A 144,179-nucleotide genomic window follows, 5' to 3' on the forward strand; every position below is an offset into this window, starting at 1 on the left:
AGTGGTATCCTTGTGTACTTCAATATGGTCAGAGATTGTTTGGATCTGGCCCTCTAACCAAAGCTTTTTCCGCTGTTTGCGGGCCAATAAGAATTTAATTAATTCAAAACCCTTATTGGTAAAGAAATTAAACCATTCTTTATTAGATTCATCATCCACCAGCCCGTCATTTGGTGGTAAATCCCACCTTAGACGTCTGGGGATGATTTTCGCTGCCACATATTGCTCAAAAGTGACAATATCCCACCAGGCCTTGATCTTCTTTTCAAATAGATGTCCTAGTTTTTTGAAAGAAATGATCAAGTCACCTGGATCGGAATCAGCAATATTTTTAGAGAATACTTCGGTGAGAGTAATCTCCCTATCCTCCAAATAAGAGAACACATCCATTCCTGCTGCTGAATATAAATTGAATTGGGTACAGAAATAAAGAAATAAAGTGATTCAGCGCTGGAAAATATATAAATAAAACTAAATTGCAAGCCAGCACTGCAGATATAATCCAAAAAAATATCTCAAAGTGAATAAATAAATAAAATAGTGCAGCGCAAATAAATAAATCTAAAAATACAAATTATAACACAATAATTCAAACTTAATAAATAGAGTCCATAAAGTGCAAAGTGATAAAGGTGCTCCGACACAAGATGGCGCTAGTTAATTAGGCCCTTGTTGGTGCTGCTATGGCAACCGCATGGTATATATTGTGCTGCGGGACGTTCACGTTGATCCCCGCCCCACGCTGATGAAGTCCCGCCCACACTGGGACGTAACGCGTACGAGGGGGAGGAGCTACGTCGACGTCACCCGCGTTTGCCTCACAGAGATCTTCACACGCTGTATACATTGATCCGGACGCTGAGCTCCGGTACAAGCTGTTATCCCTGCACTCGGTTTAGAGTGCAGGACAATGTGAGTGGTTTTTATCTTTTGTTTTACTATCATTAAACTTTTTAAGCAGAGAGCACTTAGATTGTTTTTTTACTCTTTTCCGGTCCATTGAATGTTTTATGGGAGAGTGTTGACTTGCATATTGCTTGCTGGTTCCATCTGGTGGACGCTTTGGAGTTGAGCCCATGTAAGCTGATTGCCATTTATTCTTTGGAAGATTTGCTTTTTGCCCTTTGACCTAGCCACAGGTCGAAGTGTTGAGGTGAGAGGCCACCCATTAGCCTTGGTGGAGGATAATCCTGTCCTATGGGTCACAGATTTGATGAAGATTTCTGCACCATTTATCACTATTGAGTTTTTCGGAGCACCTTTATCACTTTGCACTTTATGGACTCTATTTATTAAGTTTGAATTATTGTGTTATAATTTGTATTTTTAGATTTATTTATTTGCGCTGCACTATTTTATTTATTTATTCACTTTGAGATATTTTTTTGGATTATATCTGCAGTGCTGGCTTGCAATTTAGTTTTATTTATATATTTTCCAGCGCTGAATCACTTTATTTCTTTATACCTGTGGGAGCTGACATGCCTTCACTCCTCATATCTGCTTCCAGGAGAATCCCAGCTACCAGGTCACAGCCTCTGCCGTCAGATAAAAATTAACAGTGAGGAGGAAAATGTGAGGAGGAAAATGTTTACATGGACTGGCTGTGGTCATTTACATCCACAGATGTTGCTTCACCCCCTCCCCCTGAAGAAACTGACATAGTGCTCTCAGACCTGAGGCCCCAGAGTTCGTATCTCAGAGTTACCTTATCTGAGTGCCCCAGACTTAAAGACTGTTCAACCACTCCCAGATCTTGGTGAGGAGTCCACAGGAGAAGGTCCATCATTACTGCCCATAGGTCTCAATAGAAGCCAATATTTTCCACTCCGGTTTTGGTGGTAAGCAACTCTGGCCTAACCCCTGATACACATACATCTTTGGCAGAAATGTTTAGTAGCAAATGTGCACTTAGATAAATCTGTTTTGTTACTATGTCTGTTTAAATGACAAATGAATGATAAATGATTAAAAAATCAAGAACACCAGTGATACTGAGCGAGTAAATTCATATAGTGTCATAAATACTTGAACATAAACATGGATAAAAATGAATAAATAAAGTGTCCAAAAATGAAGTCCAAATATGAGATAAATTTTGTAGCAATCCACCCGTGTAAGCTGTTTATAGTCTATCCATAGGTACACGCTATTCAAACAGGTAAAAAGTGAATGTGAGATCCACCACTAATGGAAAGATTCACTTGTTACCGGAACTCCGTGATCCCCCGTAACAGAGGATCAGGGACAGCATATAAATGGCTTAGCCTGTTATCAGTAGGCATCTTGAACTGGCTTCACCGCTAGTCAGATCCCTCAATGGACATTCAAACCTGTGTACAGGTGGCGTGGTATGAAAAATATATAGAGGCTACAATAGTGTAAAACCTTAAGATTTATTGTTAAAAAGCAGTAAAAAACACACTTACAATGTAGCTTGAATTAGAAAGCCTTGAGTCCGAAGTGCCGGCCGATACACAAACCCATCTGTCTGGGTAAGGCGAGCAGTGACAGGGAGGTGACGTCAGCACGTCGCACCATCAATTGCTGCCACTGTGCCCTATCAATTGCTGCCACTGTGCCTATCAATTGCCGCCATTTGGCCATCCACTGCCACTACTGTGCCCCATCTATTGCTGGTACTATGCCCCATCCATTACTTCTACTGTGCCTCATCAATTGCTGCCAGTGTGCCCATCAATTCCCGCGACTGTGCCCCATCAATTGCTGCTACTGTTCCCGATCAAATGCTGCTGCTGTGCCCCATCAATTTCCGCTACTGTGACACATCAATTGCCACTACTGTGCCCCATCAAATGCTGGCAGCCTGGCACTTACCTGTCTTGGGTCACGGAGCTGTCCTCCACGCTCCCAGTCATTGATGTCTTCTCCCGTCCTCTTTGTGTCCTCTACTATGATTGGATGCCTGATAGGCATCCAATCACAGCACCTTTCGCTTTAGCCAATCAGGTGACAGGTAACCAGACCCAAACACCTGATTGGTTGAGAGGCGGGTCAGTGTTAGGAAATCTATTTATTCGCTTCCCTAACACAACACTGAGTAAACAGCGAATGCACAGCTCAGCAGCCGCTGTTTACCATTTTGGAAGCCCATGGCTCTAATCAGGAGGCCTATTAGAGCCAACAGCTCTAATCGTGCACTTACAAAAAAAATGCAGCTGTAATTCAGATGCCCGGTGCCCGACAAGGGGCTGGACACCTGAATATCACCTATATGGTGATAGACAGGTGCAGGAGAGAGGGGGTGGCGCTCCTGCGCCCTTTATCGACGCACCGCCACTGATATATATATTTATTTACAATTACACACATATATTATATATATATATATATATATATATATACACACACAATGGGCCAGATTCAGGTAGGGGCGCGCACGCTACGCCGCCATAAATTACAGGAGCAACGCTGTATTCACGAAGCACTTGCTCCGTAATTTGCGGCGGCGTAGCGTAAAAGGGTCCGGCGTAAGCGCGCGTAATTCAAATGATCCCGTAGGGGGCGTGGATCATTTAAATTAGGCGCGTTCCCGTGCCGAACGTACTGCGCATGCGCCGTCCCTAAAACTTCCCGACGTGCATTGCGGTAAATGACGTCGAAAGGACGTCATTGGCTTCGACGTGAACGTAAATGGCGTCCAGCTACATTCACGGACGACTTACGCAAACAACGTAAAATTTGAAAATCGCGACGCGGGAACGACATCCATACTTACCATTGGCTGCGCCTCCTAATAGCAGGAGCAGCCTTACGACGAAACCGACTTACGCAAACGACGTAAAAAACTATAGCCGGGCGCACGTACGTTTGTGAATCGGCGTAAGTATGCAATTTGCATACTCTACGCTGACAACTACGGGAGCACCACCTAGCGACCAGCGTCAGAATGCACCCTAAGATACGACGGCGTAAGAGACTTATGCCAGTAGTATCTTAGGCTACAGTCGGCGTATCTAGCTTTCTGAATACAGAAAGTAGATACGCCAGCGTAATTGCTCTCTGAATCTACCCCAATGTATATTAGTTCTTACTCTTGTATGCCCCACAAGGGTCAAAGTAAAAAAAAAATTAATCTACTGAATAGGATCTTCTGGAATCACTTATTTTACTGAACACAGAGAGGGGTATTAGCAGAAGTTTAGTCTATGATGATATCTTTGATAAATGTGCCCATGTTTCTTGTTTACATATATCACTCTGTGCGTAATGATCTATATAATATCTGAGTTTCCCTTTTTAAATCGAATTACTGAAATAAATTAACTTTTCGATGATATTCACATTTTATGAGATGCACCTGTATATAATTTAACCAGACAGTATGTAAGTATATAATTATTCTTCTAATATCTCAATATTCTCTATAGACATTCGTTTAGCAAAAATATTTCCTGATAAAGTTAAAGAAGATTCACAAAATGCGTTGAGAGAAAAAAATTGCGTTGCCTAGCCACTTTTCCGGGCTATGATCTCAATTCACATGCCCCGTACACACATGCGGGATTTCCGACAGGAAAAGTTCCTGTCAGAAATCCTGAGGGGGGAAAGCCAAGAACCTGCTCGGTTCAGTCTTCTCCCCTCCACACGGCCGGTTTTCCGGACAGGAGAACTGCGATGGAGCTTTGTATGATCCATTGCAGTTTTTCCCATAGGAAAACTGCCAAAAAACGCCGGTTTTCCCAGTGTGAAAAAAGAGAGCTAGTTCTCTTTTTTTGTCCGGCGATTTTTGGCCAGCTTTTCCTTTGGAAAAACTGTGAGGAGCATACACACGGCCGAGATTCCCGACCAAAAGCTCTCCTCGCAGTTTTCTCGTCGAGAAAACTGGACGTGTGTACGAGGCAACAGGGTTGGATGTATTTATACTGCTGATAAATGCATTCTGTCTGTGTGCATAGGGAGATACTAGGGGATAGTTAGGAAAATGTAAATTAATTATATTTGCTAGCTCTTTGGACAATAAACTTCATTGTTGCCTTTTTTGTTCTTATTATTTGGGGCTTTCGTCTTTAATGTTATTTTGTGTTTGTTTTGAGGTCAGTGGTCTCTTTTAGCTACTATTCTGCCCAAGAAAAACGTTCGTATTTGTGCTGCAAATCTTCTTTTTAAAAATTGTATTTTGTTTCGGAGGGTGGAATTTTGCGGTTTTCATTTATTTTTTTATATTTTGCATATCATGTTTATTGTTATGATCAGGACCCACTAAAGTATTTTGTGCTAGGTTTTATGGGCAGGTGACCCTGCTTATAGTGATTAAAAATTATATATATATATGTTGAAGTTAATTATACTTTAACTTAATTTACCAATATATAGTGTAGATGTTTGTTTTTCTATTTTGTATTTAGATAATCAATATAGATAAAAAACATATTTGCTTCTCTATTTGTGTTTTCAGCCCATGTGCTGTTTACTTTCTAAAATATTAGTTATATTTTTGCTTCTCTCTGGCCTTTTATGATTGTCTGTGTCACAGATTGACTGTAATACCTTTACAGTGTTTTATAATCAATAATGTACTTTACTCTGCTCGTTTCAGAACTTGTGTGTTATTATCAATAGTTTATTTTTAAAGCAAATTAAACTTTAATTGCCAAATCTAAAAGTTACTTTTGATTTCCCAAATGTTTCCTCTAATTTAAAAGTATTTTTCTCCTATGCCATCACTGGTGTTCTACTGTCCCAAGGTTAATAATGAAACTTCCCTATAAATCTTGACTCACAAAATGATAAAAGTGCACATATATATTTATATTGAGCACATTTTATTGCATATAAAAGCACAGCTCGTTTCAATAGATCTTTTGCATAGTATTAGGAAGAGTTAAAATTCATTTTTAGTTGTTCTACTGTAATCCTGAAATTCTAAAGACAGTCTGTCTGCAAAAATGATTTTATGAAAACATGTTTACTAGCATTGCTTTGTATAGCGAGACAGCCTCTATGCACTGTAGTTCTTTTTGGTCTTTGTTGCTTTGCCTTGGAAACTATGTACTATGTTCCCTTTGGTCTCCATCACTTGGAGGCAGGAAGAATGTCTCATTACTGTGGACAGAAGCTGGTTTCTTTTATGGGCTTGTGGTTTAGACAGTGGAATATGGAGGTGGCATATCTTTTGATGTTGTTTTAACAGCCTCCTCATAGGATGGTAGTGCTACCTGTAATACATAGAAACAACATTTGTAGAAAATATTGACAGCTTTATGGGTGATTTTTTTGTTATTGAAAAGTAGCAATTAAAACAATCTGAATGAAATAGAGCAGCTCTGAACACCCAAGGAGCTTCTAGATATATTTGAGCTCTTCTGCAATTTCCAGTGGTGACCTGTCTTGAATTGGACCTAACAATCACAGACACACAAGTAATAACACAAAGGTTTTTATTAGGGCCAAGCCCTATAAGAGAAGGCTCGACAATGACAGGATCAGCCATGTAATAAAGTCGTAACAGCCAGATAAATGCCGTTCATTTCCCAAGTTGTCTGTGAAACAGCCAGGCCAGAATGCACTAAGCAGGTATAAGGGAACAATGTTAACAAAGCAATATAAGCACAAACAGAAGTAAATACTCTGGTAATGTAAGGTATTTGCAACCCAAAGGTAACATAAGAGCGATGCAACCCCTCATAGGCAGAAACTCAGTGACAGAAAACCATTAGGCTGGGTTCGCAACTATGCGAATTGGTTGCAGCTTAAACCGCATCTAATTCGCATAACATTATAAAATACATCGATTTCAATGTGCGATGCATTCGCACTGCGCATTGTCGAAAAAACTTGTGCATTTTCTAGGCATTGCGGTGCGACTCAGGTGCGAATTCAGGCCCATTATCTTCTATGGGCATGCATCTGATTCGCACATGTGTTAATTTCTCTTCAGGATTTCTCTCATTCAGCTCAATACACCTCCCCCCTCCCCCTCCCCTCTCCCAGGTCTCCAAATTTGCATCTAAAACAAAGATGATCTGCTGAACAGTTGTCTTATCTCTCTGCAGAGATAAGAGAGCTGAAATTTGCACAGCACAAGTGTGAATCCGGCCTTAAGCATACAGAAATAGCTAATAGGTCTCCCACCACAACGATGGAGTGTAGATGTCCTCCTACCAACAGTCTGTCACTTCACGGCCACTAGGGATGCCACCTCATCCCTTTAAACCCAAACACACATTAATTACACAGGTTCTATGGCTGATTAAGGTGATAATTAAACTCACTTGGTGCCTTATCTGCATTCGGGTTTGTGTTTAAATGGATGAGGTGACAACACTAATGGCCACATTTGTAGGCTAGGTGGAGGCAGATGGCCATAGGCCACACTCTCCCTAGTAGTCTGGGCACTGCTGGTCTTTGGGGGTTCAGAAAGGACTGCAATGACCTGGGCCTTCCTTCTAAAACCTGCACATTTCCTCTGCTCTAGCTGCTCTGGTGGTCCATGTGTATCCCTTGTATCCAGTATGTTCCATTCAAACAAAAGCAAAATGGCTTTTTTTTGTATTGATTATTGGCCAATTTTTTTTTTCCCATTCATCAGTAGCATCAAACATGTCAAATATATATTTGAGTAAAATAACAACATCTTTCATTATTTCAACTGGGTAGGAATCTGTAAAACAAGCTTTGTGTAAAAAAGGTAATTCTAGCTAAGGGGCTGAGCTCTGGGTGTGCTTGCCTACACATTCAAGTTGTAAAAATATGGCCCTGGTACCATCAAATCTGGACATTACAAATTTTTCAGTAGATAAATTTTTAAGGCCATGTCTGCTCTGCAAGTTTACAAACTTGGTTTTGGAATTACCGTGTAATGAAATATTGTCACAAATGTGATGTGGCAGCTTCTGTTCAGATTAGGTATCCTTGGGGGTAGGGAGTGTGTCTAAAATGGAAATCAATACTAACTTTAATGCCGTGTACACACGATTGTTTTTCCGATAAAAAAAGTCTTATGCACACACGATAGGAGAAACCGATCGTGTGTGGGCCCCATCGGACTTTTTTCCATCGATGAAAAAAAAATAGAAAATGTTTTTAAAATTTCTGATGAAAAAAACGATAGTAAATTCCGTTCGTCTGTGTGGAAATCCATCAGGGAAAAATCCATGCATGCTCAGAATCAAGTCGACACGTCGTAGTCTTTTACGTCACCGCATTTTGGCACGGTCGGAATTTAGTCTGATAATGTGTATGCAAGACTGATGGAAGACAGCTTCATTGGAATTCCGACTAAAAATTTGATCGTGTGTACGCGGCATAAAAGTATGAGGTGGTCTAAAAGGAATATGGAACATAGAACCTAAATCTCAAATATATATATACTGTATATATATATATATATATATATATATATATATATATATATATATATATATATATATATATAAATATATATATACACACACACATACATTTGACCCAGGTGACAATTTAGAAATCCACAGTGTCCCTTTTTATACATTCAGGCCAAAGAAAATTATTTCAGCACTCTTTCCTTGTGTCGATTCTGACCCATTGAAATATGTTATGGTTAAAAATTCTTACGAAAGCTTCTGATCAAAATATCTATTTCTATTCATATTCTTACTACTTCTTAGAAAATGAAAAAATGCCTGTGAATTAGGTGACCTCCCTGCATAGAATGGAGGCCTTGCATGGAAGTCTTCCCTTGAGTAAACTTCTGAGTTCTCCACAAAAAAATCCATGATGATGTATCTTACAGTTACCATCTTTCTACCTTTATACTATTGTAAAGTCTCTGGTAGACAGGTAAGCTTGCCATCTTACCTTTTTGAAATCTTGTTGTTGAGGCACATCTTTCTTCTTTGTTGGAGGATTCAGAGACGTGAAGACTTTCCAGACACAGGATATCATAAGTGCCTGTAGACATTGGGTAGAACCATTAAACTATCACTCTACATGCTATATATAAATGATACGTGTCTGACAAATTTACACTATGACTTCTTTTTACCTACTGCCAACTGGACCATGGCAAAGACAGTGTAAGACTTGCTGCAGACTGGCACATTGACTCAAAAGAAACACTTGTGTTACTTTACCCATAAACAACTTTCCCATCCAACAAAATGCAGGTAGTTGGTGTAACTAAATAAATACATTTCTGCCCAGAACAGAATCTTCTCTTTGAATAAGACACTACAGTATGTTGCTTTTGAGAAGATATTTTGCTATAGCTTTTATCAGTCACTTTTTTTTTTTTATCAAAGCTACTTTCAAAATAGAGTAAATAAAAAAATGTTTATTTAATTTGTAAGCAGTTTCATGAGGCTTATATTTATCCAGAGATTTGTGACTAGTTTTATGGGTTTACTAAATGTAGTGTCCAAAACCTTATAGTGATCATTATACAATTAGCTATTTTTTTTAATAATGTGCAGATTTAAAAGAATTATATGTTACTTGCAAAGAACTAGATGCTCAGCTCAGCTTGATTTTTTATGTCTCTTTATTGCACATTTACTTATTAGTTGTTTATTTGTCATTTTAGTTTTTCCGAGTTATAGTCCATTAAAAATGAACACTGATAGTGTTTGTGTATGTAAGATATAAAAGCCTATGCAAATTATTAAAAAGTTTCATGTGCCTCTTTGCATACTTTACTGTATATAAAATAAATAATAAACATCAAATGTAATGAACAGTAATGGCTAGGAATTTGAGATTTACTCATTAGTACCTGTATTTTAATTGTTTTCATGGGTCAAAATGTTCATCTATCACTATTATCCACTATTCGATGATTGTTTAGCTAGGGCACTGGCAATGCTAGTGTGTGGCACAATCACAGAGGAGGGGAGGGAATGCCTAATTGCCTACTATGGCACATGTCACTTAGAGGTCATAAGCTGTTCTAGACCAGAGTAGATGTAGCCTCTTCATCCTATGTTCATCTCTCATTCATTGCGCCTAAGCAAATCGTTGTCTAATGCTGGTATAAAATCCAGGATATAAACAGTATTATGAAATTATACTAAAATGTGCACATGCTTTGAATCTCTCTATTAGGAATCCAATTATTTCCTAATTTGGCCTCTGAATGCACCCCACATGACTCATCAGCATAAGGATTGGCTCCAGTAGGTTGACTGGAATCCCTCTCCACCCCACATGATCAGCTGTGTCTTCTTGGGGGGAGTTGCTCCAGCAGGGATGATTGAGAATATTCTTCTGCCCTGCTAGCCACCTCTCATGACACCACTTAGCAGAAATGATAACTAATATTTTATACTGCTTTTTTTTTTTTAAATCATATGTGACTGAAACAGCATCCACTTTGAAACAAGTGGCCCCGCCCTTGGTTATAAAATAACTGTTAAACAGTTTGCACATCATTAGGCCGGGTGCCTCCGATGCAGGGAGGATCGTGCTTCATTCCTCGTTGGAGTGGAGAGCATTACTGGAGAATGGATCATCGCTGGACATCGAGAATGGATTACAATGCTGGACAGACTGGATTACATCCCTGGAATGGTATTTTGTCATAAGCCGTCTCCTATCATTTTTAAAATTTTCACACTTTTTCTTTGTGAAATGGTAGAGGTACAATGTACCCCATTACCAATTCACATAGGGGGGGCTGGGATATGGAGTTCCCCTTTGTTAAAGGGGGCTTTGAGATTCCGATAAGCCCCCTGCCCGCAGACCCCCACAATCACCGGGCAAGGGTTGTGGGGATGAGGACCCTGTCCCCATCAACATGGGGACATCCTCCCCATGTTGAGGGCATGTGGCCTGGTACGGTTCAGGAGGGGGGGTGCTCTCTCGTCCCCTCCTCTTTTCTTGCGGCCTACCAGGTTGCGTGCATTGATAAGGGCCCGGTATGGATTTTTGGGGGGAACACCATGCCATATTTTTTTATTTTGGTGTGGTGTTCCCCTTAAATTCATACCAGACCTAAAGGGTCTGGTATGGATTTTTGGGGGGAACCCCACGTCATTTTTTTTTAAATGGCGCAGGGATCCCCTTAAAATCCATACCAGACCTGAAGGGCCTGATATGGAATTTGGGGGGACCCCCACACTTCTTTTAAAAAGAAAATTGGCTCGGGGTGGCCCTTAATATTTATACCAGACCCAAAGGGCCTGGTAATGTACTAAGGGGGGAACCCATGCTGTTTTTTTTTTCAATAACTTTGATCTGTATTGCCGGGACCCGACAATTCGTTATAGCCGTGAGTAGTTTTAAATTACTTTTTTTCCTTTTAGAAATGTCATTTTGTGCAGGGACATTTCTATGCATTTTTTGGTCCCCAATCACTTGTTATGACAATAACTTATATTAACCTTTAAAATTAGCACTTTTGAATTATCTCATAGTTTGTAGACGCTATAACTTTTCCACAAACCATATATCTATATACGCTTTTTTTTACCAAAAAATATACATGTTGGCCTAAATTTATGAAGAAATTTTTTTTTTTTTTTTTTGTTATTGAAAAGGTTTTATAGCAGAAAGTAAAAAAAATATTGCTTTTTTTTTTTTTTTTTAATTGTTTATAGCGCAAAAAAAAAAAAAAAAATGCAGAGGTAATCAAACACCAAAAGAAAGCTCTATTTGTGGGGGGAAAAAGACATACGTTTCATTTGGATGTTGTATGACCGCGCTGTAGTGCCGTAGCACAAAAAATGGCCTGGTCATTAAGGGGGGAAATCTTCCGGAGGTGAAGTGGTTAAAAAGGGTATGCAGGATAAAGAGTTAAAGGAAGAGGTAATATTTCAGAAATAAGAGATTGTGTTGAAATAGCAATAACACTGTTTACCAGAAATGCTCTGGTTGCAAGCCATGTTGTGGTTGTTGTGGTTCCATTTATATAGCCGTGTCATTTTACGAATGTGCATGTTTTATCTGCTGTACTGTAGCTCATCAGAGAGGCTTCTCCAAGGACCACTGGCACTGCTCTAGTGATGTTGCCTGGACAGTTTTGATTTTCAGCGTTTACAAAACCTAATTAACTTTAGGTTTTAAGTACATAACCTTATTTTGTTCAGTAATCTTCATCTTCTGATGACCTTTTAATAGTATAATGCTAAACAATGCGCCGTGTTTATTCCAGTGAGTGTTGGAACTCTTCTTGTGCTAAGCAGCAGAGTTTATGGAGCAGGCATGGTATATATTCATCTTGCTAATTACATCGCACTGAACTGCTGAATCGTCTTTTTGTTTTCTGCTCACTCGGTTTGATTAAAAAGCTTTCTATAAAGTTTAGACATGTGTACTCAAACAGAGAAATGTTACCTTGTACAAAATCACAGCAGCGTGGAGCAAAGTGAAGATGATCAGTCTGGTGGTATATTTCTGAGAGGGGACTTTGTTCGCCAAAATATAATTCTGAGAAGATAAAGAAAAGTGCTCATTACTATTTTGTACCCTGAACCTAATTGCTAATGGGTGTCATAAAGATAAACACAGAACATAAATGTAGCTATACTAGCACAGGCAGCTGGTACTTTATAAAATTGTATTCAAGATCATGGCCTATTCTGATTTCAGATTTAATAAAAGCCTAAATATTAAAGATAATTAGTCCAACCGTATACCATAAAAAATGTTTGTCTGTAATACAGCTTCTCCAAGATTGGTGGCAGCTGGCAGGGTGCGTTAACAAATAAGCAATAAACAGTGACCAATCTGATCTCCCATTAGGTCTTCACTGCTGTCTAGGAACCCAGTGGTGAACTTTCCTGGTATTCTCAGCAAGAATATGGGGGGCTAAAAGCTTGGGTTTTCGGCAATGCTAATTGTCACCAGCTTGAGAATTCGTTATCTCTTCCTAAGGAAAATAAAAAAAATAGAGCAGGATTTTCTGTACTTTGCATCTTTTATGAGAAATTCATTTCAGATAGCAATAATAGTAGCTCTACCAAAAAGCTACTGAAATATCTACATTATACAGCTGCTTGTTTACAAGCAGGAAAAGGTAGCCAGGGAATGTCATAAGCCAGCAATTTAAATGGCATTATCTTTTTCTCTTTATATGTCACTTTAGTTGTAGTACATCGTAAAGGTGCATTATTTCACAGGCAGGTTTAGGGCATCCCCCAAGCACTGTATTTCAATTAATGCACCAAATGAAAAATCATGATGTGAAAGAGTGAAAGGCATGCTTAGTATTTGTAGTGTCCTCACCCTCTTTACTCTGCTCTCTGCTCTGCTCTTCTACACTGGAGCAACAGGCTGGGGAGAAGGCAGGAATGTCTGGTTGTGACTCTCAGGCCTCGTACACACGACCGAGTTTCTCGGCAAAAACCAGCAAGAAACTTGCTGGGAGATATTTTTTTGCAGAGGAAACCGGTCGTGTGTACATTTTCATCGAGGAAACTGTCGAGAAACTCGACGAGCCAAAAAGAGAGCAAGTTCTCTATTTCCTCTACGGGAGTCTCAAATTGGCTCGTCAAGTTCCTCGAAGGGCTGGTTTTCGACGAGAAACTCGAGCGTGTGTATGTTAAGAAACCCGCGCTTGCTCAGAATAAAGTATGAGACGGAAGTAAAAGTAGCATTTGTAATGGAGATAACACATTTTTCAAGCTGTAACAGACTGAAAAGTGCAAATCGTCTCTTAACAAACTTTTACTTAACACGCAAACACAATTTTATTAGCAAAACCAGCCCCAAGAGTTTAGCCAGTGGAATCGAACTTCCCCTGCCGTTGTATGTGTTGTATGTCACCGCGTTTGAGAACGAGGAGATTTTGTCTTGATTGTGTGTACGCAAAGCAAGCTTGTCGAGTTCCTCGACAAGCCTAACAAGGAACTTGACGAGGAAAACGATGTGTTTCGCCCATTGAGTTCCTCAGTTGTGTGTACGAGGCTTCAGTCATGCCCTAGTAGGTTCAGCTAGCTTTCAATCAGGCAGTCGTGTGGCTCCCAGCAATATTTTTGAGATCCTTCTTATATTTGGCCTGGCTTTGCTCCATCAGCTGACAGTGACAGTAGCTTGCTGTTGCCTAACTATTGGTCACGGGGGAACTAAAGTAAATATACTTCTGTGATCCAAAAGAAAATATAGCCAAAAAAAGTTTAGCTTTTACGTGACCTTTTTTTTGTTCACACAACACATTTGTCACAGAAGTTCATCACATTCTCAACAGTACATTTCTGGTGGTAGTTTCCATTACAACCACCTGTACCTATTTCAGGCAAGCAATTTTTACATATTAATGCAGTCGCTATTTACATATCAATGCAGGTTGTTTACATGTGAGTCATCTGTACATGGCAATAGGGCAGAGCCAAGAGCTGGTGGTAGTTTCCATTACATCCACCTGTACCTATTTCAGGCAAGCAATTTTGTTAACATTACTGACATGGCACCAAATTAAGTTAGTTCTTACTAACGCCAATTTAAGAACCAGAACAATGTTTTAAAGACATGCCACCAGTTCAAAGTTTAGAAAATTTGTAGTAATTAGGACTATCTTTGAGTTGATGTATGGGTACAGTATATGCCAGTGCTCAGAGTGGGGCATGTCTGTGCTGGGGAACTATTATGTATGTGACAGCTTCTCAAGCAATGCTGTATCCCCCAGCTCCATTCTGCTGTTGGCTGGGAGATTACCTGGCTCAAAGCTAAAAGTGAACAAATTGGGCAGGGGTAGTAGCAGTGCTTCTATGAAAAAGTGTAGTGCTTAGGCCGCGTACACACGATCAGTCCATCCGATGAGGATTGGTTAACCGATGAAGCTGACTGATGGTCTGATGTGCCTACACACAATCAGTTAAAAAAATTATCGAGTCCAACGCGGTGACGTAAAACACAACGACGTGCTGAGAAAAATAAGGTTCAATGCTTCCAAGCATCCGTCGACTTGATTCTGAGCATGCACAGGTTTTTAACCAATGCTTTTGCATACTAAACGTCGGTTTTGACCTATCGGTTAGGCGTCCATCGGTTCAATTTTAAAGCAAGTTCTAACATTTTTGACTGAAGGATAACTGACCAATGGGACCCACACACCATCGGTTTGGACCGATGAAAAGGTCCTTCAGTCCGTTTCCATCGGTTTTGATCGACCGTGTGTACGCGCCCTTACTCTCGTAGGAGCCCCCGAATTTGTGGATTTTTCCTCACAAAGCCAGGCAACAGTAATTTTTCACACTCTCTCTAGAGGCTCAATAATCAGTCCAGGAGATTTGTTTTTTGTTTATTTTAACTGCTTGCCGACCGCCCACCGTCATATTACGGCGGCAAGTCGGCTCCCCTGCGCGAGAGCCCGTAGTATAACGTCGGCTCTCGCGTCACCCCCCGCTCGCCCCCGACTCCCGTGCGCGTGCCCGTCGGGCACGATCGCCGCCGGGCACACTCGATCGCTCATTACAGAGCGGGGACCGGGAGCTGTGTGTGTAACCAATCAATAAACGCTTATTGCGATTTTTTTTTCGAAAAATATGTAGAAGAATACGTATCGGCCTAAACTCAGGAAAAAAATGTTTTTTTATATATTTTTGGGGGATATTTATTATAGCAAAAAGTAAAAAATATTATTTTTTTTCAAAATTGTCGCTCTATTTATGTTTATAGGGCAAAAACTAAAAACCGCAGAGGTGAGCAAATACCACCAAAAGAAAGCTCTATTTGTGGGAAAAAAGGACGCCAATTTTGTTTGGGAGCCACGTCGCACGACCGCGCAATTGTCAGTGAAAACGACGCAGTGCCGAATCGCAAAAAGTGCTCTGGTCTTTGGGCAGCAATATGGTCCGGGGGTTAAGTGGTTAAAGAGATGAACTTGGATGGGGAATAGGGTTACATGAGAACTGCAAACAAACAATTGAGGACCTGCTAATATCTCTGGCTGCTATGAACTAACTCGAACTGCACTGCCCACCAATGGGAGGGATGGTACAGCTAAAATAACAACAGAAGTTCCAAAAACTGAAAATGTAGGTGCAGCGCCTGGCTGTGTTGCAAGCATCTGGCTGCTCTTGACCCAAGCTAGAGATATCGGGATGCTCTTGGCTGCTTTGCCATGGCTCTAAGGTGTCCCCTAGTCCCATACGTATAAAGAATTGTGCCTTACTGTCTGTAGTCTTGGTGTATGTTGAATGGCCAGTACTCACTCAGTCCCTTTAATAGCGCCTTGAATCCACTACTGTTTTTAGTGTATATCTTATATAGTCCTATATCTGGCTTTCAATAGCTTAGCCTGGTATTGCTCTCTAATTAATACAGTTTATTACTAAGATTTTCTCTCTCATGCCCTTTCTGCTGCTCTTCTCATATTTGTTTTAAGATTTCATCCCTGGCTGAAAATGTGCATAGTTTGATCACCGTCTATGCTCAAGGTAATAATACTTTGAACTTTTTTAACTACTTCCGAACCGCCCACCGTTGTAAATTGGTAATTTGATGTAGAATACCGGGGTTATGGCAGCAGATAGCTGCCATAACCCTGGTATATTCTTAAAGGGTGGATGGTCCTCTTTCTGATAAGAAAGAGGTGATATATCCTCCACTTCCAGAATCAGTGTGCAGACAGCCAGGCCAGACCCTAAAGGCATTCAGCTTCTCCATACCCTGACCCAGCTACTGCATGAAGCCCCTCGCAAATTGCTACCAGAATAATCTAGTTCAAGTGTGGTGGCTTTTGTCAATGGACCTTGGATTCTTCCAGCTGTTGACCTTTGTTAACAGCGCTACCCTGAACTTCAATATGAGGGATGCTGTTTATGAAAAAAATGGCAAGTAGCTGTGTTCTCTACTGTTTTACTGAAGTAGTGATTCTCTACTTGACTTTATGTTGTTAGACCATGTCATGAAGCCATATGTGCTGTCCCCCTCTACCTTGTAAAGCGCTGCATAAATTGTTGGCGCTATATAAATCGCGTATAATAATAATATAATATGTTACCCTGATTGAGTCACAAAGGCTTTGTGCATGATCTTTTGTCGTCAGAAACCTGTTTTTGAATATTTTGCAATGTATGCATGTTTTTGCCATACTAAATCTATTGTCCATTATTTTTTTCTAACTTTTCATATGCTTAGGAAACTGCAAGTTACAATTAATCTCTCTCTCTCTCTCTCTCTCTCTCTCTCTCTCTCTCTCATTGAAACAGGCTTTTCACTCACATTGTGATGAGGAATGTCATGAGAATCAACACACCTATTAAAAGATTTAACTGTTCAGTTGAATAACTTATCTAAAATTTAAAATAATCATTCCTCCAATTTTCATATGCAATAGCTGTATATGAGCATTTGGAAAGTGGTCATTACAAAAAAACTAATCAGGATGGAAAACAGAGAGCAGCTACACATCAATTTTTCATTGTTGGAGCATCTAAATATGTAATAAAGTACATGGACATTTTATCTGAGAGACATGTAGTTTGCTAAGGTGCTATGTGTGACAATAGCCACTTTTTTAAACTAAATATTTAGTTTTACCTTTTGTTTATCCTTTGTTTTCTTTAAGCGCTGCTAATCTCCTGCAGCCTCTACATGCATGCACCTGCCAAAAAAATGCTACACCTACATGGCATTTCTCATGCTAGATATTTGATGGTACATATCTGTTGTTAAAATGGCCACTTGTAGTCTCAGAAGCCTATATGACTGGGTGACAATGAAGGCACGCACTCCCAAGGAGTCACTCTATAATTAACAAAAATGGCCTGAACACAGACCTTAAAGACATTACTATGATTATAGAAATGAACATTTGAAATGAAATTAATGTGTTTAAAGAGAATTTGGTGATTGTATTTAAATCTTCTTCAATGGATTAAAGTAATGGTCTCAAAACTGTGACCCTTTGCTTGCTTTTATTTGCACCTCCCCCCACTGACACCAATGAAGGGGCAGAATTCTTCCCAATGACACCAACGATGGGGCACAATTTCTCCTAATGACACCAGTGATAGGGCACAATTCCTCTCAATTACACCAACAATGGGGCACAATTCCTCCCACTGACACTAACGATGAAACACTATTCCTCTCACTGACACCAAAGATGGGACATTGTTTATTCCAACTGATGTCAGTACCTTTTTAACTCCCAATGGCCACCGTCTGGCCACCCTCATGCCGCATACACACCATCACTTTATGTGATGAAAAAAAACGACACTTTCTGTGAAGTAAAAAATGACGTTTTTGAAACTTCAATTTTCAAAGACGAAGTTGCCTACACACCATCGTTTTTCTCACAATGTTCTTGCAAAGTGAGGTTACGTTCCACCACGTTTTACCATTGAAGCTAGCTTCTGGGCATGCGTGGATGAAAAAACGTCTTAGAAAACGACGTTTTTTGCTACACACGGTCAATTTCTGTGAAGTAAAAAGTGCACTTTTGAAAAACGACACATAAAATTGAAGCATGCTTCAATTTTTTTTGGTCGTTTTTTACAAGACATAAAACGACGTTTTCCCCCACACACAGTCAATTAAAGTGACGTTTTTAAAAACGTCATTTTTTTTCATCACATAAAGTGATGGTGTGTACGGGGCATCACGTCTGAAGGACAATAAACTGGCCCTTTGTTTAGAAAGTTTGGAGACTCCTGGATTAAAGCATGATTATGCATTGGCACGTTTTCTCTTTTATGTGGCACTGGAGAGTATTTTAGAAAGCTAGGAGAGCAAACAACAGGCCACATCTTTATTAAACAAGAACAGGTATTAGTATATTTTGTTAAAACATACACTGTTGCAAGATATGTAAACCCAAATCCAAGCTCCAAGGCACTAGAAAATACAGTATGTAGTATAGGATGTATGGTTAATTAGGAGAAAACCAAGTACATGGCTAATGCTAGAAGTGATGGAGAAGAGGAAAGCCACTGCTCACACTTCTAAAGGCAAGAACATATGAATAAACACAGATTACAGTACTTATTTCTCTTAAATGTCTAAAGGTGATGTCTAAATGTCTAAAGCTAGGTGATTAGCAGCAGATCCTAATGTGCAAATTAATTGAAATCCAAACTTTTGAGAAAGAAAACCAAAGTTGAGCTACATAAGACTATTATGAGATTATCTGTCAGCTAAAAAAAACGAATATTTAAGCTGGTCACAAGAATATAAGAAAAGACTGGATATATTTAATAGGATGGTGCTTAGGGGAATACATAGAGGTGTACTTGAAAATGGAATGTGTGGATCAAGAATTAAAAACCTTTAAAAAAAATTATAATGAATTTATATTATCAGAAATAATTAGCATTGCTCTTATAAATATTTTAAAATGTTCTGATGAAATAAAAGAGGGGGTTGAAGACTATAGACCAAAATTAATTCGGACAACAAGATTAGGTGGAAGGAGACATACTGTCCGACCCAGAGCAAGATGGCGGATGAAATAAAAATGCAAGATTGGAAGCAGGGGATGGCGGCCTGTGGTCAGGATCAGAACATAACAAAGGAAGCTACTGGAGGAAACCATATCTCTAAATCAGTTGTTGCACAATGATGATGATGACGATGATGATGGTGATTATGAACATAAATAGTAATCTTTATAATATACATATTCCCTATTCATTAAATAATAAAATAATAACCTTACCAATCGCTCTGTCTCTGCTACTCCTCTCAATCCCTTCACTGGCTTCCGCTCACCCAACAAATTAATTTCAAAATGATAACAACTACCTACAAAGCCATCCACAACTCTGCCCCCAGCTACATCACTGACCTAGTCTCTAAATACCAACCTAATCGTTCTCTTCGTTCTTCTCAAGACCTCTTGCTCTCTAGCTCTCTCATCACCTGCTTCCATGCTCGTCTCCAGGACTTCTCCAGAGCCTCTCTAAGGTTATTGAACTCCTTACCCCAATCTGTCCATCTTTCTCCTTCTCTATTAGCTTTTAGAGAATCCCTGACAACCTTCCTCTTCAGAGAAGCCTATCCTACCCACACCTAACAAATGTATTTTCATTTTTGTCCATCTGTTCATCCCCCACAGCTATTACCCTTTGTTCCACTTGACCCTCCCTTCTAGACTGTAAGCTCTAACGAGCAGGGCTCTCTGATCCCTCCTATATTAAATTGTACTGTGACTGTACTGTCTTCCCTGATGTAAAGCACTGCACAAACTGTTGGCGCTATATAAATCCTGTATAATAATAATAATAATAATAATAATAATAAAATTGCACACTGGCTCATTGGTATCTTTGCAACAGCTTTGTGATACAGTGCACAACTGATGATTCCAATTATGGAATTTACCGTATTTATTGGGGTATAGCGCGCTCCCGCGTATAGCGTGCACCCCTAAAGTTCCCCCGAAATTCCTGTGAAAAAAAGATTTTTGTACTTACAGTTTGGTGTCTTGCACGGCGTCCATCGGCGGCCTCGTCGGGTCCGGCGTCCGTCTGCGGCTTCGGGTGTCCTCTTCGTCGGGTCCGGCGTCCTTCTGCGGCGTCCTCCTCGCTCGTTTCCCGCTTTCCCGCGCCAAGTTTGAATACAGTATGTACCAGGAAGTTTTTACCTGTTACATTGGCTTGTGCTTTCTTTTGAATAACCAATGAAAGAAATAGTCATAATGAAATTAAGTAAACTTTTGCTTGTTACTTACCATGTAGCTTATAGTCTTGAGATCAAGGTAGGTTGGCACTTCAACAAAGCAACTACAAAAAGTCATCAGCCTAAGACACATTTCACAAACTTTCTGTACTGCAACTGGAGTGTCATGATCGAGAATTACCTGAAAATAATAGACAGGAGTTATATGAATGTAAGTAAAGTAAAGGCAAAATAATTGAGTGCTAATAACAGTACTGGAGGACATCACGCACCAGGTTGTCATCAGTGATAGATGTTTGGCTGGAAGGCATATCGCTGTAAAAACTACAGAACATGAGAAAACTTAGGATCAAATCCATTGTCTGCAAAGCCAAAAATGGAATAACCAAAGATCTTCGATTCTAAAACATAGAAAAAAAAAAGGAAAAGATAAATACAGTTATGCGTCTGTTTTAAAGAGACCCCCATCGTACACTGTAATATGACTATGTTAGCAAACACAGCTGCCCCTAAAGGTGTTCTATAACATTCTGAAACAAAAGGGCCTCCAATTTCTGTTTTTATACAACGAACATAACTTGATGCTGAGATTTAATTTACTGTATAAAGATGTTCAGACTGGCAAATCCCAAGATCATGTTTCCAATTTTAATGATTGCAGAACCAGAGATAATTAGGCACCTAGACACTAACAGATGTGTTCAGACACATATACATCGAGATCTGAGACTCGTGATAAACCCTCTTTAACTCAATTCAATGTATTTTTGAATAAAATTTACATTTTAGTTAGGTGAAATGTAGCAGGAGAGATTTTCTAAACATTTAAAATGTAGGTTGCAAAGTACATCACAACAGAGCTTACCTTAGGGTGACACTAAACTCTAGTTAAAAAAAAAAATATTTTCAAGTATGCAGTCTTAACATAGTAGTACTTTTATTGCTCTCAGCCTTGCAGCCTCTCAGGCTCCTCCAAAATCTCCAAATTCCTTTTTTTCTTGCTGTGATCTAACTTCCTGTTAGAGGGTGGCTATGTTCGTTCTCCATGGTCCACCTGTATGTAGGAACATAGCCACCTTCCTTTGCTAGTATTGGGGATGGACTATAGACTGTGGACTATGGGGTGTGTAGTATACATACAGCAGTGTACATTACCACAACTAACATGCACTGTTTGTAAGCAAAAAGTGAAACTGCAGCACAGAAAATCATCTTCTCTGCCAGCTAGAACTGTGCTGTGAGGCAGAACTGTGTAAAAACGCAGGTCTGGATGGACAGGAATTCAATTATTTATAGAAGGTAAAACTGCTCTCATATGCTGTATGTTTTTCATCTGTGTATTTAGCTGTATTACCAGATTTATCAATTTGGATAGAGTAGGAATTGATTAAAATCCAAATTTTCTGACCTCTGTGTCATATCTAGAAGATTTCCTTTTACTGTCTGTCTTGTATACATAGCAGTGGGGATGAGCTTCGTATTCGAGTCGAACTCACCTTTGACTCGAACATCGTATGTTCAATCGTTCGTCGAATTACGAAAGTTTTGGGCTGTTCACGCCAAATTCGAGTGGCGTGTCTCGGCCCATAATTCACTTCGGCATCACAGTGCATTGCTGGCTGATGATTGGCCAAGCATGCACTATGACCTGCATGCTTGGCCAATCACAGCGGGCAAAAAAAGGTGAGCCATAATTGGCCAAAGCCAGGGTGGCTTTGGCCAATTATGGCTTAGGGGGTTTAGTACACGCCCCACACTATATAATGCTGCCTAGAAGTCGGCCTTGTGTAGTGTGTTGGTGGTTTATAGAGAAAGACAGAGAGAGAGAGTCATTTTTTTGGTGTTAGATAGATCAGGCAGGCTAGTCAGTTAGAGTTACAGTGTGTAGAGGATATATATGCATCCCAGGTGTTGTATATATATTTTTTTACACTGTATTGAGTTTAGATAGATCCGCTCTTCCTATAATACTGGCAGGCATGTGATTGTGCTAGGTTCAGTATTTTCACGTGGTGTACTGTCTGTGTCCTCTGTACAGTGTGCACCTAAAGCTACGTCAATAGATTTGCTGGTGTTTCTCATATTAATTCCTAAAGGCAGTAGAGCTGCACGATTCTGGTAAAAATGAGAATCACAAAGAATCTTAGAACGAAGATTATGATTCTCTCACGATTCTCAAAAAAAATGCATGGTGCTTTTGTTAGCATGCATTTTTGTGATTTTTTTAAAATTTTATTTACACACACATTATATATATATATATATATATATATATATATATATATATATATATATATATATATATACAGTATATATATATATATATATGTATATATGTATATGTACAGGGCTCAAAATTTCAAGTCTTGAGCTACTAGCCAGGCCTTAAGAGTTACTCACCACCAGTTACCCCTACCCTGTCCCGCCCCTAAACTCCAATTAAATTACAACGTAATTATAACCCCCAGCATTGGTGTCAGTGGACGGTATAATACCTCCCAGCATTGGTGCCAGTAATAATAACCTCAAAAACAGGTACCAGAGGCTGCGGTAATAACTCCCAGCATTGTTGTCAGTGGGTGCAATAAAAACCCCCAGCACTGGTACCAGACGCCATATTAACCCCCAACGCAGGTATCAGAGGATGCATAAATAACCCCTAGCATTGATGCCAGTGGACATCATAATAACCCCCAACACTGGCATCAGAGGACGCTATAGTGACTCTCAGCATTGAAGTCAGTGGACGCATTAATAACTGCTAGCACCGATTTCAAAAAGTAGTTCCTGTACTACTTTTTGCGATTTCGGGCCGCGATTTACATAGACATCTGTGCAGAAACCTGCACAGATGTCTCTTAAATCGCGGCCGAAATCGGGACTGCCGGCGGGAGTGAAATCGTGCGAGTTCAGCTGAACTCGCACGGCTTCACTCCCGCAGCCCAGTGTGAACCAGGGCTCAGACTGCATTCACACTACAGCGTTTTGAACTGCGTCAGATTTGTCATGGATCTGCCCGCGATTTGACAGCACTGAGGTGTGAATGACAAAACACGTGACTCGCATTCAAGATGCCATTCATTTAATTGACACCTCAAATCATGTTGCGGGTCTGCCGCGATTGTCTCGCAACAAAACGTGCTGCAATTGCTGGACACATGTCGCTCAAAAGTGGCTCCGGAACTATTTTTGGGCGACATGCTTCCCGCGATGCGGATTGACGCAATTGCAGCATGTTCTATCGCGCAACAATCACGGCAGACCTGCATTGTGATTTGAGGTGTCATTCAAATTAATGGCATCTCGAATGCAAGTCCCGCATTTCATCATTAAACACCCCAGCATTGTCAAATCACAGGTAAATATGCGGCAAATCTGCCCGCGATTCAAAACAATGTAGTGTGAATGCAGCCTTATGGCCCATACACACTATCTGAAAATCAGACGACAGATCGTCCGTTTTTTTAACTTATTTTGCATGCTAGTCGCATATCAAAAATGGAGAGGTTACTGAATTTACGAAAATTTTCGTACGACAGAATAAAAAAATCAGACATGATGTCATGTGTTGTAGTGTATTTCTATTGTATTTTCGGACGACAACCGTACTGATTAAATGCAAATCGTACCATCTGGTATCATACGAGAACATTTTTCGTGTATGTTGTTCGGATAAATTGGATGAACTGTCGTGATCAGCTCTCGAAAGCTCTGTACTATCCAATTATCGTACGATCGCTTTAAAGTAGTATTTTTTGTTCGATTTTCGGATCGTGTGTACAGGCCATTAGTCTCAGTAGAAATAAAGAATGTTACACTTGTTTTCTTTATCTTTTTTCTTTCTATTACTTAATTACCTCCCTCCCTGTTTTTTTCTTGTATATCTTTTTGGACAGCCCTTTTCTTTTTTCTTTTTTCTTTTTTTTTCATGGGCTTTTCTTTGGAAACACTGGATTGCACATTGAATATATTTTCATAAATTATGTGTGTAATATGCTTCCAGCACTAATGTTTTCAACCTTATTTTTAGTGTTTGTTTAACTACCCTATTGAAAGGTTGTCACATTTGTGCTTTATTGTTGGAATATTGTATCTGGAGGGGATTACGATGTTTTGTGCTCTGAGCTCCCCAAGTGTCTCCCCTAAAAGTTGTTCAAGAAAACCTATTCTATAAAAAAAAAGAATGTAAATCAAATCTAATTATTCCACATGACATCTAAACTAAAATAAAATGCCTTTTGATAAACTTTCACAATTAGATATGGGATTTGTGCCAACCTTTGCATGTTCAATGTTCACAGAACAGCTTAATTATTTGGCCAGTTTACCAGCCCAAACAGTCTGCTGCTTCTGAGGCAGAAAGTCATTAATTTATTGGTGGTAAGTGTTTTTTTTTTTTTTTTTAATCCCTGCCTTATTACAACCTTCTGGATATAATGGTGGAACAGTGGCCACATTAACAGGTCCTATTTTTTTTATATAATTCTATATGTGCTGCTTTTTAACCTTTATACAAACATATACATACAATATATATATATATATATATATATATATATATATATATATATATATATATATATATATATATATATATATATATATATATATATATCATAGAGCTTTGGCAAACACAACATACTGTATGGCCTCATACACACGGACGTTTTAACAGCGGCTTTTTTGAACTTTTTTTTGCTGCTAAAGATCGCCACTACATGTTATTCAATGGGCTCATACACACCATGGCGTTTTGAGCTGTAACAGGCATGGTCATTTTTAAGCTCCAAAAAAAACAATTTGTGAATTAGCGCTATACCAACGTTTTTAAGTGTTGTTTTTAAGCTGTGAAATGTTTATTATGTGATATTGCATGTTGTTTTATACTTTTCCTTGGCATTGTGGGTAATTTGGGAATGCAAAATAGCAGAGGGATTTAAAAAAAAAAAAAAACACACGATAGGTTAGTCTGATGAAAACGGTCTGATGGATTTTTCCATCAGTTATCCGATGAAGCTGACTGATGATCAGTCGTGCCTACACACCATCAGTTAAAAAAACTATCGTGTCAGAACGCGGTGATGTAAAACACAACGACGTGCTGAAAAAAATGAAGTTCAATGCTTCCAAGCATGCGTCGACTTGATTCTGAGCATGCATGGATTTTTAACCGATGGACATACCCACAGACGATCGTTTTTTTTTCTATAGGTTTTTTATCCATCAGATAATTTTAAAACAAGTTCCTATTTTTTTAACCTATGGATAAATAACCGATGGGGCCCACACAGGATCGGTTTGGTCTGATGAAAATGGTCCATCAGACCGTTGTCATCAGACCAACCTATCGTGTGTACGCAGCATTAGCGATAACGCTTACAAATGACGTTTAACATGTTTATTTGCCAACAATGATTGGTAGAGCTCTTTTTTTTAAAGTGTAAAAACATTATTCACTTACCACTATAACACCATATAAAAAAGTACTGCTGATCAGAAGTAAGACCACAAGCAGAAGATAACTTGAAATTATATCTGATGAAAAAAAAGAGAGAGTATAAAAAAGACAAAGGTGTATTCCAGTTGATTAGTATATTTAAACAGCTATTGGTTAAACCTCAAACACTTATTTGTATGTATATATCCATGCAGTTGTATGCAAACCTCTGCAGTTATATGGGCCAGCTCTCTGGTACTGTGTTCAATATGCTTTAAAGCCTTTTTTCTATAGAATTTTCTTGGCAATTAATTTGTAAGGTTGGTTGCTAGGTCTTTCCCCAACCCTCCCAAATTGCTCTGATTAAAACTGACATGTACAGTGTCGTGGCACATGTGCATAGCCAATTTGTGCCCCCGTACTAGGGCTAATTTAAACAGGATTCAACTGTGGGAGTAAACTGGAGAACATGGAGGAAACCTAAAAGAATACAGGGAGATCATGCAAAAAGGAGTGCTTTTTTATAGAATTTCCATTCCAATGTGGATTACTTCAGGCAGCTACTACTTTGGCGCAAAATCAATAGGTATTACCTTTTTTTTAAATCACTATATTTTAATTCGGAATTTTAAATACATCATATCTCTCAGCCCAGAGATCTGGTTATTAAGTATTGTGTCTTCTTCCAATAAATACTAAAGAGACAGAGCTTCGTAGACTAAAATTCACAGTATGTCTATTGTAAACAACAGTTTTTTGCGTGTTGCCTCAAAAGAGAACGACAATAACTTTTAGGATGTAAGTTCAAATTAGAAAAGGATTTCCCAGCTCACCAGCACCTTAGTAGAAGGTCTTCACGCACCTCATTTGGAAAAAGTTGCACCTCGTCTAATAAGTATGTTGTATTAATCTTGTTCAGTCCAGTAATTTTTCCTATCATACATACTGAATTTGACATGCATGTCAGTGCAACCATTTGCAGTACTTGTTCATATGTATCTTTTCACATCAGCAAGCTGTGTGCTGTTATCTGTACTGTTATACTTCTCTACTGTGGGTCTCTCTCTCCCTGGTTTTTCACTACAGGCTGTGTGCTGTCATCTGTACCGTGCCACCCCTCCATTCTTCCCCTGATTCTGCGGAAGGTGGTGTCCTCCCATTCTCACTGTTCTCTTCTTCACTGTGAATCTTTTACCTGGGTTCAGTGCAGGGCTGGAGTGGGACTCATTTTCAGCCCTGGAGTTTCATGCCTTAGACCAGCCCACTTTAGTTCACGACTATTAAAATTATGTAATTAAAACCTCAAAATATAAGTTTGCAATGGCACACTGTTCTCTACAGCCTGTAATTCATAGTATTTTTCAAAAAATATTTCCACACTGACATAACCTACATACACTGACCTGACCTGTCCTGCATACACTGACCTGACCCACTGACCTGACCTACATACACTGACCTGTCCTGCATACACTGACCTGTCCTGCATACACTGACCTGACCTGACCTGACCTGACCCACTGACCTGACTCACTGACCTGACACACTGACCTGACCCACTGACCTGACTCACTGACCTGACCCACTGACCTGACTCACTGACCTGACACACTGACCTGACCCACTGACCTGACTCACTGACCTGACCCACTGACCTCACTCACTGACCTGACTCACTGACCTGACTCACTGACCTGACCCACTGACCTGACCCACTGACCTGACCCACTGACCTGACTCATTGACCTGACCCACTGACCTGATCCCACCGGGATACTTCCTGGTTCTCCCGATTGGCCAATCCGGGCCTGGTTCAGTGCCACAGGCACCATGTTCTGCATGGTGTTTGCATGTTCCCCGGTGCTTGTAAGGGTTTTCTCTGGGTACTCTTGTTTCCTTCCATGCTCCAAACAAGCGCTGATCAGTTAAATGGCCCTAGTATGTGTATGTGAGATAGGGACCTTTAGATCTAAAGCTCCTTGAGGGCAGGGACTGATGTGAGTATAATGAAATCATAAAAAAGCTGCAGAAATTGTTCATGCTATATAAATACCTGCAATAAATACATGTGCTATATTTTATATTTCCATTATAGCTTCTTCTTTTACTCCTGGCTCTTTGCACCAAGCTATAAGCTACCACTCTTTCTCTGAATCATGTTCCCTTTATCCCTGTGATATTATCCACACTGTACCACTTTTCCTCTAGTGATCTCCCACCTAAATATATGTATCACACTGCATGTCCTCTATGCCCTCAGCAAACCTGCTTCACTAACTATCTGTACTGAATTTTATTGGCAATCACTGTGGCTGTAGGGGAGCATGGCAATCAGTAATGCATATTAGCAGGTTGAATCTCACTAATGTGGCATCCAGGCAGCAAGAGTCACATGGAGAAATCTGAAGTTACTTACAGTGTGCATGAAACACATCAGGTATTCAGTATTTTCTATATAATTGTACACACTGATAACCTCGACATAAAGGAGGAAAGCAGAGAGAGGGCACAGTGAGATACCTGCATGTTAGTCCTGGGGCCATTTTATTAAGGGCAATTTTATTAATGTTTTCTTAGTTATGCAAACAAGAAAATGCATAAATACACAAAAGTATATTCAGCGCAAATGAAAATACACTATATTGTCAAAAGTATTGGGACACATTGCATAGTGGCAAATGACCAGCGAGAAAATCAGGTATTGATGAAAGTGTAAGACAGTGATCATAGAGGGGAGAAGAATAGACATGGGTCGATGAGGATTAAAATGGCAAGAAAGGAAACTAAGTATCTCCTATCTGGGGCAGCCTAAAATAAACCTCATAATATCCAACGTTGTTAAAATGGCCCCAGGACATGTGCCCACTAGTGAGACCGTACTGGTTGAATATTTTTAGGTTTCTAGAGGAGAAGTTGCCTATTCCAAATATCTCCACCCCAATGTTGTCTTCTAGGAGAATTATCTGAGGAGTAACTCTGTGCAGGCCAGTCAGGCTCCTCCACCCCAAACTCGCTCATCCATGTCTTTATAAACCTTGCTTTGTGCATTGGTACACAGTCATGTTGGAACAGGAAGGGGCCTTTCCCAAACTGTTCGCACAAAGTTGGGAGCATGACACTGTCCAAAGTGTCTTGGTATGCTGACGCCTTAAGCGTTCCCTTCACTGGAACTAAGGGGCCAAGCCCAACCCCTGAAAAATAACCCCACACCATTATTGAACCTCCACCAAATGATTTGGACCAGTGCACAAAGCAAGGTCCATAAAGACATGGATGAGCAAGTTTGGGGTGGAGGAACTTGACTGGCCTGCACATAGTCGTGACCTTAACCTTTGGGATGAATTAGAGCAGGGACTGCGAGCCAGGCCTTCCTCCAACATCAGTGCCTGACCTCACAAATGTGCTTCTGGAAGAATGGTCAAACATTCCCATAGACACACTCCTAAACCTTGTGGACAGCCTTCCCAGAAGGGTTAAAGCTGTTTCTAGCTGAAAAGGGTGGGCCAACTCAATATTGAACTCTACAGACTAATGCCCTGTACACACGATCGGAATTTCCGATGGCCTAAAATCCGATGGAATTTTTCGGAATTCCATTCAAGCTGTCTTGCATACACACTATTAGACAATATTCTGACCGTCCAAAACGCAGTGACGTAAAACCCTACGACGAGCCGAGAAAAATGAAGTTCAATGCTTCCGAGCATGCGTTGACTTGATTCTGAGCATGCGTGGGTATTTTCTCCATCAGAAAAGCACACAGACGATAGTCATTTCCTATTTCCGGAGAAGCGTGGCGCGCCAGAGCCGGCCGTCAATCATCCTCCGTCTCCATAGGCACGCCCATTCCCCGGTATCTTCGATGTACGAGTACAAGGTGAGTACGGGGGTAAAAAAATCGGGACAGGCATACTGTAGCTCGCGCTACAATGCCTGATTTTATGGTAGTAGAAAAAAAAAAAAATTCCGTTCATAGGGTGAACCCCCGCTTTAAAGACTTGTGAGAAGGTTAACATTGAAAGCTTCGTATTTACATTATGGCAATATGAATAACTGGTATGAAAGCAATACTGCACAAATGTATTCTCCAAAGAGTTCAGAGTAGAAAGAGTATCGTAATACATGATAGAAAAAGTCTACTTGAAATACATTTGGTAACAAGCTGTAGACACAATTTTAATATATAGCATCACTTCTCTATAATAATGGACATAATGGATAAGATCTATCCAGAATTGGATGATGAGGGGATCTACTTCTTTCCATTTTAAAGACGGAGTAATGCATTCAGTTAACCATGCAGTTACTCCTCAACAAATGGGGTGCAGATATATGGAATAGACAGCTTCTCCTCTAGAGCTTGCATGGTGGTGAGTAATTGCGGGCGCGCTCCCATGATACAGCGAGCTGCCATAGCCGCTCACTATATCACTCGGTACCACCCCTTGGCGTGCCGCGTCACTGGATGTGATTGACAGCAGCGCCAGTCAATGGCTGCGCTGCTCTCAATCCATCTGCTCTAGCCGATCAGCGGCCAGGCTGAGCGGCAAAGAGGATCTCGGGACCGTGTGGGACTTTCGACGGGTCAGGTAAGTAAAACGGGGGCTCAGGGAGGGCCGACAACATCAGATGTTTTTTCACCTTAATGCCTAAATTGCTAGGGGGCACCTGTGATTATCCGCAATCACGGCAGGACTATGGATCTGTGTGTGTAAACACACAGATCCTTGTCCTGTCAGCGGTGAGGAGACTGATGTGTGTTCCTAGTACAAAGGAACACACATCGATCTCCTCCCCTTGTGAGTCCCCTCCCCCTACAGTTAGAACACACTTTAGGGAACATATTTAACCCCTTCAGCGCCCCCTAGTGTTAACCCCTTCTCTGCCAGTCACATTTACACAGTAATCAGTGCATTTTATAGCACTAATCGCTGTGTAAATGTGAATGGCCTCCAAAATGTGTCAAAAGTGTCCGATACATCCGCCGCAATGTCACGGTCACAATAAAAAAAACGCAGATCGCCGCCATTACTAGTAAAAAAAATTAAAAATAAAAATGCCATAATTCTATTTCCTATTTTGTAGACGCTAGAACTTTTGTGCAAACCGATCAAATACGCTTATTGCGGGTTTTTTTTTACCAAAAATATGTAGAATACGTATCGGTCTAAACTGAGGGAAAAAAAAGTTTTTTTTTAAAAAATTATGATATTTAATTGAACCAAAAAGTTAAAGATATTGGGCCTGATTTACTATGCTCTGTGCGCTGCGCTGGTTCATGCGTTAATTAGTACTCCGGGTGGAGGCTTAATTGGGCGCATGAACCAGCGTAGCAGCCGGCGCATTGAAACTAATATGTAAAGCCGCGCCGAACTCCCTATAGAAGTCTATGGGAGAAATCAAAAGTGTTCATTTTAAAGGCTAATCTGCAAGTTTTGTCCTAAAAAGTGTTTGGGGACCTCAGTCCTGCCCCAGGGAACATGTATCAATGCTTTTTTTATTTTTTAAAACGGCCGTTTTTTCGGGAGCAGTGAAATTAATAATTCTTAAAGTGAAACAATAAAAGTGAAATATTCCTTTAAATTTCGTACCTAGGGGGGGTGTAATGTCAGCATGTGAAATAGCGCATTTTTCCCGCACTTAGAACTCCCCCTGCACAAAATGACATTCAGAAGGAAAAAAGTCATTTAAAAATTCACACGCGGCTATAATGAATTGTCGGCTCTGACAATTCTAAAGGGATTCATTCATAAAACAAACAAAAAAATGTGTAGGGGTTCCCCCAAATTAAATTACCAGGCCCTTCAGGTCTGGAATGGATATTAAGGGGAACCCCGCCGTAAAAACCAAAAAAAAAAAAGACGTGCGGTTCCCGGAAAATATCCATTCCAGACCCTTCAGGTCTGGTGTGGATTTTAAGGGGAACTCCACCCCAAATTGAAAAAAAAAATGGCGTGGAGTCCCCCTAAAAATCCACACCAGACCCTTATCCGAGCACGTTGACCTGGCCGGCCGCAGAAAAGAGGGGGGGACAGAGTGCGGCCCCCCCTCTCTCCTGAACCGCACCAGGCCACATGCCCTCAACATGGGGAGGATGTCCCCATGTTGATGGGGACAAGGGTCTCATCCCCACAACCCTTGCCCGGTGGTTGTGGGGGTATGCGGGCGGGAGGTTTATCAGAATCTGGAAGACCCCTTTAACAAAGGGGACCCCCAGATCCTGACCCCCCCCCTGTGTGAAATGGTAATGGGGTACATTGTACCTCTACCATTTCACCCCAAAAAAAATGTCAAAGTGTTAAAAATGACAGTAGCCGGTTTTTGACAAATCTTTTAATAAAATCTTCTTTTCTTCTTTCCTTCGGGTTTCTTCCGCTGCTTCTTTCTTCTCGTCAACATCTTGCCCGACGTGTTCTTCTATCTTCTCCGTCCGTCCTTCAGCCTTCTGGTCCCGCATCTTGCCCGTTGTCTTGTCCTGTCTCCTCCTCGTCCGCATCTTGGGTCTTCTGCGGTGTTCTTCTCGTCCCCGGACCCAGCGTTTGAATTTGATTTGGCCGCCGTTTTCCCGCTCCTGGGACCCGCCCCCCTCTGACGCCACAAGTAAACTCCTTAGAAGGTCATGTGCGTCAGAGGGGGGCGGGGTCGCAGAGCGTCACACAGCGGGGGAATTCAATTTCAATCGCGCCGCCCGGAGAAGAAGTTCCCGCCGTGTCACACTCATGTGACCCCGCCCCCCTCTGACGCCACAAGTAAACTCCTTAGAAGGTCATGTGCGTCAGAGGGGGGCGGGGTCGCAGAGCGTCACACAGCGGGGGAATTCAATTTCAATCGCGCCGCCCGGAGAAGAAGTTCCCGCCGTGTCACACTCATGTGACCCCGCCCCCCTCTGACGCACATGACCTTCTAAGGAGTTTACTTGTGGCGTCAGAGGGGGGCGGGTCCCAGGAGCGGGAAAACGGCGGCCAAATCAAATTCAAACGCTGGGTCCGGGGACGAGAAGAACACCGCAGAAGACCCAAGATGCGGACGAGGAGGCGGACGGAGAAGAAGACAGGACAAGACAACGGGCAAGATGCGGGACCAGAAGGCTGAAGGACGGACGGAGAAGATAGAAGAACACGTCGGGCAAGATGTGAACGAGAAGAAAGAAGCAGCGGAAGAAACCCGAAGGAAAGAAGAAAAGAAGATTTTATTAAAAGATTTGTCAAAAACCGGCTACTGTCATTTTTAACACTTTGACATTTTTTTTGGGGTGAAATGGTAGAGGTACAATGTACCCCATTACCATTTCACATAGGGGGGGGGCCAGGATCTGGGGGTCCCCTTTGTTAAAGGGGTCTTCCAGATTCTGATAAGCCCCCCGCCCGCATACCCCCACAACCACCGGGCAAGGGTTGTGGGGATGAGACCCTTGTCCCCATCAACATGGGGACATCCTCCCCATGTTGAGGGCATGTGGCCTGGTGCGGTTCAGGAGAGGGGGGGGGCCGCACTCTGTCCCCCCCTCTTTTCTGCGGCCGGCCAGGTCAACGTGCTCGGATAAGGGTCTGGTGTGGATTTTTAGGGGGACTCCACGCCATTTTTTTTTCAATTTGGGGTGGAGTTCCCCTTAAAATCCACACCAGACCTGAAGGGTCTGGTATGGATATTTGGGGGGACCCCACGCCATTTTTTGGGGTTTTTTTTACGGCGGGGTTCCCCTTAATATCCATTCCAGACCTGAAGGGCCTGGTAATTTAATTTGGAGGGACCCCCTTTTTTTTTTTTTTTTTTAATGAGCAATGACTCTATTCTTTATAGCCATGAGTACTTTAACCACTTGCCCACCGGGTTAATTCTGGCACTTCTCTCCTTCATGTGAAAATGACAATTTTTTGGCTAGAAAATTAATCAGAACCCCCAAACATTATATTTTTTTTTTTAGCAGACATCCTAGGGAATAAAATGGCAGTCATTGCAATACTTTTTGTCACACCGTATTTGCGCAGCGGTCTTACAAGCGCACTTTTTTTGGATAAAAATCACTTTTTTGAATTAAAAAATAAGACAACAATACATTTTGCCCAATTTTTTTATATATTGTGAAAGATAATGTTACGCCGAGTAAAATGATACCCAACATGTCACGCTTAAAAATTGCGCCCGCTCGTGGCATGGCATCAAACTTTTACCCTTTAAAAATCTCGATAGGCGACGTTTAAAAAATTCTACAGGTTGCATTTTTTGAGTTGCAGAGTAGGTCTAGGGCTAGAATTATTGCTCTCACTCTAACGATCGCGGCGATACCTCACTTGTGTGGTTTGAATACCGTTTTCATATGCGGGCGCTACTCGCGTATGCGTTTGCTTCTGTGCGCGAGCTCGTCGGGACGGGGCGCTTTAAAAATTTTTTTGGGGGTTTTCTTATTTATTTTTATTTATTTTTATAATGTTTTACACTGAAATAAAAAAATAAAAAAAAAATGATCAGTTTTCTTCCTATTACAAGGAATGTAAACATCCCTTGTAATAGGACTAGTGTGTGACAGGTCCTCTTTATGGAGAGAGGCGGGGTCAATAAGGCTGGAAAGCATGGTATTGAAAAAAAAAAAAAAAAGTTCTCATGCTTTCAGCTGCAATCATGTTCGTTCACCACAGTGGTGTAGTGTATAGCACTTTGACCTAGCAGCAAAAGAGTCGTTGGTTCGAATCCCGCCCGTGACAGCATCTGCATGGAGTTTGCATGTTCTCCCTGTGCCTGCGTGGGTTTCCTCCCACAATATAAAAACACGCTGTAAATCGGTTCCGGTCTAAATAAGCCCTAATATGCAGTAGTATATTTAGGTTTGGTTCTGCCCTAGGCCTGACTACATATCTGCACCTCCTAATAGAAAAATGACCCACCCCTTCCTGTCAAGGTCACACCCTGTTTTTGTATAACCCCGCCCAGTAATTTTCAGGGGACCCACACACTAGTTCTGGGGGGGCACTGGATTCCCTTAACCACTTCCATACCAGGCACTTACGCACCTTCCCGCCAAGCCAATTTTCAGCTTTCAACACTGTCGCACTTTGAATGGCAATTGCGCGGTCATACAACACTGTACCCAAACAAAATTGGCGTCCTTTTTTCCCCACAAATAGAGCTTTCTTTTGTTGTTATTTGATCACCTCTGCGTTTTTTTTTTTGCGCAACAACTAAAAAAAGACTGCAAATTTTGAAACAAAAAAAAGTTTTTATTTTTTTAGGTTAATTTTTTGGTAAATAAGTTTTTCTCTTTCAATTACGGGCACTGATATGGCGGCACTGATGGGCACCGATGAGATGGCACTGATGGACATCGATGAGGTAGTACTGACGGCACAGATGAGGTGGCATTGATTGGCGGCGCTGCTATGCGGCACTGATGGGCACTCATAGGCGGCACTGATGGGCACTCATGGGCGGCACAGATGGGCGGCACTTATGGGTGGCACTGATGGATACTTATGGGTGGCACAGGTGGGCACTGATAGGTGGGCACTGTGCATGGATGGGCACTGTGGGGTGGCACTGATGGACACTGTGGGGTGGCACTGATTTTCCCAGTCAGTGCCCATTTGTGGGCACTGATTGGCATCTTTTTTCTTATTTTTTATTGCTTTTTGTTTTTTTGTTCTATATTTTTTTTGTTTTTGCACACCCTGGTGGTCCAGGGTGGGCATCCCTGGTGGTCCAGTGTGGTGATCCGAGGGGGGGCTGCGCTGATAAACAATCAGCGCGAACGCCCCCTGTCAGGAGAGCCGCCGATCGGCTCTCCTATACTCGCGTCTGTCAGACGCGAGTGAGGAAGAGCCATCGATGGCTCTTCCTGTTTACATCGTGATCAGCCGTGATTGGACACGGCTGATCACGTGGTAAAGAGTCTCCGTCTCCGTGAGAGACTCTTTACTGAGATCAGACTGACACCCCGCATCACCGATCGCCGCACTGCGTGCCCCCACAGGCGCGTGCGGCATGAAATCCTGCAGGACGTCCTGTCAGGATTGTGTAACCACTTCCCGGACGTAAATCGGCCATAGGCTGGGCGGGAAGTTGTTAATTTGCATAGTTTTTCTCTCACTTCCTGTTTGGCTATGGGGCAGGAAGTGAAGGCAAATCTCCCCAATTGGACACAGATAATACAAAATAAACTGACAGGGCCTATAACCCTCCCTCACTCTATCCAAAATTAAAGAAAATAAAACTTGTTGATTATAGTTCTTGTCAGGGGCGGACTGACCATTGAGTCACTCGGGCACTGCCCAAGGGCCCCATGCCACTAGGGGGCCCCATCCGGGTTGCCAGGCTCAGTAAAACCAGGGACAGTATGTAAAAATCTGTGTTTTTTTTAGATCTGTCCCCGATATGTCCGAAAATGACATGCTTTTAATGTGAATATCCCAAGATTTTAGCTGCCCGCCTCTGCACTACCTCCTGGCGTGGTGGTCATCTGTAAGCCAGAGGGGCCCCATAATCTTCTATTGCCCAGGGGCCACATGAGTTGTCAGTCCGCCCCTGGTTCTAGTTTAAGCACAAATTTCATAGAGTTTTATTGAGAGCCCCAAAAAATATAACCATGCCAATAGGCCAGGATAGAGCGTTGCTAATATGTAGGAATGTGTGTTAGAGCACCCCACCCAATGTTAACTAAAAAATTATTAATTTGCAAATAAGTATTATCTGCTCATTTTTTGGGGATGTCTGCACCCCTGATAGTGACAACATTTGTGAGGTGTCTTCACCCTTTCTAATTCATTCACTTCCTGTCACATAGCCAAACAGGAAGTGAGGGTAAAACCTTACTAATATCTTTTCTTGGGGACACAGAGATCAATCTAAATAGTTTCCCATTATGTAAATTGCACTCTAGCATTTTGCTGTGTACACCCCAAATTATTAGGGATCTTGGACTTTGGGGTCCATTGACTAAAGGCAAATCCACTTTGCACTACAAGTGCAAAGCAAGGAAGAAAGAAAACAAAACAACTTTGCTTCTACAGGATTGGATGTTAAAACCATCAGTGCTTCCTCTCTGATTTTCAGCAACTATGCTTGTACTGCAGAGTGGCTTTGCCTTTACTAAACCCCAAACTAAATAATCATTTGGGGCAGGGATCCTCAAACTACGGCCCTCCAGCTGTTTTAGAACTACACATCCCATGAGGCCTTGTAATGCACTGACATTCACAGACATGACTAGGCATGATGGGAATTGTAGTTCCTGAACAACTGGAGGGCCGTAGTTTGAAGACCCATGATTTGGGGTGTACACAGCAGTGCTGGAGTGCAATTTGCTTAATGGGGACACTAGTTAGATTGACCTGTGTCCCCAAGAAATGACACTGGTAGGGTTTTAACCTCACTTCCTGTTCAGCTGTGTGACAGGAAGTGAAGCCAATTTTAAGAAAAGGGACACAAAGCTCAACACAAAAATAAAAAAACACAAAGCAGGGGTTCTAACACTCACTTGGCTTCCCTCAAACACCCACAATTTGAATAGGATTGCCTTGCGCTAGATTTAAGCACAGTGCTGTAAATCAGCACGTCAAGCCTGTCCACCAATAGCAAACCCCCCCCACAGGCCATGTTTGCAGGTTTTCCTTCATCTTGCACATGTGCTTTAAAATACAGTCTGGACAGCAATTCTTGATAAGAGAAATCCCCAAAACATGTCCTGTCGGGGGTACTTGAGGGCTGAGGACCACTGCAGAATAAATAAAATACTTACCAGTTTTTGTCTTTAAAGTCAGGGAGAATAAACATGGCAAACATTTCATGATTACACACCAGGAAAGAAGCTTAGACAAAAATCACACATAATTTGTTAGGCCCAAACCTAGTTCAGCTGCAGCGGTCAACATATGTAGCATGAAAAAGTAACAAAAGACAAACTTAACAATTTTAAAGTAATTTTTATTGGTCAACAAAACAAGGAAAGCAAAAAAAGACAAACAAACAAATACATTTCAAAATTCTAAATAACCATAGCTTTACACATTTTTCATAAAATAAGGCCACATAGACAAATACATCAAAGTGAACATCATTTAAAAATAAACCAAAACCATTGGCAAATTAAAACAAAACCCATGCAACAAACCACATTTGTGTTTAGCAACAGCATTTCTGCCAGCCTGCCCCTTCTGAGGGCAGCTGAGGACTGATCGATCCAAGCTTTTTATAACAGTGCTAGTAATGAAGCAATTGAAATCACATGAACAAATTGCAGTCTCTAGTTTGGGTGAGCTTGTAATTGGGCACACCTGCAATTAACCCAAACCACGCTCTATGAGCATCCAAGGAGTGTTTTTCACCTTTTAAAAAGAAAGGATATTTTTTTTCTAAGTGTTTGAGCATGCTCAGTTCATCACACATGTAGGAACCAAGCTGCAATGGAATGAGAGCTTTTTTTTTTTGGTTTCCCCTGATCTGATGCTTTCCAGCCTGAAGGGGAGGTGTTAAAGACAGAAGTAAACACGCACATTTAATAATCTATTTGTGTGAAAAAAAAGGTTGCCAATTTTGTTTGGGAGCCACGTCGCACGACTGCGCAATTGTCAGTTAAAGCGACGCCGTGCCGAATCACAAAAACTTGCCCGGTCATTGACCAGAAATATGGTCCGGGCTCAAGTGGTTAAAAATTAACAAAACACAAAAGTGAGCCCAATTTTTGGGGATAATGTGAAAGATGATGTTACACTGAGTAAATAGATACCTTACATGTCACGCTTTACTATTGGAAACACTCCTGCAATGGGGCCAAAATGAATTCCGTGAATATCCCCATAGGCAACCTTTTTCTTTTTTTTCCAGGTTACCAGTTTATAGTTACAAAGAAGGTCTAGTGGTAAAAGTATTGCTCTCGCTCTAACGCACGCGTCAATACCTCACATGTGTGGTTTGAACGATGTTTATATATGTGGGCGGGACTTGCGTAAGTCCCACCCACATATGTAAAAATTAGTTTTACTTTTTGCTATAATAAATATCCCCAAAAATATATATTGAAAAAACTAAAAAACCCCTCAGTTTAGGCCGATACGTATTCTACATCTTTTTGGTTCCAAAAAATCGCAAATAGCGTTTAGTGTTTGGTTTTTGCAAAAGTTATAGCGTCTACAAATTTTTTTTTTTGTTGTTTTAACTAGTTATTGGGGCGATCAGCGATTTTTATCGGTACTGCGACATTATGGCGGACACATCGAACACTTTTTTGTAACCATTGGCATTTTTCTAGCGATCAGTGCTGTAAAAAATGCATTGCTTACTCAAAAAATGCCACTGGCAGGGAAGGGGTTAACACTAGGTGCGAGGGAGGGGTTAAATATGTTCCCTGGGTGTGTTCTAACTGTAGGGGGGGGGACTGACATGTGTAAATGACAGATCGCTGTTCATGAAGGGGAACTCCAGACCCCCCCAAAAAAAAATAAGGTGGGTTCCCTCCAGGTGCATACCAGGCTCTTAGGCTTGGTCTGGAACATAAGGGGTTAAACCCGCGCCAAAAAAAATAGCGTGGGGGTCACCCCCAAGATCCAAACCAAGCACTTATCCCAGGCACGCAGTCTGGTCAGACAGGAATGGGGGTGGGGACGAGCGAGCGCCCCCCTCCCTCCTGAGACATACCAGACCACATGCCCTCAACATGGGGGAGTGTGTGCTGTGGGGGAGGGGGGCACTGCCCCCCCACCCCAAAGCACTCTTGCCCCCATGTCGATAGGGACAAGAGCCTCTTCCCGACAACCCTGGCCGTTGGTTGTCGGGGTATGCGGGCGGAGAGCTTATCAGAATCTGAGAGACCCCTTTAATAAAGGGGTCCCCAGATTCCGGCCCCCCACCCTATGTGAATGAGTATGGGGTACATCGTACCTCTACCCATTCACATGGGGGAAATGTAAAGTAAAAAAAACACCACACAGAATAAAATATTTTATTAATCTGCTCCGGAGCCCCCCCTTTCTTCTTTAGCTCTCTTAGAAGGGGGGGTTTCTTCTCTCCCGATCTTCCGCCGGGACCCTGGGCTTCGGTGATTTCTGCCGGGGGAGGGCGCCATCCCTCGGTCCTCTCCGGAGCCTTCCGTCGGATGCCCCCACCCCATTTAAGCTCTTTTTCATTAGGGAGGGGCATCCGGACTTCGGGGTCTTCTGCCGGGGGATGGCGCCTATCCCCCGGTCTTTCCGGTGCCTTCCGCCAGGGTTCCGGTCTTCCTGGTCTTCTGCCGGGGGTGCGCCAACTCCCCGGTCTTTTCTCTTCTGTCTTCTCTGCTCCCTCTTCTGCCTGGCTCCCCCGCGGAGCCAGGGCTTTCTTCCGTCTTCTTTCTTCTCTCTTCCTTCTTCTGCCTGTCTCCTCCGGGAGCACAGGGCTTGTCTCCGCTGTCTTCTTCCTTCTCTTCCATTCGATGTTGACACGACGAGGTTCCGCGCTGACATGCCGTGTCAGCGGCGGGCATGGACTTATATAGGGTAATGCCACCATGTGACCTCAACCCATGTGACATCACATTCCCTGGGCATGATGGGAATGTGATGTCACATGGGTTGAGGTCACATGGTGGCATTGCCCTATATAAGTCCATGCCCACTGCTCAGACGGCATTCCAGCGCCGGACCTCGTCGTGTCAACATCCAATGGAAGAGAAGCAAGAAGACAGCGGAGACAAGCCCTGGGCTCCCGGAGGAGACAGGCAGAAGAAGGAAGAGAGAAGAAAGAAGACGGAAGAAAGCCCTGGCTCCGCGGGGGAGCCAGGCAGAAGAGAAAAGACCGGGGAGTTGGCGCACCCCCGGCAGAAGACCAGGAAGACCGGAACCCTGGCGGAAGGCACCGGAAAGACCGGGGGATAGGCGCCATCCCCCGGCAGAAGACCCCGAAGTCCGGATGCCCCTCCCTAATGAAAAAGAGCTTAAATGGGGTGGGGGCATCCGGCGGAAGGCTCCGGAGAGGACCGAGGGATGGCGCCCTCCCCCGGCAGAAATCACCGAAGCCCAGGGTCCCGGCGGAAGATCGGGAGAGAAGAAACCCCCCCTTCTAAGAGAGCTAAAGAAGAAAGGGGGGGCTCCGGAGCAGATTAATAAAATATTTTATTCTGTGTGGTGTTTTATTTTACTTTACATTTCCCCCATGTGAATGGGTAGAGGTACGATGTACCCCATACTCATTCACATAGGGTGGGGGGCCGGCATCTGGGGGCCCCCTTATTAAAGGGAGCTCGCAGATTCCGATTAGCCCCGCCCGCATACCCCGACAACCAATGGCAAGGGTTGTCGGGAAGAGGCTCTTGTCCCTATCGACATGGGGGCAAGAGTGCTGTGGGGTGGGGGGGCAGTGCCCCCTCCCCCACAGCACACACTTCCCCATGTTGAGGGCATGCGGTCTGGTACGGCTCAGGAGGGGGGGGCCGCTCGCTCGTCCCCTCCCCCATTCCTGTCCGGGCCAGACTGCATGCTTGGGATGAGGGCTTGGTTTGGATCTGGGGGGGACCCCCGCGCCGAATCGGCGCGGGTTTAACCCCTCACGTTCCGGACCAAGCCTAAGAGCCTAATGTAGCCCCGGAGGGGGACCCGCGCCGATTTCAAGTTTGAAATTTGGCGCCGAGTTCCCCTTCAGGGCTGAAAACAGCTCGGAGATTCCCGTGCGCCGCGTCACGCAGCGCAATCACGGGTACGCCGCTTGGTATTTACCAAGATTTTCACGGCGTACTGACAAGGCGCACGGGAATCCCTGACTTTTCTCTCTGCGCATGCCCAGTATGCAAATGAACCTCCCGAGGTTCAGGCGCACTGTGCAAGCGTACGGGGATCTGTTTTCAAAAAACACTTTCCCTTTCAATTCGGCCCGCCAAACACTTTAAAACACATGTCACTTCACTTCCCCTGCATCCCCCCACCTCCCCCCCTAATAAACTCCCGCCCAAACCCCCGCAATTTACAGTTTAATGTGCCGTGCGCCAGGTCTGTACTGGTGCACAATGCACCCTCTCCTGGGCGCACGGAGCACATTAGTAACTAGGGAAATACACTGCACTAGCAGCGTATTTCTTTAGTAAATGGCCAAACGGCTGCTACTCCTGCTTTTACTCCATGAGTCATGGAGTAAAGGCTTGGTAAATCAGGCCCATTGTGTTTTTTTTTCAAAATTGTCGCTCTTCTTTTGTTTATAGCGCAAAAAATAAAAACCGCAGAGGTGATCAAATACCACCAAAAGAAAGCTCTATTTGTTGGAAAAAAAGGGTGACAATTTTGTTTGGGAGCCACGTCGCACGACCGCGCAATTTTCATTCAAAGAGCGACAGCGCTGAAAACTAAAAATTGGTCTGGGCAGGAAGGGGGTGAAAATACCCTGTATGAAAGTGGTTAATAATATCCAACCAGTACTGTCACACTTGTGGGCACATGTCCTGGGGCAATTTTAATAACTTTTGTTATTAGGAGGTTTATTTTAGGCTGCCCCAGATATGAGATCCTTAGCTTCCTTTTTTGTCATTCTCATCCTCATTGATCCATGCCCATTCTTATACCCTTAATGATCACTGTCTTCCACTTTTATCAATCTTCTCTCTGGTCATTATCCACTATGCCTATTCATGCTTACTTGATTCACCTCTTTAATCATTATCTATTCACAGACTAGGAACGTTCTTGACCAGGCTGTATTGGTTTAACTCAAGTAGAGAAAAGTGAGGTCAGATCTTTTTTGTGATATCTGGCAGGAATGTGTAGGTAACAAAACTGATAGAATAGCATTAGGGTCTGTGTCGACAGTTTTTTGGGCTTGTGCCAATGGCATAAATTTGACATCAGTTTGAGAGTCTGCTAAGATCTTTTAGAATTCATTGACAGATGCAGTTGACCTACCGTTAACTGCTTTCTGACCTACATTTGAGCTGCTTCAAGCAGGTTTTTCATTCCCATAGACTTGTATAAGAATGTAAAACCTGTCCTACAGTTCATAGTTGTTTTTTCAACTAGGAATTTAGCTCTTTGCCTACATGTTCACTTCAAATGTTATTATTTTTCCTAAGACATTCATCCCCATAGAGGTAATAGGAGAATTTTGCAGGTGATGTCTGTCTGGCATTTTATTTGGGGGACTGGTGTTAATGTCAAGTTCCTCAGTGAATAATTACTGCTAATCTACTCATCACATACAACATATCTATTACAACATACTGGATTTGTGGTTTATTTTCAACTGAAAATCAGCTACTGATAATTTAGCTAGAACTGCATCGTCTAACGAGCACAGTTGATGATTAACATTAATTTCCGGTTTGCCACTTTAAGAAAAAGCAGAAGTCCAGGAAACCACAACCGCATATAAGAAATATTAATAGTCTGAAAAAACAAGCCTTAGCTTCAGGTAATGACTGTGTGCTTACCAAGGCGAATATAATTGCTGATCTCAAGGCAGCAGCTCTTTCTTCTGGCCAGTTCAACAGAATATTCGATTAAAAGAATAATGCTTAGTACCTGTAAAAATTTAAATGAGAATATATGTAAGGTACTTCATAGTACATTGAATAGGAGGCACTATTTTATGCAGAGCATCATAGAATATTTATGATTAATAAATACCTGGTGATTCCTCTAGTGGGCCCTTTATTTTATTTATTGATGCTTGTGTCTATTGGCAAGTCTGTGTCTATGCCAACCATGTAAAAATAATAAGTACAGGTTTAAAATTCTTCAACTGTTTTAAAATACCTAGGTTGTCTCAGCTTCATTTCTATTTGTGCTTGCTATCCTTTGAGTTTGTTCATTTCCTGATGTTAAAAGGTCATCGATACCTTGCGTGTTGGCAGTCAGCAAGCATTTGATGCTGCAATATATTTAAAGCGGTAGTAAACTAACTTTTTTGTTGTTTTTTTTTAAAACCTGCGAGGCAAAGTTATAAAGTGCGAGTATGCATCGCATATTTGCCCATTATGTGAAACTTACCTTAAAATTAAGCCCTCTACCGGCACGCCGTCTCCTCTGACAGAGCTTCCATCTCCACCCGGTCTTCCTTTCGGGTTGGTGGGGTCCTTTGATTGGATGATGTCACTCCCACGCATGCGCAAAGGTGCCACTGTTTATGGCACTGGGATCTGAAGGAACAGCACAGTATGCCATTCCTCCAGAGGGCATGCGCCAGTGACGTCACTGGTAGCTTCACAAGTGAATATCTCCTAAACAGTACACATTTAGGAGATATTTACTGTACTTTTAGGTAAGCCTTACTATTCGTCCCTGGGAGTTTACTCCCACTTTAAAGTGTATGTAAACTCTAACCATCAATGTGACTTTTTCTCTTTGTGAAATATACCATTGATAGTATTTTATTATATCTGTTGTACATGTTGAATAAAATAGCTGTTTAGCCATACATATTGTAAGCTGATAACTTCCTGTGCTTTCTGCCTCTAGGCTACTATCAGTTAGCAGTGTTCCCTGCTATCTCCGTGAACTACAAATCACCTCCCCCTGTTATGGATAACAAAGGGAGTTGTTATGTAACCCTAACGTGCCTCCTGTTCTAGGGTAACAATGGTGCTTAGTACAGTTGTCACTCAAGGAAAGGAACAAAGCTAGAGGCAGAATTCCCTTACTGGGGTGGAAACAAAGGGGAAAAAAAGTGTTAAAAACAAAAACAAATGTGAGGGGAGGAGGGGAAGCTGACCACCAGCATTGCAGGGAGGGGGCGCCAGGGGATTGGTGAGGTGGGGAGCTGTACAGTGTTGAGTCATAGAAGCTGGGGTGGGTTACTTTCAGAGTTAAATCCCCTGAGGCTCCCTTTGCAGCACCCAAAGCCAGTGGGAGGAGAGAGGAGGAGAAGCCGGAAGCTGCAGGGGATTTGTGCTGTGGGGAGGTGGGGAATTGGCAATGATAGAGGGGGATTGGTGGATTACTTCCAGTGCGCAATGTGTGACAGGGCCCCCTTTCCCTCAGTGCCCCACCCAGACTTGCACACTAGATGATAACCACCGGTGCCCACCTGCCAGAGCACAACAAGAACACAAGGCATATAATCTGCTTGGCAGCTTTGAACACTAGTTTGAAGCTACCTGAACTATCCCTGGGTAGCTCTCAAAGCTGACAGATAATCATAGGTAGGAGCACCTTTGTCACTTGTGATTGGCTTTGAGAGCTTCCCCTTCGTTTTTGCTCAGAAGTTGCCCAATTCCTCTCTGTTCTGTTCACTTCCTGCTTGTCTGATTGTTACTGACCACCGTGAAGGGAGGCTTTATTGCGGTGGTCAGTGACGTGCTCACCCCCTCCTGGGAACTACATCTGTGTGGCAGGACGCTCTCTACGTGTTAGAGACTTCAAGGAGGTGTGAATTACTGGGAGTGCCACAATGCATACTGGGAAATGTAGTTCTTACATGAACGAGCTCCACAAACCAGGAAGTGAATGAGAGAACAGAAACTAGAACGCCGGAGGTGATATAGATGAAGGAATTTAATAGGTATTTACTCGTTTTTTAACAGAATCATTACACTATTCTGTCTGTCTACCTTGCAGACATAAATTTTAGGCAATTTTTTTTTCCCTTTAGAACTCATTTAAGGTGATTATGAATACCCAAAATTTAAAGGTAGGCAAAACAGAACCAGCAGTTAGGGTATGTTGATTCCACCACTGGAGTTCCAAGTGTCTTTGTCCTCTTTATTAACAACATTTAAGCCCCGGACCATATTGCTGGTCAAAGACCAGAGCACTTTTTGCGATTCGGCACTGCGTCGCTTTAACTGACAATTGCGCGGTCGTGCGACGTGGCTCCCAAACAAAATTAGCATCCTTTTTTTCCCCACAAATAAAATGGTGGTATTTGACAACAAAAATAGAGCGACAATTTAAAAATGTTTTTTTACTTTTTACCATAATTTTTTTTCTCAGTTTAGGCCGATACGTATTCTTCTCTACATATTTTTCATAAAAAAATCGCAATAAGCGTTTATTGATTGGTTTGCGCAAAAAGTTATAGCGTCTACAAAATAGGGGGTAGTTTTATGGCATTTTTATCAATATATTTTTTTTACTAGTAATGGCAGCGATCAGCGATTTTTTTTCAGTACTGCGACATTATGGCGGACACTTCGGACACTTTTGACACATTTTTGGGACCATTGGCATTTTTATAGCGATCAGTGCTATGAAAATGCATTGATTACTATAAAAATGCCACTGGCAGGGAAGGGGTTAACACTAGGGGGCGGGGAAGGGGTTAAGTATGTTCCCTGGGTGTGTTCTAACTGTAGGGGGGGTGGACTCACTGGGGAAATGACTGATCGCTGTTCATACATTGTATGAACAGACAGTCAGGCATTTCTCCCCTGACAGGACTGGGAGCTGTGTGTTTACACACACAGCTCCCGGTTCTCGCTCTGTAATGAGCGATAGCGGGTGCCCGGTGGTGATCGCACCCGCCGGGCACGCACGTCTGGGTAAGGGACGAGCAGGGGGCGCTGGTGGCCCTAGTGGCCGCTTCGCGAGGCGACGTAGAGTTACGGGCTCTCGCGCAGGGGAGTCGACATGCCACCGTAGAACAGTGGCGGATGGTCAACAAGTAGTTAACAGAGTTTTGTTTCAGGTACTGATGCTAATTTTTAGAAGTTGTTGTCACACTAAGCTTCCAAAAAGCTTGAGCTCAGGTTAAACGTTAAAATAAATGACTTTGCTCAAAAGTTAATTTATTTAGAGTAGCAGAACAGTTATATAACTCTAAAATTACTCCTTTATTTGCAGTCAGAACATCCCTATAACTCAAAATACAGCTTACAGTTTCAGGTTTACAGTTAAAGTTCTCTTATCACAACACATGTCACAGGCAGATTCTGACAAGTGACAACTCTTTTTTAGATGCTATTTAGAATTTTCAGTTTTGCAGACCCACTCCTTTCCTGGAAATTAGAATGTATGGCTGTATTTCCCCTATGTACTCTTTCAGTCACTTGTTTATTGTACTTCTCTTGCAACTTAAAGTGGAACCTAACTGTATCTTAACAGCACAAACTGAAAATGCTTTTAAATTAATTTGTAATATTTAAAGCAAATTCACCCAGCCACCCTTGCCTCCATGCTTTATTTTGTTGAGAAATTGCCCCTCTAACAAAGCCATCTTGAGTAAGGGCAGATGATCCATGTAGAATTGACTCATTGGAATCCATCTGCCCTTAGCTCAGGCATGCAGGTAGAAGGTGTGCTTAGCTTAGAAAGCCCCTCCTCCAGATAAAATATGATGACAATGCCCATGAAGACTCTTGGGATGGATGACATCATTTTGACCTAGGCCAGAAAACAGGAAGCAACTGAACAAATATAATAAAATAAATGATAACTTTGTTTAACTTTTTTTGAGGTAGTTTCAAATGGTTGAACTTCCAAGATATGCATTAATGATAATTCCTTTGCAAGCTTTTCACTTTCAAATATGCACACATGCAATGTAAGGGGATTATATTTTTAGGGTCGGTGTTCTTTCGAGAAGTGCCCCCCCATCGAATAGTGCCCAGGACGAACGGTGCATGCGCCGTACGTCATAGCACAACAGCTGATTTGAAGATCAGCTGGGCTGACGTAACCATGGCACATGCGCACATCGTATGGGAGATACCATTTCAAAGGTGATATCTTTTTGCACTTACATTCCCCTCTCTCTCCTCATTGGCTTACTTGCTGTGATTCACAGCAGCAGGAGCCAATGGCACCGGCTACTGTCTCAGCCATGAGGAGGGAGAGTCTCTGGAGAGCCAAGGCTGGATACATATATTTAGCGCTTCACTCACAGTAGTCGCTTGGTAGTTTGGGTTCTCTGGAAGTGAGGGAGTGAGTATTACCGCGCTACGAAGAAGTGGGGGAAGGGGAAAAAGGAAGAGGGCACGGCTCCGGCACTGAAAAGTGTATCAGACCATAATAGATATAAATAGGGAATGGGGTACAAGTGTAGAGGAAGTGTAGCAAATCCTTATATGTAAAAAGATACAGTCTGACTAATGATCAAAATGACAATGTGAAAAAATATTGACATCAAAATTAACGTGCTACAGTGCAGCTAATCCAGCTGACAAAAGTAGGGTATTAAAACGTGACAGTGCTAGTATCATACAGTGTAATACAATAATAATTGGTGTACTGTTAACCAATGGGGTGTACAGCGGGCATAACACAACACTCAACAGTGACTGAAATAGGCTAAGTTAAATGTCCATGTAACAAAAAGCCTATAAGCATAACGAAGGAAAAATCCAAAAATAAAAGTGCAGGTGTAGATGCCAAAATAACGTGAAGAAAAGGTAGGTTTCCGGTGTTCTCTTCAAAATAAGTGAGGATGTCCCCTTACCTTACTGCTGTAAGGTAACAGCATATCAGCCCAAATACACTTTCTGGTCGTCTCCGCATAGGATGTTATTCAGATGGACTGTAATTGAAGAGCTAGATCCCTCTCGGTAGTCACATCCGAGAAATGACAGTGACTCGCACCCAGGTAGATAAAGTGCCAATAGTGCAGTATTGTTTTAAAAAGGTTTATTAACAAAATAATTTACTAGGGTACTCACATAGCTGTGATAAAATCAGGCATGTAAAATGAAAGAGTGCGTTCGCTGACGTCACCTCCGGTACCTCTTGGTGGACTCTTGGTTACACTCGTACGCGCATTCGTCAACTCTTGTGACTTCACGAGAGGTGACGAATACGCGTACGTATTTAACTTAGCCTATTTCAGTCACTGTTGTGTGCACGCTGTACACCCCATTGGTTAACAGTACACCAGTTTGGGTACTCTGTTCTGCGCTTTGACTTTAAGAACAACCTCAGCCCCTCTGACACACCTAGTCAAATAAAAGTTACTTCAAGCATTTATAAGAACACAAGTATATCTTTAACTCAGCTATGAATTAGAACCAGGAAATAGACACAAGACCGTTTAGTGGTAAATTAACTCAGTGTATTGGTACAGGTTAGAATAAATGGTGGTTTGAGCATAAATGAACACACAGAAGGTAGGTTCAGACACAGTCTGCTAGGCAGTATAATCACTATGTCAAAGTAATTTCGAATAGACTTATGTACCACTAGACTGGGATTAATTCATGAATCAACAGTTACAATAAACATGCATATAAGCATTAACTGCAATGTGAATAATAATACTATAGCTAGTCTAAAGGAGAATGACTATGATACTGTGCAATGACCCCTCTTAGCATAAGCAATAGGTGAAGATCTTTATTTAGCAGCTGTTAAAGGACAGTCTTTAGGCCTAACTTCTCAGCTGGCTAGCGTTGTGGTCCAGTTGTACTGTTGGAGCATGTGGGGATAGTCCTAGTAAAGCCTGTAGGCAGCAATAAGGCTGCTAGATGACTGTATAGTCAGTTCCTAAAGGGCTCAGTCTCTCTAGCAGAAGATAGTAAATACCCAGCGATTATTATCATAATGTTATGTATAATTATGTATGAGCACTTCCTGTCTCTTGGAGGCTGGCTTTGAGAAACCCCAGAAGGAGGAAGTGGAGAGATAGAGAAAGTCTCAGCCACACGTCCTGTCCATGCTGCTAGGCACAAGCCAGAAAAGACAAATGCACAATTAGTCCTATGTTCTAATAGTTTAACTGTAACTGCACAACATGCACTGTTTAACCGTTTCTGGACCGCCCGACGTACATGCACTGTGGCAGGATCGACCCTTCAGCATGAAATCACGTCTTTTTTATTTTCGGATCTGGGACGTGAATGTGTGCCACCGGCAACCCGCTCCTGCTGTGATTGGACACAATTGGAGAGGGTAAGGTGGGTAAGGTGGAGATCCTGTGTTTCTGCTAAGCAGGAACATGGATCTCTGTCTTCCCCCAGTCAAAGCATCCCCCGTACAGTTAGCAAGCAGTCCCAGGGAACACATTTAACCCTTTGGTCGCCCCTGATGTTAACCCCTTCCCTACCAGTGTCATTAGTAAACTGACAGTGCATATTTTTTAGCACTGTATTAGTGCCACTGATCCTCAAAAAAGTGTCAAAAGTGTCACTTAGCGTCCGATTTGTCCACCGCAATGTTACAGTGCCATTATAAGTCGCTGATCCTCGCCATTACTAGTAAAAAATTTAATAAATAAAAATGCCATAAAATATCCCATAGTTTGCAGGCGTGATTTGTAGACTTTTGCGCAAACCAATCCATATACGCTTATTGGGATTTTTTTTCACCAAAAATATGTAGCAGAATACATATTGGCCTAAATTGATGAATACATTAGATTTTTTACATTTTTTTATTGGATATGACTAAGCACTAGACCTTAGTGCGAAACGCATTAGCTGTCTGCTGTGATTTGTAGTGCTTTTTATCATTTTATCAATAAAGGCAACCGAAAAGGTTTTTCCAGAGTGCGGCTGTCCATATATTTTTCTCCCCTGCTTTGTGCATTGCCAGCACCCGTGGCTTCTGAGAGGACACTGGTTGCCTATTGCATCCATCTGGAGCGGTAACCTCCCTTCCTATGTTTCTATAATAGTAAAAAATACATGTATTTTTTTTTTTTTTTTTTTATTGTCGGTCAAATAGAGGTGATCAAGTAGCACCAGAAGAAAACTGTGGGCCAGATTCTTAGAGGAGATACGATGGCGTATCTCCAGATACGCTATCGTATCTCTGCGTCCGGCCGGTCGTATCTATGCGCCTGATTCTTAAAAATCAGTTACGTATAGATATCTATTAGATCCGACAGGCGTAAGTCTCTTACGCCGTCGGATCTTAACTGCATATTTACGCTGGCCGCTAGGGGCGTGTACGCTGATTTACGCGTCAAAATATGTAAATCAGCTAGATACGCGAATTCACGAATGTACGCCCGGCCGACGCAGTAAAGTTAAGCCGTTTACGTTAGGCTTTTCCCGGCATATAGTTACCCCTGCTATATGGTGGCGTAAGTGCGGCGTACCAATGTTAAGTATGGCCGTCGTTCCCGCGATGAAATTTGAAAATTTTACGTTGTTTGCGTAACTCGTCCGTGAATGGGGCTGGACGTAATTTACGTTCACGTCAAAACCAATACGTCCTTGCGGCGTATTAGGAGCAATGCACACTGGGAGATTTCCACGGACGGCGCATGCACCGTTCGTGAGAAACGTCAATCACGTCGGGTCACAGAAGATTTACATAAAACACGCCCCCCTGTTCCAAATTTGAATTAGGCGGGCTCACTCCGGCCGATTTACGCTACGCCACCGCAACTTACGGAGCAAGTGCTTTGAGAATACAGCACTTGCCCGTCTAAGTTGCGGAGGCGTAACGTAAATCGGATACGTTACGCCCGGGCAAAGATACGCCGCTGGACGAGAATCTGGCCCTCTATTTGTAGAAAATAAAGGACATCAATCTTTTTGGGGTACAGCATGCACGACTTTGTCAGATAAATTAACGCAGTGCTGTATCGCAAAAAATGGCCAGGTCAGGATGGGGGTAAACTGCAGAAGCTCACAAACAGGAGGAGAAGACAGGATGAAGATGGAAGCCCTGTCAGTGGGAACAGTGTGCTTCTGGAGGTCTTCATTTTAAGGTAAGTCTCTCATAATGTGCTAGCATGTGATGCATACTAGCACATTATGCCATTGCCTTGCAGGGGAATTTTTTTCTCTTTTTGAACATTTACTACTGGTTTAAACCCTCACCAGCAGGGGGAAAAGAAAAAGCAGCACACTCGTCTTCCCAATGAATGATTGTGCGTGAGGTGGGCGGGTCAGAACATGTCTGATCACTGAAAGAGAGCAGGCTGAGTTTCCATCACAGCTAAATGCTCATACTAGTGTGATCAGTTTTTAATAGGAAAGTTGAGGGACTGGCAAGAACACCAGATATTTCACACAAAGGAAGCAATATAAAGAGAACAGGATACTTTCTGATACAAGTACATGGTATAGCAGGCACATATCCGAAACACAAAATATTGGGTTAACATATTCTTTGACCCTGCCTTTTTTGGTCTGGGATTCTATAGATGCTTTTAATTTAGGGCTTAATAACCAGCCTAGGCTAAAACCAGGTTAGGCATTCAGCGGCCACTTCTGGTAGTTAGAAGTCAGGTTGCCTGTCAGATTAGAAACTACTATGGAAGGACTGAAGCACAGAGTGGATAGAATGGCTCTAATTCCCAGTGCCACGCCACAGTTTCTGTGCTTGAGAAGCTGCATTCCAGGCTGGTTGGACAAAGGTCGGAGGATCTCCCAATCACTGCTGATCTTATCTTCAGGTCTTCGACACAAAGACAGACACCACATAATCCTCAGCAGTGGCGGCTGTTGCTCAACATTTTTGGGGGGACGCAAACAAACTGAAACATTCAAAAAAATCCTGAAAAAACATCAATTGCAGACTCACTGTGCCATCAAATGCAGCCACTGTGCCATCAAATGCAGCCACGGTGCCCATCAATTGCAGCCACTGTGCCCATCAATTGCAAAAACTGTGCCCATCAAATGTAGTCACTGTGCCCATCAAATGTAAACACTGTGCCCTTTAAATGTAGCTACTGTGCCCATCAAATGCAGCCACTGTGCCATCAAATGCAGACACTGTGCCTATCAATTGCAGCCACTGTGCCCCATCAAATGCAGCCACTGTTCCCCATCAGATGCAGCCACTGTGTCCCATCCCATGTAGTCAATGTGCCCATTAAATTCCACCACTGTGACCATCAAATGCTGCCACTGTGCCATCAAATGCTGCTACTGTGCCCATCATATGCTGCCACTGTGTCAATCAAATGCTGCCACTGTGCCCCATCAAATGCTGCTATTATGCCCATAAAAAGTTGTCACTGTGACCCATGCCCGTTCGCCATCTGACTGGGACTTGCCTTATCTCGGTGGCCGGTCAGGCAGTGGGTAACAATTGCGAACTGTGGGACCTTTTAGCGGGTCAGACAGCGGTGAGCTGTGTTCTCCATGCGTCTTCTCCCCCCCTCCTGATAGGCGTCCAATAGCAGCGCCTGTTTTTTTAGACAATTAGGTGGCGAGTAACAGACCCGCGCTTCCTGATTGGCGGAGAGGCAGTCCAGTGTTCATTCGCTTTTCTAACACATCTGGTTGGACTCCGAGCGAAATGCTTTGCTCTCCGAGTCCACCCGCTTTGAAGCCTGTTAGAGCCTATGGCCCTAATCAGGTGTTTCAAAAAAACTATGAAGCTGGAACTTGGAAATGCTCTATTTTGCACATGAATTTGATGTTTTGAAAGATATTGGTTCTAAATCACTGTTTTTCACACAATCATATTTGTGTACTTGAAAAATTTTTTGCATAATTTAATTGTTGATTTTACGAATAGTGCAAACTATCCAAAATAATAAACTTTTAGATTTTTGCTAAAGTCTTTATGTTTCTCCATATATTCTGAAATGGAACCCTGTTGTAAATGTCTTGCATTGAGACAACACAAATAAATATATCATAGCTGTCATATATTCAGTGGTTGAGATGACTAGTTAGCTGCTATTAACACCATTAGAGTATAAGGCTATCCAAAGCAATTCTTGCGTATAATGAAACCATATGTAATTCCAGCTGTAAGCACATGAAGCACTAATTGTGTGTAGCCATAGAATATGCTGCACGAATATTTCCATGAAGTCGCTGAATGTTTAAATTTCATTATAATACAGCGCTAATTTATTCCTAGCACAGTTTTGTAGTTCACTGTAGAGTAGCTTCAGTAAAAGTTGAAACTGAACAAATATGAAACTTTCAGAAAAGGCAACAGCAGTGTCATACAACTTTCACCAGGTGTTTGACTGTAGAACAATTCTATATTGATACTCAACAGCTGCATGTAAATTGGGAAAAGTACAGATATTTATGGTGTTAGGTGATGTAATATTGTACATATCCAACATCTAGGTGTGAAAATAAATGTTGCTGCAATTAATATAATAGCACTCCTGCTAAAACCCTGCACATGCCCACGGAGCTCGTATGGTGCATTCTTTAGTTCATGATCCCCCGGGTTCCTTTCCCATTTCTCACTCCTCACTTCTCCCCCACCTTCTTTTCCTCTCACCCTAGCCATCTTTCCTTTTGTTCTGTTCCTTAAGGTTTCCCCCTCTTATTTCTTCTTGCTCCTTCTACCCATTCAAATAGATGCTTACTGAGGTAACATCAGTCACGCGTTCTTTTTTTACCAACGTGAGACCCTGTAACTAGTATCCTTCTCATGCAATCTTACGCTTAATGGACACAATAGTTGTGGCCATATGAGGTTCCACACCAAGATAGGGCAACTTTAGGTCTTATAATTGTATGTCCCTGTTGGGATTATGAGATTTGCATGCCAATTAGAAACAGTCCGTGGTTAAGGTGTATCTAACTGGGACTTTAAGATACCTCATAGCATATCAGGGGCTGTGTCCCTACTGTTCAGATGTATTGACACAAAATAGCGTCCAAACAGATAGTTTATTGCATGATCACAACACAAGGAGAATGCAACATTTCGGAGTCACACAGGACCCCTTCGTCAGGAATGTGATGAAGGGGTCCTGCATGACTCCGAAACGTTGCACTCTCCTTGTGTTGTGATCATGCAATAAACTATCCGTTTGGACCCTATTTTGTGTCGATTCATGGTGTGCTGGCAAATATCTTTGTTGTGACTTGAACCAGTATCGAGCTGGTTGTTGCTGCAGCACCCAAATTTGAGAGCGCATCCAGGAATGTGCGTGATGGGAATATGAAGTATCACTGTTCAGATGTGTCCCTAAGCATCCGCCTTGTTGTTTTCTGCATTGATTCTTTATCTGTACTCCATGTACTTGTATTTTCACAAAAAAATATTTGAACAAGAAAAAAATATATATAACACTCACTTTCTCTTTAGGATTAACAGGGCAGGCCACTGACAAATATGCTCCTAATTGCTTTATCTAGTGGTAGACACAGAGCACAGAGGACCCATGTAACAGTTTGGGCCACCTTCTGACACTTATGGTTGTTTTTTGCATGATGTCACAAAAGCCTGAGTCCATTCACAACTCCTCAGGTTCTTACAGCATGTTGTGTCCAATGGTTCCACCTAGATGCAGTTCTCTTCCATATACAAAAAATGTACTCTCGCTTTGGGCGCAACGGCATTAACAGTAAAAAATAACATTACATTGTCTAACTAGCTTTACCAGTGCCAGTTAAGCATTGTAATATGAATCCCCTCATTCTACAGAGGGGAATTAATGTCAGAATTATAGCACAGAGACCCCCATTGGCCCATTGCCCATATTGGCTACGTAAACTGGAACTCCACATAAAATTGGTGGTTATTTAATAACATAGTCAAGAGCTAGGATGCGCAAACAATAAAGGAATAGCTCTTCCCAGTCTAACTACTGTAGGTTAATACAAATGAATTCCTGATTATTTTTTTTACAGTATATACTGTACTTGCACAGTACACTGTGTCATTAAATAATCCCCTAAATCTTCATCACATACCTAAAACCCAGAGAACAGTGAAAGCTCCTTTCCAAAGCGGAATAAGGTGCACATGTCGACACCGTACAAACTCTTTATACCTTCTACTTATTTTGCACCTACAGTATATGCTCCTGCTTCACTACTGACTGGAAACGTTTTCATCTTCCGATTCAGTGGTAACTTTAAAGTTTCCATTTTCACTCAGCAATAGGTTCCCTTGAGATATGACCATGTCATCATACAGACAAGATGAACATTTGTGCGCTGGCACCTGCTATCTTTAGTGTAAACGCAGATACCAGCTGCTGTAGCAAAGCTAGGTATTTCCTTTTATATTATATTGGCAGATATACATGCCTGAATTTAAATAAAACCAGCAATATTAGTCATATTGTATTCACACCTACTATTCTGATTCAGTAAATAGTAATTTCCAGACTGTTCAAAGTTACGATGGAATAGCAATAACTTACAAATTGTCAGAATCCACAAATAAGTGACTCAATAGAAGACAAAACTAATTAGCTGCTGGAAACTGCACTGCTAAGTTGCCTCACTGTGTGGTCTTGGCATCCAGGAAGAGTGTTATGAGTGACAATGGGCAGCCATCTTCTTCTACGTGAACAAAGAAAACCCTAAACTAAGCTGAATAATTGGCTCACTATGACTGGCAACAGTCTTGGATCATCTCCACTTGACTGCTGCCAGCTCTGTCTGCAGCCCCAAGCCTTCTACCAGACTCACACACCACCTGGGCTCACTCTGTAGTCACCTTAGAGCCTTGTACATAGGACTCTATATAGGGACACACACTCTCCAGGTTTCCACCCCATGATTTGTACTGACCATTAGGGATGAGCTTCGAGTTCGAGTCGAGCTCATGTTCGACACGAACATTGCCTGTTCGCCTGTTCAGCGAACAACGGACAATTTGGGATGTTTGCGGCAAATTCAAAAAGCCGCAGAACACCCTGTTAAAGTCTATGGGAGAAATCTAAAGTGCTAATTTTAAAGGCTAATATGCAAGTTATTGTCCTAAAAAGTGTTTGGGGACCCGGGTCCTTTCCCAGGGGACATGTATCAATGCAAAAAAAGTTTTAAAAACGGCTGTTTTTTCAGGAGCAGTGAATTTAATAATGCTAAAAGTGAAACAATAAAAGTGAAATATTCCTTTAAATTTCATACCTAGGGGGGGGGTGTAAAGTTAGCATGTGATATAGGGCATGGTTCCCGTACTTAGAACTGTCCCTGCACAAAGTGTCATTTCTGAAAGGAAAAAAAATCATTTAAAACCGGACTTGCGGCTATAATGAATTGTCGGCTCTGGCAATTCAATGAGGATTCATTCATAAAAAAAAGCGTGGGGGTCCCCCCAAATTCAATTACCAGGCCCTTCAGGTCTGGTTTGGATATTAAGGGGAACCCCGCCGTTAATGAAAAAAAATGACGTGGGGTTCCCCCCAAATATCCATTCCAGACCCTTCAGGTGGGGAACTCCACCCCAAATAAAAAAAATGGCGTGGAGTTCCCCCAAAAATCCACACCAGACCCTTTATCCGAGCACGTTAACCTGGCCGGCCGCAGAAAAGAGGGGGGGACAGAGTGCGCCCCCCCTCTCCTGAACCGTACCAGGCCACATGCCCTTAACATGGGGAGGATGTCCCCACAACCCTTGCCCGTTGGTTGTGGGGGTCTGCGGGCGGGGGGCTTATGAGAATCTGGAAGACCCCTTTAACAAAGGGGACCCCCAGATCCTGGCCCCCCCTATGTGAATTGGTAATGGGGTACATTGTACCCCTACCATTTCACAAAGGAAGTGTAAATAGTTGGAAAAAACAAACACACCGTAGAAAAAAGTCCTTTATTAATAAAAAAAAATAAAAAAATATCCAGCGGTGGAAATCCACTCGGTCCCGGCTTCCTGCTCCAACGTTGTCTGTATCCAGCGACGGGTGATCTCCTCTCCGGTCCAGCGATGAGAAGATCATCCGGCATCCAGAACTCCAGAGCACAGCATCGGAGGCCGCCTCTCTCCGCCGGACACAGCCGGCGATTTATTTATTCCGATTTATTTTAATGAAATGTTCAGTCTTGAAAAATACAGATACAACATACAAAATATGTCACAGAGGACTTAAAAAGGCAAAAAACAACCAAAAAAACCCTCAAAATGCATAGTGTATACCGCATATACTCGAGTACCCGAATATAAGCCGAGGCACCTAATTTTACCTCTGGGATGCTTGCTCAGTGAGTTAGTGCTCTTTTTTGCCATTAACTTAAAAAACACTGCTCCTCTAGCTTCCAGTCTAGGAACATGGTCTCTGTACATGGTCTCTGGCTGTCATTACTGCACAGCGTCTATTGTTTCCGTGAGCAATTCCAATTACATATGTGGCACAAAAAGACTACCAGTGTGCAGCCTTATGATCTCCCGCACTGTGATATGTAGTCCAGTCGGCGGCCATGCAGTGTACCAAAGCCCCGCCTCCTCCTAGTCATCCGTGACGGAACACTGATTCCGTTTCCCAGCAGGGAGTCAGTGTTCAGCCTATCACGGACAAGGACTAGGAGGAGGCAGGGCTTTGGAACACTGCTTGGCCACCGACTATATATATATATATATATATATATATATATATATATATATATATATATAAACACGGTATAAGAATAAAACAGTTCAGTCTCTGTAGTATTAAAATACACAAGACAGCGCTAAAAAAATCAATAATGATAGACTTGTGGTAAAAAACACTGAATAAAGAAAGTCTTAGATGTAGTCAAGGTGATGTAAACAATCCAAAGTGCTGAATGATGTATCAGTAGTGGTAACCTTAGTGTGCACCTTCCACCAGGGAAAACAATGATCTCAATCCACCACGTGATGCACTCTCCCCAAGGGGGTTAAACTCACCAGAAAACTGAAAAATCAGAGCCTTAAGTAAGCCAATACATCAGCCACTTTGTCACGGACCATCACCAGCAGGCGGGGACAGCAGGCACAGGAGCTCCACACAAGGTCATAAAAACAAGGAACAGCAATATAGTGTAATCCTGTTTATTAATCCAAAGTAGCCCATACAGTGAAAGCCCCCTTAAACCTATCTACGTACATCAAATCACAATAAAATGAGCATAAAAGTGACCCCAGAGGGCGCTATCACCAGATCCAGACATCCATGGAGAGCAGGGGAATCCTTGCAGACACCATAGCAGCTTCCTAGTTTGGAGAGCGGGTGAAGCGCACACATCACTTCCGGGTTAGCGGGGATGTCGTGGGTCACGCTCTGACGCGGTGTTTTGTCTAACGACTTCAACAGAGAGCATAGAGCATTATGTTTTATTCTTATACCGTGTTTTTATTTTCCTTTTAATATTTTTAACAGCTGCTCAATGGTTGTATATTGAAAAATATTTTACTATTCTTGTCTCTGTTGGTGCTGCTTAGGGATCTGTGGAATTGATTTGGCGCTGAGTGGGTGTTCTGCAGGCCTTTATTTACACCCCTATATATAAAAAATTCAAGTTGGCCTACTCCAATAATGGGGACATGGACTTGATCCATTGTGACCAGCTACATCAAATTTCCTCCTTGAGTTTCTTAAAAGTATGTGTTTTTCATAGGGCTGTGGAAATTAACTATTAATTCATCGATTAACCTTTAATTTTTATTGATCGTTCACATTTTTTTGATCGATCAAAATGATTTTGATTGGTACTCACCTCTCCGCCGGCTTCCGGGCCTCCAGGGAGTTCCGTCGGAAATCAGGTGATGTCACGGACACCGCCGGGGCTTGCCGTGTCCATCTGAAGGGCTCCTTTGCTGTGCCTTCATATCTGCATGCCGGCGGGACCTTACTATCTGCCACACGCAAGGGCTGTTACACTTCCCTCTATCAACCTGAGATTCTACAACCATCCACTGGGAGTTGTGATAGTTCCCTTCACATCTACATCCCAACGGACTGATGTTAACCTCTCCTTATCTGGATTCAGCAGTGGCATCGTTGTACACATTTTTATACCAGTATCATACTTAGCTACATGTTTTTACGACTGCTTTTGCTACCGTTTGGTATTACTCGCACCATTTTTGCAGTTTATGTAGCTACATCGATTTTATCTCCAGTGCAATATTTATTTTGTTACCTACTTGAAGACTATAAAAGGATTAATGCTATTCCCATCGGACGCTGCCTTTGTGTGTTTTTTGTATCCTGCTATCCATTTTTCCAGTGGTTGGTAGCTGCACTGGGAATCAGCCTGCAAGGAGGAGATCAGATAAAAGTAGTCGGATCTGTATGTGCGTTATAATTAATCGAAATTAGTCGATTAATCGAACACAACATTTTTGATCAATAACAGCCCTAGTTTTTCTTTTTTTTTGTTTACAAAAGTTTATTGAGTAATAAATTGTAATACAAGCATAGGTAAAAATATAAAGTATAAAATCTTTTCAGAGGTATACAAATATTAAAGCAACATGTGAGCAATCTTGCATTAAATAATCCCTGAGTAAGTCTAGAATGATCATGGTAACACATCTTAGTAATTGAGAGTGCATCACGATACTGGAAGCATCCACAGAGAATTACCAGTACGACCACTTGGCTTCAAAGATGTAAAGGCTATCGTTAATTGTGTGATATATTCTCTCTGAAAGCTTCAATAGCTCCATTCTATCAAGTACCTGTGACCATATTAATTCCTCAGATCTCCAGTTAAGTGCTATCATCCATTGCACCGAGCTACAGAGTGAGTGAAGGAGTCTGGTGCATGGGGGTGGAATGTCTGGGGCATTACCGTATAGGAGGCAGATTTGTGGTGTGAGGGCGATCTTGTGTTTGGAAGAGACTTCGAGTCTGCGAGCTGCTTCTAGCCAGATTTGTGAAAGACGTGGGCAGCTCCAGAATATGTGGAGTAAAGTACCGTCTGTCTGGCAGCCCCTAAAGCAGTCAGGGGAGACTGATGGGTAGAAGGTATGGATTTTGGATGGGGTGAGGTACCACCTTGTAAATAGCTTTGTTGGTGTTTCTCTAAAAGATACCGCTTTGTTGCTTTTACGGAGGTTTTCCGACATGGAGTGCCATGTATCAGGAGAGAGGACGATATCTAATTCTGATTCCCATTGGATCATGGGTTGTGATTTTTCTGGGGCAGAGAAGTCATTAAGGAAATTATAGAGTTTAGAGATCATGCCTTTGTCTCTGGATGTGGATTTGCATATTCTCTCGAATATCGTGATATTAGAATTTGTGGAAAGTGAGAAGTGCGTGCGAAAAAAATATTCGATCAGCTGATATCTTTCGAATTCTGAGGAGGGGAAGTTGTAATCTTTTTGGAGGGAATCAAAAGATCTGAAGTTCCATCTGGACTGTAGTGAACCCAGAGATGTTAGTCCCCGATCAATCCAGGTGGAAAACAGATGTCTGTCTGTATATGCAAGGGGTAATCTAGGGTCACCTAAAAATGATGTGAGTGGGGAGACTTCTGAAGCTAGAGAAAAGATGTCTCTGGAAATTTGCCAGAGCTTCAACGCATGAGCTACTATAACATTGCGTTTAATGAGGTCTCGGTAAAGAATATATTTGGACCAAAGAATCCCCTGTAGGTGCAACGGTTGTATAGATGAGGTCTCAAAGCTCATCCAAGGGATATTTTTATTTGGGGAGAACCATTGGGATATTTGGGAGAGACATGCGGCTAGGAAATATTTCCATAGGTTGGGAAGACCCAAACCAGCCTTGGGTTGAGTTCTATATTGCAAAGCGTAGCTGTATCTCGGTTTCTTGTCCGCCGATATAAATTTGTTAATGATCCTCTGTAGTGCCTCGAGTTTAGATTTAGGGACATTAATTGGTATGGTTCGAAAATAATATAATAATTTGGGGAGAATATTCATCTTAATTGCACAAATTTTGCCCAAAAATGAGATATGATAAGTGGACCAGGCATTCAGGAGAGTGGTAATGCGTGCGAACAAGGGGGTGTAGTTAGCCTTGAATAGACCGTTATGAAGTGGGGTGATGTTGACACCTAAATATTTGATTGAGGATGAGATCCATGTGAAGGGGAAGTTGGTTTGAAGGAGAGTGAGTGAGTCTGGGGGAATGTTGATAGGTAGAGCGGAGCATTTGCTCAGATTGATTTTGAGTCCAGATACTTTGTGGAAGAGCTCTAGTACTTTAAGAAGCACGGGTAAGGAGGTATGGGGATTTGTAATATATATCAGTGCATCGTCAGCATATAGACTAATTTTATATTCCTGACGCTCTTTAGCGTAGCCCTTTATGTCTGGGTTGGCTCTAATAGCCTGGGCAAGTGGCTCCATAGCTAGAGCGAAGAGGAGTGGGGACAATGGGCAGCCCTGTCTACTTCCTCTGCCTAGGGGGAAGAAGTCAGAGTTGATACCAGGTAAACGGATGCGTGTTTGTGGGGAGCTATAAAGAGCGTTAAACCCCTGCAAAAATGCTCCAGAGATTCCGAATCTGGGTAGTAAATAATTTAAGTATGTCCAGCTGACGCTGTCGAACGCCTTGTGGATATCAAGGCTGAGAAGACATGTTTGGCGTGAATGGAGATTTGCATCCTGGATAATGTTGGTAACAAGCCTGATGTTATCTGTGATCTGCCTATTGGGGATGAAACCTGATTGGTCTATGTGCACTAATGGAGAAATCACCCTAGCAAGCCTATCTGCAAGGATCCTGCCAAATATCTTGAGATCATTATTTAGGACCGAAATTGGTCGGAAATTTTGGGGGAGTGAATGGTCTTTGTTGGGTTTGGGGATAAGGGAAAGGTTGGCCAATAGCATCTCCCTTGGGAAGGAGTTGCCTTCTAAAATGTGGTTAAATAGGTTTTTTAAATGAGGGGCGAGAAGGGGGGCGTATTTTTTATAGTATAGGGAAGTGTAACCATCAGGACCAGGCGCTGTAGAGGATTTGAGTGATTTAATGATAGATGTAATTTCCTCTACAGTACATGGGGAATTAAGAGAGTCCAAGCGTTCTTGATCCAGGGAAGGGAGTTTGAGACTGTCAAGCCAGGACTTGGCGGCTATACCTGGGGGGGTGTTGGGATCAGACATAAGGTCCTGATAGAAGGAGGTGAATATTTCCATTACTTTTTGCGGGTGGGAGACTAAGTTACCATTACTGTTTCTAAGTTTATATGTATGAGTGGGGTTACTGTCTTGTTTGAGTTTCCTTGCGAACATCGCTGAGTGAGAGTTACAGTGTAGCATGTATTCAGCTTTGGAAAATCTAAGCGATTTTTCAACGTTGGCGGAAAGGAGTAAATCTAGAGATTTGCGTTTGTCTTGTATTTGTTGAGTGATAATAGGATCAACAGTGTGGCGTAATTTAATGTATAGATGGTGGAGTTCATTGGTAAGGTGTTTAATGTCTGCCTGTCTTTCTTTGTTTTTTGATGCTGCTAAACTAATAATATGGCCTCTCAGGACCGCTTTATGAGCGACCCATATTGAGGTGGGTAGAGTTTCTTCATTAATGTTGTCTGTAAAATAGTTTTCTATATGTGTGGAAATAGTAGATTTGCAAGAGGAGTTGGTTAGGAGTGAGTCATTGAGGCGCCAGTTGAATGGGGAGGGGGCTAGGCCAATATATGAGGTGGTGAAAGTACAGATATTGTGATCCGACCATGGGCAGGGATGAATTTGAGCCTGTGTAGAATTGGCTAGGAGAATGGGAGTAGAGAATAGATAGTCAAGCCTGGCGTAACAGTCGTGCGGGTGTGAGTAGTGGGTATAGGCCTTGATACCTGTGTTATGAGCTCTCCAAGTGTAGTTGTGTTTTGTTAATCAGACGGTTTATGGTTTTAGAGAATGATTTTGTGTGGGGGGATATAGTACTCCTATCAAGGATTGGGTGAGCAAACAGCCCTAGTTTTTCAAAAGAAATAAGCCTATTGAGGTCAAAACACCAGTCAGATAAAGTAGCAGGATGGTGAGAGGTCCACTTAAAGTTGAGTTCCACACAAAAGTGGAACGTCTTCTCATTTGTCTCATCCCCCATTCCAGTGCCACATTTGGCATCTTTCGGGGGGGGGGGGGACAAGGGACAAGATAATCCAGATAGAAACTCTGAGCGACTGATATTGAGCGACTAGAGAAGGATTATTTAACTCTGCGGACACAACACAAAAAGAACCCTTCCGTGCCCAGATAGCCCTATTATATAAAGTCAGACTGGAACTTAATTTAGCTCTGACGACTAAAGCAGAGAAAGACATTCACTGCAGTATTACCAAATTCTACACTCAAAAAGACAGTATGGGTCCTCTACTTGCTACCAAATTATCCCCCAGAGTAAAGTTTCACACCATGCCCAAGATTCGAATACCTAGCCAGGAACCTACTTCCAACCCAGCCAAAATACTATGCATTTCAAGATTACTACTCCAAACTATACAGCTCCCCTACACTTGCAAGCAAGGATTCCAAGACAAGATTTCTAGATGACCTCCCTATTCCTTCCCTAACTGATGAACACACAAACCTCATGGAGGCAGCCTTCACAAAGGAGGAGGTGATGGAAGTCATTAAGGGCCTCAAAAAGGATCTGCCCCCTGCCCAGATGGTCTTTCTGTGCCCTATTATAAGGTATTTGTGGATACCCTAGCCCTCTACATGACAAAATTATTTAATTCCAAAACACAGGGCGACCCCCTATGTACCCAACTTAACACAGCTTTTTTTTTTTATCAAATAATTTTTTTTTTTTTTTTTAACACAGCTTACATTACAGTCATACCCAAACCTGACACAAACCCGGAGGAAGTCAACAACTACAGCCCAATTTCCTTAATCAACAATGACCTGAAAATATTAACCAAAATATTAGCCAACAGCCTACCTCCTTAATTAACTAGTACATTCATAAGGACCAAGTGGGCTTCATGCCTGGTAGACAAGGCCCCGACCAAGTAAGCCAAGTAAGGCAAGCAATAGACACTGTGCTGATACGACAAACTGGTTGGGAAAGAGGCCCTGAACAACAAGGTCTACTCCTAGCTCTTGACTTACAAAAAGCCTTCAACTCCATGTCTTGGTCCTACATATTCTCCCTCGTGGAGCGCTGGGGCTTTGGACAACGCTTTATGGGACTCCTACGTGCCCTCTACTCCTAACCTAAGGCCCAAATAGACATTTCCAGGGGAATTAGACAGGGATGCCCTCTCTCCCCACTCATATTCACCATCAAATACCTAGCCATAGCAATACGCTAAAATCCCAATATTAAAAGGGTAATATGTGGGGACCAAAATCACAAATGCGGTCTTTTTGCAGATGACATCCTCCTATTTCTGACCTCCCCTCTAACCTTGCTTCCCAGTCTCTGCAAAGTCCTAACAGAATTTGCCAAAACTTTGCGTCTCCAGATCAATTACTCCAAATCACAAGCCCTTAATGTCTCTCTTCCAACAATGACAGTCTCCCTACACCAGCAATCATTTAGGTTTACATGAAGTGATTCCGCAGTTAGATATTTAGGCATCACCTTAACAGCCCACACTAAACCCCTACAAACAAAGATAAGAAAACACATACAAAGAGACAAAAGACTTGGACTTGGAGAGCCAAGAGATACAGAAAGACGGATTCTCTCACCTAGAGCCTAGCAACAATCCTAGAGAAATCAGCCATGTTGCGAGACCTCCTGTAGGTAGGCCTCAATGAAAACGAAGTGTTGCCACAGTCTCCATGTGTCACAGAAGGAATCCTCCTGATTGTGGAAGGTCATCCATGTCCCTGAGTTCATTGATTTTAGAGAACCAAAGAGAGGGGATGCATGCCTTGGCCGCATTTAAGAGCTAACAATAAGAGAAAAAATGCTTATATGGACATCTGTCTTTGCTGTTTATGACACAGTTGTCAGTGTCATTCTCAAGGATTGTGTTTTTTTCCTCATCTTTATTATATTTTTACACGGACTGAGATCCATTCACTTGATATCTTCTAGTTCTCTATTTTGGAGATAATAATTATTATTATTTTTATCATAATTTTGTGTCACCATTTCATTGAGGCCTTTTGATCATTTGTATAATAATTATTTTTCATCCACTTAATGCTTAGCACTATAATTATTTTCATTTGTATTTTCATTTGTGATTCTATTTATTAGTTATGATCATTAGTGTCATTTATAGTCCATGTTAGCGTGCAGCTTTTTCTTTCGCATTTAAGAGCTGAATGGTAAGAGAGGCCTTGTAATTTTTGATGGGCCGGCGGGAGGTGCAGCAGGCATGCCGCAGGATTTTACGCTATATCAACATTAGTCAGATGTCAGACCCTGTACCATCTTGTCAGAATCTTATAGCTAGTTTCTTGTACCTTCGTAGCTATGGAGGATTTTAGTGCAAAATGGAGGATTTTTTCTTTTTGTGAGTCAGTAAATTGCATAGCAAGGTCGGATTCCCATTGTAAGAGGAAGGTAGGAGAAAAGTCAGGTGCTGCTTTATTCAAGGCATCGTAGATGATGGAATCGGTTCCCTCTTATGGCACATATATTACAGCTCAGTGACAGTGGCGGTTTGTCCATAGAGGGCGCTGGAGCGCCGCCCCCTCTGGCTCTCACCGCCACTGAGTCAAATAACATAGATTCATGCATTGCACGAATCTATGTTATTTTCGCCGCTGCCGCTGTTATTCAGATGGTCGGCGCTCAATGTCCGGCCATCTGAATAACGCCAGCTGGTTGGCTGTACGGAAATGTCTATCAAAGCCAACAGCTCTGATAGGCTTTCCCAATACAGCCCTCGGGTCCCGGAAGCTTATTCTCGGAGCGCACAGACTGTACGCCCCTTGAATAAGATGACAGGCGTCTCAGCCAATCAGGTTGGCCGGTTCTGGCTACCGATAACCTGATTGGCTGAGACGCCTGTCAGTCATCGAGGACGGGAGAAGACATCGTGGGACGTGGATGCCTAAAACCAGTAAAGGTAAGTGCCGGGCGGGGGGGAAGAAAGCAATTTGCAGGGCACAGTGGGGACAATTGGCACAGCAGCGACCATTAAAGGGCACAGTGGCTGCGTTTAATGGCATGGCACAGTGGTGACAATGTATGGCACAGTGGTGACAATGGATGGCACAGTGGCTGCATTTAATGGCATGGCCCAGTGGTGACAATGGATGGCACAGTGGTGAGAATGGATGGCACAGTGGCTGCGTTTAATGGCATGGCACAGTGGTGACAATGTATGGCACAGTGGCTGCGTTTAATGGCATGGCACAGTGGTGACAATGGATGGCACAGTGGTGACAATGGATGGCACAGTGGCTGCGTTTAATGGCATGGCACAGTGGTGACAATGTATGGCACAGTGGTGACAATGGATGGCACAGTGGCTGCGTTTAATGGCATGGCACAGTGGTGACAATGTATGGCACAGTGGCTGCGTTTAATGGCATGGCACAGTGGTGACAATGGATGGCACAGTGACTGCGTTTAATGGCATGGCACAGTGGTGACAATGTATGGCACAGTGGCTGCGTTTAATGGCATGGCACAGTGGTGACAATGGATGGCACAGTGACTGTGTTTAATGGCATGGCACAGTGGTGCAAATTGATGGCACAGTGACTGCATTTGATGGCATGGCACAGTGACTGCGTTTAATGGCATGGCACAGTGGTGTAAATTGATGGCACAGTGACTGCATTTGATGGCATGGCACAGTGACTGTGTTTAATGGCATGGCACAGTGGTGCTAATTGATGGCATGGTGGCTGCATTTGATGGCATGGCACAGTGGTGCAAATTGATGGCACAGTGGCTGCATTTGATGGCATGGCACAGTGGTGCAAATTGATGGCACAGTGGCTGCGTTTGATGGCATGTAACAGTGGCTGCGTTTGATGGCATGTAACAGTGGCTGCGTTTGGGCACAGTGAGACTGCAATTATTTTTTTCCTTTGCGCACCCCCAAAAATTTTGAGCACCAGCCGCCACTGCTCAGTGAGCTGACAAGAGATACCAGGGATACAAGAACATTGGTATACAAAATGCCAAAGTCGGAGACCTTTAGCGGGTATTTTAACATGGGTGGGTAATAAGAAAATAGGTCTATAGGATTCAGGATATAAAGTTTCTTTATCTTTCTTATAACTACTATAGCGGCATCACCCATAAAGTCTGGGAGAGGACCTACAGAAAAAGCCTCATTAAATGTATGAAGAAGACCTGAGAGCAACACTTCACTATATTCACTATATTATTTTTAAATCTCTTTAGGGAGTCAATCCACCCCTGGAGTTTTGGGGTTAGGTAAACTAGCTACCGCAGTTTCCAATTCGTTTAGGTTAAGTGGAGCATTAATAATTTCCCGATCTACCGATTGAAGAGCCAGAAAATTAATAGTGTCCAGGTAAGTGGTTAACTTAGTTGGGTTATAGTCAACCCTAAAGGTATCTAGGTCCTGATAGTAAAACTGAAAAATCGACACAACAGAGCTCGTCTGGGTGTTGATCTCTCCCCCCTCATTCTTCAGAGCCGAAAAATGAGTAGGATTAGATTGGGACTGCACTATCTGAGCCAACAACTTGAACGTTGCCTCCCCCTCAGCCCAGATCAACCTTCTATGAACATTTTTTTTATTCCTGGCCCTAACCTCCAACAGCTCATTCAACGTTCTCTGAGAGGATAGCCATTCAAGTTGGTTGTCTAGGTTAGGGTCCAGAATGTAATTTGCTTCTGCCATAGAGGTCTCTGCCTTTGCGAATTCTAGTTTCCTATGGGAAGCCGGTTTAATGGCACTAATATTTTTGAATTAACAGGTCCTGGAGGAAAGCCTTAAGGGCATCCCATACCACCCTTGGGGAAGTAGAACCCACAATATGAAAAAAACAAGCCTTAATAGAAGTAGGCACAAGATCTTCCTTTGGAAAAAGATCCAGCCAAAAAGGTTTCAATTCGATTCCAGGTGTCCTGATATAAAGGTAACTGACAAAAGAGAATGATCTGAAATTCCTCGGGGGTTCAATATTGATCTCTACAAGACTTGGGGTAAATAGGAATCTAGAAGCTAAGAACCTGTCACATCTTCATTTCTATGCTTGTGCACATGTACAGTTTGTGTATATGTATGAATTCATGTACCGGTACTATATATATATATATATATATATATATATATCTATATATATATATATATATATATATATATATATATATATATATATATATATATATATTTGTTATCCATGATTTTCTATGATTGGTTATACTTTATCTATGATTTTATCAGTCACATTTACATTTACATTATATTGTGTTTTGTTGTAGCCCTGATGAAGAGCGAGTATTTTGTGACCCACAATTTTTTTTTGTATTAATTTATTTGGACAGGGTAGCTTGCTGGGGTACCCACTGCAGGGTAGCCCTGTCTATTGTTGGCAGCCTAACCTGAGCCAGTGAGCTCTTCTAATGTTTTCATCCTCTTACTACTTTGTATAATCTCACATCAAATCTGGGGCATCTTAGATGCTTTTTTCTTCATTGGTGCACTTGAGGTTATGGCCACGAAAAACTCTCCAGACTTAAGAAAAACAGTGAGACTAGATGGTGGAGCAAGCCAAGAGCACAGTGTATCATATTTGGTTCCACTGTAGACCAATCAAAGGAATGTTTACTGTTCTACTTTACAGCTTGGATCATATTGCTGAATTCCATAGATTTGACAGTAAATCTTTAAATGAGGCCAAAATCTGCTTAATTATTGGACACAATCTGAAACATGTGTATCTCATTCCTGCTGATGCAAACCTTTGATATTGCTAATCCAGGTTCAGAGTATCAGAGGCGTGAAATTGTTTGTCACTAGCAACACCCTTCTGCAGCATTCTGTTACTGCTGTCATTGAAAACTATTTATGTCAGAAAAGGCTCACAAGGAAATAAAAATGATAATTGTCACAGGATGAACTCCATTTCAAACCCCCTTGAATGGTCGTAGTGTCAGATTTTCTATATAGCCATTGATCAGCCAACCTGAAAGAACATTTAAAAAAAATGAATCTTTGATCTGTAATATCTACTATTTAAATTCCAAACTGTTCAATAAGATCAAAATAAGTGATATACCAGCCGAAGCCGAAGCTTTGTAAACGATAGCACACTCTTGTTAGAGTTGAACTTTTTCACCTCAAAGAAAATTATCTTAAGAATCTATGAGCTACTCAAATCCCATTGATGAGTTTTGAGTACTTGATGAGTTTTTCAGGTGCGTCTTACTCTTGCATTCACTCAAGTATCTTGTGAAAAAGTAAAAAAAAAAAAAAAACATTGTAATAAAATAGCTGAGGCTTTGTTCACACTATTTCCGAATGCAACTCACAGCAGGGGTCTGGTGCGTCCCCGTTCACTGTTTCAGCCCAAATTTTTGAATGAATTTGGTCCTGAAATGAACCAAAAGACGCACAGGACCCCTGTGCAAATTTGCCGCAGCGGAGATGTGTGAACCAGCTCCATTGAGAGCCGGTCACAATCTCCTGCTATTGCGAATTGGATGCAAGGAACCCGTATTCAATTCGCACTAGTGTGAACCAAGCCTAAAGGTCTGTGATTGGGCTGGATCTTCTGTAGAGATGAACCCAAATCTCATCCCTATTGAAGAGCACGTTAAGTCGATGAGTATCAATGGGCAACAAAGGACTCTGGATGGTCTGCTTCTGCTTCAAGTTTCAGTGGAAACCTAAACTTAAAGTCGATCTGAAGCCAAAACTTTATTTTTTATTTATTTTTGGGTGAAATAAAAACCTGACATGGTCTCTAAAACCATGGCACTCAATCCAAAACTAAAAGGGGTAGATCCACGTACAGCGGCGCATTATTGCGCCGGGCGTAGCATATCTAAGATACAATACGCCGCCTTAACTTACCTTTTTTTTCGAATCCTCAAAGAATTTGCCCCGTAAGTTACGGCGGCCTAGTGTATCTTTGGCGGCGTAATGGCGCGGCATTCAAATCTCTGTGATGGGGGTGTGTTTTATGTCAATACGTCGCGACCCGACGCAAACTACGTTTTTTTTTAACTGTGCATGCGCCGTCCGTGGGGGTATCCCAGTGCGCATGCTCGAAATTAACCCGGAACAAGCCAATGCTTCCGACGATGACGTCATTCTACGCAAATCCCTATTCGCGAACGACTTACGCAAACAACGTAACAATTTCAAATTTCTACGCGGGAACGACGGTCATACTTAACATTGAGTACACCTCCTAACAGTAGCTTTAAAAGCCAAACGCAAACGACATAAAAAAAATGCGCCGGCCGGACGTACGTTCGTGGATCGCCGTAACTAGCTAATTTGCATACTCGAGGTGGATTTTGACGGAGACGCCACCTAGCGGCCGCCGAAAAATTGCATCTTAGATCCGACGGCGTATTAAGACGTACGCCTGTCTGATCGACCCGAGATGCCATTGTATCTTGTTTTGAAGATACAAAACAAAGATACGACGTGGGAAATTTAAAATTACGCCGGTGTATCAATAGATACGCCAGCGTAATTCTTTTGTGGATCTGCCCCAAAATGTTTGCCTTTAGACCCAGTTTAAAAAATATATACTTAAGGAAATCAGCTCACTAATGTTGCCACTGATATTCTGAAAATGCTAGTTCCATGACTGTTTATAGCCATAATACTTTTTAAACTACTGAATTGAAGTAAAAATGCAGCAAGTGAAGTCAAGAGTCTTGATGTTCGTACATTTTCCTCATGAGTAATTTCGAAAGTACAATATTGACCAACAACTAGAGTTTTGAAAGGGAGCTGAGCACTGGCAGTTTAAGTTTTCCGGTTGAGACAAGAATATCTCTTGCCTAAACAGTTACAACAAAGAGATCAAGCAGTATAGCCTTACAACATAAAACAGTTTATTGATTATACGAAAATACAAAACACTGGAAACATCACCTCCACCCAAAACCCCATTAAAATCATGACATGTTGTCATTAATAATGGCCAGGTGCCTCAGCTCTCAAGTGTACACACAGACTACCACACTAAGCTAGCAAATTATAAAAACCACATGGTTTAACTGCCCAAGTGTTCCCCCCCGGGTAGTGGCAACAAGCTTACGTATGAAGCCAGGGGGAATTAGCAGGGAGCACCCACAGGTTATGATTTGTGGTCTACAGTTTAGGTTTCCTCCAAGGTTTTTTTACACAATGGACAGTGTCATTTCAGTATTCACAAATACACGATAAGCGGTATGAATCTCATATGAAATTATTAATAACAGTTTTGAACATTGCTTAGTTTTTTTTATAGCCTGTTGTTTAGAGAAACCAAAATGTGACAGACTTTGCCCTTAGTAACCTGACAGTTTTGACCATTTATAAGAATATGGCAATCATAATGAAAGGTACTTGCTAATTGGTTGTCATGGGTTTTAGTTTTATGCACACTGTTCTTTTATTTTGGCTTAAGTATTCAGACAGTGCAAAATAGCTGTGATGATGCATGACGCATGAAGAAGATAATGAAACAACTTTTAGTTCTTCATGCATCAGTCTACCCCACTCCCTTTTGTCACTAATCTGGTGATATGGGATCAACTATTTCCCAGGGGAGTAAAATATGAGTGTATTATCCAAACAATCCTTTGAACTGCTTTTTCATGTAACAATAAAATTAACATTTACAACTACTGGCTGAAGTGAGACTGAGCCTGATATAGCTAGAGCAGGTTTTTCACCTATACTGATTTCTTAAAGCTGAACTCTAGGCAGATATAAAATACACAAATAAATGCAGCTCTGTAATTATTAAAGAACAGCTCTACATTGGTGGAAAAAACAAACTCCCTCTCTGTCTATATATACTGGCCCGGATTCAGGTAGATTTGCCCCTTTGTCACGAATCACTTACGCAAATTACGTAAACGTAAACGTCGCGACGCGGGAACGACGGGTATACTTTAGCATTGGCTGCCCTTGCTATTAGAAGGGGCAGCCTTACGCTAAACACGCCGTACGGAAACAACGTAAATTGCATACGCAGGGCTCGAGTAAAGTTGTGAATCGGCGTTAGTATGCAATTTGCATACTATACGCTGACCACAATGGGAACGCCCCCTAGTGGCCAACGCAAGAATGCAGCCTAAGATATGAAGGCATAAGGAGGCTTATGCGACGCATTTCTTAGACTGTAGTCGGCGTAACGAGCTCTCTGAATCAGGAGAACTCGTTACGCCGGGGGGAAGTAAGCAATTGCGCTGCGTAACTATGGTTACGCAGACGCAATTGCTTCTTGAATCCGGGCCACTGTATATTGTTGAAGGTTTTTTATTTTTCAGACACTGCAACTCTTTTTATCAGAACACAGAGAGTGCACCAGCTGAATGATAATGAAAAAGTTACTCCCATTTAGAATTAATATACACACACATACACAATATAGAATAAACAGCTTTTTCTTCAGAGCTGAAACAGGCAGGAATCTGTAAGGCCCCGTACACACGGCCGAGGAACTCGACGTGCCAAGCACGTCGAGTTCCTCGTCGAGTTCTGGGATGAAGCCGCCGAGGAGCTCGGCGGGCCGCCTTCTCCCATAGAACAACGAGAAAATAGAGAACATGCTCTCTATTTTCTCGTCGAGCTCCTCGGCGGCTCCATCGAGCCAAAACTGTACAGACGACAGAGTTTCTCGGCAGAATCCGGGTTTTGACCGAGTTTCTCGGTGAATTCTGCCGAGAAACTCTGTCGTGTGTACGGGGCCTCACAGTTTATTAAAATCCTTGCAATGTATATTGATCACCTAGAGGGTAATGTATTTTTATCAACAGAAGTGGAGTTACTATTTAATACATCATTAATTGTACCATTTAGATATAAGTAGTGTATGTACCAGAATTTGGTCTGATATCAGCCTGCAAGCTGGAGCATGCGAAGAGGTAGTAACCAATCAGATCATGTGCTGCCAAAAATCAAACTGTGCTGCTTCTCCTTTCACTGTCCAGTAACAGGCTGGAGTGGGTCCAGGATAATCTGGGCTCAGAGGAAGTGGTTTGAAGGATGACTGGGTACATCAAACATCAGAAATATCTCCTAAAAAGCTGGCTTTGTTATTTTATCTTTTATTGAGCTTTTTGTTTTTACCCTATTAATTTTTTAATGGAATTCTGCACTGGTGAGGCTGCTCTGATGGGCCCTAATTAGGCAGCACTGATGGGCACTGATAAGCTGCACTGATGGGCACTAATGAGGAGGTACTGACGAGGCTGCACCGATGAGGCGGTACTGATGGTCAGTGATAGGTGGCACTGATAGGCACTGTTGGGTGGCACTGATAAGCTGCATTGATGGGCACTAATGAGGAGATACTGATGAGGCTGCTCTGATGGGCAGTTATAGGCAGCACTGATAAGCTATACTAATGGGCACTACTAAGCTGTAATGATGGGCACTGATGATCAGGGCACTGATGATCCGTGTCCTGATTATCAGTGTAAACAATGTACTCATTGTGCCCTTGCTGGACTTGCTGGTTATTGTCTCTCCTTCCCTGATATAGAGACAGCGTTTGAGGAAAGGAGAGCTGATCACTAGCAAGTCTGTTTACATGTGACTAGCTGTGATTGGACACAGCTGATCACATGGTAAAGGATCGCTGTAATTGTCCCTGCCCTTTAAACCGATGTGTGCTCAGCTGTGTTCAAAGGACACATCAGTCACAGAGCACAACCCATGTGTGCCCCAGGGGTTTTGCGGGCAGCTCGCTCATGGAAGAACATCCATGGACATCCTTCAAAAAGTAAAGGCTTGCGCTGTAGGGGCCTTTTGGGTATAGCGTGGGTGAAAACTGGTTAAAAGTATTTACATTTATGTATGCCTTTTTTCTAACTTACCCATCTTTTTTTGTCTGTGCACTACTACTCCTCATAAAGGGGGTGCATTGCCACTAAAAGGGTTAGAACCTCTGTCTGCCATCTGTGCCACGTTTATGCCTTAATCAAGGTAGAAAGTGAAGGGAAACAAAAAAGATACCTCACTTAAAGCATATCAGTGGCATACATCAATCCTTACCAACGTTATTTCAAGTAAAAAAAGTTTTGTTAGGAGCAATACCTTAATAATAACTGGTAATACTTGTTCTTTTCAGACTTTAAAGTGTGTATCTGGCAGATTAAAAGAGAAAACATGTAAAACATCTGTGCTACATTCACCTTTCCCCATGTTCTGTCTCATTAAAAACTCTGCAAGTACAAAAAAAGATCTGATGATCAGCCAGATAACCAGTAAGCATCTAATTTCCTGTTTGAGTTGGGAAAATTGTTTTGTCCTGCACTGAAATCCCAAGCAGCATTCAGTGTTCCAGCAGGAGAGGAGACAATGCTGATTGTGATTTCAGTGCAGCAGAGGCAATGTTCCCAACTTAAACAGAAAGCTAGAAACTCACTGGATTTCTGGCTTGATCATTAGATATTTTCTGTAATTAGAGAATTTTAACCACTTCATTACTTGGCACTTAAACCCCCTTCCTGCCCTGCCCAATTTTCAGCTTTCAGCGCTGATGCATTTTGAATGACAATTGCGTGGTCATACAACACTGTACCCAAATTATATTTTTATAATTTTTTTCCCCACAAATAGAGCTTTCTTTTGGTGGTATTTGATCATCTCTGCGATTTTTATTTGTTGCGCTATAAACAAAAAAAGACCAAAAAAAATGAAAAAAAAAACACAATATTTTTTACTTTTTGTTATAATAATATCCCAATTTTTTTTTTATATTTTTTTCCTCAGTTTAGGCCGATACGTATTCTTTTACATATTTTTGTTAAATTGATTGGTTTGGGCAAAAGTTATAGCGCCTACAAAATAGGGGATAGATTTATGTTTTTTTTTACTAGTAATGGCGGCGATCTGCGATTTTTTTTGTCAGGCCTTCGATATTGGGGCAGACATATCGGACACTTTTGACACTATTTTGGGACCATTCACATTTATACAGCGATCTGTGCTATAAAAATGCATTGATTACTGTATACATGTGACTGGCAGGGAAGGGGTTAACACTAGGGGGTGAGGAAGGGGTTAAATGTATTCCATGGGTGTGATTCTTACTGTATGTGGAGGGGGACTGACTGGGGGAGGTGACCAATGTACAAGGGACACAAATCGGTCTCCTCTCTCCCTGACAGGACATGGAACTCTGTGTTTACACACAGAGCTCCACGTCCCTGCTGTCACTGCCGATCGCAGGTACCTGGCGGACATCGCGGCCGCCAGGCACGCGCATCTGCATCTCAGTGATGCGCCGGGCACAGTTTTTCCCCACTGCACGCGCAGGGAATGCAAATAAAAGGACGTCCAGGGACGTCCACCCGGGAGTTTCGTCTACAGCGCGGGTCTCAAGTGGTTAATGGGCAAATGTGAATTTTTTTTGTTTTGTTTTTTGTTTTTTTGCCCAGACACACTTTGAAATGTAACTCCTATTAGAAAAAATTATAAAAAATAAAATAAAAAATCCCATATGGGTGATCTATGTACATTGCAAGGATTTTAACAAACTTTGTAGAAGATTCCTATTTTTTCTGTTCTGAAGAAAATGCTGTTTATTCCTCTATGTTCCTATAAGACTGAAGCCTCGTACACACGACCGAGGAACTCGACAGGCGAAACACATCGTTTTCCTCGTCGAGTTCCCTGTTAGGCTGTCGAGGAACTCGACAAGTCAAGTTTCTCCATTCCCGTAGAGGAAAAAGAAGACATGCTCTCTTTTTGGCTCGACAGGATCTCCGCCAGTTTCCTCATCTAAAAATGTACACACGACCGGTTTCCTCGGCAAAAAAAAAAATCCCAGCAAGTTTCTAGCTGGTTTTTGTCTAGAAACTTGGTCGTGTGTATGAGGCTTGTTTCCTGAATAGGAGGGTCTGCACTCCTTATAATCCCCTGGTACACCTTTAGTGATTGAATCCCTTTAGAAGTAGGGAATATTTCACCAAAAAATTTAAATCCTATTGCTGGGGATGCCTACAATGTTACAGTATTTGTATCTTAGAGCAGACGTGTGAAATATCAGTGAGCCAATCAAACAAGCACAAAATTACTGAACACCTTTAGGTTGTCATTTACATTTGCAGCTTCATATTGAAATGGAAATATAATTTTTAGTAACATTTAATTATAAAGTGCCTTGTGCAGTAATTTTCGATGCAAACTTATTTTTTAGCAACAAGGTGGTGTGTTGAATAAATTGATATCAAACATGCCAAGCCTTAAAATTGTTTGCACCTGTGAAATACAAAAACCTATGGTACAAAATATTCTTCATAAGCAATGCTTTGAACGTCTTTACAGGTAATCAGTTTGAAGTTATCCATAAATTATGGCCCTAGAATTATTGTTTTCTTTCTGATGTTCATGGTGATACTTCACATTTTATATTCACATACACATGTGGGCCCTATGCTGCATTTACATTGGTGTTTGTATGGGAGTGAGAGGGTGCTGTGCTTTTGATTTTTTTTTCTATTATTATTTGTATTACTATTTATTTTTGTTCCATTTTTTCCTATGTACCTGTATTGCTATCACATGGAGTCTAACAACCCCCCTATGTGATAGCATTGACGTGTGGCAGATCCATCAACCCTGCCCTCCACTGCAGCTAATTTAGTACTTTAACCCTTTGCTGACAAGAACATTTGTCACAGACATTTTTACTACTGCAGTTTTATATGGTCCAATTTATTTTATTTAATACTTTGGGGCAGATCCACATACATCTGCGCCGGGCGCAGCGTATCTAAGATACGCTACGCCTCTGTAACTTACTTTTTGTTGGTTTTAATCCTGAAAGAATTTGCGCTGTAAGTTACGGCGGCGTAGTGTATCTCTCGCGGCGTAAGGGTGCGGAATTTAAATTCGCCAGGTAGGGGGCATGTTTCATTTAAATGAAGCGCGTCCCCGCGCCGAACGAACGGCGCATGCGCCGTCCCTAAAATATCCCAGGGTGCATTGCTCCAAATGACGTCGCAAGGACATCATTGTTTTCGACGTGAACGTAAATGGCGTCCAGCCCCATTCACGGACGACTTACGCAAACGACGAGGCGGGAACGACGGCCATACTTAACATTGAGTACGCCACCATATAGCAGCTTTAACTATACGCCGGAAAAGGCTGAACGGAAACAACGTAAAAAAATGCGACGGCCGGTCATACGTTCGTGGATCGTCGGAAATAGCTAATTTGCATACTCTAGATGGATTTCAAAGGAAACGCCACCTAGCGGCCGCTGAAAAATTGCATCTAAGATCCGACGGCGTACAAAGACGTACGCCTGTCGGATCTAGCCGAGATGTCGTCGTATCTTGTTTTGAGGATTCAAAACAAAGATACGACGCGGGAATTTTGAAATTACGCCGGCGTATCTATTGTTCTTTGTGGATCTACCCCCCAATCATCAATGATTTCACAAATCCTTTGCTCATTTTCAATACCCAAACCACCGTAGTGTAGTATATTTAAAGAGGTTGTAAAGATGTGTTTTTTATTTTCCAAATATGTTCCTTTAAAGGAGTTGTAAAGGTATTTTTTTCCCCCTAAATAGCTTCCTTTACCTTAGTGCAGTCATCATTCACTTACCTCATCCTTCAATTTTGCTTTTAAAAGTCCTTATTTCTTCTGAAAAAAACTCACTTCCTGTTCTTCTGTCTGTAACTACACACAGTAATGCAAGGCTTTCTCCCTGGTGTGGAGAAAGCCTCTTGAGAGGGGAGGGGGCGAGCAGGAGTGTCAGGACACTCACTAACAGACAGCTCCTTTCTCTATCTGCAAAGTAGAGAGCGTCCTGACCCTCCTGCTCGCCCCCTCAAGAGGCTTTCTCCACACCAGGGAGAAAGCCTTGCATTACTGTGTGTATACAGACAGAAGAACAGGAAGTGAGGATTTCTCAGAAGAAATAAGGACATTTAAAAGCAAAATCGAAGGATGAGGTAAGTGAAGGAGGACTACACTAAGGTAAAGGAAGCTATTTAGGGAAACAATGTTTTACCTTTACAACCCCTTTTAGATAGTCCATTGTTGGTTTACTTACCTTTTCCTTTGATTTCCCTTCTAAATGTTTTTTTTCTTTGTCTGAATTTCTGACTTCCTGTTTCTCCTCATTAAGCTTGCCCCCATCATCCAAGCCGTTCTGGCTGGGGGTTAGTCAGCGAGAAGAGGAGAATCAGGGCAGCTCTGTGCAAAACCCCTACATAGAGCAGGAGAGTATAACATGTTTGTTATTTTATATATAGATATATATCTATCTATAGATATATCTATAGATAGATATCTATAGATGTATATTTTTAGTTATATTTTTATTTCCTTTTTATTTTATACATTTTTTTGCTCCCTTCCCGGGGACCCAAAAAGAAAAAGATCAGGGCTTCTCTGTGCAAAACCATTGCACAGAGCACATAAGTATAGCATGTTTGTTATTTTTTTAGTTTTTCCTTTAGAATCACTTTAACTCTAATTGCTAGATGCCTGCGATCTAGAGAGATATGGTGCTCTGGAAGAAATATTCTAAGCTAGGCCATCAGGGTGTCATAGAACTTGCCAGTGGCGGCCCGTACATAGAGGGCGCCCGGGCACTGCCCCCCCTCCCCCAGTTAGTAAACAAAAAAAACATAATCTAAAAAATAAAAAAATAATGAAAAATTTGTTATTTAAACATGTCCCTTTAAGGAAAACACAATTCCAAAAAAGGTCCTTAGGTGCATTGTGTCCGAGCGCCGGGCGCCGAGCACAGTGCTGTGTGGGTAGCGCCACATCTGTGCAATCACCGGATTGCAGACGAGGCGCTACATTGGCAGCAAAAAAATGCCTTTGTGGCGCTCTCCATCGCGCCACTTGCTTCCGGCGCGATGGACTGTATTGTTATGGCTCGGGTGCACACTTTATGTGTGCACCCGCACGTCTCTGTGCTAGTCCCAACGTCACAGGAAGAACAGGAAGTGACGTCGGGACTCTCGAGCTCAGTGCGCCTGGAACTGTTGAACACTCAGCCAGCTAGTCTGTGACTGTATGCAAGCCACAGGATACAGGACAGCAGCATCAGCCAATTGTAAGATATCCACTGTCCAGCAGTATCTCTGAGAGAGGGAGGGGGCGGCAGCTCCTTCTAAAGTCCAGACTGCACACCGTCTGTAAGCCCCTCTTTCCTCTCTTCTATGTAACATATGCAGTACTTAACTTTTCCCCTTGTACTCCATGTACATATACTCCCTGTACTCCATGAACTCAGCGACAGCTTCAGTTTAACCCCTACCAGGCATATTTTTGGAGATGGTGGACAAGTGCAGAAAAGATAAGGCAACGTGTAGGGGGTTGGGGGGGGGCAATATGTACATGGAGGATGCAATACATGAAGGGATGTGTAAAAGGAAGGGGGGTAAATGTGGGCAAGAGGGGGTATTGTGTACAGGGAGGGTGTACTACATACAGAGAGGGGGGTAATATGTACAGTGAGGGGGTTAATATGTACAGGAGGGGTTAATATGTACAGGGGGGGTTAATATGCACAGGAGGGTGTAATATGTACATGGAGGGGGGTAATATGTACAGGGGGGGTAATATGTACAGGGGGGGTAATATGTACAGGAGGGGGTAATATGTACAGGGGGATGGGGAAATATGTACAGGGGGTAATATGTACAGGAGGGGGTAATATGTACAGGGGGGGTGGGGAAATATCTACAGGTGGGTGTAATATGTACAGGGAGGAGGGTAATATGTACTCTGTGCTGTGATGCTGGGGCTTTATACTCTGTGCTGTGATGCTGGGGATGTATACTTTGTGCTGCGATGCTGGGGCTGTATACTCTGTGCTGCGATGCTGGGGCTGTATACTCTGTGCTGCGATCTTGGGGCTATATACTCTGTGCTGCAATGCTGGGGCTGAATACTCTGTGATGCTGGGGCTGTATACTCTGTGCTGTGATGCTGGGGCTGATACTCTGTGTTGTGATGCTGGGGCTGTATACTCTGTGCTGTGATGCTGGGGCTGTATACTTTGTGCTGCGATGCTGGGGCTGTATACTCTGTGCTGCGATGCTGGGGCTGTATACTCTGTGCTGCAATGCTGTGGCTGTATACTCTGTGCTGCGATGCTGGGGCTGTATACTCTGTGCTGTGATGCTGGGGCTGTATACTCTGTGCTGTGATGCTGGGGCTGATACTCTGTGTTGTGATGCTGGGGCTGTATACTCTGTGCTGTGATGCTGGGGCTGTATACTTTGTGCTGTGATGCTGGGGCTGTATACTTTGTGCTGCGATGCTGGGGCTGTATACTCTGTGCTGCAATGCTGGGGCTGTATACTCTGTGCTGCGATGCTGGGGCTGTATACTCTGTGCTGTGATGCTGGGGCTGTATACTCTGTGCTGTGATGCTAGGGCTGTATACTCTGTGCTGTGATGCTGAGCTGTATACTACTGACACTATGGGTGGAAGCAAGTGGAATACAGGTGACGGAGTGAGTATTCTATAAGGGGTGGGGCTTATGGGAAGTGGGAGTGGTCAAAAAGGAAGGGCGGAGTCTGGCGCCCCTCCATCCTAAAACTTCACCAGCCGCCACTGGAACTTGCCATTCCAATCTTTCAAGTATGTCATAATTATTTAATGGCAGGTTCTATAAAACTCCTTTCCCAGTCGAAGTCTCCTAAGAGGAAATGTGTTGGATCGGAGCTAGCAAAACGGCGTCCATCTGTGCTGACCGTTCTGCAGGCGGTCAGACACGATTTTATGGTTCATTCCTCTAGCTCATCTATTTGGATGAGCTATCCAAACCTGATTCCATGCTTTGAAGCTGGCTGTACATCAGCCTACAGGGAGGATCCACACAGGTTCATGCAATCTCTTGGTCTTTCCATAAGGAGCTACAGTACTCAAGCCTGATTCTATGCTTAATTATCCGTGTGGCCATTCACCTACAGTGAGGATTCATACAAGCTCATATGATCTCTGTTTTCATTTTTTCATGTATATTATTCACCAGATTGACACGTCTGTCTTTAACATTAACATTAATTAACTTAAATCCACATGATGTGGGCAGTTTTAGGGTCCCACTTGTTGTGGTTAATGTTGGTTTTATTAACTCTTTTTGTTTCATTCATTGTTCTAGAGTGGTTTTGATCACGTTATATGTTAATAATTACACGTATTTACATTTTTTGTTTTGTTTTTGTGACAATCAATTAACAGTGCATCTTACATTTCATTATATATTATTACTCACTATTTAAAGATTTTTGATTGCAACAGTTTCTGATCTTTTATTTTTTAGGCTAAGCGCACTTTTATTTTTTTTATTTAACAGATTCTATGACACCCTGATGGCCTAGGTTAGAATCCTTTTTCTAGAGCACCATATCTCTCCAGAACGCAGGCATCTAGCAATTCGATTAAAAGCGATTCTAAAGGAAAAAGTAAAAAAATAACAAACATGTTATACTTGCCTGCCCTGTGCAATGGTTTTGGACATTATTATTTTATGAAAGTGGTAAAAAATAAGGGTAGGCCATTGTTATTGTTAATACTGTCATTGCTAATAATCTCAAGAGAAACTATGTTATTGAGCCGATAACAACTTCGGTAAAAATGAGTCAGGGTAAGAGTAATGACTGCAGTTTTGAAAATATATCTGTAAATAATTTATAGAGTTGTGTTTATGTATTTATAATGATAACCATACTAAAAGTTTACCGTATGAATAATGTTCCTACTTAAACTATGGATTTGTACCATTTTAGCCCCTATGCGTTGATTTTCACTATACGGGAACCAGGAAAAGTGGTGCCCAAAAATACATGCAATTTATATATAATAGTATGGTGTCCATGTACTATACCCAATACACTGGCATTAAAGTTATACTCATGGACCCTATTTGGAGTGTCAACTAGCATCAGCTCCTCTAATCTAAACACACATTTCCATCAGAGCAGTTAAGATGACTTTTGTTTTTTGGCAGTTGTGTAGAAATAGGATCGACAGTTTCTATAATTTGGCTAAATTAACTGCGCCTCCACTTATCTGGTGTCTACTTTTCATTAACTGCAACAAACTTGTCGATGTGTTTTCAGGGTGAGCATGTTCTACTTTTTTTTTTTTATTCTCTTCTACAGCCGCAGCCTTGTCAAATGTAATTAATTAGTGTAGATGTATTTTTTTCAACATCAGTTATGGAACTCAAAACAGGTTATCATAATTATAAAATATTGAGGAAACTGAAAGCATGCTACTCTTGCTATATAGAAATGGAGGGCATTTATACATTGATTGTGGATAAAGATATATATATATATATATACCGTATATATATATATATATATATACCGTATATATATATATATATATATATATATATATATATATATATATATATATATATATATATATATATATATATATATATATATATATTTATTATTGATAATCTTTTATTCTTTACTCATATCATTAGGTTGGATGAGTTATCATTTTCTCTTTTATTTGTTTATCTTATCTACCTAAAAGGTTTGATTCACAAATATAATTGCCACATATGGGTGGAACCTTTATTTTTTCTTGAAATAAGAGATCTTTATTCTGTAACCACTTCAAATAACTGTTTTCTGTTCTCCTCAATAGATACCCCACTGAAAGTCACAGTTATGGCTGACCTGAAACTGTTTAGGAGGGGGTGTCTGCACAAAAACTTGCGTGATTTTACTTTTACAGTCAAAAGCCATCAGAAACCGATAAAGAAACATATGTATAGTAATCTGTGCAGAATTGTTTTTCGTGACTTGAAAAATGTATTTTTAATCTTAAAATAACCCCAAGGTGTGAAAAGAAAATTCTGCATGTTTTACTTATTAAGAATTAGACCTATTGTAACTGTTAAAAAGTTTTGATAGTATATTGTGACCAGGGTACAGTAAAGATTTGTGGATTTAAAATGTTTCTCAATAAATATATTTTTTAAGAAGCGAAGAAGGTTTTTATTTATTAGGTAAACATGCAAAGAATCTACTTTTCCGTATGAAGCGACAACTGGTTGGTGCCAGCGTATTGGTATCACAACGTAGATATGCACTGTTAGACAACTGTGCATTCACACCCATTAATCTTTCACGATCTGTCTCATAACCTGTCGTCCTTTTTCCAAGGTGACTGTATACGATGACAATTCTGTAACTATCATGCTGAGGAAACCAGGTGACCTTCCATTAGAAGACTTTGATCTACTTTTTTTTTATTTCATTGCAGTAAAAATATCAGTCCACCTTTCTGCTTTACTTACAATTACACACAACCTTATTGGTCCTGAGCTGTCATAACATAGGCTTTCCCGCATTTTTGATTTTTTCTTTTTTAGATTAAGATTCACACATGTCTTACACAAAAATGCTTAATTATTTGATAACCAAGCATACTGGATTATTTTAAGAAGTGATCAGATCTTGATTGGGCAAACCAATAAAAATGTTTGCTCATGTTCAGCTATAGATATTCTTACTACATTAAATTATTCATTGTAATCATCAATGGGAACATCTAAAACAGAGTATCTGCTGCTTACTTGCATACTGGTAATTGTTGTAAGTGGGCAATCAGATTCTATGCTGTAACTTAAAGGGTCACTAAAGGAAAAACATTTTTTGCTGAAATGACTGTTTACAGGGTATAGAGACATAATAGTTAACTGATTCCTTTTAAAAATGATTAAAAATAGATAAAAAACAATCATATAATGTACCTGCAGTTTAGTTTCGTTTTTGCTGTTTCCTGGTTCTCTGATGTACAGAGCCAGAAAGCCAATAGAGGACAGTGATGGATTGTAAAACGAAACTGGATTGGTGCTGTGGGGTTATAGACACACGGTAATACCACCTCCTTGATTAGTCACCACAGTGAGAAATCTCCCAGTACTGTGGTGATCAGGAAACAGACAACCAGGAAGTGTCCAGAACAGAGAGGAATTACAGCAACATCAAAGCAAATACGAACAACAAGGACAGCATTTTTTACTTTAGTAACCCTTTAAAGGACCGCTTTTGTGTTAATCATTGTAGTCTGGCAAGTTGAAATATTCATATTTAGTGTGTTTATTTACATGCCTTTAATTTTTTTTCAATTCCACACTTTTTAACATGGTTTAAATCTTCTTAATAAAAATTGTTACCACAACTTCTAAGGTACTCCTGCAGTGTCAAAACAGGTCACTTATAATGGACAGTTTGGTCTTCATGTAACTAATAGGCTCCATGCACACCGGGCTTAAAAAAATGCCAGTTCACTTGGCAGAAAAAAGCGCTTGTATAGAAAGTTTTAGTACATAGTTTAGGCCAGTTTAGGAGAGTTTTGAATTTTTTCTGCCAGTAAGCTCCAATCAGAAACGCAAACCAGAAGTTTTTTTTTACCTGCCTCTAAATGTTGAGCTCAAACTATGCCTGTAATCGTCCCAATGTGCATGGATACATAGGATAACATTGAGCTGCTTCTACAGGCAAAATACAAAACTCCTGTAGAAGCAGCAATTTTTAAGGCAGTGTGCATGGACCCTAAAGAACAAATACACATACTGAATATTATTACAGGATATTGACCCCCAGACTTTATCAGAATACAATATTTGTCATGATAGTTGATTATTATGCACTATATAGAATATTAGTTACAGCCACACCTATTTCTGACCAAGTTCTACAGCTCTTGTAGTAAACCATCGACAATAAGGCTTCAGGCACACTGGCATAATAAAATATCCCTATCGATGCTGCATCTTTCTATCAGGAGTGTGTCTCAGAACTCTCTGCGCTCCCCACGATCCTTTTAGATGAATACATTGTCACTTGTGACAATTGTCAACAGTTTCTGCATTGGACTCTCTAAGGTCGGCTATAGGAGGAGCGATGGTTTGCAGTAAAGAAAATCACTAGATTTTCTCATTAACACAGTCATTGTTAATGGGGGGATCCCCTCTCACAAATCCCTGGGTTCAGTGTTGGGACCCTTACTTTTTAATATCTTTATAAATGATATTGGGTCTGGGATTAAAAGTACAATTTCTGTCTTTGCAGATGACACCAAACTATGCAGTGGAATAACGTCTTTACAGGATGTCGCCGATTTACTAGCCGACCTCAATGCTCTGTCTAATTGGGCGACTATGTGGCAGATGAGGTTTAATGTTGATAAATGTAAAGTTATGCACTTGGGGGCTAAGAATATGCATCATATATACTAGGAGGAGTACAACTGGGGGAATCCGTAGTGGAGAAGGATCTGGGGGTTTTGGTAGATAATAAGCTCAATGATAACATGCAATGCCAAGCTGCAGTTTCCAAAGCGAGCAAAGTCCTTTCTTGTATTAAGAGAGGTATGGATTCCAGAGAGAGAGAGAGAGAGAGAGAGATATCATTTTGCTGATTTTATCATCCAATCATTTGCAAGTTAAAATGCTGCTTTTTACTTTCCTTGCATGTCCCCCTCGGATCTACAGTGACTGCTCTTCCAAGTGCACTTTCAGTGCCTTTAGTAAATAACCCCCTATTGTGTTCTCCTGGAGGGGGGTTAGGGAAGTCCTCCTTGTTGGGAGAATACAGTGGTGTTTGCTAGCGGTTATAACAGATGCTAGCAATAATCACATGTAAGATCCAACAGGCTGGTTTTACCCAAGTTGATCAATCGATCAACCTGGTTACATTCACCCTGCCCATACATGGTTCAAATTTCGGCTGGTTCCTGCTGAACGGACCAAGATTTAAACTGTCTATGGTCGGCTTAAGACAACATATTGTCACCAACAGACAATCACAATAACTGATTATGTTTCAGCTGTGAAGTTTTGAAGTTTATTGTTTTACCTCCCCTTTTTTGTTTGAATGCTTTCAAATTAGCTCCCTGTGTCTCCAAAGCCAATGTTTCTGTTACGCCTCAACAGGAACAAATGATTGATGTTGTGTATGCTATGTTACCGGGTCCTACTATATGATGCAATGGGTGTTTGACCAGATCTATTTTCCCTTAAATTCTGTAACTGTTACTGGATAAAAATGTTGTAATAAAGTATGAAAAAAAAAGAAAGAAAATGTCCTTGTTTTGTCATGTGAATACATTTTGTCATGTGTTTGGCTTGTTTTGGCATGTAAGTGTTTACGAGTATTTATCGGTGTATGGCGTAAAAGCATATAAATGCATGTAAATATATTCTTTTTGGCTAGAATATTCTTTTATTCCTGACACTGAAAGTAACTTACATGCATATATGTGTGTTTAGGTGTATATGAGAATTAATGTTGTAATAAGCTCCTTTCTGCATACAGGTTTAAGGCATTCTCTTTTATGCCTCTAAAATACAAACCTAAATGCTGCAATGTACATACACATTGGTTGAAACAGAGCTTAACCTCCCTGGCGGTATGATTCTTTCAGAAAAAAGGTGCTGAAAGCGGTACCATTATTTGCAAGGAAATTTGGCGTTTTACATTGTAGGCCTGTAATTCTTAGGAATAACTCACTTAAATCTGTCCAAACCAGAGTCTAGTAGGCATCCCAGGTATGACATTTTTTTAAAAACAAAATTATAAATTATAATATAATAAATAATTATAAATAATTATAACAAGTAATAATATAATTATAATACAAATTATTTAATAATGTAATCAACTCAAAATCACTGAAATTTGCTCAGTTGCAGAATTGTCGCTGTCATTATTTTTATTTTTTTATGACGAATTTCCCCACAAATCACTATCGTACAATTCTGCAAGTGATTATAATTTATTATCGCTGTTTTCTAGCTGCTCTAAAACCATTTTTGACATAAAGGGACACTTTTGGTTGCTTTGGACAATCTACATTTTCCAGGCAGAAAGAACAGTTTTTATTTTATAAAAGTACATGCAGGACACTGGGCAGACCACTAGGGACAAGGGGGGTGTGTATTTTTTACATACAGTACTGTAATCTATAAGATTACAGTATACTGTATGTAATGTGTTTGTTTACGTTTTTGAATTTGGCGCCGTTCTCCGCTCCCGTGCGTCGTAACGTCGCAGGGAACGGAGATCGGCGGCGCACAGAGGCACTGTGTGAATCGAGCGAGGTCCCGCTCGCTCACACAGCGCGGTGGCATCGCTGGATCCAGGGACAAGGTAAGTAAACACTGCCTGTGGATCCAGCGAGGCGAGCCCGAGTCTGACTCGGGGTTACCGATCCTAGCACAAAAATCTAACCCCGAGTCAGACTCGGAAATACCGCCAGGGGGGTTAAAGTGGTTGTACACCCTACCACCTACAGGTAAGCCTAGATTAAGGCTTACCTGTAGGTGCTGGAAATATCTCCTAAACCTCCACGGTTTAGGAAATATTTACAATAGAGACGTGCGCAATTTAGAAATGGCAATCGTGGCGTTTTTAAATGGTTTGTGTCGTGACTGGCGGCTCCAGCATGCATGCGCGGGAGTGACGTCACACGACTCTGGCCAGTCAAAGAGCCAGATTGGCCCCGGAAGGGAGAGGGGCGAAGATGGACGCTCTCTGCTTATGGGGACAACGGTGACATTGCAGGCTTTGGTTTCAGGTAAGTGACACATAATGGGTTAATATGCGATGCATAGTAGCCCATTATGCTTTACCTTTGCAGGGAAATAAAGCGAGGCATAAAAAAAATGAAAACTTTTTTTCTGTTTGCCTAAGGCAAAATATTTTATAAACAATGCAAAACTTTCTTTCTTTATATTATTTATATTTACTAAAAAAGTGTTTAGTCCAAGTTTGGTTTTCAGCGACATTGCAAATGATGCATCCATTTGCACAGACAACATATCAACTGTACTCTTACATAACTAAGTAGTGAAAGCACACCTACTGCCTAATTGTCATTGCTTGAAAAAACAACAAAGATACAAGTGGTCCAGGTACAGACTTGGGAGTATGAAAACTCTATGTTGAAAAGACTTTTGAAGAATGAATATTTGCGATGTATATTACTTCTATCAATTCTTCCATGGAGTTTCCTAGCCTCCTGTCTGTAAAATATTCCTATTGGCTGAATCTTTGTATTGTTTGTGAGTATCCACATAAGATTGCCAATAAGTTTGTTTCCTAGGAATTAAAGCATAAGACAAATACATTTTGTGACTCACCAAATGGTATGTGGCCAGAACATGTGCCACAGCTCGGATCTTTGAGCTGCTGGACTTTTTAGATGCCTCAGTCTGTTTAGCTGCCATGTCTGTGCTGGATTTTGTCTTTGTGTTAAGTCACTGTTGCTAAGAAAGAAACTTGCTTGATGTACAAACTCTAGCCAGTTTCCTTCCTGTTTTCATTCTCTTTTACATAAATGCGCAGCTCAAAATCGATAAGATTATATCAGCATGTGACAAATATAGAAGCAGTAAGGGGGATGTAAAGGACGAAACCTCATCCCTCCTCAGACCTGTTATACTTATGTTTTCTCTAGGCTTACTGCACTATGAAACATCATTTTTTCCCTTTCTTTTATACAATATAGTTTAGCTGTACATAAAATCTGCCCTTCAGGAGCTTAGAGGTAAGAATGAGCCCCCCCGCCCCAGTTCGGTTCGCAGCAGAACATGTGAACAGGCAAAAAATGTGTGCGAACACACAAACACTGTTAGGCCGCGTACAGACGAGCATACATGTACGATGAAACCGGTCCGCCGGACCGTTTTCACCGTACATGTATGCCCGGGGATTTCTGTATGGTGGCTGTACTCACCATCATACAGAAATCCGCGCGTAAACAATACGCGGGGGGTGTCCGCGCCGTCACCGCGACCTACGTCTGTACAGACGACCGAACATGTCCGAGCGGGCAGGATCCCAGCGGGCTGTTTTAAAACAAGTCCAGAAATATTTGCCCGCTGGGAAAAGGCCCGGCGGGCAAATGTTTGCTGGAATCCTGCACGCTCGGGCCTACACACGACCGAACATGTCTGCTGAAACTGGTCCGCGGACATGTTCGGTCGTCTGTACGGGGCCTTAGAGTTTATGATACACGAACATGTATACATTTTAAAGGCTTATGTGCAAGTTATTGCCATAAAAAGTGTATGGGGACCCGGGTCCTGCCCCAGGGGACATGTATCAATGCAAGAAAAGTTTTAAGGAGCAATGATTTTAATAATGCTTAAGGACCACCTAACGCCGATATACGTTGGCAGAATGGCACGGCTGGGCACACGCACGTACCTGTACGTCCTCTTTAAGTGCCCAGCCGTGGGTCGCGCTCTGAAGCTCTGTGACCGTGGCCTCCGGACAGCGGGCCCGATCTCCGCCGGAGTCCCGCGATCGGTCACAAAAGCTGAAGAACGGGGAGAGGTGTGTGTAAACACACCTTCCCCGTTCTTCACAGTGGCACTGTCATTGATCGTCTGTCCCCTGATATAGGGAAAGGCGATCAATGACGTCACACGTACAGCCCCGCCCTCCTACAGTTAGAAACACATGTGAGGTCACACTTAACCCCTTCAGCACCCCCTAGTGGTTAACTCCCAAACTGCAATTGTCATTTTTACAGTAAACAATGCATTTTTATAGCATTTTCTGCTGTGAAAATGACAATGGTCCCAAAAATGTGTCAAAATTGTCCAATGTGTCCGCCATAATGCCGCAGTCATGGACAAAATCGCTGATCGCCGCCATTAGTAGTAAAAAAAAAGATATTAATAAAAATGCAATAAAACTATCACCTATTTTGTAAACGCTATAAATTTTGCGCAAACCAATCGATAAACACTTATTGCGATTTTTTTACCAAAAATAGGTAGAAGAATACATATTGGCCTAAACTGAGGAAAAAAACGTTTTTTTTTTTTTATATATATTTTTGGGGGATATTTATTATAGCAAAAGTAAAAAATATTGAATTTTTTTCAAAATTGTCGCTCTATTTTTGTTTATAGCGCAAAAAATAAAAACCGCAGAGGTGATCAAATACCACCAAAAGAATGCTCTATTTGTGGGAAAAAAAGAACGCCAATTTTGTTTGGGAGCCACGTCGCATGACCGCGCAATTGTCCGTTAAAGCGACGCAGTGCCGAATCGCAAAAAGAGGCCTGGTCCTTTACCTGCATATTGGTCCGGGTCTTAAGTGGTTAAAGGGAAACAATAAAAATGAAATATTCCTTTTTAGCCTCGCGAGTGCGGCTGCGGGTCTGTGGAACTCAATGTTCCTGGGGAGGCCTGCGGTTGCTGTCGGCAAGGGCAGGACAGGGGAATGCCTTTGTAAACAAGGCATTCCCCTATTCTGTCTAGTAACACTGTCACTGATGACCGTTCCCCGTGATTGGGAACGGTCATCAGTGACGTGTCACGTGTAGCCACGCCCCCTAACAGTAAGAATCACTCCCTAGGGAACACTTAACCCCTGCAGCGCCACCTAGTGGTTAACCCCTTCACTGCCAGTGTCATTTTTACACTGTAAAAATTACAATTGTCCCAAAATGGTGTCAAAAGTGTCCGATGTGTCCGCCATAATGTCGTAGTCACAATAAAAATCGCTGATTGACGCCACAAAAAAAATGCCATAAAACAGTCCCCTATTTTGTTGAAGCTATAACTTTTGCGTAAACCAATTAATAAACGCTTATTGCAATTTTAATTACCCAAAATATGTAGAAGAATACGTATTGGCCTAAGCTGAGGAAAAAATATGTTTTATATATTTTTTGGGGATATTTATTATAGCAAAAAGTAAAAAATATTGAAATTTTTTCAAAATTGTTGCTTTTTTCGTTTATAGCGCAAAAAATAAAAATCACAAAGGTGATCAAATACGACCAAAAGAAAGCTCTATTTGTGGGGAAAAGGGACGTAAATTTTGTTTGGGAGCCACGTCACACGGCCGCGCATTGTCAGTTAAAATGACGCAGTGCTGAATCGCAAAAAGTGGTCTGGTCTTTGATCACCAAAATGGTCCGGGGCTTAAGCGGTTAACCATTTCAGCCCCGGAGGAGATTTAACTGCGTCGCTTTAACTGACAATTGTGCAGTCATGCGACATGGCTCCCAAACAAAATAGACGTCCTTTTTTTCCCACAAATAGAGCTTTATTTTGGTGGTATTTGATTACCTTTGCAGTTTCTATTTTTTGCACTATAATCAAAAATAGAGCGAAAAATTCTGAAAAAAAAGCAATATTTTTTACTTTTTGCTATAATAAATATCCCCCAAAAATATATTAAAAAAGTTTAGGCCGATACGTATTCTTCTACATATTTTTGGTAAAAAATCGCAATAAGTGTTTATTGATTGGCTTGCGAAAAAGTTGTAGCGTCTACAAAATAGGGGATAGTTTTATGGCATTTTTACTAGTAATGGTGGTGATCAGCGATTTTTATCGTGACTGCAACATTATGGCGGACACATCGGACACGCTTGACGCTATTTTGGGACCATTGTCATTTATACAGTGATATAAAAATGCACTGATTACTGTGTAAATGACATTTGCAGGGAGTGATTCTAACTATGTGGGGGCTGGGCTTACTGTGACATGACACTGATCGCTGCTCCCGATGACTCATGGTGGCAAATTTAAATGGCCATTTGCCTGTCCGTGCCATCTGCCGACGTAAATGTGCGTGCGGCTGTTGGCAAGTGGTTAAATATCGTGCCTGGGGATCTCCTTGGTCTGTTGGTAAAGTAGCACATCTTTCCCATGCTCATAACAGTAATGTATTGTCGGGGGGGGGGCTTATCAGAATCTGAAAGCCCCCTTTAACATGGGGGGCCCCCAGATCCCAGCCCCCCATGTGAATAAGTATAGGGTACATTGTACCCCTAACCTATTATCACCAAAAAAGTGCCAAAAAAGTAAAAATGACAGTTTTGACAATTCTCGTATTTAAAAAAAAATGGCCCGCAATGTCAGTTCATCTTCAATCACAGCGTCCAACGGTCCCAAAGAAAAAATAATGGAAAAACCCCAATGCACCCTCCCCATGTTGACAGCATGTGGCCTGGTACAGCTCTGTCGTCCCCCACCTTTACCTGCGGCGTGCTCCTATAAGCGTCTGGTAGGGATTTTGGGGGTGCCCCATGCCATTTTTTTTATTTTGGCACAGGGTTCTCCTTAATATTCATACCAGACCCAAAGGGCCTGGTAATAGCCTGGGGGGGGGGGGGGGGACTTTTTTCAATGATTCTGATGTGTATTACTGGGATCCGGCAATACATTACAGCCCAAGCCGTTATAAATTAAATTTTTTCCCTTTAGAAATATAATTTTTCTGCTCTCATACATAACACTATGTATGGCTGCTGTGTAAGTGTAGTGTGGGGCATGGACTTACCCTCTTGAGCCACGATTGGCATAAGGCACCCTGTCATTCACCAAAGCATACAGGTCAGGTGCATGCTTTGGCAAATCATCAGCTGTCAATACTCGCAGTGCATTTTGGGGAGTTCCACTGGCAATCAAATTTCCATAATGTTCTAAATTCTGCGAACGGGCGAGCACCCAATGTTCGAATTTATGTTCAACTCTAACATAGAGCTCATTCCTACTTAGTGATTTGTATTTTCTACATGAACAAAATTCCAATTAATATTAGAATATTTAAAGGTGAACTTCAGTTACATACCTCCCAACTTTTTGAGATGGGAACGAGGGACACCTTTTAGCAAAAGTATGTAGGCATAAGACACACCTACTTAAAGTGGAATTGTACAAAAATAAAATGATTGGTTAAACCCACAAGTGCCTTTTTACCACTACTATAACTTTATATTGGATTTTGGAATTTTACAGTTGCAGCAATTAAAAAATTTGGATGAAAGGTTTGACACTGCAAAACACTTTTTGAAAGAAAGATAAATAGTGAATTTTATGTACAGTACAACTATCTAGATCAGACAAAAAAGAGGGACAAATGAGGAGGAAAGCCGGTCAGAGGGACTTTGTTCAAAATAAGTCCCTTGAAATCAGGGACAGTTGGGAGCTATGCAGTTATGGCAATGTTTAAAAGCTTGCACCAATGTAAGTATGTATGCACCATACCTGTGGGATCCCCCTTGAAGCTGGAAATCACTGTAGTAACACCAACACTAGAGTGATTACTACCAGCTTTTGGACTCATGCACTCAGCAGCTGCGCTACTGTTTATTTATGTAGCACCCTCTTAGATAGGTGCTAGAGAGAGAGAGCATATATTTTGGTCTCCCTGCATACCAGGAAGGCTGTTAGATGTTCTTTGCCTACAAGGGAGCAGTGATCCACTGATAGGGTCTGCTCATTGTGCTTAGGGCCTGCTCATGTTATCTGCCTGTTTCACACTGGTCCAATAGGACAAAGCATATTGGACAGTGGGAGGAAACCTGACAAATGGGAGCATAGGCGTCGTTACAGCCCTGTCCATTGGCAGAACCAGGTGCCTCAGGGCATGCTGGGTGACTGTATATATGCCTAGGGTACATGTGCATGGGGTCTTTGGCTGGAGAGCGGGGTCCCGGAGGGAGGGGGCTGCTGTCCCACCTCTGTACAGGCTACCATGCGGCCTCAGATTGTAAACCTGAGGGTCAGAATTGAGGAAGCTGCAACCCAGATGTCTTGTAGAGCTGACTAGGAGACATCTCTAGAAGGATCTGTTTCTGGCTACAGTACAGACCTGCGTCTAAGGACCTTTTGATGCTCTAAATTAGTTATGTTTAGCCTGGAATTCTACATTAAAGTGGATGTAAACCCAATTCAGAAAATTTGACCTTAGCACATATATCTGTAGTGTTTACTTATCTCTCCCCCAAAGCCCTAAGTCCCATGTCTTTCTGCTGCTCCGTTCTTCTGTTATCAGCATAATAACTCTCTGACACAGGAGATAAAAGCAGCTGGAAATTTGTATAGCAGAGAGCTTGTCTAATCACAGCACATGTCTGCTTGAATTTTTGTTCTTCTGCCTATGTGGAGGGGGGTGTCTTTCCTTCAATCATCTGTCACACAGTGTATGCCCAAACTCCCCTCCCAATGCTGCAAGAGAAAGAAAAAATTCTAACACGATGTTCACTTTCAAAAGAATACTTATTCCAAACCATCCCTATACACATATCTAATTTGTACTAAACTACACCAGATGTTTTCCAAATTCATCTAGAATGCTCCCTGTCCCAGAATACGATATGAAACATTATCTCTCCCAAAAGTTTGAGGCGGGAGGCCTGAACCCCTGGACACCTTACTATATCATAAGGCAGCGGTGCTCACTCGCATTTTAGGTTGGTTCCACCACTCTTCGGCTAAGCTTTGGGTTCAATTGGAACCCATATGAACCCAATTGAACTCTCCGCTCTCTTATGGACCTTGACCATGCTTCGTTGGGATTCAGGCACCCTCAATGACCTCACCCGTCAAACAATTCAGATCTGGTATTGCATGCTGTCTCGAGGGGGCTTATCAAATCGCTTGAGGCCTATGAGTCCATTCTTTGGGACCCCGGCCTTCCCACCAGCTATGTACGCAACAGGATTCGGACCATGGGAAAAAGAAGATCATAGGAGGCTTGTCCAAGTCCTTAGAGCAGACCCCACTTCAAGGACAGATACCCCTTCTGGTTCGCTTTCCTAACACCCCATGCAGTGGATTCAGAGACAACAAGCTAATTCTTACATCCAAACTTTCCTATCCATTCCAGCTGAACTGACAGGATATGAGGAACTGCTCATACAGGCAAAACGTTCCCATCCTTTCCAGACATCCTAGCTGAACTGACAGGATTTGAGGAACTGCTCACACAGGTAGAACCTCCAACGTATGTGGTCTCTCAACTTTACTCCCTCTTACTCAATATTTCTTCTCCTGACCTTCCACCATTTACAAAGACCTGGGAGGAAGAACTAAGTCACTCTATCTCTTCTATTGACTGTCAAAAATTCTTTGTGCTGACGCACAAGCTTTCCCTAGCCACTAAGACCAAGGAAAAAAGGATTTAAACTGGTAACGAGATGCCCTTAGACTATACACAATTTAAACTTGACAGTACCAGATACGTGTTGGCGGTGCTATGGCTCCCGGGGTACCATGCTTCACATCTAGTGGGCATCCCTCCTGTACAGGGATTTTGGCAACAGATCTTCAAACTACACTGTAAACTGATGACGACATCTATTCAACCTTCACCTGACGTAGATCTCTTATCTATACTCCCTGGAAAGTACAAATCTATTAAAAAAGATGTATTGCGACGCTTTCTGGCAGCGGCCAGAGTAGTGATTCCCCGTCACTGGAGATCGACAACAATGCCTTCCCTGGGGGATTGGGCTATTGAAGTGGACCGCATTAGAGATCTTGAAAGTCTGTTGGCTGAGGAATATGGTAAAGATGAACAGTTTTCTCTCACTTGGACTTTGTGGTCCATGTTCTGATACTTCTCAGAGTTTACCTCCTGGGCTGAGAGTAGCCTAGACCAGTGTTTCTCAACCTTTTTCCAGTTGGAAAAAGTATTTTCAGTCTTGAGGCACCCCAGTCCAAGACTTGGTTCACATTACTGTGTGTCACGGAACACGCGCAAAATCACGCCCATTCCTGACACACAGACAAATGATCTGCTCTTTAGGAGTACCGTTAATTCTTAATGGTACCCCACACATTGGAAAACGTGGGGTGCTTTTGGTGCAGTGCAATTAAAAAAAAAAAAAGGTCGGGACTTCTTTCCCTGCATTTTTGTGGGTAGGGAAGCCCATTGAATCTAATGGGCTACCCTACACGCAGCATGCAGCCACACAGATGTGAACCAAGGGCTTGTTCACATGTTAGGGTGGAGGGGTGGTAAAACCACATGGTTGAGCTGTTTTTACCACCCCCAACTTCTCCCCCTTTAGCTGCAAAGGCAGCAGCTGGCGGTGTACACATGCTGTGGCTGCAGCTGGAGGTATACCCAGGGTGATTGGGGCTGCACTGCAACTACCCCGCAACTGTGTACATTGCACGGTTGCGGTATAGTGATGCTGCATTTACGGGCTTAAAACAGGTGGTGAAGATGCAACATGATGCCTCTTTACCGCCTGCCAAATGCCTCTGAAGAGCGATCTGTGCATGGATTGCTTTTCAGAGGTGCAGCAGTCATGCTTACTATCACAAACAAGCCCTACAAAAGCAGTTCTGTTGGTACATGAATGGGGGGGGGGGATTAAAAGTAACATACACACATACACACAGACACATGCAGACACGGACACATGCAGACACATGTAAACACATACACACATGCACACAAACATACAGACAAATGCACGCACACACACAAACATACAGACAGACGCTCACATCCACAGACACATGTATAAAGCCCTTTTAAAACGAATCTAGCTTTTAGCACAGTACCTCCCAGGTTCCTCATTCAGCTGGGTACTGCACTGTAGGGGGAAGCAGAGAGCACATCACACTCCTCTGCACTTTAATTTTGAGGCTTACAGAGCTTCTCACAGTGCCGATGTACAGTCCGGCAGGGGATCGGGAAATTGGGCTATCTGAAACCTCTTCTCTCCCCTGATGTTGCGGCACACCTGAGAACCTCTGACGGCACACTGGTTGAGAAAGACTGGTCTAGAAGACATCACCTCATAACCAGGCCGGAGTGCTTCTTGTTCCTAATCTTTCTGCCCCCTCTTTTCTATCTCTATTCCTTTTCCTCTTTGTCTTTTTACAACCTTAGGAATCCATGGAGCAAATGTACCTTGAGTTTGACTTACCCATTGTTACTGATTCAGAGTGTAACCCCTACAACATATTATTTTTTAGAAGGACCGTTTTTCAATACAACCTTTACTGATGGACTATGTGTAGGACACATACAATTTCCTTCTTTGAGAGGACGTGGCTGTTACTTTAACCTGTAATGGTTTTAGGTGTTGCTCCTACAGCTGGACTCCTGTTATGCCTTATAAACATGTTTTCATTTCATTCTTATGTTACCTGAATATGCATTTGTTCCGCTGTAATTGATAATTATTGTTGGTGTACCTTACCAATGCCTGTATTGCTTGCTTTTTTCTTTCATTTTCTCTATATGAATAAAATAAGATTGAATTAAATGTTTATTTGTAAATCAAAGATTGTACATAGATACCAAAAAAAAAGATAAGGGATAAACTTAAACCTATATGAAATTGAAATCAAACAACAAAAATTTAGTAAATATCAGCTTACTGACACCTAGATGATGTAGTTGCATTCGTTTTTTATTCATTTGCAGTATATTAGTTTCAAGACACTTTGTATTATTTTCACCCCATACTCCTGCTAATGACACACTTCCTGTCACTGGGCCAGATTCACAGAAAAAGTACGCCGGAGTATCTGCTGATACTCCGGCGTACTTTCAAATTTGCCGCGTCGTATCTTTATTTGTCATTCACAAACAAAGATACGACGGCTTTTGGCTAAGATCCGACAGGCGTACGGCTTCGTACGCCTTCGGATCTTAGGTGTAATTCTCCGGCGGCCACTGGGTGGAGTTTGCGTCGTTTTCCAGCGTCGGGTATGCAAATTAGCTAATTACGGCGATCCACGAAGGTACGCACGTTCGTCGCATTCTCTTACGTCGGTTTTTCGCGTCGTAAAGTTAAGAGTGCTATTTACATGGGGTAAAATTACTCCTCCATGTTAAAGTATGGCCGTCGTTCCCGCGTCAAATTTAAATATTTTTTTTTTTGCGTAAGATGTCCGGGAATACGAAATTACGTTACGCACGTCGCCGTTCAAAAAACACGTCGGGGCGCCGTAATTTCGCGCAAAGCACGGAGGGAAGTTTACTAACGGAGCATGCGCAGAACGTTCGGCACGGGAGCGCGCCTAATTTTAAAGGTACACGGCCGATTTGAATTAGGCGGGCTTGCGCCGGACGGCTTTACGTTATACCGCCGTAAGTTTACACGCAAGTGCTTTGTGAATCAAGCACTTACGCTGAAAACTTGCGGCGGTGTAACGTAAAGGGGATACGTTACGCCGCCGCGCGGCTATGTGAATCTGGCCCCTTGTGTGGTTATGTTCACTCCTCCACTGCATTTATGGAGTAAACCACCTTTGACACACAGGCTGGATTTCTAATTTTTCTGCCTGTAAATGGGTTTAGTTTTTCTTAAATAAATATGACACAAAAACATTGAGTCCCTTTAAATGTCAGATAGAAAAAAAAAAAAAAAAGCTGGGCAACACATTGATAATACAGTAGTGCACAGTTACAATTCTTTTATTATGCAGAAATTATTATATTGAAAAATCACCACATATTATTTGTCCTAATAATTCACAGTCAGTAATTATCTACTAATAATAGTACAGATCATTAATACCTGCAGGGCTTAGAGGACCATTGTACAAATGTACTAACATTTGCAAAAGGCCAGCAAGTATCTTTAATTGTAAAGGTAGGATTCCACCCTGCCAGTCCCAGATTCAGGCTATAGGAAGAACATAGAGGAGTCACGTGTTATCTCCCAGTTGGATCCCACTGTTGTAGAAAAGGGATTGTAAATGGTTGAAAAGTTTTAACACAGTTTTTAAGACACAAGTTGTGAACCATATTTGCATAACTTTTTTAAACCGTTCTTTGTATAACTATTCAATTGATTGCAATAATTAAATATAAATGTCATGTATTAAATATAAAGAGCAATTTACTGTATGTTTTTACCAAGTTCAACAATTAAACTGTACAGTGTTATTAGGGTTACTGATTATGTATGCATAGACAGTAAGTAAAAATATGTAGACTTGTAAAATGATGACGAATGCTTAGGCTTGAATGAAAATGATCATTCTATGTTCATAATTCTTCCTCTTCAATGTCGTGACATTCCAAGAGGACACCTTTCCCTCTGTTGCAGCTGCACATAGAGGCTTCTTGTATTCAGTCTACATAGCTAGCTGAGGCTGTAATATGAATTGTGCAGATGAGTGAGCTCTCTGTGTCTGTGGAATCTGCACATTCCTCTACCCCTAAGGTGGGTTAGTTGATCGGTGTGGTAGGAAATAGCTGGGCCCGGGAGACGCGCAGAGTTGTTTGTTTAGGGAAAAGCATCCATCAGACGTTCTCAATTCATGGTTTGTCCTCCTGAGCTGAATGAGTCTCGTATCCCTTGACTTTGACTGCTTTACAGGTAGCATACTTATCATTTCTGTTCAGGGATAAGAACACCTTGGGTGTGACAGTCTGGATTCCACATATCCGGGACAGGGGATTCTGTACAGTCTAACAAGGTTCATAGACAGGATCCCCTTGTTTATTCTTTATGATATAAATCCTCATCGAATGAATCCTTAGGGCAAAAACATCTGACTCTGCGCCTTTGCAAAACGGAAAAAGTAGAGCAGAATTGGAGTCTATGGTGATGTCTGTAAAAAGAGAAAACTATTTACTAATTCTGTTTGCAGGAGCAATAAGCAGGAGCAATAAATCAATAATTTATCAGTTTTTTTCCTGCTGGGCGTCATAAATAAAATAAAGGCTTACAGGCTATAATTTGTAAAACTGTTTTCCAGTCTTATCAGGAGCAGTAAGCATTCTTTGCTTTTCCAGGTAGATAACAGAAAACCAATCAAACCCTTTTCATGATTTTCCTTACCCCACCACAAAATTGTCCACGGCACCACCAAAGCTGATGTTAATGCACCACAGTCCTACAAAATACTGGGCTTATATAATAAGCAAAAAGTGTAATGCCCTGTACACACGATAGGTTAGTCTGATGAAAACAGTCTGATGGATTTTTCCATCAGTTATCCGATGAAGCTGATTGATGATCAGTGGTGCCTACACACCATCAGTTAAAAAAAAACGATCGTGTCAGAACACGGTGGAGTAAAACACAACGACGTGCTGAAAAAAAAATACGAAGTTCAATGCTTTCAAGCATGCGTCGACTTGATTCTGAGCATGCATGGATTTTTAACCGATGGACGTGCCTACAAATGATAATTTTTTTTCTATCGGTTAGGTATCCATCGGTTAAATTTAAAACAAGATTGAATTTTTTAACCGATGGATAAATAATCGATGGGGCCTACACGCGATCGGTTTGGTCTGATGAAAACGGTCCATCAGACCGTTCTCATCCGTTTGACCGATTGTGTGTACGCGGCATAAAAATTGCAGTAACCATAGACACCAATCAGTGATCGTATTTTACCCCTCTCTTTTTAAAAGAACTATTCCATAACTGCCCAGAGCAGATCTATGATATCCATATATTTAAGACCCCAACTATCTGTAGGGGATAGAATCTTTTTTTTTCATGTTGGCTTCGAACCATGTACCTGCAGCTACCGTGTTTCCCCGAAAGTACACCCTACCCCGAAAATAAGCCCTACCTGGATTATCGGGGTGGGCTGCAATATAAGCCCTACCCCGATAATTAGACCTAGTAAATCGCCGGGGAAAAAAAGTTTTTAAATGCTGGCTAAAGGTCTCTGTTTGCTGCGATATATGTTAAACAAACGTTGCACCCACCGCTGCCCCGCCGGAGGTCCTCTTCTCTCCCCCCGGCTGATGTCTGCTGCTGCTTCCTCTTGTGCGCGCATCAGCCGGGCATCGTGGCTATTTTCTTCCCTCCCCTCCTCCCTCCAGATGCCGTCTTCAGCGCATTGACGTCAGCGGCAATCTCGGCTCTTCTTTTTCCTCCTCTCCTCCCGCTGACGTCTGCGCCTCCCTCCCTTTTTACTGCACGGAGCGGGCTGACATCACCAAAGCTGAACTCCTCTCGTAATCATCACCTCAGATCTCAGTGCAGAAAAATACCAATACTTTTGAACGGTATACCAGTATAAAACTGAACCTCAAACCACAAATGACACAGTATTACAGTACGGTAACAGAAATAATGATCTAAAAAAACGGAGACTTCTGACTTGATAAGGGGGGGGAGGGGTGGGGGGGGTACCTGAGGGGAAGACAGAGGACATTTTCAGATTTTAACAGAAAATTCAAAGGAAAATGAAGATGACTGTACCGATATTTGAAAAAATGTTGTTTAAATGTTGTTCAATGTACATACCGTAAATAAATAAGCCCTACCCTGAAAATAAGCCCTAGTGTGTTTTTTGTGACTAAAATTAATATAAGACCCGGTCTTATTTTCGGGGAAACACGGTAGTAATCTGGACAGCTATAGTTGCTGTATATGTTTCATAGCTGATTTGCACTAACCCTAGTCATATGTAACTTTTTACACAGTAAGCAATCAAACCCTGGTTATTCTGAAACTTCTGAGTAGAGTTAGGTGAACAGTTTGAGCCGATCAAAAGTTCGACCCGAACATTGCCTATTCATCTAGTCGGCAACACCCCACTTTGCGAGGTGCTTGGCGGGATGTTCTACAATGCACTGCATACTGCATTCTACGGCCCATTTAGTGCTGTACAACTTTTGTTTTTTGGCTGCTGCGTTTTTATTGGTTGCTGCCCCTTTTTATTAAATTGTCAGTGACAGTTTTTCTTTTTTTTTCATTTTGCTTATACTTTTTATATTTCTGTCAGCGGCAGTCCTCAATTTAAAGTGAACCAAACACTAGTTTTCATTGAATAAAGTGCATCCAATTACACATTTCCCAGTATCTATTAAATTTGGGTAATAAGCCCCCCCCCCCCCATCATGTCTGGGAAGCCAACAAGGAGAGACTTTCCCATGCCCCTATGAGGGGGCCAGCAGCATCTGTGTCCACAGGCATAGGTGGACGTGGTCCATTCCAACCTGGCCCCTCCTCAATTAGTACTGGTTGTTACAGGTGTGATAACTAGATATTTAGTTTAGATATTTATATTTTGTTTTTCAAGATACCACTCAATAGCTAATGGCAAATATTTAAAAAACAAAATGAAGTGTGTTGCTCTATCAATTAAAGTGCATATAAGTGCGTTAAAATTCATATATTATCACAATATATATATATATATATATATATATATATATATATATATATATATATATATATATATATATATATATATATACAGAGTGCAAGTGGTGCAAGTGATATACAAATTCATCATAAATAAATTCAGTAATGACAATCCCAATTCATAAAGTCCATTCTGTCATGTGAAAAATGTATAAAAATACAAATGTAAAAAAAAGTCACAGACTAGATGGTGATAATTAGACACTTCCTAATGTTCTTGTGCTCCAGGTGACATGCTGACATCACTGCTACAATCGCTACAACCTCAACAAATGAGATGCATTTGTTCTCATTTTAAGCTATGTTTTATAACTTTATATAAATATAGGATAGCAGGTGATTGGGCTGTAACTGGCTTATTGGTGGTACTTTCAAGGTTTCTTGTTTTCCTTTTGTTTTCTGTTTTTCTTTCTCATTTTACCTGGCTGCATTATATAACTTGCTTTAGATGATTATTTTTTTTTATGTCATTGCTACTTTTTGGAAACCACCTGACTAAAATACTGTATTTGCTGGCGTATAAGACTACCTTTTACACTTAAAAAAACTGGCCAAAAAGCAGGGGTTGTCTTATACGCTGGGTCAGCTGCTCGGGTATCTGCTGGATGTGCAGTAATACTGTATGTAGCTTCGGCTACATACAGTATATACCGCTTAGCCAATCCCGGTGAGGGATGTATTCAAATTAATACAGAGCCTGCTCGGATTGGAGTAACAACCTCTGCCAATCCGAGCAGGCTACATACAGTACCCTGCTCGGATTGGCTTTGAGAGTCAGGGAGGCATGGGCTGATGATGTTACAGCCTCTGCTAATCCAAAAAGGCTTTGTATTCATTAATAGAATACATTGCTCGCCGTAATTGGCTCCAGCTCCAGCAAGAAGAAAGAAGAATATGGCTCCAGTTCCAGCAAGAATGAAGAAGAATATGACTCCAGAAGGAAGAAATATGAAGCGTTGGAAGCCTCGGAAGGGGGGTCGTCTTATACAGGGAGTACAGGCAAAAAATCTTAAAAAACTGTAAAATTAGGGGGTCGTCTTATACGCCCAGTCGCCTTATACACCGGCAAATACGGTAGTTTACCGTACTTCGATATTTTGCTCATTCTTCCTTATTGACATTACTATTGTGCCTTTACAGCATTACTTATTTTCATTATTGTATAATGGTATTGCACTGTAAGTCTTTTGTACTTTCTGTGGTGGCCCAATAAAAACCTTTTTCTGAAAACTTTACGGTACCTTGTCCAGATCCCAACGCATTCACTTTCTTGAATTCTGTGATCCATATTTCACAGAGCTTGCCTTCTGAACGACAGAGGTGTTAAGTGGAGGGGTTTCAGGAGGTGGAGACAGTTTAGGAATCACTTGCTTGCAGTCATTAACCACTTAAGGATCGCCTTACGCCGATATACGTCGGCAGAATGGCACGGCTGAGCACAGGCACATACAGGTACGTGGTCCTTTAAGTGTCCAGCCGTGGGTCGCGAACGCGCCACTGGCGGTGCGCTCGCGACCCGGTCCGAAGCTCCGTGACCGCGCCGGCAGGACCCGTGGACCTGATCGCCGCCGGTGTCCCACGATCAGTCACAGGAGCTGAAGAACTCCCCGTTCTTCTCTGTGGCAGTGTCAGTGATCGTCTGTTCCCTGATATAGGGAACGACGATCAGTGATGTCACACGTCCAGCCCCGCCCCCCTACAGTAAGAATCACTCCCTTAAAATGACTCCCTTGTCAAAATGACAATGGTCCCAAAAATGTGTCAAAAGTGTCCGATGTGTCCGCCATAATGTCGCAGTTAGGGAAAAAATCGCTGATCGACATCATTACTAGTAAAAAAAAAATATTATTAAAAATGCCATAAAACTATGCCCTATTTTGTAGACCCTATAACTTTTGCGCAAACCAATCAATAAACGCTTATTGTGATTTTTTTTACCAAAAATATGTAGAAGAATACGTATCGGCCTCAACTGAGGAAAAAAAATGTTTTTATATATATTTTTGGGGATATTTATTATAGCAAAAAGTTAAAAAATATAGATTTTTTTTTCAAAATTGTCGCTGTATTTTTGTTTATAGCGCAAAAAAATAAAACCACAGAGGTGATCAAATACCACCAAAAGAAAGCTCTATTTGTGGGAAAAAAGGACGCCAATTTTGTTTGGGAGCCACGTTGCACGACCACGCAATTGTCAGTTAAAGCGTCGCAGTGCCGAATCGCAAAAAGGGGCCAGGTCCTTAACCTGCATAATGGTTCGGGTCTTAAGTGGTTAAGGTACCATGGGATATGTAGTTCCTAGCAATTAAAATTAAACTGGAGATGCATGTAGGCAATCCAGAAAGTTGTGTAAAGAGATAGCCAGGAGATTTTTCAGTAAGCGTATATCGTATTATTATTACAATACTGATGTTGTATTGTTATTACAATGCTGATGTTATAAAAGTAAGGTGGTGCTGCCCATCGACTGTGTATTCTGGTGCCACTCTCTTCCCCCCCACACCTCCCCCTACCACCAGGTGTGCTGCCAGCTGTGTGGAGAAGCAGGTTGTGCTGTGGATCAGAGACCGGCTGTGTTCTTCTCTCCTTCACCACGGTGCTCCCGTAGCTGCTCTGTGTGTTTAAAACATTCTCAGCTCCTTCCTCTGTCCCTCCTTGTGACATCAACAGTGAACCAAGCGAGGGAGGCTAGAGGTGGATCATGGGACGTGTAGCCCTTAAAAGAGTGTTCTGCTATGAAGGCTATTGGGTTTAAACTTTAACACTCAGGATTCCCTGCAAAGACAGAAGAGGAGAGGACAGAACTTTTTCTCTGGCAATTTACCCACTGTGCAGGGGAGAAGAGTGTGTGCAGACCTGCTGCGGTGTCCTATTCCTAGACCAGAAGATCAGAGTACAGAACTGTAACCTTTGCTCTGCTGAGTACCAGAGTTGCCCCAGGCAACCCAGAAGTGAGCAGACGTCTCACCAGGTGGACCACTGCCACTTTGTGGCTGGAACCATAGACAGTCTAAGGCTGCATTCACACCTTGGCGTACCTAATCGCGGCGTTTTGTCCCGCGAATTGCGACGACAAATTGTGGCGTTTTGTACCGCGATTTGCGGCGACAAAACGCCGCGATTGTAAATGCAGCTTACCCCCAGGTCCACATCTCCTTTGCCGAACGCCGAAAGCCGCCTGAAAAAAAGGTCCGGGACTTGTTTTCAGGCGGCAGGCGTACGGCGTTCGGCGTTCGGCGTGGAGATGTGAACCATCTCCATAGAGGGCAATGTAAAATCATACCTCCAGCGTCTTAGGGGCTGCTGCGGCGTCGCGCTTCAGGCGTATATACTCCTAGGTGTGAACAGACGATGCACATTTAGGAGATATTAATTTTACCTACAGGTAAGCTTAATTATAAGCTTACCTGTGGGTAAAAAGAAATAAAAAGAGTTTACTACCACTTTAATTGAACAAGCTGAAGTTAGAACCTGATTGGCTACCATGCAGAGCTGCATCAGATTTTACACTCTCCGGTTTTAGTAAATCCATCCAGTATCTCTTTAAATAATATTTCTTTTTAATGTATCTAATTTCATTTACTAAGTGGTACTTGGACAGCACAGTAATTTAGTGGCTAGCACTTCTGCACAAGGTTTGTTGGTTTGGATCCCAACTATGAAACCACCCGCCTAGAGTTTGTATGTTCTCCCTGTGTTTGCATGGTTTTTCACTGGGTACTCCAGTTTCCTCTGTTGGCCAGAACTAATGTTAATCCCTGCAATGCATGAGACATTGAATGTTAAATAATGGCGAGAGTATAGGTAGTGTGGAAAATCTGCCAATAATTTATTTTTGCCAATATATTTATATTTCTAAATAAAATTGCCAGCCAGCCTATATTTCTAAATAAAATGAATTATTTTCTCTAGTTTCCATATCGTGTATTTTCAACACTAGAACACTACGATGAATAAAACACAGTGGTTGTGTGCATAAATATGTAATTGGTTTTGCAACTAGCTGCTTCATTTTACTATAGTATGATTGTTTTTCTACTATAGAACAGAAAAATTGTGGGCAAAAAAGAAGTCTGTTATACCTCGTTATTTTAGCTGTACATTCATGTGTTTATATGTTACTGTAAAAGAAAAATAAGAAATGTCCAGGACTCTGCTAGTTGTCAGTAAATGCAGTTTATTAACAGAAAAAAAAAATGTTGTATACTCCAAACATGATACCAGATAACCAAACAGAAAAAAATTCCCACCTATGCAACAACTAACCGCAAACAGCATTGTCAGATGACCGCCCCCACCCAAATATAGAAACAGCTGTCGTTTTGAAAAGGCACTGCACCAGGGCGTGCTAAAATTAAAAGTCAGCAGCTACAAATACTTTAGCTGCTGAATTTTAAGAGGCAGATTGTCAGCGTTTGTGTACCCTGAGATGCGCAGCTCAGCGTACATTTACTGCACTCCTGTACATGTAGGTATATGCAGTCTGTTTTCTCAACTGCAGGTGGCGCTCAACTGCAACATTGGAAGTAAAGAGGAATATGGCTTCTCTATGGTTTCCTGAGTCACTGGGGCAGCGATCCAGTTGAATGCTAGCTGCCCATGTGACTCTGTTGGCCATCTTAGGTGTGACAGAGTCTATTTAAGACCCTAGCTCCTGGGTTTGGCGCACATTCAGCATGTGAGTAGTGTAGGGAAAGGTCACTTGTCTGTCAGGGACAATGTTAGCTGTAGAGAGATGTTCCAGATGAGTAGGGAAAGCTTAGGGTACCGCCTCCCTCCTTGGACACCTTCCCAGTTGGGCTTGGACCGGCCGAGCTACATTCCCTCCAGACAGATGATGCTATATGCTGTTGGCATATATGAGTGTTTCCGGTTGGGTCTCCTTTCACTGGGTGTGTTGTATACTGTTTTCCATTTACTTACAGTATAAACAAGTTCCATTAATTGCACCTGCGCCACCCACATACGCATTTGCAGGAGTGATGTCATCTCTGTCCAGCCAATAAAGAGGCTGTAGTGTCTGAACCTGGAAGGAAGACCAGGGGAGGATGGAAGCAACCATGACAGACTGGAGCATTGACAATGCATTGCTACAGTACATGAGATTATTTTCAAGATAAGCCTGCTATAATATGCTAACTTGCTGTGCAAACTAGCACATTATGCCTAAAAGCTCACAGGGGCCACTTTGTATTGCATTTATTTATTTATTTATTTTTGCTGAGGTTTAATTTCGCTTTAAAGCAGAAATCTAGCCAGCAATAACAAGATAAAAATGAATAGTTCATTAAAAGATAAACAATACAAACGTTTGGTGCATTCTTCACATTCGACCTAGAGATTTTCTCCACAGCACTTTTTTTCTGTAATTAGATGCTCTCAATGCCATGGCCTGCACAATTCATTCTATTTCCTTTGAGCCCATGTCACCCTGTAAGTCTCCAATATGTAACTGGACAATTAAAGGATAAGCAGCGCAATGCTTAGTTCACCTTTTTGTTACTTTGCATTCTCCTCCTATCAAATTGTTTCTTGTCAGCATGATTGGCTCCTTGTATTGCTTCTTCCTCTCACACTTCAGCCCTCCTTTGCTTAAAGTTCAGGTTTAAAATAACACAGGTCAGTAATAAATGAATTCTCTATTAGGGAAAAGAGATGTAATTAAAAATAAATTAATTAGGAAAAATCATGTATACAGTGCCTTGAAAAAATATTCATACCCCTTGAATTTTTCCACATCTTGTCATGTTACAACCAAAATTGTAAATGTACAGTATTTTATTGGGATTTTATGTGATAGACCAACACAAAGTGGCACATAGATGTGAAGTTGAAGGGAGAGGAGCGCTGTCACTTGTTGACACAGAAACCTTGCTTCTGTGTTTACAGATGACAGGAGAATGCGGCAGGTGCTGGGCAGTACCTAAGGTAGTTGCGGCTGAAAAAAACACACATGTGAGTGATATGCGTCATCCGGCATACCCAAAGTGCCTGTGCTAGCTAATAATATGTAAACTACCTATGAAACTATTGATGACATTTTATGGCCAGAAAAAAAGTCACAGAGGATGACAATAAGGCCTCGTACACACGACCGAGTTTCTCGGCAAAAAACAGCAAGAAACTTGCTGGGAGATATTTTTTTGCCGAGGAAACCGGTCGTGTGTACATTTTCGTCGAGGAAACTGTCGAGAAACTCGACGAGCCAAAAGGAGAGCATGTTCTCTATTTCCTTGACGGGAATGGAGAAAATTGGCTTGTCGAGTTCCTCGACAGGCTAACAAGGAACTCGACGAGGAAAACGATGTGTTTCGCCTGTCGAGTTTCTCGGTCGTGTGTACGAGGCTTCAGGGAGAGTGGGGAAAGAAGGCCATGATGTCACATCAGCTAATATATCTCTTTCTTCCACCAGAATAACCTCTGCTCTGAAATTACCTAAAGGCAATGTGCTGGTCTTCCATTAGGGACAATAAAAGAAGGTACCCTAAAAATAATTAAAAGTACCTTTTTACTTGCTAACTAAAGAAGAATATTATATTTAAAATAAATGTAAATGACGTTTAAAAGAAACTGTAATACATGTTATTATTACAGTATTTCATTTAAAATATTAGAATATAGCTAAAAGAACCGTTTTTGAATAAGAGAACATTTTAATTATCCTGGTTGCTTTGCGGTGATAATTCAGACACTTGCCAAACAATTCTTAAAAGTTTGGGCCAAAGTTCTAAATTAAATACAATTTTCACACATGCGCAGATAATGAAGTTCTGCCCTTAAGAATACAGGCATTTTATGCTCTGCTCCATCCATCCATCCAGCAAACGATTTTGTGAATGAGGTGTGAATACTTCACATATGTACAAAAGATGATGCTTAATGAAATGATATAAGATATTCTGTTATCAGACCTTCATTTTAACAAGAAATTCCTATAAAATTATGATGCTACCTTATAGAAGCCACTGTAGTTTAAGGCCTCGTACACACGATCGGTTAAACAGAGGACAACGGTCTGATGGACCGTTTTCATCGGTCAAAACCGATCGTGTGTGGGCCCCATAGGTTATTTAACCATTGGTTAAAAAAAAGCCAACTTGCTTTAAATTTAACCGATGGATTCCTAACCGATGGGAAAAAAAACGATCGTTAGTAGGCACAACCATCGGTTAAAAATCCACGCATGCTCAGAATCAAGTCGACGCATGCTTGGAAGCATTGAACTTCGTTTTTTTCAGCACGTCGTTGTGTTTTACGTCACCGTGTTCTGACACGATCGTTTTTTTAACCGATGGTGTGTAAGCGCAACGGACCATCAGTCAGCTTCATCGTTAACCGATGAAAACGGTCCATCGGTCCGTTCTCATCGGATGGACTGATCGTGTGTACGCGGCATAACATTTTCTTTCCCAAAGCAATGTACACAGCAACAGTTCATACACTCCGGCTCAATAAACAATCTAGGGGATGTCTTTTTTCTGTATTTGTAGCACCAAATAAGGAGGGTGCTGGGAAAGTTAGATAAGTGTTAGTGTATGTTTTTGATAGGTAAGATTAGTTGCTACACTGTAGGCAGTGTAGCTATAATTATGGGTAAGGTAAAAGCATAGTTGTCTTCACTGAACCCAGTGAGCTATGATTGTTTAGTTAGGCCCGATCTATGTGCTCTGCTGCTGCACGATGTTGGATAGCTCCCTCTGTATATAGGTAACCGATCTGTATATAGATCGGTTAAACAGAGGACAACGGTCTGATGGACCGTTTTCATCGGTCAAAACCGATCGTGTGTGGGCCCCATAGGTTATTTAACCATTGGTTAAAAAAAAGCCAACTTGCTTTAAATTTAACCGATGGATTCCTAACCGATGGGAAAAAAAACGATCGTTAGTAGGCACAACCATCGGTTAAAAATCCACGCATGCTCAGAATCAAGTCGACGCATGCTTGGAAGCATTGAACTTCGTTTTTTTCAGCACGTCGTTGTGTTTTACGTCACCGTGTTCTGACACGATCGTTTTTTTAACCGATGGTGTGTAAGCGCAACGGACCATCAGTCAGCTTCATCGTTAACCGATGAAAACGGTCCATCGGTCCGTTCTCATCGGATGGACTGATCGTGTGTACGCTGCATAACATTTTCTTTCCCAAAGCAATGTACACAGCAACAGTTCATACACTCCGGCTCAATAAACAATCTAGGGGATGTCTTTTTTCTGTATTTGTAGCACCAAATAAGGAGGGTGCTGGGAAAGTTAGATAAGTGTTAGTGTATGTTTTTGATAGGTAAGATTAGTTGCTACACTGTAGGCAGTGTAGCTATAATTATGGGTAAGGTAAAAGCATAGTTGTCTTCACTGAACCCAGTGAGCTATGATTGTTTAGTTAGGCCCGATCTATGTGCTCTGCTGCTGCACGATGTTGGATAGCTCCCTCTGTATATAGGTAACGTGAGAAGTTTCTGGATGATAGGTGTGGAGCTATGCAGATGGCAGCATGAATATTAATACAGCCCAAGTCTATCCAAAAGAGGCAGGCTCTGAAGACATGCTGGAAGACGTTTTTATTCTGAGCACACAGTGCTCAGCCTGAGGGAGGCACGCTGCCCTCTTAGGCAGAAGCTGCAGATAGGAGGCCTCAGGTGGGCGACCTGAAAGAGGAATGTTGAGACCTAGGTGCTTGAAAGAAGCTGATTGAGGGGAGCTGTCTGCCATAGATCTGTCTTGTATCACTGGAAGGCATTACTTGGAGGATTGGAAGGAGGCTCCATCTGTCCCTGGGCCTTGTGAGTACGCACATTGCAAGATCTTGGGGACCTTGTGCTTTAGCTACCCCTCTGGTGTCTTATTATAGTCAGTTGTAGGTCTATTAAAGCGGAGCTCCGGCGACCAATTTTTTTTTCAGTCATTCTGACACATTCCTTCTCCTAATATAATACTCACAATTTATGTCTTTTAAAGCTGGTGCTGTCCGTTTTCGTAACTAAAGAAGCATTATTAAAAAGAGCTGGCGGCCGTTTCCATGTTCATTGTGGACAAGTTCAGTTTTTTATTGCATTCGATTCTGCAATGCGATTCAGCTGATGTATAGAAATAGGGTGGAGCCCCGCTTTAAAGGGGGCACCTGCTCGTGTTCGAAAGAGCTCTGTCCAGACATTTTTCAACTTAAAGGGACTTTGCTCTATTGGCTTTACTTCTACAGTCTACTGTTTGTAACAAGCCTTCATCATAGCTTGTCCAAAAGGAAAACCAAGTCCTTAGTTTTAAGTAGTTCTTATTTTTGGAGTACCCTACTACTCCCCTCACCCCTTTCCAAAAAATAAAAACAACAAAATCAACATCCCCTAGACTGGTCTTTGGAGAAAGAGTGAATGAGCCTGTTGTGTGCCTGGCTGCACAGCAGGAGTTGGGAAGACCTGGACAGTAATTCCTCCTACTCCTATGGGAGTAGCACTACATATGTATGCTGAATATATTTGGAGAGGGTGTAGGGGCAGTATGGGATACTACAGAAACACTACATACATGGGCGTCCGCTGAAATTTTTTCGGGGGGGGGGGGGTGCTTCGGCGATACACAGTCGCATTTAACCATTTCTTCAAACGCTAGCGGGGGATAAAAGCGCCCCGCTAGCGGCCAAATAGCGCAGCTAAAACGATGGTAAAGCGCCGCTTTTTAGCGGCGCTTTACCGATAACATGGCTGTGTGAAATAGCTCTTGAGATAATTCAGCTTCACTCCATGCCCATATAAATATAGCCTAGAGAATGTACAGACCCCCCTTTAGAACAAATGGACCCCCCCTTCAGCACAGACCCGTCCATTCAGCACAGATGGACCCCCGCCCCTTCAGCACAGAACCCCCCCCCCATTCCACACAGACCCCGCTTTCAGCACAGACCCCTCTTTCAGCACAGACCCCCCTTCAGCACAGATGGACCCCCCTTCAGCACATACCCGCTTCAGTACAGACCCCCCCTTCAGCACAGATGAACCCCCCATTCAGCACAACCCCCCCTTGAGCACAAACGGACCCCCCTCCCCCATCTCATTCAGTACCTCAGATCAGCCATCAGCGCGGCACAGGCACAGCAGGTGGGGGAGGCGGCTTCACTCTGCTCGCTGTGCCTGTGTGACATCCGGCCTAGGATCTGGCTCCTTTTGATTTTTCCAGGGGGGTCAATTGCACCCCCTTGCCCTATGGAGTGGATGCCCATGACTACATAGCAACAGGAGGACACACTGCACTAAGCTATGTTTTTCTGAACAGTCTTTACACCAGGAATAAAATAAGGTAGCCAGACTGTGGGAGCTGCCTCAGCCAGAATCACATTGGTATGCTCACCCACAGAATGCAAGCACTCAGTCACTAGTTCCTGAAGCTTAGGTGTGTAGTCACAATGCCACAGGATAGTCAGATGCCTCCTCCCAGTATCCATCTGACACTCTTTAGTGAGGGAGAAGTTAATGCTCACAATGGCACAGGACAGCTATGCACCCTTCAGCTTTCATTGGACACCCTTCAGTGAGTTCTTCAGACCAGATCCTTAGCTCCAGTGAATTAAAAAATAGGCCCACCAACTATGCCACAGCTGGGACGGTATAACTGTAGTAGAACTGCTGCAGGAGGGGTAGCCCACCCATATGGGTAGAATTCTCCAACAGAAAGACCCTGCTGTTCTAAAGTTTAGACTATTTATATGTTTCTCCAGTCACCTGCTGGGTACACTTTCCCAGAGATTGGCTGAAGCCAAAATATATACAACTTTCCAGCCTGCTATGTTCTATAAACATCTAGAATGCAGAGGGCACAAAATGTACCTGTAAAATCCTCCCTTGTGAAGGCTTACAAAAGCCTTGAGACACCGGCTGGGTGCCACCCCCTTTGATGTGATGTCAGTATCCCCACAAGGTTCAAAGATTTCACTCAACAGACACTTTATAGTATTTTCCAATGCCCCACTTCCTCTTTTGGAAATCTACATATAAGTGAAAGGAGGGGCAGAGGAGCTGTCAGCACAGACAATAAATAGACACTGCCAAAAGAAGAGAGGGCTATGATGTGCAAGGAGAGAGGGTGCTGTGCTGGCAAATTGGCTCTTCCTGAAGTAGTCCAAAACTAGCCATACATGGCTCCAATTTCATCAAAATTGACAAACTTCAATTGAAGTCAATTGAGCCAGGTAAAAATTGTGGACCAAAGAGTGTTTGGATGTTAAGGCAGCCAGTAGTGTCATGGCTGCTTGAATACAATAGCCGTTGGTAGAGATTCTCCCATCCATGCTGTGTAGCATTAATGAAGGGACTTTTAGGCCTCGTACACACGACCGGTTTCCTCGGCAGAATCCATCAAGAGACTTGGTGGGAGATTTTTTTTGCCGAGGAAACCGGTCGTGTGTACATTTTTCAGCGAGGAAACTGTCGAGGAACTCGTCGAGCCAAAAAGAGAGCATGTTCTCTTTTTCCTCGACGGGAATGGAGAAAATTGGTTCGTCGAGTTCCTCGACAGCCTAACAAGAACTCGACAAGGAAAACGATGTGTTTCGCCTGCCGAGTTCCTCGGTCGTGTGTACGAGGCCTTAGACTTGTATGCATGCTAGCCGAATTTTCTAGCAAGTTCAAATGAAAACTGCAAGTGATTAAAAAATATTTATGGAATGGAAAATATAGAAAGTGAGCATTTAAACCACTTGATAATTTTGTGCTTTTACCTGAAATTCTATACGTTGGTGACAAGGCCGCTTTATCAATTGTAAGATGTTGCAAAGGTAATCTCAAGCAATTCAAAATACACACAGACATAGAGAGTAAGCTGGAAACCGGGAGCCAAGAATCAATAAGACTTACTCCCAATGTGATCTCTTGTACAAGCCGTCAAATGCCAGTGCATATGTGAAAGTCATTTATCTTTGATCCTAAGCTAACATAAAATGTTAAAATATGTAATTGTAGTATTTAAAAAAAAAAAAAAAAAAAAAAACGTTTAAACCGAGCTTCCAAATTGAAGCTAAATGCATTTAATAGTTTAAACACATTGAAAAATAAAAATAAAAATCAATGCAAAACAGAGAAAAATCTCTCATACTATTGAAATATACTAACAAAAACCACTTATGTTTTAGTTAGTGATTGCCAATAGCTAATTTCTGCTTTGGCTCATGCTGCTGTTGCTGTAGCTGTCAAAGTGATGTTGTCCAGACTGCTTACATAAACAAATTAACCATCATTGACATAGCTCAGAAGCAAAAAAAAGAAATTATCAATGGATCCTGCTAACAGTCTTAACATTTTTTTTAGCTCTGACTAAAAGACTGTCAAATAGAAAAGGACTAAAGTTGAAATGTAATGAATAATAACTTAAAAAAGGGATATCATTCAGATTCCTTCTTGTAGGTACTGTAATTTTATTAAATTTTACTTTGAAATTATTGAGGGATGTGACAAACTCTTTATATATAGAAACGCACATAGGACAGCTGAGTGTAGCTGCTGGTTTATATTTTCTCAGTCTCCACTTCCCCTGCTATTTACACTACTGTTTCCTCCTTTCTGTTTCCATTTCCACTTATTTTTTACTCTCCGCTGCAAGCCTGCTCACTGTATCTCTCACTATTTCTTTATTATGTTTGTTAGGTACCCATCAAACATGTCTTCTACAGTAAGTCTTCTTCCTGCCATAGCCAGTATGCCTAAAACAATCTGGGTCCACTCATTCAGATTCTGGCTGCAGTTTTTTTCCCTTTTTATGCATAGGGATTCATTTTGCAGTGAACTGAAATAAACACAGGATTTGTCCAAATGTATAACTAACTTTTAGGTACTTCGCAAACAGAGAAACATTTATTTCCTGAAACACTTACCAGCTAGCCAGCAAAAAAAAAAAAAAAAACTGCCTAGCAATTTGCATTAAAACAATAGTTTTTTTTACACATATAGGTGAAGGCTACACTGCCTCGTTAAGGCCCCTCTGTATAGTGTGGTCCTAACTAACAAAAGGCAGTAAATGTGAAAAACATTCCTACTCTGTACGATGATGTCATCATGTATACTTTAATTATGGTGCTTGTTTCACTGTTGTTTGTATGTCTCTGTAAGTCTATGTTTAGATAAAAAAAAAAAATGGAAATATACTTGGAGGTGGCAGCCGCAGATCAGTTAGTAAGGTGGATAAGTCTAGCAGCAGCGTTCATAATAGACTTTAGGGGTTAGACTTTAGGTAAAGTTAGGCCAACCAAAAGGGAGCTGTAAAAGTCAAGGTGGGGGATAACCAAGTAGTAAATTAGTAGTTTTAGCTTTAGCTGCTGGCTCGGGTTCTCATCAGATAGTTTAATAGCAGCAGGAGCCATTGTCTGTGTCAATGGACGCAGCAGCAGGACTCGGGAGCCCTGCCCCCAGGGTAAGCGCTTCTCCGTGGGGGCACTCGAGAAGCGGAGGAGCCAGGAGCACCACTGAGGGACCCCAGAAAAGGAGGATCAGGGCCACTCTGTGCAAAACCCTTGCACAGAGGAGGTAAGTATAACATGTTTGTTTTGTTTTTCTAAACAAACCTTTAGTATCCCTTTAAGAGGGAGCTAATTTTAGAAATGTTAGGGTGTGAAGGGGTTGGAGTCTAGGATTACACATTTGATGCTGGCATGTGTGAAAGGTTTGATAAATGTGTTTTTGATCTTGCTGGTAATGTTGGGGGAAGGGGGTTCGGGGGGAGGAAATATTGCCAACTTTGAGTTAGTGATGTGGCATCCATACTGATATGTCAGTCAGTAAATTAGAGATGTTTAGAGAGTTCAGCTGTTGAGTATAGATAGATTTGGGTGTCATTGGTATAGAGTTGGTATTAGAAGTCATTGGAGGTTATCAACTGGTGGTATAAGTTGTAGAGGGGGAATAGAAGGGGCCTGAGGACAGAGCCTTGGAGATAGAGGAAGAGAGGAGTAGGAAATATAGCTGTAGATGACACCGAAGGTGCACTAAAATAGGTTGGAGGAGAACCAGGACAAAGTAGAGTCACAGAGGCCAAGTCAGTGGAATCTTTTGAGGAGCAGTGGGTGGTCAAAGGCAGCTATGCATATGTCTATGAAGTAGTGGCCGTTGGTTTTAGCAGTTAGTAAATTGTAAGTTTTAGTAGGGCAGTTTTAGTGGAATGTTGTGGGTTAAAGCCAGATGGTAGGGTGGTTAAGAAATTTGGTGTCTGCTCAGACAGTTGTAGACAAGGCATGCAGGAAGTATGGAATCAAATGGGAGCAGATGTTTGAGATGAGTTAGGGAAGATGCCGGTGTAGAGGGAGAGATTGAAGATGTGAGTTATAGATTAAAGAATAGAGTTGGAAAGTGACCATAAAAGTTGTACAGGGTACAGAGGCAGGTAGGTAGGTGGGCTCCAGACAGAAGTTTTGTGACTTCCTCAGTGGTAAAAAAAATAGGAAAGTTTTGAGTGCGTGCATTGGAAAAGATAACTGGCAAGGCACTTCCCCACATGTTGAGGGCAGGTGGCCATGTGTAGTTAAAGAGGGGTTAAAGAGGGGTTTTCACGCTCACTCCCACCTTTCCTGGCTAGCTAGGCTGCATTCTCGGATTGAGGATTTTTGGTTTGGGGATCTATCTTAAAATTGACACCTAGGGTCTGGTATCTATTTCTTGGAGGACCTCACACAATAATTTTTTTTTTTTGCATGAGGTACCCGCTTAAAATCTATACCAGACTCAAAGGGACTGCTATGCATTTTCATTCTTGCTTTAAGAGGTGCTCCATAGAAAAAAAAATTATACTGTTTAAACTGCTGGCAAATGACATTTCACTGTTGGCTAAAAAAAAATTACCCTACCAAAGGTCCCTCAAATATTTTTGATATTGGTGGGGTTCAGGTTCAGTATCTGACCATCTTTGAAGTTTGCTGAACCCTGCTCAAACTGAACCCAGGGCAGTCGGCTCATCCCTAGTGTTGAAGATGCCATGTTTGTGTAATTGAGAAGTCCAAAAGGAAGGCACTTCTTCATAAATGTTTAAAAGATACACACATTAAGAAAGTATAATGAAAGCAACACAGCACTGGAATATATAATATGCCGTATATAAAACAGATAGGGGCAGATCCACAGAGAGAGTACGCCGGCGTATCTACTGATACGCCGGCGTACTTTCAAATTTCCCGCGTCGTATCTTTGTTTTGAATCCTCAAAACAAGATACGACGGCATCTGGGTTAGATCCGACAGGCGTACAGCTTCGTACGCCTTCGGATCTAAGATGCAATTCTTCCGTGTCCGCTGGGTGGCGTTCCTGTCGTTTTCCGCGTCGAGTATGCAAATTAGCTATTTCCGACGATCCACGAACGTACAATCGGCCGTCGCATTCTTTTACGTCGTCTCTAGTCGGCTTTTTCCCGCGTATAGTTAAAGCTGCTGTTTCGTGGCGTATAGTTAGACTTACTATGTTAAGTATGGCCGTCGTTCCCGCGTTTAATTTGAATTTTTTTTTTTGTTTGCGTAAGTCGTCCGTGAATCGCGGGATGGACGTAATTTACGTCCAAGTCTAAACAATGACGTCCTTGCGACGTCATTTCGCGCAATGCACGGCGGGAAATTTAGGGATGGCGCATGCGCAGTTCGTTCGGCGCGGGGACGCGCTTCATTTAAATGAAACACGCCCCCTACCCGCCCAACTTGAATTCCACGCCGTTACGCCGCTTGAGATACACTACGCCGCCGTAACTTACGGCGCAAAATCTTTATGGATTCGAACCAAAGCCAGGTAAGGTACGGCGGCGTAGCAATCTGCCCCTTAGGCCCCATACACACGATAGAATCCATCCGCTGAAAAATCCCAGCAAATGGGTTTCAGCGGATAGATCCTATGGTGTGTACACTCCAGCGGATCTGTTTCCGCGGATATTTCTCCCCTGGGATGGATTCCAGCAGATCGAATATTTGCTGACATGCTAAACAAATCTATCTGCTGGAATCCATCCCAACGGATGGATCCGCTGGTCTGTATAGACTCACCGGATTCATCCGTCCGAAGGGATCCCCCGCATGCGTCGTAATGATTCGATGCATGCGTGGAATTCCTTATATGACAGCGTCGCGCACGTCGCCGCGTCATAATCGCGGCGACGGCGCGACACGTCATCGCCAGAGGATTTCGGCGCGGATTTCAATGCGATGGTGAGTACACTCCATCGCATGGAAATCCGCTGAAATCCTCGAGAGGATTTATCCGCGGAAACGGTCCGCTGGACCGTATTCGCGGATAAATCCTCTCGTGTGTATGGGGCCTTAGTCTCAAATATTATGTGTTATCCACTGTTTAGAGAGGGAAAGTACAAAAAGCCTGCCCTACAAGTGGTCACAACCAATGTTCAAACAAGACAAAGCAGATTGGACGCACAAATTACTTTGTATTTTTTTAATAGCTGATTGCAGAATATTGAGCAATATGGAGTAGGCTGATATGGAATAAAACATGCACAGCACATGAGGTTGTGTGAAAAAGGGAATGTACAGTACAGCATACAGAACAAGACAGTGAGAAATAGAAAATGTACAGCACATAGTACAGAATGAAGCACTGTGTGGACATTTACAGCACTCATACAAATGTGGATGTTTTGAAATAGGAAATGTATAGCACAGTGTACAGCATAAGGCAGTGTGGAACATGAAAAAGAGCCACTGTGGCAACTGCACAGTCACGTTTTAGAACATATTGCTTTAACCATGAGGGACACCTATTAGCAAAAGTATGTAGGCATAGGTCACACTGCCTGCCACACCCCCCTTAAAGAAGAATTGTACAAAGAAAATGATTGGCTAAACCTACAAGTGATTTTTTTACCACTACTATATAAAGGATATTGGCTTTTGGAATTTACAAATGGAGCAATTTAGAAATTGAATGAAAGGTTTAGCACTGTAAAACCCTTTTTGATAGATAAGTATATTTTATATACAGTAAAACCTTGGTTTGAGAGTAACTTGGTTTGAGAGCGTTTTGCAAGACAAGCAAAATGTTTTAATACATTTTGCCTTGATATACAAGCAATGTCTCGATATAAGATTAGCATCGTGTCACAACTGAGTATAAAAGAAGAGAGAAGCCTCTAAGTGTAGCAATATGCTTACATTTAATGAAGGTACAACATTTAGCAACCTTATTGCTACACCTAAAGGTGCCTCTCTTCTCTTTTATACCCTGTAAAAAAAATGCTTTGATATACAAGTGCTTTGGATTACAAGCATGTTTCGCAAACCAAGGTTTTACTGTACAACTATATCGATCAGACTAAAATGATGGACAAATGAGAAGTAAAGAGGGACAGAGGGACTATTTTTCTGAATGAGGGACAGTCCCTAGAAATCTGTAAAAAAAACTCCACTGGAGACCCTAAAACTGACGAACCCTTAGAGCAGTGGTTCTCAACCTGGGGGTCGGGACCCCCTCGGGGTCCAAATGACGATTTGCCAGGGGTCACCTAATCCTGGGCTGTTCCTGAAGCCCGCACTGCTCTCCTAGCCTTTTTGCAGCCGCCCAGCAGGGCTGTCCCTGGAGCCCCCGCCCGTCCGCTCAGCTTCTTCACAGAGACTAGAGGTCAGCTGACTGGTAAAGAATGAAGTAAGGGGGGGTGGAGGAGACCCTATCTCCTGATTTCGGCATTGGTGTCACTGCTGCGGGACACCACAGAGACAGAGACACAGTGAGCAACACTACCTGTGATTATAGTTGCCATTAAACAACAAGAAAGATGGCTAGAGAGAGTGATGGGAACAACAATTAGGATAGAGAGAGATAAAAGGGAAAGAAAGGAGAACAAAGAGAAAAAGTGGTACATCCTAAAATGTAGCATAATGGAATTTAATACCATATGAGTGGAAGGGACTCAGGGAGCGCTAAATGTACATGGGTTAGGGGCACAAATTACTTGTCTTGCCTCAGGTGCCGACAGCCCACGCTACAAAATAATTTTACTGTTAGGGGTCCCCACAGCTTGGGATTTTTTTTTTTTTTTTTAAATCTCTTTATTTATATCAGGACAGGTACCCACGCAGGCAGCCACAATGCAAGAAAATAAAACAGTGAACAGAGTAGGGAAAAAACATTGGCATACATACAATGTCATGATACAACATAAGCTCCCCTCATTTCGGAAACATTATCAGCAGTTGGAGGTCCTTAATGGTCTCCTGAAAATGAGGTCAGGACTGTATTACCCTGATGGTGTTACATACATCTGCCATTACGTGGGCTCTGCCCCTATTTTCAGTTTTCTCTGAAGGAAAAGGGGGTACCAGGCCAGTGTACCTGGTAGTAGGAAAGTGAAGCGGGGTGGGGGAGGAGAAAGAGAAGGCTAAACTAAACTTAGATAGGTGAAGGGGAGGGGGGGAGGAGAAATCAGGGGGAAAGAGGTGCAAGGAGTTAAGGGCAAAGTATACAGCTTCACCCGCAGGCATGGAACAAACAGGCATCGGAACCAAATCATTTACCAGGAAGTTAGGTCTAGTCTAGGGACATTAGAACGGACCGAACTATCTTTCAGTCGGACACCACCGCCGTGTCCTCTCCCCTCATTGCCTGGCCCTCCACCGAGAAAATAAATGCATTCCACTGTTGCCAGATGTCAGAGAATGTCTCTTGTCTCTTTTGTTCAGTGAGGACAAGGTCCTCAATGTGTTGAATGGTTTCCACCTTCTGGAGCCACATGGCAACCGTCGGGGGGCGTTGCGTTTTCCAAAGGAGTGGGATGCAAGCCTTGGCCGCATCCAGTAAGTGACGGATCACTGCTTTTTTGTAGACCTTATCCGGGAAGGAGGACGCATGGAGGAGAAAGAATGCTGGGTCGTTTGGGATAGGGCGCTCCGTGAATTTCTGTATAGTCTCCCGTACTACCTGCCAGAAGTGTGTCAGTCTAGGACAGGACCAGAAGATGTGGACCAAGGTGCCCCTCTCGTCCTGACAGCGCCAGCATAAATCTGACGTCGTCTGGTAGAACTTGTGCAGTAGCACCGGGGTTCTGTACCACCGGGATATGAGTTTATAATTCGTCTCCTGAATTTTGGCACATATGGAGGACTTATGTGTGTACCGGAGAATATGTTGTCTCACAGATGAGTCGAATTTGCGTTCTAATTCTTTTTCCCAGCTCAGAATACCCGGGGGCACGAAGTCAGGTGGTGGTGTGATCAGTAGGTCATAAGTCAGTGAGAGCGTATGTCCGACCACCCCTGTGGAGGAACAGAGCTCCTCTAGTGTCGTAAGTGGTAGGCTACTGTTGTTCGGGGGTCGCCTAGTGTGGATAAAGTGGCTCAGCTGTCGCGCCCTAAGAAAGTCCAGGCGAAACGGGCCCAAGGAGCAAGTGAGCTCCGAGACTGTTTTCCAACGCCCCCCTTACTAAAGTGGGAGGCTCGGTGTAGGCCTGCCTTGCTCAGATCCCGAAAGACCGCGTCTCTCACTCCAGGCAGAAATCGAGGATTTCCCAGTATGGGGTAGAGAGGCGAGTTCGGGGCGGACAGCGATGCCTGGCAAATGAGACGGGAGCAGACTCGTGTCCCTATCAGTGGGTGACGTTTAAGGTCCGCTGGCAATGCGGAGTAACACCATGGGGCCCTTCTCAAGGGGACCTTGCTTTGGGCCTGCTCTATCTGGGTCCAAAGTTTGGTATCGTGATGTCGACACCAGTCTATCAGTCGCCCGAGATGTACCGCATGATAGTAGGCGCGTACATCCGGCAGTGCCAGGCCACCTCGCAACTTCAAGAGGACCAGCAACTTATGCGCTAGGCGAGGTCTTTTTCCGGCCCAGACAAAATCCGTGAACACCGACTGTACCTGCTTGAAGTATGATGTTGGCAAATGTATAGGCAGGGCCTGCATGAGGTAGAGAAGTTTTGGCAGTATCGTCATCTTCAAGATGTTGCAGCGTCCTAGCCAAGAATGCAGGCCTGTCTTCCAGTTAGTTAGTAGGGACTTTATTGTTTTTAATAGTGGGGGGAAATTAATTTTGTATAATTTCGAGAGCGTCGGGGGTATGTGTGTGCCCAGGTACTTTAGAGCTGTATTTGTCCACTTCAATGTGAAACTAGACTTAAGGTGGGTCAACAGAGGCGGCGGCACTCCTACCCCCATGACTTCAGATTTGGCAAAGTTAATTTTTAAATTAGAGAGTGCGCCGTAAGTCGCAAATTCTTGCATTAGGTTTGGGAGAGACGTCAATGGGTCGGAAAGGGAGAAGAGCAGGTCATCTGCGTAGGCCGAGACCTTGTGTTGAGAAGAACCAAGCCAGATCCCCGTAATATTCGGGTTCTGCCGCACATGTCCCAGGAAGGGTTCCAGAGAGAGCGCAAAGAGGAGGGGACATAGTGGGCATCCCTGCCTCGTCCCATTGGTAATAGTTAGCGGGTCTGAGATCACGCCATTCGCCCTGACCCTGGCCGTCGGTGATGTATAGGCCGCCGCGATCCATCTTTGCATATTCTCTCCTATCCCCACGTGTCGGAGCGTCGAAAATATGAAGTCCCAGTTTACGCGATCAAATGCTTTTTCCACGTCAGTGCCTATAAAGACACTGAGCGTCTTGGTAAGGGTGGCCGAGTATAGTAAGTTTAATACCTTGGTGGTGTTGTCTCGGGCCTCCCTGGTGGGGACAAAACCAACTTGGTCTAGGTGGATCAATCGAGGGAGGTGCGTTTGCAGTCTGGTGGCAACGACTTTGGTAAAGAGTTTAAGGTCCGAATTGAGTAGGGAGATCGGCCGGTAGCTCCCGCACTGAGACGGGTCCTTGCCGTCCTTGGGGATGACTGATATTTGGGCCTGGAGGGTCGCGTCATGAAACTTGCTCCCCTTTCCGAGGTCGTTAAAGAGAGCGACCAAATGATCGCCCAGGAAGAGAAGTAGCGCTTTGTAGTAAGCGACCGTTAGGCCGTCTGGACCCGGGGCCTTCCCCGGTTTGGTCTCTCCCAATGCCAGCAGGACCTCGGGTAAAGTAATGGGCGTCTCTAATAGGTCGTGCATTTCTGCGGTCAAAGTCGGCATCGAGGAGGTGGCAATATAGTCTGCTAATCGGTTCGGGGATGTATGGGCCTTGGGCAGATTGTAAAGGGCTGCGTAGTAGTTTTTAAATTCCTCTGTAATCTGTTTAGGGAGGGTCACTCGCTGTCCCGATGCGGTGTGTATGTAAGGTATGTAGGATGATAGTTTCTGGGATCGTAGTGATTGCGCTAACAGTCTACCGCATTTGTTTCCTGACTCATAAATCTCTTTCTGGGATATGCGGAGGGCTACCTTAGCTTTATAGGTGAGCATGCCAGTAATCTGAGCGCGGACTGTGTCTAGTTCCGCAGTAAGAGTCCCGATCTGGGACCGTTTGTGTGCAGATTCCAACTCACTTAAGCCTGGTAAGCAACTTATTCAGTTGCTCTGTCCGTAGGTGTTTGAGTCTAGCCCCGTGTTTAATTAGCACACCGCGGATTACCGCTTTGTGCGCTTCCCAAATCAGTCCCCTGTCACTGTCTGCCGTGGTGTTCGTCTGGAAGTAGTGTCGAATTTCCGTTGTCACCTCTGCCAACGCCTCCGGGTTCTGCAGCAGGCTCTCGTTGAGTCGTGCCGAAATCAGGACGGAGGTCCGTCTGGATTTGGCCTCTGAATAAGTAAAATTATAGACCGTCGGGTAGAACCTATTTTGTAGGACAGGGAATTTATTGTTGCGGAAGTGCGTTTCCTGTAGTAGTACCACATCTGCGGCCGAACGCTTCATGTCGTTAAGTAGCATGCGACGCTTCTCTGGGACGTTGAGTCCTTTCGCATTCAGTGTGACTATGGTGAGTTCGTCCATGCCTGCGAGAGACAGTGAGGACAAAGAACCAAGGTGAAAGGGGAAGGCGGGGCAATAGGGGAATAGGAGAGAGAGAAGAAAAAAAAAGAAGAGAAAAGGAGAGCAGTGAGAGGGAGGGGTGGGGCAGGGTTATCGGGGAAAAGAAGGAGAGAGCAGAGGGGCGAAGTGTCCCTCTGTAGAAAAGGTGTCCCCCGAGGGGGTAGAGACAGTGACCACCGTGGGTGTCTAAGGGACCCCCCTAGCAGCCACTGACCAGCTAAGCTGGATTTCTAAAATGTTAGCAAAATCTTGCTGTAACGCTCTCCGGATGTATTCCGGAAGATGAGCATCGTCCTAGTGCGGGGGGTGGGTTAGCAAGAGCCAGTAGGGGGCTCCCAAACCCTCGTCAACCCCCCCGACCTATCTGCTGTTTATGAAAAAACATGGGCATGTAACAGGTGTCCGTCAGAGCACTTAACGCAGTGCGCAGCGGATGTATTTTCTAAATAACATATAGAAGGATACAGGATTCTTAGGGCATACATAGCATTTTCAGTATCTACCTTTGGCACAGTGCATTGCATCTAAGGCCCCATACACACGAGAGGATTTATCCGCGGATACGGTCCAGCGGACCGTATCCGCGGATAAATCCTCTCGAGGATTTCATCAGATTTCTATGCGATGGCGTGTACACACCATCGCATTGAAATCCGCGCCGAAATCCTCTGGCGATGACGTGTCGCGCCGTCGCCGCGATTATGACGCGGCGACGGGCGCGACGCTGTCATATAAGGAATTCCACGCATGCGTCAAATCATTACGACGTGTGCGGGGAATCCCTTTGGACGGATGGATCCGGTGAGTCTGTACAGACGAGCGGATCCATCCGTGGGATCCGATTCCAGCAGATAGATATTCTGTGCATGTCGACAAATATTTATCTGCTGGAATTCGGAAATATCCGCGGATAAATATCCGCCGGAGTGTACACACCATAGAATCTATCCGCTGAAACCCATTCGATGGGATTTATCTGCGGGTAGATTCTATTGTGTGGATGGGGCCTCAAAGTAAACTAGTGCTGACCAACTATCACAAACCATATATGAAGAAAGACAAAAAACCATATCGCAGTCAGCCACCACCTCCGTCCCCTGAGCCACATCCCTACCCGACTCCGCCACCAACCCCCACCCGAGCCCCCCCCACCCCGACGCCAACAGGCCGGGCCAAAAGGCCCCAGGTGGCAGAAAGGTGCGGAGGGGGCGGGCGAAGAGCCCCCTCAGGGAGACCGCCAGTCCCCTCAGCACCGCCCCATCCCCCCCGAGGGCCGCCCCGGACATTCTCCCCGAAGGCCCCGGCTGGGTTCACTGAAACAAAAAACAGATATACAACAGTACATACGTAAGCCAGCCACCTCCCAGGGGAGTCCTCGCCCCTCCGGATTCCCCACACCCCCCGCTACCGGAGTTCCGCAGGGTCTCTGCCGTCCTCAGGATCCAAGGATTCACAAGTGAGGCTCCTCTTTTGTATGTTCCTCTTCCAAACCCGGCAGCACTGGGCAGAATCTGGAAAGTCAATGGCCGTGGGGGTAACTCAGAGCGGGTCACACAGGGGGGCAAAAAAAAACGTTCAAATGGCCGCTCAGTGAGGTTAAGCGATCCTCAAACTGTACAGGGCAAGGCACAGGGGGGGGAGAGGCAGATGGAACTCTGCATTATGAGGAGGAGGGATGGGGGGGAGGGCAACACCGCCAGGTCTCCGCCGAACAGCAAGAGGGGGGGGCAGAAGAGAATCTGTCCTCTGCGGTGTGGGCTCGCCGGGGGTCTATCGGGGGCCGGACAGCTAAAAATAGTCATGTCACATAACAGCTTCGGCAACAGTGTTCCTATACCCGGCAGACATTGCCAGCCCAGCGGGAGGGGGGAGGGTTAAATAACACCAAAAAGTGCAAACTGGCCAGAGGTTAAATGAATGTGTTTATGACTCACGTGATCCATGGTTGAGCGAGGTTCGGGGACACCTCAGGACCGCTGGTATGGGCTGGTTGGTTAGATCTGCCCGCGGATGGGCCCTAACGGCCAGATTGTTTCGGGATCTTCATCAGCCAATTAGGAATCGGGACCGGGTCGGCTTCCAGGAAGGTGAACAGCGCTGGGAGTTCTGCAGGCATCCGAAGAGTAAACTAAGCTTGTTCTGTGCGGAAGGTTACAGCCAGGGGGTAACCCCATCGGTAGGTGCAGCCTCGCCTCCTCGCTAGTTCCAGGACCGGCTTCAGCATTGCGCGCCTCTGCAAAGTGGCTCTGGACAGGTCAGGCAGTATCTGTACATGCGCTCCGTCAAAGTCTATGTCCCCCTGGTCCCAAGCCCTCCGCAGGATGGATTATTTCAGCGTGTATCTGTGCAGGCGGCTGAGGACATCTCGGGGTCTCAGGGGGTCTGCGGACTTAGGGCCCAGTGTGCGGTGCACCCGGTCGAACTCCAGAGTAGGCGGCGGGGCTTCAAGAACACTGTGGAAGATCGCTGTCACCGTCGCCACGAGATCCTCTTGGCCGGTGGCCTCCGGGATTCCCCACTGCCGCAAGTTAATGCGGCGGCTACGGTCTTCCATTTCCTGCATCTCCTGTGTTTCCATCACATGTGAGACCTGCGCCCGTTCCAGCATCTGTACCCGGGTCCCCAGAGAGGTGAGTAGGGATTCTCCAGTGGTCACCCGGCTGTCAATCGCCTGCAACTCTGTCCGCACCTCCTGTATGTCCCTGCTATGCGCCTCTTCTATGGGGAATATCAGGGATTTGATGTCCGTTCTCGTCGGCAGGGCCTCAATGTCTGCTCTCATCGGGAGGGCATGGAGCATGGCGCGCAGGTCATCATCCAGTCTGATCTGGCTCTGTGGTTGACTGGCCAGTGCAGGGTGGAAGCCCACAGAGTGTCCCGGGTGCATCCCCAGTTCTGGTGAGGGTATGGGGGAAACCACCGTCGGTGGGGAGCTGATGTGCTTCATAGTAGATCCATGTGGCGCGGCCACAATGGCGCCCGGTGATAGCCTGTGCGGGTCCCTGAAAAACTGCTGAATCCCGGGTTGTAGTGTCTGGCGGCGGGTCCCCGAGCGTATCCTGTAGCTGCTAGGGGTGCTCATGCCTTGCCCACATGGGTGAAGAGGGGACCGATGGTCAGGTCAGGGCGAGTCGGGCCGGGAGCTCCAGTAAAAAACATGTCTTCACACAGCCATTGCCAGGCCACGCCCCCAGCTTGGGAAATTTTATCAAGGGGTCACGGCACTAGACAGGTTGAGAACCACTGCCTTAGAGCAGTGGTCATCAACCCTGCCCTACAGGGCCCACTAACAGGCCAGGTTTTATGTATTACCATGGGGAGATGCAGTCTAGAATACTGCAATCACTGAGCAGCAAATTATATCACCTGTGATGTATTTCAGTTATCTTGCAAACCTGGCCTGTTAGTGGGCCCTGTAGGGCAGGGTTGATGACCACTGCCTTAGAGGAACCCATTACTGACCCCAAACGAAATGCTTCCTGTCTAGGTCTTCTTGAGGACTTGTACACTGGAGAGGGAGATAAGGACACTCATTCAACATATCTAACACAACATTTTCCCACCTCTACACCTGTTCAACATACTTAATTTCGACCAAAATCCATTTTCAACCGCACCCATGTTAAAGGCCCGTATACAAAGCTTCTATCAAGTCGTGTTCTCTGTAATCAAACGTATATGTGTAATCAGACCCGACCTTCTTACATAAACATAACCTCTCAGTGCCAGAAAGGGCATACCTTAAGGCCCTAACCAAAAATACTGACATCATTATCAAAAGAGCAGACACAGGGGGGAAATGTTATTCAAAATAGGCGCATTTTGTCAAAGAAACCCATAGACTTCTGTCTCATAGGAACACCTACACCAGACTCCCCCATAATCTTGTATCCTAATTCACTTCTGAAGCCCACATGCTGGTTGAAAAAGCCACCAAGGATGGAATTATTGAAAAAGCTGAAGCCGCATTTCTCAAAACGCGAAAACTACCAAACACCATATTTTTACCATCTCCCCAAAATTCACAAAAGCTTGACTGATCCCCCTGGACACCCCATAGTGACAGCGTTACCAACCCCTTTTCCATGTATATCGACCACTTTCTGCAATCACTGTCTGAGAATTTATCAGCATAGATCTGTGACAATATCCAGAGGCTTTGTGAGGCCTTCAGCAAAACTTTGACTTAGAGGCCCCAATCATGCCCATAATGGGAAAAATAATTCAAGCAATAAAAAAAAATAACGCCATTTTTACAGAGACCATTTTGCCCCCCCCCCCAGTCCGCCCCTACCTCCTGGCGGGTTTTTGCAGTGCCCAGAAGCTCCGCCTTCACCTTTACAATTTGTCTGCAGCAGGCAGCGCTCTATACGAAAGACGGTAATCCTTTACCAGCCTGACCCGCTCACCCTGCCAGCTTGGGGACACTGACCGGGGACATTCCCTCCCCTTCTATCACATACATCAGGCAAATTAGGTGGCCGCAAGGCCCCTGAAAGCACGAGGCCTTAGGCAACCACCTTCTTTGCCTAAATATTGCCTCTGACAATATCCATTTATTGAACACTCCTCAAAACTACCGCTGGGAATCCACGTACCTTTGGTTATCCCTCGTTGTTTGCTCATTGTATACATCATTCCCCCTTGACAAGAAGCAGTACAATATTTCCTCTCCCAAGACCCACTAATCAATTCTAGACAGGCAGAGTTCATCCTAGAATCCACAAAATTCTGCCTAACCCATAATTATTTCCTTTTTGAGAACCAATACTATCTACAGACACAAGGCACAGCTATGGTGGCAAATCTTGCCTCTAACTATGCCAACCGGACAATGGGTCTCTGGAAATAACATGCAATTTGGAACAATAACCCTTACTCTGAATATATAGTATTTCGGATGATGCATAGACGACATAGTCATCATGTGGGATTGGTCTCGGCCCCTGGCTGACGATTTTGTGACCTATTGCAATGCTAACAATCTAGGTCTATCTTTCACCTCAGTCTACAATCCCGACACTTTAGCTTTTCTGGAACTAGAACTCAGCCATACTGACAACGCCATTCAAGCAAAGAATTGCACAAAACCAACTGCAGGCAACTCATACCTTCATTTCTGTAGCTGCCACCATCCGAGATGGATTTGCAACATACCAAAAAGCCAATTCTGTCATTAAAAACACAATTTCACCTGTTTAGAAGACTATAATGAACAGAGTAATCTCTTCAAGAAGAAGTTTTCTGAAAAGGGCTACCCAGCCCCTTTAATTGAGGGTGCCTATAACCATTGTCTTCTAGAGACTTCTGTAAGTATAGTAGGAGGGAGAGGAGAAGAGGCAGTCTGAATATTTATAGGACTCTGTCCAATCCCTGGGAGGTGTGCCCAGAAGGTGAGGGAAGAGCCCATACATATACTGAGGCCTGGCAGCAGAGTGTAGAGTTTCAGGGAAGAGAGCGAAAGAGAGAGCTGGAGTATATTGAAGACATTGAAGTCCCAGCTAGGGGGTCCTACCAAAGAGAACCTGGATCAGAGACCGAGAAAAGCCAGGAGTGAGTTGGTAGGAGGAAGCCCAATCATTCTGGGGCCTGAGTGAGTACTCGAAACTGCTATACAGAGGAGAAGTGACTGTGGGGTGTTTTATCTCATCAGGAAATGCAAGACAGCCAGGACTGTGCCACACTGGTAAAGTGTGTTCAGTACAGCTACACTTGAGAAAGTCCTTCATTGGATGCAATGCGTCAGTTGGGCAGGGCTGAAGTCACCATGCCCAACTGTATCCTATAGTGGATACAAGATAGCTTCCAGAGTGAAGCAGGAAAAAGTTAGGTCACTGAGAAACCGATGTACATATGTTTCTATGTAAGTGTTTTTTATACTTTAAATAAAGTGGTTGGCATATTACACTATTGGCGCTCTCTTTCTTTCTATAGCAGGGATATGCAATTAGCGGACCTCCAGCTGTTTCAAAACTACAAGTCCCATCATGCCTCTTCCTCTGGATGTCATGCTTGTGGCTGTCAGTCTTGCTATGCCTCATGGGAATTGTAGTTCTGCAACAGCTGGAGGTCCACTAATTGCATATCCCTGTTCTATAAGATTATAACATGTGCTGTGGAGGAGAAGGACAAAAATATATTGGAGCAGAAACTAAAGTGCCTTGATTTCTATTCTATCTTTATCTGTTTATGACCTTGTTTTTATCTAAGACAAGAAAAAAGGAAATTTCCCCCGACTTTAAAGGCACTTGTATGTAAACAAAATTTTTGCTAAAATATATAGCTTATTATACATTTTAAACATAGAAACCAAGAATACAATATGATTACGCATGAATGAAATGTATATAGTACATCATATGAGTTTCAATCAAATATCAATCACAATCAAAAACATCATTTTTCGATGGTTCACCCAACGTTTCAGAGAATCCAATCTCCTTCTTCAGGGGTGTGTAAAAAAATCAGTCATGTGTATATTTAGAAACACATCTTTATGCATAGCATTCCATAAATATGCATAAAATGTTTTTATCAAAGGGTTCAACTAGGTACAGACATATTTGTATTCTATGGTGGTAGCATGCACCCATTGGGGGGTGAAAGGGCTTCACTGGAACTGTGATCATGTGAAAGTTGCTGTCCCATGTCACTACACACTTTAGCTTGGTGTATATTGCATTTAGGAGGGACACCACCTAGCACGCGCCCTTTCCACCAGTCCAGCGTACCTATGCCACCTAATTTCCAGTGACAGAATGGGGTCCTGCTGTGCATGTAGCATGGACCTCATGCATAGTGATGTCGCGAACCTAAAATTTCGCGTTCGCGAACGGCCCGAACCGGGCGAACCGCCATAGACTTCAATGGGCAGGCAAATTTTAAAACACACAGGGACTCTTTCCGGCCACAATAATGATGGAAAAGTTGTTTCAAGGGGACTAACACCTGGATTGTGGCATGCCGGAGGGGGATCCATGGCAAAACTCCCATGGAAAATTACGTAGTTGTCGCAGAGTCCGTTTTTAATCCATAAAGGGCATAAATCACCTAACATTCATAAATTGTTTGGAATAACGTGCTCTAAAACATCAAGTATGATGTTATATCGATCAGGTAGTGTAAGGCTTAGGGTTAGTGTTAGGGTTACAGATAGGGTTAGGGTTAGGGTAACAGATAGGGTTAGGGTAACATATAGGGTTAGGGTTAGAGATAGGGTTAGGGTTAGGATAACAGATAGCGTTAGGGTTAGGGTTAGAGATAGGGTTAGGGTAACAGATAGCGTTAGGGTTAGGGTAGGGTTACAGATAGGGTTAGGGTTACAGTCTGTAACCCTAACCCTAACCCTTTCTGTAACCCTAACCCTATCTGTAACCCTAACCCTAACCCTATCTGTAACCCTAACCCTAACCCTATCTGTAACCCTAACTCTAACCCTAACCCTATCTGTAACCCTAACCCTATCTGTAACCCTAACCCTAACCCTATCTGTAACCCTAACCCTATCTGTAACCCTAACCCTATCTGTAGCCCTAACCCTAACCCTATATGTAACCCTAACCCTATCTGTAACCCTAACCCTATCTGTAACCCTAACCCTAACCCTAAGGCCTTGTACACACGACCGGATCTATCCGCTGGGATTTATCCGCAGATCAGTTCCAGCGGATAGATCCGGTCGTGTGTACGTCCGAGCGGACATTTATCGGCGGAAAAAATTCCAGCCGACGGATTTCAAGCGGATAAAAATTTCTTAGCATGCTAAGAAATCTATCCGCTTGAATCCTGTCCAGCGGATTGATTCGGTGGTCTGTACAGACTCCTTCGCATGCGTCGTAATGATTCGACGCATGGGTGGAAGTCTTTACCTTCCAGCGTCGCGCACGTCGCCGCGTCATCGTCGCGGCGACGGCGCGACACGTCACCGAGGATGGATTCCACGCGGATTTCGATCTGATGGTGAGTACAGCCATCAGATCCAAATCCGCCAGAGGATTTATCCACTGAAAACTGTCCAGCGGACCGTTTCCAGCGGATATCCTCTTGTGTGTACGGGGCCTAACCCTATCTGTAACCCTAACCCTATCTGTAACCCTAATCCTAACCCTATCTGTAACCCTAACCCTAACCCTATCTGTAACCCTAACCCTATCTGTAACCCTAACCCTAACCCTATCTGTAACCCTAACCCTGTCTGTAATAGGGTTAGGGTTCACAGTGTCAGACCAAACTCTGACAGATCAAACTTCCCGTTTAACGCACCGCAAACACCTGCAAACAGTCCATTTGCACAACTGCAAACTCCCCATTTACACAAGGTTGGATACCAAGCTAGCCATGTCCCGTTCCTTGTCCTCACTGACGTCAATGAAAGTTTTTGAGATTGCAGGCGATGGGGGTTTTTCAAAGCCTATGGTCGTGCTGAGGTAGTTCAGTGACAGTTAAGTGACCCAGAAAACAACGATTCTGCAGTGTGGGCCCATTGTTGGCCTAGTAGGCCTTAATAATCACCTTAGATGATCACAAAGAAAATTAATGTTTTTTCTATGCAAAATTATCCAGCCGATCGCTTTTGGTCTGATCACAATGAAGCAACGACCTTATCATCTGGGGTGTGCCAACATTGCCATTGCCAACACACTCATAGAGGTGGTCGCTTCATTGTGATACGCAAGCCCCTTCACCACAACAAGGTAACGATCACAAAGGGGAATTGACACATGTATGTGCCTTGTTTTTTGGTTTTGTTTTTGCAGCCACACTGCAGCACCAGTGGCCAGAAAAATTAGGCATGTACACATGCCTGAAAAAGTAAGCAGCAGCCAGAAAATTGATGTTTTCCAGGCAGAAAGTGCACTAAAACATTGCGGCTTGAACCCTAGTTGGTGGCGGATAAGTCAAGCAAGTCATCCAGCATGCAGAGATAAAATACAGCAGCGTGTGGACCATTTGTAGCCCAATGAAGCTCATCTCATCAGGCCTTAGTCAAATGTATCGCCCACTGTCAGTCCCTTCGGGATCCATGCCTCTTTCATCTTAATAAAGGTGAGGTAATCTAGACTTTTTTGACCTAGGCGACTTCTCTTCTCAGTGACAATATCTCCTGCTGCACTGAAGGTCCTTTCTGAAAGGACACTTGAAGCAGGACAGGCCAGAAGTTCTATCGCAAATTGGGATAGCTCAGGCCACAGGTCAAGCCTGCACACCCAGTAGTCAAGGGGTCCATCGCTCCTCAGAGTGTCGATATCTGCAGTTAAGGCGAGGTAGTCTGCTACCTGTCGGTCGAGTCGTTCTCTGAGGGTGGACCCCGAAGGGCTGTGGCGTCGCGTAGGGCTGAAAAAGCTCCGCATGTCCTCCATCAACAACACGTCTGTAAAGCGTCCTGTCCTTGCCGGCGTGGTCGTGGTAGGAGGATTACTTTCACCTCTTCCACTGTTAGATTCCCGTTGTGCTGCGACATCACCCTTGTATGCTGTGTAAAGCATACTTTTTAATTTATTTTGGAACTGCTGCATCCTTTCCGACTGCCGGTAATTTGGTAACATTTCAGGCACTTTCTGCTTATACCGGGGGGTCTAGTAGCGTGGCTACCCAGTACAGGTGGTTCTCCTTCAGCCTTTTTATACAAGGGTCCCTCAACAGGCACGACAGCATGAAAGACCCCATTTGCACAAGGTTGGATGCCGAGCTACTCAAGTCCCGTTCCTCGTCCTCACTGATCTCACTGAAGGTCTGTTCTTCCTCCCAGCCATGTACAACACCACGGGTACCAGATAGGTGACAACGAGCACCCTGGGATGCCTGCTGTGGTTGGTCTTCCTCCTCCTCAAAGCCACATTCCTCCTCTGACTCCTCTTCCTCACACTCCTCTTCCAGCGTTTCTGCAGGTCCAGCAAGTGATGCCGATAAGGCTGTTTCTGGTGGTGATGGTGACCACAACTCTTCCTCTTCCTCTCGCTCATCTACGGCCTGATCCAGCACTCTTCGCAGCGCACGTTCCAGGAAGAAAACAAATGGGATGATGTCGCTGATGCTGCCTTCAGTGCGACTGACTAGGTTTGTCACCTCCTCAAAAGGACGCATGAGCCTACAGGCATTGCGCATGAGCGTCCAGTAACGTGGCAAAAAAATTCCCAGCTGCGCAGAGGCTGTCCTAGCACCCCGGTCATACAAATACTCGTTGACGGCTTTTTCTTGTTGGAGCAGGCGGTTGAACATTAGGAGTGTTGAATTCCAACGTGTCGGGCTGTCGCAAATCAAGCGCCTCACTGGCATGTTGTTCTGCCGCTGCATATCTGAAAAGTGCGCCATGGCCGTGTAGGAATGCCTGAAATGGCAACCGCCCCATACCGTATATAGAGGACGAGAGAGCGACAACCGTCACATACCGTATATAGAGGGCGAGAGAGTGACAACCGTCACATACCGTATATAGAGGGCGAGAGAGCAACAACCGTCACATACCGTATATAGAGGACGAGAGAGCGACAACCGTCCCATACCGGATATACAGGGCGAGAGAGTGACAACCGTCCCATACCGTATATAGAGGACGAGAGAGCGACAACCGTCCCATACCGGATATACAGGGCGAGAGAGTGACAACCGTCCCATACCGAATATAGAGGGCGAGAGAGCGACAACCGTCACATACCGTATATAGAGGGCGAGAGAGCGACAACCATCCCATACCGTATATAGAGGGCGAGAGAGCGACAACCGCCCCATACCGTATAGACAGGGCGAGAGAGCGACAACCGTCCCATACAGTATATAGAGGGCGAGAGAGCTACAACCGCCCCATACCGTATATAGAGGGCGAGAGAGCGACAACCGTCCCATACCGTATAGAGAGGGCGAGAGAGCGACAACCGTCCCATACCGTATATAGAGGGCGAGAGAGCGACAACCGTCCCATACTGTATATAGGGGCGAGAGAGCGACAACCGTCCCATACCGTATATAGAGGGTGAGAGAGCGACAACCGTCCCATACCGTATATACAGGGCGAGAGAGCGACAACCGTCCCATACCATATATAGAGGGTGAGAGAGAGACAACCGTCCCATACCGTATATAGAGGGCGAGAGAGCGACAACCGTCCCATACCGTATATACAGGGCGAGAGAGCGACAACCGTCCCATACCGTATATAGAGGGCGAGAGAGCGACAACCGTCCCATACCGTATATAGAGGGCGAGAGAGCGACAACCGCCCCATACCGTATAGACAGGGCAAGAGAGTGACAATCGTCCCATACCGTATATAGAGGGCGAGAGAGCGACAACCGCCCCATACCGTATATAGAGGGCGAGAGAGCGACAACCGCCCCATACTGTATATAGGGGCGAGAGAGCGACAACCGTCCCATACCGTATATAGAGTGCGAGAGAGCGACAACCGTCCCATACCGTATATACAGGGCGAGAGAGCGACAACCGTCCCATACCGTATATAGAGGGCGAGAGAGCGACAACCGCCCCATACCGTATATAGAGGGCGAGAGAGCGACAACCATCCCATACCGTATATAGGGAGCGAGAGAGCGACAACCATCCCATACCGTATATAGAGGGCGATAGAGCGACAACCGTCCCATACCGTATATAAAGGACGAGAGAGCGACAACCGTCACATACCGTATATAGAGGACGAGAGATCGACAACCGTCCCATACCGTATATAGAGGACGAGAGAGCGACAACCATCCCATACTGTATATAGGGGCGAGAGAGCGACAACCGCCCCATACCGTATATAGGGGGCGAGAGAGCGACAACCGTCCCATACTGTATATAGAGGGCGAGAGAGCGACAACCGTCCCATACCGTATATACAGGGCGTGAGAGCGTCAACCGTCCCATACCGTATATAGTGGGAGAGAGAGCGACAACCGTCCCATACCGTATATACAGGCCGAGAGAGCGTCAACCGTCCCATACCGTATATAGGGAGCGAGAGAGCGACAACCGTCCCATACCGTATATACAGGGCGAGAGAGCGACAACCGTCCCATACCGTATATAGAGGGCGAGAGAGCGACAACCGTCCCATACCGTATATAGAGGGCGAGAGAGCGACAACCGCCCCATACCGTATAGACAGGGCAAGAGAGTGACAATCGTCCCATACCGTATATAGAGGGCGAGAGAGCGACAACCGCCCCATACCGTATATAGAGTGCGAGAGAGCGACAACCGTCCCATACCGTATATAGAGGGCGAGAGAGCGACAACCGTCCCATACCGTATATAGAGGGTGAGACAGTGACAACCGCCCCATACCGTAGATAGAGGGCGAGAGAGCGACAACCGCCCCATACCGTATATAGAGGGCGAGAGAGCGACAACCGTCCCATACCGTACATAGGGAGCGAGAGAGCGACAACCCCATCCCATACCGTATATAGAGGACGAGAGAGCGACAACCGTCACATACCGTATATAGAGGACGAGAGAGCGACAACCGTCCCATACCGTATATACAGGGCGAGAGAGTGACAACCGTCCCATACCGTATATAGAGGACGAGAGAGCGACAACCGTCCCATACCGGATATACAGGGCGAGAGAGTGACAACCGTCCCATACCGTATATAGAGGGCGAGAGAGCGACAACCGCCCCATACTGTATATAGGGGCGAGAGAGCGACAACCGTCCCATACCGTATATAGAGGGCGAGAGAGCGACAACCGTCCCATACCGTATATAGAGGGTGAGAGAGCGACAACCGTCCCATACCGTATATAGAGGGCGAGAGAGCGACAACCGTCCCATACCGTATATAGAGGGCGAGAGAGCGACAACCGCCCCATACCGTATAGACAGGGCAAGAGAGTGACAATCGTCCCATACTCTATATAGAGGGCGAGAGAGCGACAACCGCCCCATACCATATATAGAGGGCGAGAGAGCGACAACCGCCCCATACTGTATATAGGGGCGAGAGAGTGACAACCGTCCCATACCGTATATAGAGTGCGAGAGAGCGACAACCGTCCCATACCGTATATACAGGGCGAGAGAGCGACAACCGTCCCATACCGTATATAGAGGGCGAGAGAGCGACAACCGTCCCATAACGTATATAGAGGGTGAGACAGTGACAACCGCCCCATACCGTATATAGAGGGCGAGAGAGCGACAACCGCCCCATACCGTATATAGAGGGCGAGAGAGCGACAACCATCCCATACCGTATATAGGGAGCGAGAGAGCGACAACCATCCCATACCGTATATAGAGGGCGATAGAGCGACAACCGTCCCATACCGTATATAAAGGACGAGAGAGCGTCAACCGTCACATACCGTATATAGAGGACGAGAGAGCGACAACCGTCCCATACCGTATATAGAGGACGAGAGAGCGACAACCATCCCATACTGTATATAGGGGCGAGAGAGCGACAACCGCCCCATACCGTATATAGGGAGCGAGAGAGCGACAACCGTCCCATACCGTATATAGAGGGCGAGAGAGCGACAACCATCCCATACCGTATATAAAGGGCGAGAGAGCGACAACCGTCCCATACCGTATATAGGGGGCGAGAGAGCGACAACCGTACCATACCGTATATAGTGGGAGAGAGAGCGACAACCGTCCCATACCGTATATACAGGGCGAGAGAGCGTCAACCGTCCCATACCGTATATAGTGAGCGAGAGAGCGACAACCATCCCATACCGTATATACAGGGCGAGAGAGCGTCAACCGTCCCATACCGTATATAGTGAGCGAGAGAGCGACAACCATCCCATACCGTATATACAGGGCGAGAGAGCGTCAACCATCCCATACCGTATATAGTGAGCGAGAGAGCGACAACCGTCCCATACCGTATATACAGGGCGAGAGAGCGACAACCGTCCCATACCGTATATACAGGGCGACAGAGCGACAACCGTCCCATACCGTATATAGGGGACGAGAGAGCGACAACCGTCACATACCGTATATAGAGGACGAGAGAGCGTCAACCGTCCCATACCGTATATAGTGAGCGAGAGAGCGACAACCATCCCATACCGTATATACAGGGCGAGAGAGCGTCAACCGTCCCATACCGTATATAGTGAGCGAGAGAGCGACAACCATCCCATACCGTATATACAGGGCGAGAGAGCGTCAACCATCCCATACCGTATATAGTGAGCGAGAGAGCGACAACCGTCCCATACCGTATATACAGGGCGAGAGAGCGACAACCGTCCCATACCGTATATACAGGGTGACAGAGCGACAACCGTCCCATACCGTATATAGGGGACGAGAGAGCGACAACCGTCACATACCGTATATAGAGGACGAGAGAGCGACAACCTTCACATACCGTATATAGAGGACGAGAGCGACAACCGCCCCATACCGTATATACAGGGCGAGAGAGCGACAACCGTCCCATACCGTATATAGAGGGCGAGAGAGCGACAACCGTCCCATACCGTATATAGAGGACGAGAGCGACAACCGTCCCATGCCGTATATAGAGGATGAGAGAGCGACAACCATCCCATACTGTATATAGGGGCGAGAGAGCGACAACCGCCCCATACCGTATATAGAGGGCGAGAGAGCGACAACCGCCCCATACTGTATATAGGGGCGAGAGAGCGACAACCGTCCCATACCGTATATAGAGGGCGAGAGAGCGACAACCGTCCCATACCTTATATAGAGGGCGAGAGAGCGACAACTGTCCCATACCGTATATACAGGGCGAGAGAGCGACAACCGTCCCATACCGTATATAGAGGGCGAGAGAGCGACAACCGTCCCATACCGTATATAGAGGGCGAGAGAGCGACAACCGTCCCATACTGGATATAGAGGACGAGAGAGCGACAACCGTCCCATACCGTATATAGAGGACGAGAGAGCGACAACCATCCCATACTGTAGCTACACATTTTTTGAAGGCCTCAGACTCCACCAGCGATATATACCTTATATAGAGGGCGAGAGAGCGACAACTGTCCCATACCGTATATACAGGGCGAGAGAGCGACAACCGTCCCATACCGTATATAGAGGGCGAGAGAGCGACAACCGTCCCATACCGTATATAGAGGGCGAGAGAGCGACAACCGTCCCATACTGGATATAGAGGACGAGAGAGCGACAACCGTCCCATACCGTATATAGAGGACGAGAGAGCGACAACCATCCCATACTGTAGCTACACATTTTTTGAAGGCCTCAGACTCCACCAGCTTGTATGGTAAAAGCTGGCGGGCTAAGAGTTCCGACAAGCCAGCTGTCAGACGCCGGGCAAGGGGGTGACTCTGTGACATTGGCTTCTTACGCTCAAACATGTCCTTGACAGACACCAAACTGTGGGCAGATGAGCAGGAACTGCTCAAGGTGAGAGATGGAGTGGCGGATGGTTGAGAGGGGGCAAGGAGGACAGCAGTGGTTGATGTGACTGAAGATGCTGCACCAGGAGGAGGATGGTGGCTTTGAGCTTGTGTGCTGCTTGTACTCTTCATCATGTGTTGATCCCATAGGCGTTTGTGATGTGCAATCATGTGCCTTCGCAAAGCAATTGTACCTAGGTGGGTGTTGGATTTCCCACGACTCAGTTTCTTTTGGCACAGGTTGCAAATGACATCACTGTTATCAGAGGCAGACACACAAATAAAATGCCACACTGCTGAGCTTTGCAATGCCGGCATTCTGGTGGTGTCAACAGCATGCGTTGATTGGCGTGCTGTCTGGCTGACCCCGGGTGCCGATACATGCTGTCTGACTGTGCCACTAGCTCCTTGCGACGACCTCCCCCTGCTTCCAACTCGTCTCCTCCTCCTCTCTGTCTCCCCATCTGAACTTTCCCCCTCTTCTTCTTCTCTTCGAGCGGGCACCCACGTGACATCCCCGGACACATCTTCATCATCAACCGCTTCACTTGTATCTGACAACTCAGCAAAGGAAGCAGCAGCGGGGACATCATCATCACACCATACGTCCATGTGTGTAATGCTGCCTGATTGAGTCATATCCCTTTTATCTACAACCTCTGGCAATAATGGTTGCGCATCACTCATTTCTTCCAACTGATGTGTAAATAACTCCTCTGACAGATCAAGTGAAGCAGCTGTGATGCTAGTGTTGGTGGTGGCGGCATGCGGGCGAGTGGTAACTTGAGAGGTGCCCGAAGCTGAGCTGGAGGAGGATGGTGTGTCAAGGTTATGAGCGGAAGCTGTAGAAGATTGGGTGTCCTGTGTTAGCCAGTCAACTATGTCCTCAGAACTTTTGGAGTTTAGGGTACGTGGCCTCTGAACACTGGGCATTATTCTAGGGTCAAAGGGAATCACAGCACCACGACCACGACGGCCCCTGCGGGGTGGCCTGCCTCTGCCAGTAATTTTTTTTCTATTTGTTTAGTTGTACTATGCATGCAATCTACTGTGACACCAGATATGAGTGGCACTGTGCACTGGCAGAAGTTGGCAGAGTAGACGCTGTAGGTCTGACACACGCCTGCAGACAACTAACTGCTATTCTATTGCAGTCAAAATTGTGTTTTTTCTTTTTAAATTTAATATACTATGCCACCAGATATATGAGTGGTGGCACTGGGCAAGTGGGCACAGTTTACACTATGAGCCTGACACACGCTGGCAACTGACTACTATTCTATTGCAGTACATTTTTTGGGGTTTTTAAATGTTATGTACTGTGCCACCAAGATAGATGAGTGGTGGATGGCATTGGGCACAGTGTACGCTGTACCCCTGACACACGCTGGCAGCCAGGCAACTAACTACAATTATATTGCAGTAATATTTTTTGTTTTTGTTTTTTAAATGTTATGTACTGTGCCACCAAGATAGATGAGTGGTGTATGGCACTGGGCACAGTGTACGCTGTACCCTGACACACGCTGGCAGCCAGGCAACTGACTACAATTATATTGCAGTAATGATTTTTTTTTTTTAAATGTTATCTACTGTGCCACCAAGATAGATGAGTGGTGTATGGCACTGGGCACAGTGTACGCTGTGATCCTGACACACACACGCTGCCTTCCTAGCAGGCAACTGCAATTAGATTACAGGAAAAAAAAAGCAGACTGATATACCAGCCCTAAAAAGGGCTTTTGGGGTTACTAGCCCTAAAAGGGACTTTTTGGGGTGCTGTCCTTACAGCAGAGATCAGATGAGTCTTTCAGGACACTGAAAACACTAGCCTAGCTATGCTTTCCCTATCAATTCAGCACCAGCAACACTATCCCTCCTCTCACTAAGAATGCAGGTTCCGAATGAATCTAAAATGGATGCTGCCCTAGAGGTGGGAGGGTCAGAGAGGAAGGGTATGCTGCTGATTGGCTGCAATGTGTCTGCTGACTGTGAGATAGAGGGTCAAAGTTTGCTCAATGATAATTAATAGGAGGCGGATCGAACAGCGCATATGTTCGCACGCATCGGCGAACGCGAACGCGCAAAAATCGCTGCGAATTATTCGCCGACGAACAGTTCTATACATCTCTACTTATGCATGCACTTGTTAACTCCTTCCTTCTCGTACCATGTAACCAAGCTACGGGTCTCCGTAACATGGGTTCGGTCCTGCGTGAGCTCTGCTGGAGGGATCATTTGGACACAATCCGAGACACAAGCAGGTCAGAGTTTTTGTACTCTGTTGGTCACACCAGTGATTGAATCCGTCACATCATTGGCAGATCCTGCTGCAATATTAACCAGCACTAACAGAGTTAATCCTGAGCGACCAGCATATTATTTAATTTTGGAATTTCTTTCGAAATTATCCAATTATCGTGTCCATCCGATTTATGGCCACGATTTCTATCAACCAACATCAGTAAGTTTCTGCCTGCCTCCGGCCTCTCTTTGTCTCTCCAGGCCAGCCTTTCTTTATGGTTTGCTCTCTATGTGACAGCCAAGTATAGGCTGTGCAGAGACTTCCCCTTCCCCTTGTGGGATCTATTACATCTGGGACCTGATCTCGCCACGGCCAAAACCCCTTAAACCATCTACTCCGCTTTTGTAAGACTATCACCCTCCACGGGTTCCTGACGAAGCCCTTTTGGGCGAAACTAGTTGAACCCCCACACGTGGGCTGTGATGAAGACCACCTGCATCATCTTGCATGTGCAGTACCATTTATAAACTATAGTCTGAATGTTTTTATTATGCACTAAATATTTATTATTTACTGTTTATTTTTTGTACTTTTTCTACTTTATGTAAAAATAAATTTTGATATAAAATTAATCGTTGGTATGACTTGAATGACTGAGGTTTGACCAAGCCTATAGAGTTATTGGTATATTTGATCTCTATCCATCAAGCTTCAATTAAAGTCCCATAACCCCTCCTTGTTTCAAGGAAATCCTTCTAAATTATGGGTTCGGTCCTGGTTGCTTTGGGAAACTGACTGCTGGGAGGGAGCCAGATCACCAAACCCCTAACTATCAGAGTACCCATCACCAGGTACCACACTTTACGACCGGCTGCAATGTACTTTGCACTAACATTTGGTTGCCCATAGCAACTGCATCACTCCTCCTGCTTGTCTTGCCGAGTAGACCTTTGTAGTAGCTTTACTTCATATCCCACATGTGCTTACTAACCCTAGTTCTTTTTATATGGCAGGATCCATCTTGCAAACCTTTTAAATAACTTGATATACAAAAAGGGGGGTTAGAACTGCACCATTGCACCCAGACTTAATGTTGAAAAAAAGTCAATATACACATTAACCCTCGAGAAGGTTGTATGGTCTATAGTCTATAGTCTATAGTGTTCCAGTAAGAGCATAATCCTGATGACTATAAGACTCCAGTGTCACCGTTGATAGATAGTACACTCGAAGGGAGAAAAGCCACCACTAGAAACACCAGCAGCTTACCAGATCAAACAAATAAATGAGCAGTCGGCTGTGACCCAGCCGCGGCCTTTTGGGGGTCGGGGTTCCCCTTTCCTGGAGATATCGCTCGCTCACTCAAGGCTGCCGCAGACTCCACACATATAGGAAATAATCCAAACGTGATACAGCACACTTGTTAAGGTGAAGGCCCACCACCAGTAATATAAGCAGCTTACCAGATACAAAATATCAGACAGCGGTCGGCTGTGACCCAGCCGCGGCCTTTGGGGAGATTTCACTCCCTGGTAGGAAATCACCACTAACTCCCTCAGATGGTATCAGGATCGCCACCGCACATTTAGAAATAAAAAACGGCAAAACATAGCATAATACCGCAAGGAAGGTAATTTATTTAAAAAAACTGTAGAACTCACATGCTATAAGAAACAAACAAGCGTTTTTAAAAGTTGCCGGCCGGCATGTACACAAAGCGGAGCCCTCCTCCAAACGTGATGACGTCACCGCACGTCCTCCCAGACGCGTTTTGTCATTGGACGTTGTCAATGGGATTTTAAATAACTTCAGACCAGGCTCAGGACAGTTGAAGCAACTTTGTCCCTATTTATTTCTACTTGGTTTCCCAGGTATACCTCCAAAATGTAGTAGTCCATTATAGGTGTTCTCCAGTCCCACTCTGCAGCAATCATATCGTCTTACTAGTGGGAACGACAAAAAGCCCTGGACCTCTGCATTTCCACTTATTTATATCACAGATATCGCAGTGCATTGCTGTATGATGATTGGCCAAAGCATGCACTATGACCCGCATGCTTTTGCCAATCCCAGCACCGTCAGCAAAGTGAAGTTGTAGAGCAGGGATGAGCTTTATGTTCGAGTCGAACATGAGTTCGACTCGAACATTGGCTGTTCGCCCATTTGCCGAATAGCGAACAATGTGGGGTGTTCTCGGCAAATTCGAAAGCCGCGGAACACCTTTTAAAAGTCTATGGGAGAAATCAAAAGTGCTAATTTTAAAGGTTAACCACTTCCCGACCGCCGCATGAGGATATACGTCGACAGAGTGGCACTGCTAGGCAAATGGGCGTATATATACGTTCCCTTTAATTTGCAAGTCGTATGGTCACGAGCGGCGTGACCGTGCCCGCGGGCCCCCGTGGACTTGATGTCTGCCGGTGTCCCGCGAT

The 144,179-nt window shown here is 43.3% G+C and overlaps 1 protein-coding gene across 1 annotated transcript; it reads right to left on the minus strand.

Annotated features, from left to right (window-relative positions):
* Positions 1-5,769: 5,769 nt before the first annotated feature.
* LAPTM5 (lysosomal protein transmembrane 5) lies at positions 5,770-88,654 on the minus strand. The gene is made up of 8 exons (XM_040337287.1): positions 88,526-88,654; positions 43,311-43,401; positions 25,964-26,037; positions 20,775-20,903; positions 20,555-20,683; positions 12,271-12,363; positions 8,800-8,892; positions 5,770-6,179 (listed from the first exon to the last, which is right to left on the minus strand). Exons 1-8 carry the CDS (start codon positions 88,610-88,612, stop codon positions 6,105-6,107), a joined length of 771 nt encoding a protein of 256 aa, XP_040193221.1. The 5' UTR covers positions 88,613-88,654; the 3' UTR covers positions 5,770-6,104.
* Positions 88,655-144,179: the final 55,525 nt, after the last annotated feature.

Source organism: Rana temporaria, chromosome 2, assembly GCF_905171775.1.
Source record: "Rana temporaria chromosome 2, aRanTem1.1, whole genome shotgun sequence".
NCBI lineage: Eukaryota > Metazoa > Chordata > Amphibia > Anura > Ranidae > Rana > Rana temporaria.

What these genes read in the sequence shown, in the direction of transcription:
- LAPTM5 (XM_040337287.1), bottom strand. Translation starts at nt 88,612, where the DNA reads ATGGCAGCTAAACAGACTGAGGCATCTAAAAAGTCCAGCAGCTCAAAG. An exon ending in TTCTGGCCACATACCATTTG is followed by an intron (nt 43,402 to 88,525) that starts GTGAGTCACAAA and finishes AAATTTTTACAG; the next exon opens with GTACTAAGCATTATTCTTTT. An exon ending in AACAACAAGATTTCAAAAAG is followed by an intron (nt 6,180 to 8,799) that starts GTAAGATGGCAA and finishes TATGTATTACAG; the next exon opens with GTAGCACTACCATCCTATGA.